The sequence below is a fragment of the Lytechinus variegatus genome, chromosome 3, assembly GCF_018143015.1.
Source record: "Lytechinus variegatus isolate NC3 chromosome 3, Lvar_3.0, whole genome shotgun sequence".
Taxonomy (NCBI): domain Eukaryota; kingdom Metazoa; phylum Echinodermata; class Echinoidea; order Temnopleuroida; family Toxopneustidae; genus Lytechinus; species Lytechinus variegatus.
In genome coordinates this window covers 60832483-60976661 of record NC_054742.1, presented here as the reverse complement: position 1 = coordinate 60976661, position 144179 = coordinate 60832483, and the positions used below count along the sequence as shown (strand labels likewise).

Genomic DNA, 144179 nt, shown 5'->3' with positions numbered 1-144179 from the left:
GTCTAGACGTTTTGCGCTGCTGTACAAGTGTGTACGCAACAATGTACTACAAATAGATCGTGTGGAGCCAGCGAACGCATACCGCATCCATGCACAACACACACGTTGAGATCAGCGCTATAACATTGCGGTGCATTACGTCGTGTACACATGAGCTTGAGTGCGAACGACATATGTTTTGCATGCATGCAAAGTCGCTGCAGCTAAGCTGCGCTGCACATTGCATTGCAATTGCATTTAGTGTGATCAGATGCTCGGTAGGCCCAGCTTTGTCGGAGTTTGGAATAATAAGTGGAAAATAACTTTTGAACTGTAAAGTTTGGAATTTCTGAACAAGAAATAAAGTCTTAAAGATGAGCAAGTGGCAAGCCAAAGTACTCTTCCTTATGCAAAATTGCAGAACTAGTCATAGTTATGTATCATAGCAACGCAGACTGTGAGCGTATATTTTCCATCGTCAATAAAAACAAAACAGAATTTCGATCATCCCTGTCTACGCGTATGGTTGGTAATCTCATGATCAGGAGGATGGAACTTCTGGCTTCGGACACACCCTGTTATGTTGTCAGTCATTCACGAGATCTGTTGCAGAAAGCTAAGTCTGCTACTACCAGAGGCTTGGCTGTAAGACAGCCAGTAGTTCATATTCTGTTAGTAGTTTGAAAATAAAACAGAAAATCCAGTGTTTATTTTGTTGAAACAATTCCTCCCATAACGGAACATTAGTTAAATTTCATTTGCAAATGTACAGTGAATGCAGCCTCAATATTTTGGGTTAATACTGCTTGAAGTATGCACTAGATTGTACATGAATGCACATTTGCAAAATAATGAAAATTGTACGCAAAATAATGCAAAAACTGACAAAATAATGGATTAATGATTTTGAATTTTAATAAAATTAGATAAACTCCTGGCATAGTATTGAAGGTGAATTTACTTTAAACAATGCAAGGAAATGCCCCTTTTCCACGTTTGAAAATGCAAAAAGTCCCTACCGTGGGAGGGGGGACACCCCCCTCCCACACCCTCCCCCCGCTCGGGTGCTTTGCACCCTCGGACGAGGACGCGAAACTTTTTGGCAGGTATGCATATTAACGGTTTACATGGGAGGGGGAAACGTGATCCCATACCAGATGAAATGTACCATGGGGAACAACACCTAAAATCAAACTTGGATAAAGCAGAATATTTTAATAAGTATTTTATTAATTTGCCTAGAAACATAAGCAAAGAAATTCCGCCTGTCTAGACATCATTTGTCACTCCAGGACAATCCATCCTCCTTATTTTTTAGACCAACATCTGCACATGAAATTATTAACATAGTCTCAGCCTTCAAACCATCTAAGTCCTCAGGCTCAGATGATATTTCTCCTAGAATTATAAAAGATTGTATTCATGTTATTGCAGATCCACTTTGTGACATATTTAATAAATCAATGTTTCAAGGGGTGGTTCCTAACAAGTTAAAAATAGCAAAAGTGGTCCCAGTTTTCAAAAAGAATGATCGCAAATGCATTGAGAATTATAGGCCAATTGCATTGTTGCCAATATTCTCAAAGATTCTAGAGAAAATAGTTTACAAAAGGTTGAATGAATTTTTGCTTATTAATAAAACTATTATCCCTCAGCAATTTGGATTCCGTAAAAATTGCTCCACCAGTATGGGTGTTTTAAATTTAATCAATACAATAGTCAGTGCAATTGATGGTGGGAAGTACTGCCTTGGTATATTTTTAGACTTGTCAAAAGTTTTTGACACAATTGACCACAAAATTCTCTTGAAAAAACTTGTACATTATGGCGTGCGAGGTACAGCCTTAAATTGGTTTAAAAGTTACCTGGAAAATAGATTACAATTTGTTACTGTTAATGGTACTAAGTCACAATCAGGTAATGTAAAATATGGTGTACCACAGGGATCTGTTCTTGGCCCATTGTTATTTTTGATCTACATTAATGACATCATAAATTTGTCTCAATTATTTACATATTCTCTTTTTGCTGACGATACTTGTTTATTATATTCTCATAAGAATATTCACACTCTAATGCAAACAGTTAATACTGAAATAAGTAAACTTTTTGCATGGTTTTGCTGTAACAAATTGTTATTAAAAACTGGTAAAACACAATATGTATTATTCAGGGCTAGAGGAAAGGTTATTATTTGTTTGGCGTCACCTGGGCCGGGGAGGCGAAAAGCGAACTGAATCACTGTGACCCGGAGGTTTCTCCTCCCGATATAACTGATTGGGGGAATGCAGGTGGACCACTACACCGGGTTTAATTCCCCCTACTCTTATACGAATAGTGCAATGGGTTCTTAACGTGCAAAGGTGGCGACTCTCCTCTACACGGGACCTCCATTTAACGTCCTATCCGAGGGACGGAGTGTTTTCCATTGTAACATAGCCTGCATCTATGAAACATGGGAGAGACGTTTACACACAACGCACTGGCTTCAGTCATCCGCCCGGGGTGGACTCGAACCCACGATCTTTGGTTCGACGGCAGACGCGTTACTGACTGAGCCAACACCGCTCTCGCTATCCCTGATGGTGCTAATCATTTAGTTGTTGGTGGTCAACAGATAAGCTGCAGTCAACATGTGCAGTTCCTCGGTGTTACGGTTGATGAATTTTTATCATGGAAAAATCACCTTGATAATGTATGTACTAAAGTGTCTCGGAGTGTTGGAGTAATATCCAAACTTCGGTTTTTCCTCCCCCAGCAGACCCTAGTTCTCTATACAATGCTATTGTCATGCCTCATCTGATGTACTGCAATATTGCTTGGGGCACACTTTTAGGACCCATATACATAAACTGCAAGTTCTTCAAAAAAAAGTTGTTAGATATATAACATACTCAGATTACAGGTCACCAAGTGACTAGTACTCCTTTATTTTTGCAACTGCAAATTTTGCCTTTCAATGAGAGGGTTTCTCTTAGTTGTGTAATATTCATGTTTAAATGTCGATCATGCCAGTATACATTTTTGTCTGATGTGTTTGTGGAAAATTCTTCAATCCATCATTATCATACTCGTCAAAGAAACATTATCCATCAGCCATATGCTTGAACCCAAACTGCTTTGAAATCATTTAAAATAGTCTGTGTTAAAGAATGGTATAGTTTACCCAATGATATAATTAAAAGCTCGACTCTATCTTGATTTAAAATGTTATGTAAAAAACGCCTTTTTGACAGATTGCAATCAGGTACTACATGTACATGAGTCAAAAGGAGTTAGCCATGAATGATATGTCCATGCGTGCGTGTGTGTGTGTGTGTGTGGGGGGGGTGTGATGTGTGGGTGTGTCCGTAATCCGTGTAAACTGGGGAGAATGGCGTGAATACACACCTTCCAACTGGGGAGACGCACCCAACTGTGGAGCTCCCCGGATGTTTTTTAACAGAAATTCATGAATTTCGGTGTCTCAGAAGTACGCCCTCAACGCCCTAGTGCAATCGGGGCAGCTCCACAATTTCCCAGTTCTGTGTCAGAAAGTGTGCATCTTTTTACCCCAGGTTTAACGAATTGTGTTAACTAAAGCTAAGACGCAAATGTTTTAGCGCCCCCTTGTGGTATAGAAAAATAGTTGTATGATCGATCACGTCACGTACATCATAGCATCACGCGGCGCGGTCGGTCAGCTTTCTCTTCATCTTCACTAGATGTGAACTGAAGTTCGAGAATTAAGCTTCTGATCAGAAGAGATATCACCAGCATTATGGTAAGTTGAGAAAAAACTTTATGAATAAATTTTATTGTTCATGAGATGATGTGAGTGGACAGGGATATGATCCGTCTGTTTAGAGGAATTTTTGAACATGATCTAGACTCTAGACCCTATCTGACATTTCCACCTCAGGCTCATCCGTTAGGGTGTAAGAGAGAGAGACACACACACAGGGAGAGAGGGGATTAGATGGCTTGTATTCTAAATGGTTAGGGGCTAGTCTGGCTAGAAGTCAGTTAAAGTTGAAAAAGATAGCAGTAGAACTCATTCTCAGCCCCCCCTCATAACTATGCTTTTCTCTACCCCCCCCTCTTGAATCCACCACTCTTCAGACAAATTCTAAAGTTTTCTCTTCTCATTCCCTTCCCCATGAACCAATTTCACAAGTGTAATTGATGCAAGGCCTATCTAATGTGTACTTTATCTTGTGATGGGTGCTTACACGATTTACAGCAGCGCTCGTCGGTATACAAAAACACACGACAACATGCAAGCAACCCAGTGACACGCAGAGCAGCTACACAGCCTAGCCTAGGTACACTAACACAGAGTTACTAATAACTTGTTACGTGTTATACCCCCTATGTAGCCTTGTATATAGCCATAAAGTTCAGTTTTTGGACCTCTTGATGATTGAAACATGTATACTAGTGAAAGCAATCTGCTATACTGAAGAGTTGGGCAGGTATTTCCTCCACTAGGGAATTCCCCATGTAATAGGCTATGTTCAAGGTTATAGGTCTCACAGGCCTAATTCATTCCCCATAGACTCATGTGTTAAATTGGCACTTTAAAAAATTCATAAGAAGATAAGGGTCGAATGTTTACTACCAGTGGATAGGATTTATATCTGGCAATTCATATCTGACCAGAAAAGGGTCCCTCGACCGGCTCATTTTAAAAATAAATTGGTGTGTTTGAAGACATCGTCGGGGGGAGCAGATTCATCACCTCAAACAGCAAAATAGCCCTAATCCTTCCACCAGTCAAAATATAGTCCAAAATTGGTGATATTTCTTCCCAATTTGGGAAAAGGAAGTTAAGTAATTACCAAAAATAGAATCAGTGTTAGATGGACAATCATATGCATACACTTTGTCAATCAGCCATATCAAAATAAAAAAAATAGCAATGGGTTGGCTCGAATGAATATATAGTGCCTGCCACTAGTGATTAGGCCCGTGAGACCTGTAGCCTTTGTTTTTCACCTATAAGTGAAATGTGATCAGTCATGCATGAATGATTATGAATCATTTAGTGAGATAATGGCTTTTTCCAGACCTTTTGTGATCATTGAAGCAAACTCACAAGGGCTTACTGATTATGACTTATTTTTATATTTTCCAAGAAATGAGATGACATATGCTTTCATTTTAAATAAATTCTAATACTTTTCAGTGGTTTTTATCATTTTAACAGGAAATGGAGTACCGGTATGAAAAATGAATCTAATTTACAAAGGTCGATGAGGCAACAGCAGTCAGACAAATTGATTCATCTAAATCGTTTCCAAAATTATTAATACCGATTGAAATACTAAGAATTGTATCAAATGACAGCACATATCTAAGGGAAAAAATAAATAAGTTATGATCATTAAAGCATTATGTATTACGCTTCATTGATTACAAGGTCTGAAAATATGCTTTGTCTGATATAATAATTCAAAATTATTAATGTATGACTGATACATGATCATAATGTGGAACTGGGTGCAAAGCAAAGAGTAGGACTTCTCTTTTCATTACATTTTATGAGAGCCAGGTTAGGAATTTTTTATTTCCCACATAGTTCATCTCCTCTTTTTACAATGTTGTAACGTAAAGTGTCAAAAAAATTCCTTTGGACAGTGACAATGGCTTAATCTTGTGATAATTTGAGAGCAATTAATGAATGAATACAAACTTGTTTTGTGCATATGGAAATGACTTTGATTAGATAAATAGGGCATTTTTTTGTTGTAAATTTACATGTACATGAATGTACGATATATTTTAGATCTGTCAATCAATGAGGAATCAATTCCAACTGCACGCAGTCGACAGTCCGTCTATTTTTTTAATAATTATTATGTTCTCCCTACCCTTATTTCTTGGGTTTCAGAGTTGCCAGTTTCTGGACGAATTGTTCCTGTAAAAAATGGCAGAAAGAAATGGACTGCAAATGAGAAAGCTGCTGTGTATCGTCACTTGTGTAAGTTCATTGCTACGAAGCAACTTCCTGGAAAGGCAGATATTGAGACGTGCATAAATGCAAAACCTTCTCTATCTCGTAGAAATTGGAGAAATATCAAAGATTTTTGTCGTAATACTATGTCAAAGGGAACAAAAACACTTGATTAATGGATGTATTGTCTGTTTGTTACTCTGTTTCCTTTTTTTTGCCTTAATGACAGTGCATAAATTAAGCTTGAACAGACAAATAACAATATGAATGTATATATATGAAATCATGGTCCTCAAATATATGACGGGACAAAGAAAGAAGCAGGAACACACAATCTCAGGTTAAACTTCTTTTTGAACTTGCAACATACAAGATTTCACAGATTCAGTTAAATATTGCTCCTTTTTTTGGGGGGGGGGGGGGTTGAGGTTTTTTGTTTTGTTGCGTGTGTGTGTTTTAACAGACATAGATGTAAAAGATGCATGTGTTTTACCAGACTATTTTATGTGAAATTTATTTTACATTGAAGATGATCTGCTCATATCTCAGATATCCTGAAGGATTTAGTAAATGTAGAAAAATTAGACAAGGTAAAAATTAGAGCAAATTCAGAAGTTACGGCCCTTCAAGTTTTAAGGATTATTTGTGAGTTTTCAAAAATGCAGAGGATTCTCCCTTTTCTTTTTCACCCAAATGTTCGTGTTCCTTTAATAGAATTACGTACATCCTTCCAGTACTTGAAGAAAATTATTCATGGATTCAGATAAATGTATGCCTAACCTAACAATATTACAAGAGAAGAGGCCTTGCGATTGTCGTGGAAATTATTTCATGAAATTTGTATTGCCACTTAAAAGACCTCAATAAAAGATGTTCTTCTGTAATACTGAAAACTTAGAAACCAACAAGTTTGTAAAGATGTCCAACCTAATTCGAACTTCCCTAATGTATTTTCTTAATTGCATTGACGCCCAATGGCGACAATGCATTGTTCTTGTTCCATATTCCTATTCCGTAATCTTCTTCTTCTTCTTCTTCTTCTTCTTCCACCAAAATCCCATTTGTTTAACACATGGTTTTGTTAGCTCTACCCTGACTCCGTCCCTGATCCAAATTCATCCAAATTTGGTAGACATGTTGTCCAGCATCCCTAGTTGTGCCTCTCGTCTTCCATTTTCCAAAATCACTCATGCATGACCATCCAGGCGCCATTTTGTCAATTTCAAGTCCATTTGCATACCATTCTTCATTCTTTCATATCTCAGTTATCCTGCATGCTACAGACTTCTAACAAATTGCTATAGATAGTCCAAGAGTTGCTCCATCATCTGCGACGTATAACTTGACCTTCAAAATGCCATCTTCATGCCTTAAATTCAAATCCGAAATAGCCTTCCTTCAAAAACTTCATATTTATTAAAATATAAAGTCAAAAAATCGTAAAATGGCCATAATTTTCTTGTTTTTATTCATTTCGAGCTCATATATTCAGGAGTTGATTACAGTACCATATTATACATACTACTTAGTTTTCACGCATCACTGATTTTTCGTCATTGAAATAGCGCCCTCTAAAGTTTCAAAAACACAAATCTTTGAATGCTCCTCATTGCGTCATGCACGGCCAAACCCGTACCCTTTCTTGGATTTAGGGTCTTCAAGATATGCCCTTTCATGCCATTTAAAAAAATATATACCTTACAACTGACGAAATATCTGAAAAATGCTCCCGAAAATCAGCAAAATACCCCAAAAGGCACTTTAATGCCAGCACAACTTCAACTTGCTCTTATTTCCTTATTATTGAAGCTTATTCTTTCTAACTTGGCAGATCTGAGTATTGATATATACTTCAGCTGTTCGTTAATGTTTTGTAACAGAAACTAACAAATTGCTGACGTCAGCTTAAAATTATTGTGCAAAACCTTCATTTTAATGTCTTTCTTTATATGGCATTTACTTCCGGTCTATTGCCTGCGCACAAATAAAAGTGGTATCAATGTCACCGCATTGGAATACTCTTTCCAGTGATACCAAATACGACATAGGTTACAACAGAAAATTTCAAGATAAGTCAATCTGAACACATGGTATACTGCTCACTATGCACACATTATCAACAACAGAATTGTACACAGTGTCTATTGCATTGATAAACTCAGTTCATGCATGCACATCGTTCTGATATGTACTTAACACTGGGTTACGTTAATGAATTGTCAGTGAATTTGTATGCTTATTTCTATTACTCTCTCTACGTCTTTATCTCTCTCTCTCTCTCTTTGTTCAGCGGCCACATGGTCTAAAAATGGACGAAATCTGTTTGACTCGAGAATGTAACTTCCTATGGAAGGCAAAATCTGCCAAAATCCAATTTGATTAACATGTAATTTTTGTTAGTCTTCGCCTGCCTCCGTTTCTCATCCAAATTCATTTTGATTTGATAGACATATTGTCCATAATTAGTGACCATAACCTTTAGAAATAGCGCCCTCTCGTGCAAAGTCTTGAAATAGTTAAATTGCCATAACTTCCTTGTTTGAATTTATTTTGGTCTCATGTTTTCAGGGTTTGCCAATTGTATCATTTCACATACTCCAACTGTGTTTTATGCATCAGTGACCATTCTTTAAAAAAATAGCGCCCTCTAATATTTTGAGAATGTATATCATCTAGAGTTTTCTCTCTATCTCCTTCTGTTTCTTGCCCTCTATTAAATCAGAGGCGTCAATGCATGCACATCGTTCTGAAACGATTGCAGTTCTAGTTATTTCTGCATTCATTCAATGCTTGACGGTTATGGATTCGGTGCCATTTTAAATCAAACATGTCAATTTAAACTCAGAACTAATACCACAGCACCATAAAAAATCAGAAGCAAATTTTGAAGTGAGTCTTTGCTGGTTACATTATTATTTAGTACATATAAGCCAATGTGTCTTGAATGAATGATAAGTACTATTAGTTCTAGAAAATTGACAAATATTTCCTTTTTTTTAAAAGTGAAATATGAACTCGAACAATATTGCAAGATTGAAGTCAAGAGAAATTACAGGGCCTTTATTCCTGACAGCTAAAATTGAACCATTATATAGATCTCATGTTCAAAAGTAACGAATGTTGCAGTCTGCATAATATATTCACTCAGTATGGTTGTATTGCATCAATTGAAATAGTGTTCCGAATTATAGGTGAACATTAAGACTTCAGTATATACTTGAATACAGGTCATTATGATGAACTAATGACCTGTAAGAAGCTAAATGAATGTGGTAGGGAAGGCCAGTGTAAAACGTCTTTAATACTGCTAGTTTCTGGATGAGTTCCTGTAAAAAATGGCAGAAAGAAATGGACTGCAAATGAAAAGAGCTGCTGTGTATCGTCACTTGTATAAGTTCATTGCTACGAAGCAAATTCCTGGAAAGGCAGCTATTCAGAAGTGCATTGATGCAGAACCTTCTGGTCTGGTAGAAATAGGAGAAATATTAAGGATTTTTGTTGTAATACTATGTTAAAGGGAACAAAAAAACTTGTTTAATGCGTATATTGTCTGTTTGTTACTCTGTTTATTATTTGCCTTAATGACAGTTCATCAAATAAGCTAGCCTATAATCTAGGCTGGGGCTGCTACTATTGTCTTTTGCCGTCAACCATAAACGTAAGCAATATGTCTGATGTGGCGAGACTACAAACTGTGGGCTGCAGCAGCCCACAACATATACATTCCAGTCGTTGTTTTTTTACTACAAACGGTGGGCTGCAGCAGCCCACAACATATACATTCCAGTCGTTGTTTTTTTACTACAAACGGTGGGCTGCAGCAGCCCACAGCATATACATTCCAGTCGTCGTTTTTTTTTTTTTATTATGGACAACAAATCAGTGGCAAGGTCTCACACAAACAAAGAAAGCCGCTCCAAGGCATAGCATTTTCTTCTTATCGAGAAAAAAGAAGATAGAAATCCGCTCCAAAGCTTCGCATATTTTTCGTTATGCGGCTCCGATCGCATTGAATGAGCTGCAATTTTGGTGAAAAGCGGCCGCAGAGCTCCCCCGGCGGAGGCCGCGCTAGCTGCATCATGCATGCATATCCATGACCGTTCCATAGGGATGCATACGCACTCACACGCTGGCGATCCGTTCTAAGGACCCCCATTTTCACAAACATTTGTCGTTCCGAAGCCCGTTCCGAGGACCCTCCTTTTTACAGTAAGCCTGCTCCAAGACCCCCGTTTTTTGTCTCGCCCGCGGCACACCCCACCACTTTTTTGGTCGAGTGCCCCCCCCCCCCCCCCGGATTGTGGTTCAAGGCATAAGTAATGAGAAGGGCAAAAGAACATTTGACAAGAAATTCCCATGTTTATATTGTGGCTCTTTACAGTCCCAGATTCAAAGGCATTTGCATGAAAAGCATTCAGAAGAACCTGCTATGATTGCTATCATTATGGAAAAGGACAGTAGGAAAAAAAGGAACTGATGAACTCACTGAGAAATAAGGGGACACACAAGCACAATTGCTAAGTGATACGAGAAGGGACAGGTACTTTCATTGATGGCCCACATGATATTGTCCCACATAATGTTTCACGTTCTCCCACTTCACCTCTTTCTCTTTCACATCTTTCCCTTGCACTTTGAACAAAAGAGCTCAATTTGTGTGGTCCATCGATGTCCCATAAGTCACAACGACATTTCTGAAGATATAGCACCCTATGCAACCAAGCTGCAAGCATACATTTTTGTATGTAGTAAGTTTCAGTATTCTTCTTACAGATTAACAAAGTAAATCCATGTTTGTGCAGCTACTATTTCAGATATGTACTTCAGTTATGTGGAAAAAAGTATCAAATGTCCCATAAGTCACAATGGAATTGACCTAAATAAAACCTTAAAATATGGTGGCATGATAAAGCAGAGAAAAGGACGTCGCTATTTAATCATCAACCCAACTTTGCAACCTATTGACCATGTTGACAATAAAGGGACAAGAAACTGAATCGTGGTGATCGGTTTATTCATCAACATTCATCTTATATGGCAGCACCAACCCCGACCCAGAACTACTTTGATGATTTTTTTTAATGCCAATTGTCCTTTCATAGTGTAAGGAAAAACTATACATTTTTTACTGATAAGGATTAAAGAATATTATTATAGCAAGTAATTTTGAAATTAATCTTGTGTATGCTTTGTAATATATAAATTCTTGTGTATGTACGAGATACGTTGCAACTTTAATAAAAATATTTTTTTTTTTCAAATAAACAAATATGAAACTTAAAGATGACGTAAAGTGTATTTTGTCTTTGAGTCATTTGCTGACCAGCGTGACCAGTGGCCACACATATAGAAGCCATCAAGAAAAGAGAAAGAGATATGGAAGCAAACTCACAAGGGCTTACTGATTATGACTTATTTTTATTTTTCCAAGAAATGAGATGATATATGCTTCCCCTTTAAATAAATTCTAATACTTTTCAGTGGTTTTTATCATTTCAACAGGAAATGGAGTACCGGTATGAAAAATGAATCTAATTTACAAAGGTCGATGAGGCAACAGCAGTCAGACAAATTGATTCATCTAAATCGTTTCCAAAATTATCAATACCGATTGAAATACTAAGAATTGTATCAAATGACAGCACATGTCTAAGGGAAAAAATAAAATAAGTTATGATCATTAAAGCATTATGTATTACGCTTCATTGATTACAAGGTCTGAAAATATGCTTTGTCTGATATAATAATTCAACATTATTAATGTATGACTGATACATGATCATAATGTGGAACTGGGTGCAAAACAAAGAGTCGGACTTCTCTTTTCATTAGATTTTATGAGAGCCAGGTTAGGAATTTTTTATTTCCCACATAGTTCATCTCCTCTTTTTACAATGTTTGTAACGTAAAGTGTCAAAATAATTCCTTTGGACAGTGACAATGGCTTAATCTTTTGATAATTTGAGAGCAATTAATGAATGAATACAAACTTGTTTTGTGCATATGGAAATGACTTTGATTAGATAAATAGGGCATTTTTTTGTTGTAAATTTACATGTACATGAATGTACGATATATTTTAGATCTGTCAATCAATGAGGAATCAATTCCAACTGCACGCAGTCGACAGTCCGTCTATTTTTTTAAAAATTATTATGTTCTCCCTACCCTTATTTCTTGGGTTTCAGAGTTGCCAGTTTCTGGACGAATTGTTCCTGTAAAAAATGGCAGAAAGAAATGGACTGCAAATGAGAAAGCTGCTGTGTATCGTCACTTGTGTAAGTTCATTGCTACGAAGCAACTTCCTGGAAAGGCAGATATTGAGACGTGCATAAATGCAAAACCTTCTCTATCTCGTAGAAATTGGAGAAATATCAAAGATTTTTGTCGTAATACTATGTCAAAGGGAACAAAAACACTTGATTAATGGATGTATTGTCTGTTTGTTACTCTGTTTCCTTTTTTTTGCCTTAATGACAGTGCATAAATTAAGCTTGAACAGACAAATAACAATATGAATGTATATATATGAAATCATGGTCCTCAAATATATGACGGGACAAAGAAAGAAGCAGGAACACACAATCTCAGGTTAAACTTCTTTTTGAACTTGCAACATACAAGATTTCACAGATTCAGTTAAATATTGCTCCTTTTTTTTGGTGGGGGGGTGGGGGTTGAGGTTTTTTGTTTTGTTGCGTGTGTGTGTTTTAACAGACATAGATGTAAAAGATGCATGTGTTTTACCAGACTATTTTATGTGAAATTTATTTTACATTGAAGATGATCTGCTCATATCTCAGATATCCTGAAGGATTTAGTAAATGTAGAAAAATTAGACAAGGTAAAAATTAGAGCAAATTCAGAAGTTACGGCCCTTCAAGTTTTAAGGATTATTTGTGAGTTTTCAAAAATGCAGAGGATTCTCCCTTTTCTTTTTCACCCAAATGTTCGTGTTCCTTTAATAGAATTACGTACATCCTTCCAGTACTTGAAGAAAATTATTCATGGATTCAGATAAATGTATGCCTAACCTAACAATATTACAAGAGAAGAGGCCTTGCGATTGTCGTGGAAATTATTTCATGAAATTTGTATTGCCACTTAAAAGACCTCAATAAAAGATGTTCTTCTGTAATACTGAAAACTTAGAAACCAACAAGTTTGTAAAGATGTCCAACCTAATTCGAACTTCCCTAATGTATTTTCTTAATTATTTCTGCATTCATTCAATGCTTGACAGTTATGGATTCGGTGCCATTTTAAATCAAACATGTCAATTTAAACTCAGAACTAATACCACAGCACCATAAAAAATCAGAAGCAAATTTTGAAGTGAGTCTTTGCTGGTTACATTATTATTTAGTACATATAAGCCAATGTGTCTTGAATGAATGATAAGTACTATTAGTTCTAGAAAATTGACAAATATTTCCTTTTTTTTTAAAGTGAAATATGAACTCGAACAATATTGCAAGATTGAAGTCAAGAGAAATTAAAGGGCCTTTATTCCTGACAGCTAAAATTGAACCATTATATAGATCTCATGTTCAAAAGTAACGAATGTTGCAGTCTGCATAATATATTCACTCAGTATGGTTGTATTGCATCAATTGAAATAGAGTTCCGAATTATAGGTGAACATTCAGACTTCAGTATATACTTGAATACAGGTCATTATGATGAACTAATGACCTGTAAGAAGCTAAATGAATGTGGTAGGGAAGGCCAGTGTAAAACGTCTTTAATACTGCTAGTTTCTGGATGAGTTCCTGTAAAAAATGGCAGAAAGAAATGGACTGCAAATGAAAAGAGCTGCTGTGTATCGTCACTTGTATAAGTTCATTGCTACGAAGCAAATTCCTGGAAAGGCAGCTATTCAGAAGTGCATTGATGCAGAACCTTCTGGTCTGGTAGAAATAGGAGAAATATTTCCTTCGTGGACGGTTGATGGCTGTACAACATTAAGAATACGGAATGTCAAAAATCACGAAGGGAGCAATTTACACATGAGCTGTATGAGGGCTGAGGTGTCTGTCACCGACATGATTAAAAAAGGTGGCATCCAGGGCGCCTTGCAACAGATGACTGGGATGAACCGGCGAGTCGTTGTAGGAGCTCTTCGTAGCATGTATTTTATATGCAAGGAAGAGCTTCCACATACGACAAAGTTTCCCGCTCTTCTAAAGTTTGCAGAGTCAATGGGGTGTGAATATCTCCGACATCTGCGCTCGGTAAGCTTGCCAAAAATTCATAATAATCAAACAGACCAAAAAAATATATACATATGTTTGAACACTCCTCAAAACAGACGGATTTAGCTGCCATATATCAAGAACAAATAAATGTTAAGTTTCAGTCTTGACTATAATCGAGAAAAAGTGGCAGATCATGAACGATGTAGTTGATTTTTTAATGTCTAGAAATCTATTGAATTTTTATAAAAAGACCTCCCATTGCTAAAAGGTCATTAATTTCGTAACAACTCGTGCCGTCTAGGCTACATGTAGCTAGTTTGTTTGGTTGATGGTCAATAAATGTATGTGATGACATTTTCATAATCTGATTATTTGTATTTTTCTCCATCATTTATCATTTTGACATATTTGTAACTGTCATTCTTATCATTCTAACTAATGTTTAAATTTTTTGTTCAAAATGTGATATAAAACATAAGAAAAACATAATATAAAAAATATAATATGAAATCATGATGGGAAATTTTTTTGCTAGTAATGTAAATCATTTCAGATAAAAATATAAGCAATACATGAAAATAAATTGTACATTTCTGGCTCACAACTTTAACAGCCCACAGGATATACAAATTATACCTCGGAGCAGGCGATGCAGGAGTTTGTTCATGAGTTGTCGGGGACAGTCAGAAATGAAAAACTAACAGAAATTGGTCAAAATTCGGGTTGTTGGTCGACGAATCAACCGATGTGAGCAACACCAAGCAGTTGATTGATTGTGTACGCCAGGTACCTTAATAACAAGGGAGAGGTAAGTTATCAAGTGTTTGATAACTTCCATTACAAATAATTCTATAACAGAAAAAGCAGAAACAGAAAAAATGGCTAATCATGCTAATATTCTATACAAAAAATACTGCTCAGTTCTGTACAATATAACCATGAACCTGATATAACCCTCCTGGGTAACCCTCCATCTTCCCAGCTGTATCATTTTGCACCCTCATACCATTTAGTGGAAGTAAGCAAAATAAGGACATATTCATGAAAAATAATTTTTTGTCTTTTTTTCAGGCTAAAACTTCATTCCTTGACATGGTAGAGGTGGCAGATGGCCGCACAGAGACCAAAGTGTGGGATTGTACAGTCAGTCGAGGCTCTCGGTCTTGACATGAAGAAAGTTGCTGGTCTCGGCTCAGATGGGGCAAGTGTGATGGTTGGACGAGAGAATGGGGTATGTAGTATGGTCAGTCCACAAACGATAAGCAATAATGTTTACATAGTTATACACTTTACATGTGACCTCAAATTTCAAATGAAATATTGATATTGGCATGAAAATATTATTTAGCAGCTTAATCTTTGTATTTTGTTCATTCCTAAATTCGCAGGTTGCAGCCAAGCTTAAGGCCACTAATCCAGCATTAATATCTGTACATTGTGTGGCACATCGGTTGGCCTTGGGTGTCGCCCAAGCTGCAGGAGCCGTCCCTTATGTAGTTAAGTACAAGCGATTACTCCAGCAACTGTATAGTTTTTATCATCCTGGACCCGTGAGGACGGCTGGTCTTCGTGAAATTCAGGTATAAGATAGTATTGTACAGCATTTATTAATAAATGCCCAAATAGTTCATAAACCTCTAATTTATTTCATTTTTTATTACTTTGTTTTATTACTTGAACATGAATGCCATTTATCTTTTTCACTCATATGACCATAATTGTATCACAGAAAATTCTTGAAGAACCAATCCTGAAACTGATGGAGGCAAAAGATGTGAGATGGTTGAGTCACCATTAACCCTAACCCTAACCCCTAACCCTGACCCTAACCCCACCCTAACCCCACCCAAACCCTAACCCAATGGGTGGCGGGATCCGCCACTATCGCAACGTGCCCCTATACCTAACCCTAACCCTAAACCCTGACCCCGACCCTGACACTAACACTAACCCTATTTTAATTGAAGGAAGTCTTCTGGAACACTATTGGGGGCACAAATTATTCAAAAATAAAACTGTTATAAAAATATATATTACTGTACAAGGCTTATGGTATCGCCAGTACCTCTGTACCCAAACAATAACCCTCACCCTGCCTACAGGGACTTTTTTTCGTATTTCCCCATAAGTATAACACGTATGTGTATAAGTATAACACGTATGTGTATAAGTCTATAAAACTTTAGGACTATGAAATAGTTTCCCCTTTCTCATGTACAAACATTACGGATTTTTCCCCAATTATAGTTTCCCACACGTTTTACACCATTTGATATCTAAAAAAAAATACTTTGACATTTTTTCTATTGGTATAATACGTGTGTGTACAAAGTCTATGGAGAATGGGTGGCGGGATCCGCCACTAGCGCAAAGTGCCCCTATACCTAACCCTAACCCACTAACCCTACCCCTAACTCTAACTAGGGTTAAAGATTCTGCATTGACGGATAAAACCTTATAGGGTTAGCTTTCTAGCAAGGGGTTATGGTTAAACGAAAAACTGTTTGGAGTAGGATTGTCAGGCTACCCCTACACCAAATTTCAGGTCAAAGGTCAAAGGGGAAGGGGGGTCAGATACACCGCTAAAGTCTAAATGGGTCATAACAGTCCTTTTTGTGGTATAAAGGGGTCTATTTTCACTTACCCTGAAATTTTGGTATAAAAACGGTCATAACTTCATTATTTCTTCATATTTTTTTGGAGTTTTTTGGATATGTTGTAGGGTTTACCGGGCTCTTCGTACCAATACCAGTTTTGTCCTATTTCGTTTCTTCAAAAGCTAACCCTATGTTGTTTCGTCTCAAAAAGAGACCCGCAGGTCCGTTTTCTACTGAGCATGGTTCCCGTAAAAAAAGGTCCAACTTTTTTACACTAGATTATTCGCCTTACCGCTAGTAATCGTTTGAGCTCATGCTCAGCGCTAACCCCCGCAAAAAATTTCGTAAAACTTCACTTTCCCAAAAAAATGAAGTTGTTTTTTAATTAATTATAAATACACTGACTAGTTTTTAGGGAGTTTTAACCAACTTGAAATCTACATCAGGGAATTTTTATTTTTTTTTGCCAGAAAGCCAATCAAATTTCAAGCAATATATCAAAATTTGGTTGAAAACCCTCCATTTTTCAAGAAGTTATGGCAATTTTCTGAATAAAAAAAAATAGGTTTTAACCACCAAAGTCGGAAAAACTCTAACCCTGGCCATTTTTGCATGTCTCGATTTACTTTTTCCTAGGTGCTATGAATTTTTTTTTTTTTTTAAATGACGATTAACTATTCATATACACACACCTAAAAGCATAACTTCCTGCACTGATTGGAAAGAGGTTTAATATGGCAAATCCTAATGGTATGCAACCCTAACCAACTTTTCATAATAGGGGAAAATTACCCTTGCTGCAGTAAAACATAGAGGGCAGCTCTGAAGTTTACACATGGTCATTACATAGGGTTATGTACATTAACATATAAAAAAATAAGTTGGATCGGAAGATTGGAGGATGACTTTCAAGAGGTGAAAGGCAGTGGCGATAGAAGGGGGGGGGGTGGGACAACTGCCCCCCTAACCCTATGGAATTAATGTCTTTCTTGTTGTTTCAGTTATAATGGCCCGTATTGTGAATATATGTGCCAAGAGTAAATTGATAATGAAGCATAGTCTTTTCTCCACACCCGGTAACTATAAACTAAAACCCTAGAGTAATTGATTGCAATAATTTCTTTATTTCTTTATAGCACAGAAGTGCAAAGTCTTTTTTCCAGACCCGGTTGTTTCCAAAATTATAATATAAGTCCACAAAGGAAAAAGGAATTTCAAAGGGCAATGTTTTGTGTGTCATTACCCGATCCCGGCCCCTAGAAACATTGTCTTTTGCTTCCCCATTTGCCCACCACCCAGTCAGAAATCCCGGAGCTGCCACTGTTGGCGATTCCCCCGTGCTAAAGATCTATAGTATCGCATCGCTACCGGTAGACCAGAACTCTGGGGTGAATGATGGCCATGTTTCGATCTTCTGCTTATTTTCCTGCTGGACCTATTTTATACGGTAAGGTTTGATGTATTTCAGTGACATTTTATAATGGTATTGCTATCCTGATATTACTCAATTTCGCACCTCATCCACAAATTACGTAAGCGAATCGAGAATGTATTAGCCTAGGCCTAAAACTAAGCCCTAGTGGGGGGCCTAATATTAATATACTAGTTTAGGGCTATCTCTGGCCTTCATCTTCCCCAGGACTCTGGGGATATGAGTGCAGCCTATGTAGGCACACTGCTTATTTTTCTGACTGAACTTATTCTAAGAAAATTAAATGAAGTGAAATTTAACATTGGTATTGCTACCTTGATTTCACTCGATCATTTTGACACCTCAGCCATGAATCATGTTGGCGAATTTCTCAGGTATGAGAGCAAGTGGACAGAAATTTAAAGTTCACGAGACCACTCATTTTCTTCGAGTTACATCTGATTTTTTCTGTGAGAAATTAATGTAGCGTTCATATATTTCCTTGAATATTTAATCAGGCTTTCATGCATTGACGATGCTCATTTTGGCACGCAATACATGCAATGCGGAATCTTGTCGTAATTCTTGTGTTAGACCATGACCGGATATAAATGCTCATGTCCTTCAGTACAGGACAAGCCAGGAAATAATTACTGTACATGTGGATGCATGTTTTATTTTTTTTTATTCATGCTTCATGTAGACTTGTAGAAAGATTCAGAATGATCAGATTTGTAGCTTTAATATCTTGTACTCTACAGGATTTGATGTTTAGTTGAGTAATTAATCAATATTTAGGGCTATCTCTAGCCTTCATCTTCCCCCAGGACTCTGGGGTGAATGCTATAGAGCCCTTGTTGCCAAGTGCTTAATTTAAGAAAATATTTTTATAAATTTTAAAGAAAATTCTGTTTTTTTTTTAATGTATTGAAGTGACATTCCTATTTTTGTATTGCTACCTTGATTTTTTTCATTAACGTTCATATATATCCTTTAATATTTAATCAGGTCTGAATACACTGACGACACTCATTTTGGCATGTCATACGTGCGGAACCCCGTCGCAATGCTTGTGTTTATTGGAAATGGTACCATGTTCTACAGCACAGGACAAGCCAAGTGATAATTACTGTACATGTCGATGCGGCATGAATTCAATTTGAAATTAAATTCAATTCAATTACATTTACATTCTATTGAATTTGATTCAATTCAATTCTGTGTTAAATTTCATTTTAATTTTCATATCTGAACATGTGTACATGTATGCACATGGTGTATGCTTATGGGTCATTCCATCTGGATTCACCCAGTGGTTGCACCCGACCGTTGTAAATTGGTAAACATAAAATTCAACATGGCCCAAGCACATAACAGAAAAATTATTCAAATCGGTCCGTCGGTTCTCGCGCTACAGCCCGCCCTTTTCTCCTTGTTTTGACAAAAATGGGTGTGACCTTCAACTTTCAATGGCCATTGCGTCATAACGTGTTGACCAATTTTCACGAAAGTGGTACTATTTAATAGGAAATTCAGAGAGGAATCCAAAACATGCATCAAATAATGTATTGGAGCGATTTATAAGGTCGTGACCCTTGACCTATTCTTTGACCTTGAATTTGACCCCCGGACAAATAATTTTTTGACTTGATTTTTGTGTATGTTAATTATTTGTATGATATTGACAAAATATGTTAAAACCAATGATGATATTTTATTTCTTCACCTTTAAAAACTCTTCCAAAGATACCATGAAATTTCACTCTAGTCCCACATACTGATATTCATGTTAGTAAAGTGTTCAAAAGTTACATGATTTCTTCTAATCTTAAGTCACAGTATGCAAACACATTAAAAGAAATTAAGCTCGTCAGTTCACAAATAAAACATTAAACATTTATGCTCATGAGTAGGTATCTGTTTAGGCATTTTGATGTTCAGCAATGTATATCTTATATGTATATATTCTTCTTAGTAAAGTGTTTACCCAGTACTTTTATCATCAAATTGTTGAGTATATGCTTATTTAAGGATCCCTAATATACATATATGATATATATTGCTGAACATAAATATGCCTATGTTCGCTCGGAAAGCAGTTGACAGGTCTTCGACAAGAGGCTACATGCACGTATGCCCGTTCCATATAGGGATGATTACGCAATCACATGAGGGCGACCCGTTCCAAGGACCACCGATTCACAAACATTTTGAATTTGTCTTTGTCGAGAATTGATTTGATTGAGTTTGGCAGGTTGTTCCAGTCAACAACAGAACGTGGTATAAAAGAAAACTTATAGCAGTTTTTGTTAGTTGCAATCGGAATAAAGCTATTTGTGGTTGAGGTATTACGCAGGTTCCTTTGGGCCGGGCGCAGGATGGATCACACCGGCACAGCGAGCTGGCCCGACAATGCCTGCTGGAAGATTGACATTCGGTTTGTTTTCCGTCTGTGTTGAAGAGACTCTATTTTGAGTGTCTTCTTCATATCAGTTACACTACACTTTCTTTCATACTTTCCGGTGATAAAACAAACTGCCCTATTCTGGATTTGCTCTAATTTATTGATGAGTGTTTGAGTATGTGGATCCCATACTGATGAACAGTAGTCAAGTATTGGTCTGACCATTGTCTTGTACGACATTTCCTTGACATGTGATGGACACGAATGCAAGTTCCTTCTCAGGAAACCAAGTTCTCTGTTTGCCTTCGAGCAGACTCTGTCTACATGAGAATTCCATGAGAGATCATTACTTATATCTACACCCAGGTACTTGTGGGTTTTGGTTCCTTCTAGTGCAGTGTTATTTAAGGTGTAATTATACTTCAGAGGGGTTCTAGCATGAGAGATTCGCATGACAAAGCATTTTTGAGCATTAAAGTCCATCTGCCACTTGTTCTGCCAAGATGTTAATTTATCAAGGTCACTCTGTAACTTCTCGGAATCTTTTGGGCAGGTTACTGTTTTGTATAATATACAATCGTCTGCAAACAGACGACTGCGAGATTCTAAGCCTTCAGGGAGGTCGTTGATGTATTTACATATATTTAAATATATTTAAAGAAAATTGAATTTTTTTTTTTTAATTGAAGCGACATTTCACATTTGCTATTGCTACCTTGATTTCGTTCATTTTAACACCTCGTCCATGACTCAAGTTTGCGTATTTCTTTGGTACGAGAGAAAATGGACCGAAATTCAGAGTTCACAAGACGACTCGCCTCATTTCCTTTGAGTTACGTCTGAATTCTTTCTCTGAGAAATGTAATGGGCATTATGTTTTACTTGGAATTCACATTTCCATTCTTTCTTCACTGATTCGATTACTGCCATTTATGTTGATAATGAAAGTTATAGATAGTTGGAGTTGTTGATAGTAGGAGGGTTGTGTTGCTACCACTATTGTTTTTATTTTGTTGCTCCTTCTGCTGCTGTAGTTGTTCTGGAAATTGTGTTCCTGTTGAAGGTCTTGGCTATGTTAAAAGTAGAAACTGCAATTATCATATGATTCCTTAAATATCCTGAATGTGTTTTGTTAAGTGCCTGGTAGCAGGGATTTCTGCTTATCTCTGGGCTGTTGTAACAAATTTTGCACGATGGATCCCTTCCAAACAGGTATTCTTCCTTTGTATCTAAGAAATCAACACTCTTAAAACATTTCCTAATAAAATACAGACGACCCCAGACAACCACCTTCTCCTCCACAAAATCAAAATCTCCTTTTCTTTCGCTCTTTCTCGTAAACCCTATTCCAAAAATCATCTTCTCCTATCAAAGGAGTATAATGCTAGCTTCACCTTCTACGGAGAAAAAAAATGTGAGATGCTTGTGAGCGCTCTATAGGTTGCGATTATTCTCCAAACATTTTCAAATTTGATATGAAGGTGTATTTATGGTAAGAGAAAGAAGCCTCTTTGTTTCTGGTGGGGAGGGGGGGGGGTCATCGAAATTTTATAAAGAATTTTTTTGCTAAATTGCTCTCATTTCTTCGTCTCTGCATCAATTGTTCCACACAAGGGATCGCTCTAGGTTTGGCTAATATACTCAGACACACTCTAGTTTTGTTTTGTTTATCTCTCTTTTATCAGAAGCTTCCCACTGCATGAAATGCATCAAGTATAGAATCCCCATCCCTGAGGAGTACTTTGAATCGTCAAGTGAGGGGGAAGAACTCCCGAGAGAGGACGATGAGTCAACGGAGGAGGAAGAACTCCAGAGAGAGGACGATGAGTCAGCGGAGAAGGAAGAGCTCCAGAGAGAGGACGATGAGTCAACGGAGGAGGAACTCCAGAGAGAGGACGATGAGTCAGCAGAGGAGAAGAACTCCAGAGAGAGAAGAACTCCAGAGAGAGAAGAACTCCAGAGAGAGGAGAAGAACTCCAGAGAGAGGACGATGAGTCAGCGGAGGACGTGCACCTAAATCGCAGCCAGTTTATGATCGTATACTTGAGGTGCTGGCCCCAGAGACAGAGAAGGGGATAATAAGAGGCGGGATTCTTAGATTTTTGTATATCTGGAGATGTGGTGGTAGAAATTTGAATTTTTCTACAATCGATTTGAGTGAAGATTTTGTTGACAGTGATGATCTTTTCACGAAGGATTTTGTTCACTTGAATAAAGTTGGGAAGGCAGTTTTCGCAAATTTGTTGGATACACATTTAATACATGCCATTCATTTGAACAATACCCCCAGCAACCTTACAAAGAGGACATTATATGCATATATTCCTCCAGAACTTAAAATTCTACATCCAAAGAGAAGGAAATGTATGAAAAAAACCTGCTCAAAATAAGTCAAATGTAAGAAAAGCTCATCAGATTCCAAAAGGAAATATACATAATAGGAGGAGGAAGGCCAAGAAACCAAGAAATGCTGGAGGGGGGTACAAGTACCCAAGGAAGACTAGAGTGATTCCCCCCCCCTCAACTTCCTCCAAACCAGCACATCCCAGAGAAGATTTTGGGATAGATGCCCTACATTTCCACAGATGATTCATGGTCCTGCACGGGAGGCTTAGACAATCTTCCCGCCCAGAGAAAACCTTATGTCCAAGAAAAGTTGAAGGGGAAACTACGTATAATACGGAAACATCAAGCTGTACGTCAGCGCAAGAGGAAGGAGGTATACTATGCTGTGGAATTTCCTTTCAAACACAACAATACCCTCTCGGGCCTCTCATAACATAACAAGCACAATTTCTGTTTGTCTAGTTTGATATATTATCATTAGAATCCTGATATACATTGGCCTTAATCTTGACCAAGATGGAGGGAACACTTGTTGAACTGTTATAAGTTTGTCATGGTAAACATAAAAAAAAACAGCGATATCATATAAAGGAATGGAAGCTGATTTGAAAGAAAGCAGCTTTGATAGAAGTAGTGATGAAATGGTTTTATCACAAATACTTAATGAAATATATTTATATACATGTGTGTAAAGTTTGTCAGGAAGAATGCTGTTTTTATATGAACATTTTCTCACACTTCTTACGGCTGAATCAGGGGATGAAAGACGGGAAGACCATTTACATAAAAGCAGTATATTTATAAAAGGGAGGATTCACCAGTTTGGCGGTCTTTTAAAATCACACACAACTGCTCGTATTAAAGAAAGGAACTTTCTTTTATAAATCAGATATGTCTCAAGATGAAATTATAAATGCTTGGCATTTATCATATTTAAAACTTAGATCTGTGGCACAAAATGTCAGTAGTGAGGACAGAGATCCTGCGAAACCTGAATTTACACATTCTAGTTCATCAGCAGAGGTCAATCTATGATTTCAAAATGTCATTCATGAATGTAATCATTCATTGCGCCTTCAAGCAAATGGTATTACAAAAGAATTTATACAAGATCCATTATAATTTTCTGATTTTGACATGAGCTCAGCCATATCTTATTTTGGTACACTTGTGTGGAATACCATTTGTATTTTGACAGCAACTCGTAAAGAAATGAATTTCTTCAGACAGTCTTCTCTTTAAGTTGATAAAGAGTTTTTACAGTTTACTTCTGATAAAACACAAGGTGGTGCTTAAAGGAGGCAAAGAAGGATCGCTTGCATATTTCTTTAATATGCAATGAACTTTGAATGATGAAAATGGTTATGATCTGGAAGTTCTATTGAAGTTGCAGTTCAAGATAATGCTAACAGAATTATGGCTTTGGAAACGGAAAGAGTACCCCAGTTGCAGAAAAAGAAAGAGTTGAGCGAGAATGTGAGAATAAGCTACTTGTTGCAGAATTACGAGAGGAAGCTAAATCTCGTAAATCGAAGCCTAATGAAGATGTTGAAGATACTGCGAAGCAGAGGATTGTCCTGTTCATGAATAATTCTGCAAGTGATGATGAAGTAAAGAAAATGTGATTTTTTAATATCCATTGATTGCCTCCATCTTCAGCTCTTTCAGGAGATAAGGTCCCAGATGCAATCATAATGAGATTTGTCAAGTTTGCTGATAGAGAGAAGGTCCTACATGCTTTTTATGCATATAATACAGCCGTAAACAGAAGTAGGTCTGCAACTGGTGATAGAGATGGTGCTTCTGAAGTACCGAATGAGGATGATTCTTTGTTGCGTGTATCCATATGTACGGATTTACTTCGGAAGATGAAGGTAAGTCAGCTTGCATCAAAAGCTTATATATTTCATATAAACTGTATCGGTTCATTAATAGCATTGTTTGGACCTAATTTATCACGCAAAAGATAGAGGGAGGCCAAAAGGCCTTCCCCATCCTTCAGATCAATTTTTCAAAGTTTTAATTATTTGATGGCAATATCATGAGAATGCCTAGATTGTTTATTTTTCAATATTTTGACTAATTCATGCATTTCATTTATAACAGCTTCCATGTCAAGCTCTTGAACCCATTCAGGTACAAGTTCACTCAGGCAGCATTTTGGAAGCCATTGCTTCAATGACTTCCCCCGACACGACAGCCTCCATATCAGCCCCTTCCACGGTTCAAGATGTGCAACAAGCAACACCTCCATTGCAGACTCCCATCATACAGACGCCAGCTTCTCTGGTTCCCTCCCAGCAGACAGATAGGCAGACATACTTACTAGAAAATATTAACAGTACACTAATTCAAATTCTGGATTTAATGAAATACAAGGCCAAAGAGCAATAGTTCAATAATTAAGTCTTGCCATTGAAAATGCATTTCATTTATAACAGCTTCCATGTCAAGCTCTTGAGCCCACTCAAGTACAAGTACATTCAGGCAGTATTTTGGAAGCCATTGCATCAATGACTTCCCCGACACGACAGCCTCCATATCAGCCCCTTCCACGGTTCAAGATGTGCAACAAGCAACACCTCCATTGCAGACTCCCATCATACAGACGCCAGCTTCTCTGGTTCCCTCCCAGCAGACAGATAGGCAGACATACTTACTAGAAAATATTAACAGTACACTAATTCAAATTCTGGATTTAATGAAATACAAGGCCAAAGAGCAATAGTTCAATAATTAAGTCTTGCCATTGAAAATGCATTTCATTTATAACAGCTTCCATGTCAAGCTCTTGAGCCCACTCAAGTACAAGTACATTCAGGCAGTATTTTGGAAGCCATTGCATCAATGACTTCCCCCCGACACAACACCCTCCAGAGTTGAAGATTTGCAGCAATTGACACCTGTGCAGACGCCCATCACAAATACTCCACATGCTCACGTTCCATCCAAGCAGACAACAGAAGCCATTTTGGAAGCCATTGCTTCCATGACTTTCCCCGACATGACAGCCTCCATATCAGCCCCTTCCACGGTTCAAGATGTGCAACAAGCGACACCTCCATTGCAGACTCCCATCATACAGACGCCAGCTTCTCTGATTCCCTCCCAGCAGACAGATAGGCAGACCTACTTGCTAGAAAATACTAACGGTACATTAATCCAAATTCTTGATTTAATGATATCCAAGGCCAAAGAGCAATAGTTTAATAATCAAGGCTTGCCATTGAATATGCATTTCATTTATAACAGCTTCCATGTCAAGCTCTTGAGGTAGAAGTACCGGTACATTCAGGTAACATCATGGAAGCCATCGATTCAAGGACTTGCCCTAATATGACAGCATCCACATCAGCACCTTCCACAGTTGAAGATTTGCAGCAATTGGCACCTGTGCAGACTCCCATCACAAATACTCCACCTGCTCAGGTTCCATCCCAGCAGACAACAGATAGGCAGACCTACTTGCTAGAGAACATAAACAGTACACTGATCCAAATTCTCGATTTAATGAAATCCAAGGCCAAGTAGCAATAGTTCAATAATTAAGTCTTGCCAATGAAAACATATATATTAATATTTATGACACAATTCTCATTTTTAACTGTCTTGCCAATATTATGCAATCTTGTTTTCCATGTGGGTATTATTAGTTAAAGATATCACATACTATATTAAACTTTTGTAGATATGGCAATGAGGAGGTAGTTTTATTAATCATTGTAGCTTGCAATAGTTGCAAGTTGACTGTTTATGAATTTAATAATGAGGAGCAAACATAAAACGTAAAAGCAAAATAGTGAGTGGGTGATGTCATTGGTGTCATCATTTTTGCATACCAATCAGTGCCATATTAGAAAATATATACGCTGTACAAAAATATCCCCCCCAAAAAAAAGCCCCAAACAATTATAAGTAATTGTGAGCAGTGTTATAATGGAATTTCAATTCCATTATATCATAGTATTTTTTCTAAAGAAAATAAACTTACGTGGAACAAAGTTCATGTTCCATAAAAAATATGAATTCTTCTACTTGTTAGAAATGACACTTATTTTTACAAAAAAATGCATCATAAATCCATCAAATGTTTTAGAGTTGTGACAATTAGACAAAGTTGGTACCAGGCCGAGTGTGGTATAGAACATGAAAAAGACAATACATTTTCCTCCTTTGTTGAATGCTGGTTTCTGAACAGCGTAAGCAAGCATGGGAAGAGATCGCAAAACAGCTGTCGGCAACAGGATGCCTGAGGAGTGGGAACAACGTCAGGAAGGCATGGTCAGACCTCAAAAAAGGGCCAAAAAATACAAGACAAGAAGAAGACTGGTAAGCGGACAAAAAGACGATCGGTAAACCCACTTTTCTCATCATGATAAGTCTTTCTCATGAAATTATTGTTTGCTGCAACTACTGCCTTTTACCTCTAAATATCTCACCCTAGTATAATAATGAAGTTTTACATTATTTTGATATTCATTTCTAATTCATCATATCCATATAGTGCTCACAGAACACAAAGGCCTGTTACATATTACATCAGATGGGGCAAGAGGGGGAAGAGGATGGGCCAGAGGAATGTATGGAGAAAGATCAAGAGGAAGATCAAGAGGGAGATAAAAAAAAATGTAGTATCCCAAGGAAATGTATACCAAGAGATGCTTTTGAGGAACCAAGAAGCAATGCTTAAGACCCAGCAAGGCATCCTAACAACCCTAAATGCCATGTTAGGGGTCTTCCAAGAATTCGTTAACAAACATAATTGATTTTTTTTCTCAACTGGATTACAAAAGATTTTTTTAAATTTTACTTCTTGGTATTAAATCCCAATACCAAAGGAGTTAGTGTGCAGCTCAGTAATTGTTCCGGTCATTTATAATTTTGATTTCATGTAGCTTCTCTGTGATCAACCCAATTACTATCTCACCCTAGTGTAATAATGAAGTTTTACATAATTTTAATATTCATTTCTAATTTATCATATCCATACAGTGCTCACAGAACACAGAGGCGTGCAATATTTTGCATCAGATGGGGCAAGAGGTGGAAGAGGATGGGCCAGAGGAAGATATGTAGAAACGAGAGAAGATCCAGAGGAAGTTTGGGATGAAGATCAAGAAAATCCCCCCCAAAAGAAAAAAAATGTAGTATCCCAAGGAAATATATACCAAGAGATGCTTTTAAAGAACCAAGAAGCAATGCTTAAGATCCAGCAAGGCATCCCAACAACCCTAAATGCCATGTTAGGGGTCTTCCAAGAATTTGTTAACATAATTGATATTTTTCTTAACTGGATTACAAAAGATTTTTTTATATATTACTTCTTGGTAAATCCCAAGACCCAAGGGGTGCAGCTAAGTAATTATTCTGGTCATTTAAAATTTTGATATTAATTTCATGTGGCTTCTCTGTGATCAACCCAATTACTTTGAAGGACTCATTTGTGATAAACTGGGAAGTTTGTTTTTCCCCATATCATTTTCATTGATCTTTTTTTTGTCACTCTTTTACCCTACTTTTCAGACTCCTCAATTGATGTGAGGCGCTATAGCCCCTCTGTTCTATTGGTATCACTATATTTTTCTTATCCACAGAAGTTGGAGTATGTGTACCAACCTTCATCAAGCTCCTTACTGTCCCTTTTCACCGATGTAGCTTCCGCTTGTGATGTTGTGAATGGCGGTAATGTAAGCTGAATTTGAGCTTTTTTAATTACATAACTGAAGTTTCTTCAAATATGAATCAAGAAATGGAAATATGTATTTTGTAAATCACGTATCTGATCCAGCAGCTTGACATTCCTTTGAATTCATAGTGCATTTGGAAGATCAGTTTGGGGAAAGATCCTATTTGCAAGAGTACCGTGGTAACCGGTATAACATCCCATTTGAGAACTCTAGTGCAGTTTATTACCACATACCACACGTGCATAGCTTGCTCTAATCATACAAGGATAGCGAACGAAACAAACTAATCAAATCGGTGGTCTGGGATCTTCAAGAAGATGAGATCATAGCTGGAATAAGTGCAATGGGAATTTTGGAACGACAGGTCACAACACCTCTAATAAAAATGTGAGATACTTCCCTGCATGTTGCAGATACATCTTCATACTACACAAGGACACATGAAAAGATAAAGCAATTCATGGTAGATCCAACAGAAATTCTTCATGGTCAGACAGTGTTATTTGAAGATTTCCCCCCAGTTAAGGACAAGCTGTGGGACACTTTATTTATTCAAGCCAGTGTCTGAAGACATTGAGGATATTACCAGGCAAGCACTGGTCATTATAAGCCATAGTTTGTCTTTGTGCATACAGTGACACCTGGTGGACCATCTGCCTGGTGGCAAGTTGCACAATGCTTCAGACAAGATTCGAAGTGAGACAAAGACATGCCCTAAGCATAACCTGGCCCCAGAGTATGTGTTCTCCCATTTGGATCGTAAGAAGCGTGAGATGCCAACCGCAAATACCATTACTATAGAAGGTATATAGTATTGTGGTCTTTAAATAGTACCTTATCGTACTTGGACAGCCTTGGGAATGGCACTTCCGAGAAAGTTAATAAAGAAGGCCATGAGTAACAGAAAGAAGCAATGTTGAAGTATCGTGAAAGACGTCAGGAAATCAAAAAGCAAACAGCACAAAAACTTAGGGACCAAGCATGAGTATATTTTGTGAGGGGTGGGCCAGGGTGTTTTAAATGATAGGGTAGTAAAGTGCATGGACCACAATTTTTTTTTACACTTTCCTAACATTTTTCCATGGAAACGGTTTGGACTGGACCTAATGCCCCTGTTTGGCTGAGAAATTGGTAGAGCCCCTTTTTTTCGCCATTTTAGTTGTGATTAAAAGTGATCTTGCACTGCGAAAAAAAAAAAATTAGTTTGACTTAAGAAATGTTTCTGTGTATGATATCGACTTGTAAGGAGCATTTTTTCTTTCACTTTTACTATTTTTTGTCTAAATGTGTTTTTTTTTTCACATTAACCACAGATCCAATAGGAGGATGTCCACTTGCTGGCCAAACATCACTATGACCAACCATCAGTCACAAATAGAGCTCTTTCTAACACATGTAATTCTCCACAAGTAAGATCCTCTCCTCTTCATGTCACTCGTCCAGTCGCATCTCTAGCTCCAGATCCCCATCCACCACCAGTTCCACCTTCAATGGCACCTCGTGCAATATTGTGTAACAAAAACACAAATGTTTCGTTGGGGTGAAAGAAAAGCCTACCAAACCTAAACAACCCTATGGGAGTTTTTCATGTGGTCCATGTAGCCTTGTCAAAAAACATCTCACAAATACACCCATTTCAATTTAATTACGTCTGAAATGCTAAAAGATTTAATCAAATCAAAGTTTACAGACATTTCAGATTTTTCTTGTATATGTAACAGTTGCATGCAAAAATAGCAGATGAACCGAGAAGTTTTCATGGAACATACGCTATGGCACAGCAGCCTAAGCCTTTTTCTGTTAAAACCAGTTCTAAATTACCTGTTGCTTCAATTGAAGAATCTCTAGCCAAAAAAAAACAACCTTAAGTTCGAAAGAGATTGTCTGTTTATAATGAACTTGAAGTCCAAAATAAATGACCAACCATCAGTCACAAATAGAGCTCTTTCTAACACATGTGATTCTCCGCAAGTAAGATCCTCTTCATGTCACTCGTCCAGTCTCATTTTAGCTCCAGATCCCCATCCACCACCAGTTCCACCTTCAATGGCACCTCGTGCAATATTGTGTAACAAAAACACAAATGTTTCGTTGGGGTGAAAGAAAAGCCTACCAAACCTAAACAACCCTATGGGAATTTTTCATGTGGTCCATGTAGCCTTGTCAAAAAACATCTCACAAATACACCCATTTCAATTTAATTACGTCTGAAATGCTAAAAGATTTAATCAAATCAAAGTTTACAGACATTTCAGATTTTTCTTGTATATGTAACAGTTGCATGCAAAAATAGCAGATGAACCGAGAAGTTTTCATGGAACATACGCTATGGCACAGCAGCCTAAGCCTTTTTCTGTTAAAACCAGTTCTAAATTACCTGTTGCTTCAATTGAAGAATCTCTAGCCAAAAAAAAACAACCTTAAGTTCGAAAGAGATTGTCTGTTTATAATGAACTTGAAGTCCAAAATAAATGACCAACCATCAGTCACAAATAGAGCTCTTTCTAACACATGTGATTCTCCGCAAGTAAGATCCTCTTCATGTCACTCGTCCAGTCGCATCTCTAGCTCCAGATCCCCATCCACCACCAGTTCCACCTTCAATGGCACCTCGTGCAATATTGTGTAACAAAAACACAAATGTTTCGTTGGGGTGAAAGAAAAGCCTACCAAACCTAAACAACCCTATGGGAATTTTTCATGTGGTCCATGTAGCCTTTGTCAAAAAACATCTCACAAATACATGCATTTCAATTTAATTACGTCTGAAATGCTAAAAGATTTAATCAAATCAAAGTTTACAGACATTTCAGATTTTTCTTGTATATGTAACAGTTGCAGGCAAAAATAGCAGATGAACCGAGAAGTTTTCATGGAACATACGCTATGGCACAGCAGCCTAAGCCTTTTTCTGTTAAAACCAGTTCTAAATTACCTGTTGCTTCAAATGAAGAATCTCTAGCCAAAAAAAAAAAACAACCTTAAGTTCGAAAGAGATTGTCTGTTTATAATGAACTTGAAGTCCAAAATAAATGACCAACCATCAGTCACAAATAGAGCTCTTTCAAACACATGTGATTCTCCGCAAGTAAGATCCTCTTCATGTCACTCGTCCAGTCGCATCTCTAGCTCCAGATCCCCATCCACCACCAGTTCCACCTTCAATGGCACCTCGTGCAATATTGTGTAACAAAAACACAAATGTTTCGTTGGGGTGAAAGAAAAGCCTACCAAACCTAAGCAACCCTATGGGAATTTTTCATGTGGTCCATGTAGCCTTTGTCAAAAAACATCTCACAAATACACCCATTTCAATTTAATTACGTCTGAAATGCTAAAAGACTTAATCAAATCAAAGTTTACAGACATTTCAGATTTTTCTTGTATATGTAACAGTTGCAGGCAAAAATAGCAGATGAACCGAGAAGTTTTCATGGAACATACGCTATGGCACAGCAGCCTAAGCCTTTTTCTGTTAAAACCAGTTCTAAATTACCTGTTGCTTCAAATGAAGAATCTCTAGCCCCCCAAAAAAACAACCTTAAGTTCGAAAGAGATTGTCTGTTTATAATGAACTTGAAGTCCAAAATAAATCAAAGTACCAGACACCAATTTTGAAAACCCCCATTCCTAGTAAGTTGAAAGCTGATCATTTTACAATTCCAGAAACAGAAAAGCAAAGTGTGAGTGATTTGGAGTCTCAATTTTTTTTCTTTTTAGATATCTCAGAAAGATCTCATGAAAAGGCAGACTCTCCAGAAACACTAAAAAATGTCTAGGTCTTTTATATGATTCATTCTATGTTAAAGATAATGCTAATCATTTAGTCATAGCTGGGGATGGTGCCACAAATCGAAAGCTGTTCAACGTAAAAAAGGAGGGAGGTGAATCGATTGATTGGTTAATACAATTCTTAGGAGACTGGCAGATCCTCAAAAATTTCCTCCAAGAAGTTTTGATGAAATTGTATTGGGATGCCGGCCGTAAGGACATTTCCCAGATGTCTCAAACATTTAACTTTGCAGAGTTTAGGGACATGATCCAATTTCAAAAGAACACATAGATTTTTCTTACAGGTGTATAAGACCATTCATCTCTATCAAATGCAGTGTTTTTTATTATCAGATTGGCTTAACTCCTTCATGCAGTTCAGATGAGTTTTTTAGTCAAGTCAAAAAAGTTTTGTCTTGCCTCAGTAAAGAAAATGGTATTTTTGTGGGTATTTGCAAATTCAAAGCAGCTGAAAAGATATTACTTTCCAATACATTGAATGAGCAAAAAGAAATTTCTGAAAAATCGTGAATCAATGTCCAAAAAATTTGAAAATTTCAAAATTTTGAATCAGTTTCTCATGGAAGATTGTTTTTCTTATATTGAATTGTGGATTGTTAATACATTGAATGAGCAAAAAGAAATTTCTGAAATTCGTGAATCAATGTCCAAAAAATTTGAAAATTTCAAAATTTGGAATCAGTTTCTCATGGAAGATTGTTTTTCTTATATTGAATTGTGGATTGCAAGTAGATCAGGAAATTGGGAATTAAGATTAGAAGCATTGAAAGAAATGAGTCCTTTATTTCATGCTTGCGACAGACAAAATTATTCACGTTTAATACCTATGCGTTTAAGTATACTGTATACACTGCATGACTACATATTGAAACCCTTTCAAGAAGGTGCATTTGTATCAAATATAAATCGAAATAGTTTTTCCTCTGTAGGCCTCGACGAAGCACATGAGATGTTAATTAATAGAGACTGCAAGATGGCGCTTTCTCGTAGCTTGCCTCAGAATATGCAAAAGATAGCAGATACACTTCAATATCAAGGTCAAATCATTCATAGGCAGTTCTCTTCTCAGAGATCAGCAAATGTCTGTTATTCAAGCAGCATTTCCTAACATGAAACTTTATCTTGATAAAGTATCAAAAACAAAGATGTACAGACCTCAGCAGACAATCAAGTTGCATCATGTTTTTACGTCTGCACCAGTCAGTCCAAATCAAGAGAAATGTTTGGTAAATTTCAGAGAGATGGGAAAAGAATCATATTTGTCATATTGTAATGTTCAAATTCTCCATGATACCTCAGTAGAAAAACAAGTTTATTCGGAAGATCAAACTAAAAACCTTTGACAAGGAAAAGGTCAGGAAAAAAGTAAGTGATCAGGAAAAAGAGAATAAAATGATAACTTCATGTTATAAAAGAGCTATAGCATATTCCCAAGAACATCAACAGCCAATTGCTGATGTTCTTGACGGCAATCTGTTCTACTGACGGTTTGCCGAGGAAAGGGGCAAAGTCTGTTATGTACGATCATTTTAGTAAAAGATACATTTCTGACTTTAAAATTGTTACAAATTCTTTTGAAAAGCCAGAAAGTGAATCATGTGTCATCATTGAGGGAATGAACATCATATATGCATCTCCTTTTAAAGACATAAAACACTATGCTAATTTCTTGATCAATCGTTAATATGGTAAAACCATATTATCGCAAGGGTTTCAAAGAAGTAAGGATATTATTTGATCAGAGTAAAGACACAGGATTTCACCCAAAGGTATAGAGCGCAAACGTACATGTAGGGATGATGGCGAGGATGTTTATGAAAATATAGAGGATAATGTTCCTGCACTGGATGAATTTCCTTAGGGTACCAAAAAATAAAAATAAATTAATCAGATACTTATCTCGTAAATTCATTGCAATCATTCGACAAGAACTTGAGGATTCACATGTACTTATAACATCAGGGGGTTTTCATGTTGGTACCGACTTGTCCAGTGAATGGTCAGGAGCTATTGTAACACCAGAAGGAGTAGATAGACATGATCTTACACACAATCACAAAGAGAGTGACACTCAAATATGGCTACATGTCAATGAAACCTCATGTCCATCAATATTAATATATTCTATAGACAGAGATATTGGTATTATATGACTACCATTATAGTTTGAAGATAAAAATATGTATTCAATACAGTGCCAGAGTTGGTGATGACAAATTTCTGAATTTGAATGAGTTGCAATCTGCCTGTATGACGGACTCTGATCTTGCTCCTCTAATAACAAAAAGGAACGATGTTTGTAAATGTTTACAGGTATTAGGCCTATATATTGGCAGTGGTTGTGTTTTTTTTTTGCTTCCCATAGTAAGAATGTCTTCTTCAAAACTTTTTACCAGTATGCAGAATTTATTTCAGGAGGAAAAAATGAGAAAATTCCTAGTCATTTGTATCAAACATCAATCAATATTGATTCAGATATGGGATTGCTCTCATTTTATAGGCTTATCATGTGTGTTTACTTTAATGCCAACCAATCCTGTTTGAATAAGTATGAATCTCCAATGAAATTTTTTGATTCCATTGATATGTAAAGAATATGAGGACCGAAAGCTATCAAGTAGCAGCGCTCTTGAGTTCCATTGGTATAGGACATGCTAGGTTAGTACAGTATGGGGACAAACTTTAGTTCAGCAAATCGATTATCCAAAGATAACTAATTAATGTTTGTAAGCAGATCCCTCAGGTAATTGTGTTAAAAGCTTTTATACAAAACTACTTCCCTATCTCCTTCGAGGAAAGTGGGTGGAGTAAAGCGGGGAATTATGTGCCTCTTCAGGGGGAGTAAGGTTGTCCTCAGAAGGAACAAGTTAGCTAATCATTCTTTTAGATTTCATTTACCCGTATGTTTCAAAGTAGAATCTTATGAGTTTTGGCAAGGGATGCGTGGCTTGCGCATCAACGCTCTGTTTACACCTTCATGCAAGCTCAGAGTAAAAGGGTTAATGGGTTTGTTTGATTACTTATTCAAACGGTGGAACTGTTCGGTTAGGACTCAATTTCAAATAGAGCTGATCGATGACATGATACAGCCTTCGAAAGAACATGGCTGGTATATACCTCCTCGTTTCGACTTGTCACCACTAAATTCACCTGCAGTTCTCATAAAATTGGCATCCTTTGCTATTTTCGGTAGGCCAATTGCCTTGAGCCAGACAGATTTGGTTCAAGAACAAAATTTCAGTTCTTTCAGTTCCGTAAAAAAAGAGCAGGTACCAGCTCCTCAGGAAATGTCTGCACCCACCAGCGACACAATCAGCGCCAATTGCTGTTCCCTCTGTGGTACATAGTTCTGAGGGAAGTCAGTTTCCAACTGAGCAATCACAATCAGCGCCAATTGCTGTTCCCTCTGTGGTACATAGTTCTGAGAGAAGTCAGATCCCAATTGCGCAATCACAATCAGCGCCAATTACGGTTTCCTCTGAGGTTCATGGACATGGAACCACAATCAAGCAATCAAATCCTGTGCAAATTGCAATGACCATTCCTGCTAGTGCGGGCATGGCGACCTCTATCCCAAAAGCAATGCCGTCAAGGCCTGCGCCAATTGCAACGACTTGTCCTGACGAGCCAGGTTTATCTGTTCTTACAGCTTTTGACGCACATTATCACCCTGACCATTTGAGTGTGCATCTTTGGCATGTTACGCAAAAACGGTTAGTACCACACCATGTTCTGGTCAGAGTTATAGGAGGCATCATGAATTTTTTTTTATGGGAATATTGGATTGATGGAAATACAAGCATTGTTTAGAAGGATCATAATTTTTTTACTTCTTGACCATTTTCTGTGATTAAGGTATCAAAGGAAAGAGCAGATATAGAACTTTTTAGTCATGTGAATTTCTTTTTGAAATTCAGATACCCCCGCCAAATGAGTTTTTGGCATCCTTTCTTCAAATTGTTTTTGCTCACTCATGCGTGAATAAAGAATTATCTAAGTAATACCAGATGAAAGAGGAGATACTAAGTTTTACATTGGTACATCTCGGTTTCGTTTTTTCTGGGACGCACTGTATAATTCTGTATAATTAACAACATTATTGCAGAGGAACTGTTAACTTGTTATATTTCTTTTATTTTGTTGGGTAGGGAGGGGGTGTATTAGGAAAGAAATTAATGAATGTATACCTTTTTTCATAGAAGCGGAGGCTCCTACGAGTTCAAACCGTTGTTAGAGGAGGTTCTCCTTACCATTTCTGACAAAGCCTTACATGGCATAAAAGGACAGAATAGTGAGACTGGGGCAACTCAACCAGTAAGTATTAATTTATGGGTAGTTGCAAAGTTAATTGCAAAGTGGAAGCAAAATGTTCAACCTATGTTAGCTGATCAACATTGATATCTAAAACAAGGTTTAGTTATGAAATGATGTAACTTTAAAAGTAAATCGATCTATTTCATGCAACCTGGACATGAGGGTAATCAAGGCGTTCCACTATTTGGGAGGAAAGATATCCTGTGCACTGTTCTTATCAAGTCTACCTTTAAAAATATTAATGCGTAATTGCTGCGAAATGAGCAAAACAAGCACGGAATTCCATCAAATGTCGGCATATTTAGAAGCAATATCAATACACTGTCCCACATATGCTTTTCTGTGTTAGTGATCATCAGAGTTATCGATTTTGTTGCGTATATCAGACCGGGTTGCAAAATGTCATCATCGTTGTCAATTACTGTTTCTGATATTCCCATTATGTCAGTTTCAAAAGCATGTGATCTTGGAGTAATTATTCAGGATGAACTTGGAATGAAAGCTCATGTTAATAGTTTATGTAAATCAGCAGCCATTAGACTATATGGGATTGGAAAGATAAGGCATTTTCTGGATAAGTCAACCACAGAAAGGCTCATTCATGCATTTATATTCAGTCACTTCGACTGCAATAATGGACTGCTTCTAGTAGTACCAGATATTCAGCTTTCTGAAGTCCAGTGCATACCAAATTCAGCTGCCAGGCTCTAAGTTCGCAAAAAGAAATTTGAACATGTAACACCAATCCTACGTACATTCTGCCTCACAAGTTTATTACATTTGAACCAGTCATTTCAAAATTCCTCACAAGAGAAAATAAGAACAGCCCCAACCATGTATACAATCAACAACCATGGCCTGCCAGTGTATATATGCTATAACGGTGGTTTACTTTGAATTCTATTAAGATAATAATGAAATACGGCGCTTTCAACATTTTGTTGACGCAGATGGCGCTCTTCCATATTGATGAGCGAAAAGCAAAGCAGGGAGACGACGTCAATTTTGATTGTTTGCTGTGCGAATGTGCAAAACAAACTCACATAGCGGAAAGCAAGTTGTGATTTACTTTTCGCGTTTCTGAAAACAGAACCACAGAGTTGAATTCCATTTTTCCTTTTTCATGACTGAAACAGAATAACCACTTATCCATTCGTACCTTGACTTCGTAGGTACCCGTCACTGCGAGCCCACCAGAATCCAGGATGACTTTCATGTTTGCGTTCTTGATGGTTGACAAGCAATGGGCGATGGTGATAACTCTCCTTCCTACCATCAACCCCTCCCTCAAGGGCTTCCTGGACCAAGTATTCACTCTCAGCATCTAAGGCACTTCACAAAGATAAATAGGAAATGGTGGATAAATTGGTAGTTACAAGTAATTAATAACAATCACAGAGCTTAATTTTGTTTTCCCTTTTTTCATGACTGAAACAGAAAAAAACACTTATCCATTCCTACCTTGATTTCGTAGGAACCCATCTCTGCGATCCGATCATAATCCAGGATGGCTTCAGAATCCAGGATGGCTTTCATGTCTGCGTTTTCGATGGTTGACAAGCGATGGGCGATAGTGCCCTTCCACCCATCAATCTCTCAAGGGCTTCCTGGACCAGATACTCACTCTCAGCATCTAAGGCACAGTCAAAGATAGATAGAAATGGTGGATACATTGGTAGTTACAATTAATTACTTTGGGTCGATGATATTTGTCTAACCAATCTATTCCAGCATCAAAGTTCAGCTATTAAGTCAATATGAACCAGCAACCTCGTGTAGCATCACCTCAAGTACTCAGGTTCTCAATCATCAAGCTTTCAATATAATGCAATATTTTCAGCAGAGTAGTCATATACATGTATCGTAGCAGAGTAGTCCACTTGAATGATAACATACTCTATACCGGATACATTCATACCACAATAACTACTTTACTCATAGGAGTGGGTTATACATGGGTCAAATATATTTGTGGTTGAAAAGCGACATACGCTTGCGGAGTTAGGTGTCATAAGAGAGTCTTGCATGTAGACTTAAACATTGACATGAAAATGACCTTTGACAAAACCATGTGACCTCCGACTGCTGCATAACATGCAGGTCTCCCCACGTCAATCTACCATCCAAGTTTGGTTGAAAAGCGACTTACGGTTGTGGAGTTAGGTGTCACAAGAGACAATATAAGGAAGTAAAAGTTCTCAATATAAAAACATTCTTAATTCAAGAGAAAAAATACTCAATATAAGGAAAAAAATGTTCTCAATATAAGGATCCTCAATATAAGAAAGACACGTTCTCAATATACGAAGGTAAAAGTCACATAAAAACTTCCTTAATATTAAAAAATGTCCTCATTATAAGGAAGTAAATGATCTCAATATAAGGAAGTAAACATTCTCAATATAAGGTATAAATGTCCTCATTTTAAGGAAGTAAATGTTCTCTTTATAAGGAAGTAAACGTTCTCAATATGAGGAAAAAACGTCTTCATTATAAGGAAGTAAACGTTCTCAATACAAGGAAGAAATATTCTTAATATAAGGAAGTAAATTATCTCAATATAAGGAAGAAACGTTCTCACTATAAGGAAGAAATGTCCTCATTATAAGGAGGTTAAGGTCTCAATAAATGGAAGTAAATGTAAATGAAAGTCCCCCCCCAAAAAAAAAAAAAGAATGACAAATCATGTGAAAGGTGCAAAAAAAATTGTCTCAATAGAGTAAGGAAAAAAGACTTTGCTCAAAAACAAAGGAAAAAAATGCATCAACCCAAACTTCTAGCCTCCCCCTTGGTATCTAATGGTGCGACCCAAATTTGGAAGCATGCGGCACAAGCTGTTGCCAGGGATCGGGCATGGATTATCTACTTAGGGAGCTGAAGTGCGTCAAGTCCATAGAGATAACGGGCATGAAATGAACCTGCAATACAAGCCTGCTGTGCAGGCGAGACAAAACATGATAAGTCAATACTTATGAAATTTAGAAATTTACAATTACATATTAAAAAAAAGAGTGTGCTGCTTTTGACAATGAAATTTAGCTCTAAATTTGATAACAGATTTAATATCTAAAGGTATCAAAAACCTTTTAGAACAAAGTCTTCACTACATAGTGTTCATTTTTCACACAGGTATACCATTAGAAGGGAAGCCCGTCATTGATGCGTGCACTGTTCTATCCACTACCATTCAGACATGAAGTACAGTACCATAGTATCCCTGACTGAAAAAAAATTGCCAGAATAACTGAAGCCATAAAGAGAAAAATGAAAAGGCGAGAAGTGGCAAGAAGAATGATATTCTACTATTCCGAATGAAATCCAGCCTGGCATTTCTTGCGTTCATATGACTCCATGCTACAAGAAGTTTACCCTTTTATTTCCAAGACAGAGAAAAGAGAAGATAATGAAGGAAATGGAGATGAGCAAAGGCCTCATTGATAGAGTAAAAAGTCTGCAATAAAGCACTGCTTCTTTTGTAAATGTGTCAAAAAGAGAATAAAATAGAAAATGACTTTATTTCACTTGCTCAGGACATGTAAAGCTGAAAGAATGAATTATAAAGAAATGTTGTTTCATGCAAAGAATGATGATTTAATTGCCAAGGAATTTCACATTCATGGCACATGCTATAAAGTGTATCCAAGAGAGGGTAATAATGAAATCTTACGTACAGGTGGAGAAGAAACCAATGGTGATTTTGAAGCTATTTATGGAAGAAATAGTAATTGAACTTTACCATGCAGTATCCAAGGCAAAAGTACATGAAATATACCACGATGGTCATGAGGGTGACACAAGGTATAAAAATAAACTTAAGCAGGGAGTACAAAGGTGGTTTGGGGATGATGTTATAAAATTTGTAGTTATTGATCGTATCATCATCATTCTTGCAGCGAAATATCTTGAGAGAAGACATGCAAATCAATTACCTGAGCTGTCTTGGCAACCGTCTGGAGATGAACTAGATAGACAAGAGCAGGGTATGCCAAGTCAAGTATTAAAGGATATTGCTGGAAAACCTTCAGTGCACACCTGGACATCCCAATCAATGGGTCAATCCACTTGTGCGTTCTCACTCAAAAGATCACATCCATAGAATGGCAAAAGGCAGAGTAATCACACTGAAACACTTTCTTGTTTTAGTGGAAATGCATAACCTGACTGGAAAAGACACCAATTCCTATACTTTCACATCTAGGGGATTCTTTGGACTATAATGTAAGTATTGAAACCACAGAAGCAAAGGCTGTCCAATAACACACTAAGGGGCCTCTCTGCCCATCAAACCAGTCAATATCAATGACCCAGTACTCGACATGTTTTGGTCAGATAATCTACATGTAAACATGCACTGGGATACAATTTCTAAGAAAGCTGTACTCAAGTTTATATACACTGTAACAAACATTGTTGCCTGTAAAGAGCAGGATCCTGTGCACATTGTTCAATCAATCAGGGGATGTAACACAAAGCTTAACAATCATCGTAAAATATTTTTCTACGATTGATTGTATACCGACTACAAAGTTAACTACATATTGACAATACTACATAATACTGACTAGAAAGTACAATTAGTCATGAAAATCAATATTTATTATTGCAATTAAGCCTTTTTTGTTATGGGTTCCAGGACAACAGTCCCAAATCAAAAGATTTCTGCCCAGTGTTCAACCCTGTCAAGCAGATAAACCAAGATTCAACTCCAAGAAAGAACCTTCACTGTTTCAGAACATGACTGGTCAAGGAATCAATAAAAATGAGGTTGGGAAAGTCAACAAGATGTTGTAAGTGTGGGTTATCTTGAGGCTTGTAGCATCCAGACACCAAACACTGCCACTTTTCTCTGGCTGGTTGATGCAAATGTGAAATAGGGTTTCAGACACCCTGCTAAAAAGAACATGTAAAACATATCTCCCACCAATGACAACGCCAATAACCGATTATGGAACAATTTACAAGGTGTCTGTTCCTTCACCAAGTGTACTGAGGTCAACATGTCATATGTGAATGTCCTTGTCACTACAGCTGCAATGAATGCCTACAAGCTCTTTTGGGTTTGCCGACCATTGCAGTGTTGTTGTCAAGATTCAACACTCAGCATGAGGGAGTGCATTGTGAGGTGGGGTTCACTAACTTTTGAGCATAACTGTATGCTGTTCTCTTGGTTAAAAAAATCAAATCAATCACACCAAGTATATACTCCTCTGGTTGCTTGAATAACTTTCTATGTGTTTCTATAACCACTGCTGGGCGATTCACAATTTGTTCCAGGAAGCCCTGGAGAGACTGCTTCTGAAAGAATTCATTGGCCATTTGAATGGTCGTAATTCTGATTCCTTGATGAGTGTAAACTATACAGAGACTTAAAATGATCTACTTCATGACGAGAGGAACCAGCCATTTCTTGATGATTACAAGAACTTTAAGTCCAATGCAAGCGAAGATGCTTACGGAAGAACTCATTTTTGGTTGTTGTACTATCTAGACTTGATGAAATGTCAGCACATGCATCACACTGCAGTTCCAGAGAAAAAACATAGACCTCAGGAAGTATGGTCTCAATATGACTTTGCTTGTCAACATAATTAATAGCTGGACTTACAAAGTGCTTTTTGCCTAAGAATACAAAGCGCTGCTATATCGACCCTTGTTTTAGCTCAAACTACAACATGAATGGTACATGCAGATATCTTGTAAATAGCTCCCAACACAATTAATCACTTTGGTTTTTAACACTTTTTGGAGCCTGGAATATACTATAGTTGTAGATTGTATGGTGTTCACTCAATAAATACTTTCATATGCAAAAAGAGATCAAATGTGAATCATCTTTACTTATTTAACCCACAGTCATTTTTTTTCCACAGAAAAGTGGTCATGTGACCTGAAACCCAGGCAGAATGTTCAGTAATACTTGATTACCCTTATGTCCAAGTTTAATGAACTAGGTCCATATACTTTCTAAGTTATGATGACATTTCAGAAACTTAACCTTGGTTAAAATTCGATGTTGACGCTGCCGCTGTCGGAAAAGCGGCGCTTATATTCTCGCTCTGCTATGCAGACAAAAACTGTATTAACTTTCTGCTTTTCAGATTATGCATTTTATTTCCTTCACTTCTATCACATTTAGAGATATCATGAACATCTTTTTCTACAAGGTTGAATTGATGAAATCTACAGCTTTGGAGTAGTTTTTGCCATAATTTATTTCCCGCTAACAATAGCTTATCAATTCTATCTGCATTCAGATCATGTGTAACGACTTATTCTGACATAGCAAGTTAGGTCAGAGAAGAGCCAAACTATACTGAATAGTTTTAGGTTTATAGCCATTTAAGCACTGAAAAATTGACAGTGCCATTTTCCTCTGCAAATCTAAAAAATACAATTGAATTCAAAATCTTGAAAACAAAATCTTTTCTACATAAAAACCTATGAAATCACATTTTGATGTCACATAGTTCAGGTTGAAAAAGCCTATTGTCAAAACCTGTCAATTTGAGGTTTTTCTTATTATTCCGCTGTCACACAGTGAATAGTCATAAAACTTTCACTGTTGCACTATAAAGCTTATACATTTCCCATAATTTGTCAATTTCAATTTTAGCCCATAGTAAGGGTCTTTAAAATGTTCTCATTCTCTTCTTCTAACATTTTTTCCACTCTGATCACAACAATTTTTGCCAATAACCCCCTTCCTAGCTCCATCACATTAAGTGAATGAATACACTTACATGTACTATGTCACTCATAGTTGACTCCTGTCTGAGGGGTGCCTCTGGGGGAGGATCAACAACAGATTTCATCCAGGTCTTCATATTGGTAGGAGACTCCTGGCTGAGGGGTGCCTATGAGGGAGGATCAACGACAGGTTTCATCCAGGTCTTCATATTGGTAGAAGACTCCTGGCTGTGGGGTGCCTATGAGTGAGGATCAACGACAGGTTTCATCCAGGTCTTCATATTGGTAGGAGATTCCTGGCTGAGGGGTGCCTATGGGGGAGGATCAATGACCAGTTTCATCAATGTCCTCATGTTGGTAGGCGACTCCTGGCTGAGGGGTGTCTGGGGAGGATCAACGACCGGTTTCATCAATGTCCTCATGTTGGTAGGAGACTCCTGGCTGGGGGGTGCCTATGGGGGAGGATCAACGACAGGTTTCATCCAGGTCTTCATATTGGTAGGAGACTCCTGGCTGAGGGGTGCCTATGGGGGAGGATCAATGACAGGTTTCATCCAGGTCCTCATGTTGGTAGGAGACTAATGACTGAGGGGTGTCTGGGGAGGATCAACGACCGGTTTCATCAATGTCCTCATGTTGGTAGGAGACTCCTGGCTGGGGGGTGCCTATGGGGGAGGATCAACGACAGGTTTCATCCAGGTCTTCATATTGGTAGGAGACTCCTGGCTGAGGGGTGCCTATGGGGGAGGATCAACGACAGGTTTCATCCAGGTCCTCATGTTGGTAGGAGACTAATGACTGAGGGGTGTCTGGGCAGGATCAACGACAAGTTTCGTCCAGGTCCTCATGTTGGTAGGCCATGGAGGGTTCTCGACGATCTTTATCAATTTGTCCAACTATGAAACCAAGGATGCAAAGACTATCAATTAATAAATTACGAATGCAAAAACCTCAAAAAGACAAATTAAGGATCATTTAAAACCTTACTTTGAAATGAATGCATAATTACTAACAGTTTGGTAACAAAGTTGTCAAACAAGCTGCTATGTTTCATTTCTATGAAAGTGCAAAAAAGCATGAGACAAGGCAAATGTCAAGTGTTGTCTCGCCTGCATATTGCAGTCATGAAGAGACTGCATGTCAAAACTATAGGTCATGTCATTAATGGAACAAACAGATAAGGTCATGCCATTAGTGGAACAAACAGATGCAAAAAGCATCCGAACATACAGTACCAGTCAGATATCTTTAATACCTGTTTCGAAGCTATAGAAAGTTATTGTGTGTACAACACAGCACAGTGCCAGTCATGGAAAGTTCACTGACCTTTGACCTTAATCAAATTCAACTCACATTTGAACTTGACCTGCACCTTCAAAAGATGGACCTCTTGTATGAATTTGGCACTCCTACCTCGAAGATATAGACAGTTATTGTGTGTACAGCACAACACAGTGCCAGTCATGGAAAGTTCATTGACCTTTGACCTTATTTAATTCGGCTCACATTTGAACTTGACCTGCACCTTCAAGAGATGGACCTCTGTTCATATTCAAACTTGAACTGTGCCTTCAGGAGATGGACCTCTGGTATGAATTTGGCGATCCCACTTCAAAGATATAAAAAGTTATTATGTGTACAACATAGCATAGTGCCAGTTATGGAAAGTTCATTGACCTTTGACCTTATTCAAATTCGACTCATATTCAAACTTGACCTGTGCCTTTAGGAGATGGACCTTTGGTATGAATTTGGTGATTCCACCTTGAAGCTATAAAAAGTTATTGGGTGTACAACACAATTGTGCCAGTCACGGAAAGTTCATTGACCTTTGACCTTATTCAAATTCGACTCATATTCGAATTTGACTTGTGCCTTCAGGAGATGGACCTTTGGTATGAATTAAGTGATCCCACCTCGAAGATATAGAAAGTTATTGGGTGTACAACATAGCACAGTGCCAGTCATGGAAAGTTCATTGACCTTTGACCTTATTCAAATTTGTCTCATATTCAAACTTGACCTGTGCCTTCAGGAGATGGACCTCTGGTATGAATTTGGTGATCCCACCTCAAGCTATAGAAAGTTATTGGGTCGTACAACACAATTGTGCCAGTCATGGAAAGTTCATTGACCTTTGACCTTATTCAAATTCGACTCATATTCGAACTTGACTTGTGCCTTCAGATGGACCTCTGGTATGAATTTGGTGATCCCACCTCAAAGCTATAGAAAGTTATTGGGTGTACAACACAATTGTTGACGACGACGTCGCCGGAAATAGTGATGTATACCTATGTCTCGCTCCGCTACGCAGGCGAGACAAAAAAAACTACATGTACTGCAGGACTTTTTGAAAAAGTGATTTTTTTTTATATTGGTACGCACTCATATTTTAATGGGGTAATCATCGTGGATGAACTTAAAAAGAGAGATTTGTTGTCTTACCAGTGTCAAAGTTCCTGTCTGAAGAATCCTGGATTATTCTAAGGCATGTGATCGTAGAGGTTGATCCCATCCACTGCAAGCTGAACCAGAGAGGCGGAGAGGTTTCCAACAACCTTCAAACATTGTTCATTCTTGGTCTGATCCAGCGGGAGGAGGAGGACGTAGCGGGACTGGAAGTGGGTTAGCTTCATGGTCAGGACACCCTGGATGAGGAAACACAAGGACCATTATGGAATGAATTCCTATCCTTTTCGGTAACATCAAGATCTCACTGAAAAGCTGGTTATTCATAATGCAAGCTTCAACTTCTTTAGAGTCCGTAAATTGCCACCTGGTGTAAAATGACTTTACCTTTATTCTGTTTGGTATGACCTTAAAGTGTCTAATCCTCATTTGGGCTATTTTGAATTGCCAGTTAGCCCATTCCATCGGATATTCACCAAGTCTAACACCACTTTAGTCTTTTATATGTGCATTTCTTAAATCACATTTCATGTGACAAAGTGCAAATGATTAATAGATGAAATGAAAACTAGACCATTGGGTAAAATGACAATTAAGAAAACATTTTTTTTTAGTTTGAAGTCATAAGTATGGTATTGTGATTATCTTGTTTTGTTTATTTCCATTTATGTCTTCAAGTTTGTGTTTGCGTTACAATGTGAACTCACGAACCTGGTCAAATACATGTAAATGGAACTTTTTAAAATCCAAAATGTGAATTGTCCAGTTTGTCAGTATTTAATATTCATAGCAGTTTTCTTGTGAAAGCTCTTAAGATTCATCTGGTGCAAATTTCGATAGAACCCATCAGTAGAATATATTTTAGCTTGATTTTTCGATATTGCATATTCTTTGTGTTCCAGGAAATGTATGTAGATGAATATTGGGAAATTTGGGATTCAGTTTTGGATAGACCTGTGGAAAACAATGTCCCATCCCACTTAAGATTGGAAGAGCTGCTTTAAGGGATTTCTTCTTCAAGGTTCAGTCTTCTGTGAAAGGAAAACAAGAATGGACCAGTAAAATTGATTTATTCATTTTATGTGCTGGAAAAATCAGCTAAAGAAATAAAAGAATGGTGTAACTTGTTACTTTAACAAACAAACAATATATATATAAAGAAATGGATGAAGAGAACAATGGTAGGCATAGCTTAAATCAAGGTTCCCCAGAGCTATCTACCCTTTGGAAAAATTGGTGATGCCGAAAAAATGTCTCTGCCAGGAATTGAACCCGGGCCCCCAGCTTTGAACGCCGGTGCCTTAATCACTAGACCACAGAGACGGGTTAGTGGCTAGGCGACCCTGATCCAATTGACCGTCAGATAGACAGATTTTCGACACCATACCAATATTAATTTCCTTTGACGAGTGAGGTTGGGTTTTGAACAATGACAAGCCGCCAATTGGATCAGGGTCGCCTAGCCACTAACCCATCTCTGTGGTCTAGTGGTTAAGGCACCGGCGTTTCAAAGCTGGGGGCCCGGGGTCGATTCCCGGCAGAGACATTTTTCGGCATCACCAATTTTTCCAAAGGGTAGATAGCTCTGGGGAACCTTGATTTAAGCTACGCCTACCATTATTCTCTTCATCCATTTCTTTACACAATATTTAAAATAAAAAGAGTTGCCAAAGCTGTTGTACATGTATAGCTTTACACACATATATATATATATGCCTACATGTACACGTAACAATAACAGGCTACAGCCTTTGCACGCTGCCTCTACATGTAACTTAAGATCATATCAATCATTTATCATGGCCAACGTCTTAGCTGTTATCTCGAATCTATTTGAATGACTCACAAGAACAAGCTTTCTTCACATTTATAGGCTGTGAAATACACAGTATTAATGTCACATTTTGATAACCATTTACTATTACTAGAATCATTTTTTTAAAATAAAATTTGATTCTCATGCATATGCCCACCTAGAAGAGATAAATAGCCCCCAGTCACTTGCTTATATAGATAGGGGGCATGGCTCCCCAAAATTTTCACGAAAGAGAAACAGAAAAAAGGGGGCATTATGTCAAATGCTATCACAAATGTGTTTTTTTTTAATATGGAAGGTCATAAATGTTTTATATTTCAAGAAAATGTATTGAAAGGTAAGATATCAAATTATTTTGAGTACCGGTATCTTTAAGGGGATATTTTTTTTTTGTAAATCTATGTCTGTAAACCATTCTTAAAATTTATGTTTTAGTTACCTACTGTATCATTTTCTAAAGAAATTATCAGGTCGTATATTATATTTGTACAGGCAATGAGCTAATTGTCTCATTTAATTCAAGGTGCTAACAATTTGTTTACTTACTCTTCCAGGTGTATGAATTATGGTGTGACCATCTTCCTGGAGCTTCTTTCGAATGACGAAACTGGAGGCCTTTCCACTGATCTTGGAATATCTACACTATGTCTTATTGCTGCTTCAATCGCGACTCCAGCTTTTTGAAGAGCTACTTTTTGATGTTCTACTGGCCTTTCTCGTAGGTTGCATGTATATGAGAACGTTTGTTGGAGGCCGGTTTTACCACAAAGTGCAAACACAGTAACCTCAAGTTCACATAAAGTTTTATACAAAAAAAGTGATCGCATGTGTACTTCCTTCTTTTCTTAAGAATTAGTCTTCAGTTGTGATTACCGGTACAGATGCGGCAATTGTGTCTCCGATGTTTAATCCACTGAATTGCTGTAATATGCTGCGAGTCGTAGTTTCTTCTTTCATATGACTGGTGCTGAACTTTTCTGAGACATTTTCGGCATAGAGATAGATGTTTGGGATGGATTTCAACTTGATCATCAAACGTGCCTACATCAAACACTGCAAGAATTTCTTCTTGTATCTTCCAGTTGCACATTCTTTTTATTTCTCTGTAGCATGTACCCTTCCAGCACATACTCTGCACATTGATGTAAGTACCTGCACATGAGTCTCAAAACTATTTCCTGATGTTGTTATCTATTAATGAAAAAAAAATTATCATAAATAAGTTTGTCAGATTTGATGGCAGAATATTCGAATAAAAAACAAAAAAAATGTTAACAACTGTAAGGGTGACCAGGGTTAGTTGGAACACAGGGTAAGTTGAAACATTGTAATTTTCTTTAACATCTTTAAATAAATTTCTGCAATACTGCCCTCAATTTTTTTGTCATTATCAACAGCCATCCACCATATTACAGACAACAACTTCATTGTAAAATTACTGGGATGCAATAACATTTATCATAAGAGTCTTGTATGTAAACTTTAATGTTGACCTCAAAATGAACTTTGACCTTACCATGTGACCTCCGAACACAATAACATGCAGGGGCCAACACCATCATAAGTCTAACTTCTTGACTAAATCAGAGATAGTGAGCTACTTGTCCGCTAACCGTTTCACGAAGCCCTCTTTGCCAAGATCGAGGACAACAACCTGACTAAATACTTTTGACAACTCCGAACCTGTTATAACTTTTTTCTTAATGACGTAGTGGCATCACAAGTGTGTAGACTATGCCATGCAAAAGTGCCTCGAAATTTGACAATTATCTTACGTAATCAATCAGAAAAGTATGTGTGATAGATCATTCAGTAATAATTGTAATGCACAGGAACTATTAAATATGTTGGTAAAACCCAACTAAGCCATTCATCTTAAAATATTTTAATTGAATCGATAAAGATTCTACCACGTCAGGTCATCCATAACCGGACATGTATTCGTTGTTCATAGACCCTTATCAACATTTTAATACATTCTATCTCTAATTTATGCAAAGAATTCATCAGATCATGTGTTTCGGTATCTAAAGATTCTAAAAAATCACAATATACTATATTTTGATGATGTCTGGAACCATAAATAAGCGTATAATTATCATAATTTTACAATGAAAACTATTGTTTTTACTTCCGTAAACTATCAAAATTTATTATCCCGTTGAACCCATCTCAACATCCACACGTGATTTTTTTTAGTCAAGAAATGAATTATTCATCATTTCATTTTCTCATCAATTCGATGCTCCAGTATCCATAGTTTAAGTACATATTTTACCTCTGCTATAATTTTGATTAGATGTATTTCCGAATTTATCACAATAAAATTTGCAGTTTTAGTATATTTTTGCTTTTTAAAAATTATGCTATTTTGTGATTAAGCAGGGCTCCACACTAACCCATTTTTTCTACTGGTCCAACCTATTCATGTCGGACCAGTAGATACCCAGTTTTTAAATTTTTTACTGGTCTGAACCTAAAATCTACTGGTCCCCAAAAATAGAAGAAAACATTAAAAAAAGGTGCAAGTTATTTTTCTAGCCTTTCGTAACCCCCCCCAATAAAAAGAAGGAATGAAGGAAAACAGAAAGCACGACAGAAATGAAGAAAGAAAGAGAAGAAGGAAGAGAGAGAGAAAGAGAGAGAAAGAAAGAAAGATAGAAAGGAAGAAAAAAGAAATGGTAAAGAAAGCATAGATGTGAAGGAAGGAAAAAAGAAAGGAGGAAAAAAGGAAGGAATAAAGAAAGAACTGAAATAAGAAAGAAAGATAAGAAATAAGATATAAAGGAATGATGGAAAGAAATGAAGCAAGCAATAAAGAAAGAAAGTACAAAAGACAGAAGTAGTGACGGAAAGAAAGAAGACACAATAAAAAAGAAAGGGTAAAAGGAGAGATGGAAAAAAGAAAGAGAGGAAAGAAGGAAAAAAGAAAGAAAAAATGGAAGAAAGGAATTAAGGAAGAAATAAAGAAAAATGTAAAATGATAGATAGAAGGAAAGAAATAAATAAAGAAGGAAGCAAGCAAGCAATATAAAAAGAAAAGAAAAAATGTAAAAGAATAGATGAAAGGAAGAAAAAAAGAAAGACAGAAAGATAAAGAAATGAAGGAAGGAATGAAGAAAGGAGAGAAAGGAAGCAAGCAGTCAAAAAAGAAAGAAAGAAAAGGTAAAAGGATAGACCGAACAAAGGGAAAAGATCAAGACAGTTCAGAGAAACTTCTGCAGTTTGGCTAAGCTTCGTTTGTGCAGCCAGTAGAGAATTTACCATGTAGGTTGTGTGGCTGGCTACATACGTACACTGTATGTACTCTAGTAACACTTACGTGCGATTCATTCTGTGTGTATTCTGTGTTTGAATGGCAAAATTTAACGGGGAAAATGGTTTGCAGTGAATTTGACCATTTCTGGAAATGTTATTGGCCCAACAATGGTTTTTATTACTGGTCATGTCGGACCCATAAATCTTGCTATTTTTTGAAAAATTACTGGCCTGACAATATTTTTTATTGGTCATGTCCGACCAGTAAATCTTCTATTTTTCTGAAAATCTACTGGCCCGATAGCGATTTTTACTGGTCGGGGACCGACGGACTGGCGCTAGTGTCAAGCCCTGGACTAGGGCTACGTCTCTTCTGCTCTTTTTTTACAGTATCGATATCAAGGTATTCTAGTTAGGAAGCCTTTTGTGAAACAGGTTTAGTAAGATTGGAACTCACTGCGTGGTTGGTGGATAAAGATATGACTAACTTGTCCAGGTGTTGAGAAACAGGCCCCAAGTGTACAGTAGGCCTACTAGGAGCCTCCTAACACAACAGGAGTCCTGGGCCTGGGGCCCACTGCACGAAAGGGTCTTTGCAAGAACCGTTACCGTCTTTCGAGTCGCCCATTTATTATGATGCGCCTGGTGAAACAAATTTTTAATAAATTACCTGCAAATATTTTTTTATTTTCATTTTTTAATTTTTTTTTTAGACCCCCTCTACTCTAGTCTTAGTTAAATCTTTGTTTATAAAAAAAATGCTGTGCCTGTGAACAATGTGATAAATCATTTAAATTGTATTTGATTCACATGCTAGCTAACATGGCTAACAATGTAACAAATTTTATTTGTTTACATTTCAGAAATATACCGCATACAGACAGTGCATCATAAAAAATAGGCCTTGGAAAGACCCTTTCATGCAATCGGCCCTGCCTGGGCGCCTGGCTACTTCTTCCCGCTTCTGCCGCACCGGCCGCCTATGATCCCATGCAAAACACGTTTCTAAATCCACAATCTAGGCATGGTAGGTGGGGCACGCATTAACGTTAGACTCCACTCGGCATCGGAGTCCATGCAATCGGCAATTAAGATCCACGTCAAATTACACTTTACAGATGTATAAGAGATATAATAAAGAAGATAAAGAATCGACTCACTTGACTTTTCACTTTTTCCGCTGTCATGTTCAAAGGTTCAGCATTTAAATCTGAGTGATGGTCATGAAAGGATGAAAGTACCGCAGCATTTGAGAGCATGCATTTAGAGGCATGGTCGGTGGCATGGCATGGCATGAGGCCGAGGGTGCCGGAGCGCGAGCTGCAGCTAGGATCTAGATAGCTCGGAGGTCGGCGTCGTGGAGATTTGCCCATCCCCGGCCCCCCCCCCTCCCCGAAATTTTTAAAACTGGAAGAAAAAAATACACATGAAAAGCTGTCAAAATATCCTCCTCAAGCTGTATATTGGAGTATTTTCACTCGATCTGCAAAGTTTGAAAACTCACTTACATTTTTACTCGCATCCAGATTCCAGTGGCTGTCAGCTCGAGAAATTATAACATAATATGAGGATTAAAAATCAAGCGTTCGGGTCAATCCATATTCTTCTCGTTATTTGAGTTTTCCCTATTTATTTTAGCGAGATACGCTATATATATACATTTTTAAGGCTGTATATTACAACTTTTTAGCCCGTGCTAATTTGGCTATAAAGCGCTCGCATCAATATCCCAGCACTGGCGAAAGTGCTCGGCATATCATATCAAGAAATCAGCTCCGTCGCGCTAGCATTATCTACTTATTTTGGTGATTTGGAGTCACTGCAAACATTCTTTAGTCCCTTTTCAAGTAGGTAGGGCCTATACAGAAAAAAAGGGCGCTTTTTGCTTGATTTTGTGAACCAAAAATTTCATGTGCCTTTGTCGATCCCCCCCCCCAAAAAAATGTCATTTTGCTTCCTAGTTGAAAAGTGCCCCTACTGTCAATTGCACACCCTGAAAATATAAGAGATTTCGTAATACCCATTGACATCATAAACTAAGATATTGCCATATTTGTGATAATTATAATATAATGGAGTTTTTTTGTAAACAGCGGTATGGCCGTGGCACCAAGATTTTTTAAAGTGGGAGGAAGATCAGGGCCGACAAGAAAGAAAAAAATGTGAACAATTTATTTCAAGTATGAAGAATATGGGCCTACTAGCTGGTGTATTGGCGATAAGGGAGAATCTATTGGACCCCCAGTTTGCGACTATAAAACAGAACAAAGGAAATGTAAGTGAAAAATGATATTATAGTCAGTTCTAAGATATTATGTCAAAACTTAGCTATCCAAAAATTAGTAATAAAAAGTCAACTGCCCGCTCGCTGAGTGCAGCTTCAAATTTTGCCACATACGCTAAATATGTCTGGCCCCTCAAAATTGTTGGCTCATTAGACTTTACTTACGTCACTGAGATGCTGATTATATAGAGCATGCTTTGTTTTGTTGTTGTTAAAAAAATCGTAAGGGGTGGGCAGTCTCCCAACAGTGCCCCCTCCACTCCAGCTGACAAGATACTGAAACCCCTATACCCATTTTGCTAAATTTTAACCAACTGTATAAAAAAATTCAAGGTCAAAATCATTAGATTGAGCTCGTGAAATTTTGCATTTTTTTAGATTGCAAAAATTTGGCAAATTTAAGCACTTTGACTGCATTTACAGATTAATCCACACATCAACAGCCTAGTATTAATCATTTGATAATTAAAAAAAAGGCCGCTTCTTAAAAAGAGTTCGGGGGGCGGCACGGCCTTACTTCGCATGCACGTAATAGAAACATCGAAGTGAATATGGATTTCCCGCGCTGGCAGTATTTTGGAGCCACGTATTCGTATCTCGCTTTGTGATTGGTCGACAATGGATGTACTTCGGTGCCTTTTCATATAGTCTTCAATGAGCAGACACGTTTATATCTATGCGGTGTATTTGGGCTTATCGATTTTTTTTATCGAATGCTGACCTTTTCACGATATAAACAGTTGGAAATCATAATCTCTTGAAATTCAAGGAAAGCAAATTGGCTAAAGACCGGGAGTATAGATGATCACTATTTTAACAATCAAGTTAAAAATTCATCTTAGTTTATATATAGTATTATTTTGTTTGTAGATTCAGACTATGTAGGTGAATCATCTCCACCATCAGTAACAATATTCAGCATAGAAGTTTCGAGATCAGCTCCATAATAATTTTTTTTCGCCGAGACTCGACCAACATGATAAACATTCTAGAATATTCTTCAGCCTATGGAGGTATTATAAAGGCACCGATGATTTAAGAACGACCATTCCATGATTCAGATCCCCTGCATGCTACTGGATGGGAGAGAACAAGGTGACCAAACTGACAATGTACTGCCGGCCTATACGCGTGTTTTGGTAGCACCTTAGAAGAATAAGTGTTTCTCCTTTCCACATGCAATATCTCGAAGAATATTGATTTTGGACAAATTATGGTCCATCAAACGCGCATAGAATATCATACTGTGAATATGGATTTTATGGTGCTCTTTAATCTTGTCACCTTTTTACAGTGATACTTCGAGGGAATTTAATCCTAACTCATGGAATATTGAAGATGCGAGCTGCAGTGTAATCATGGAGATTACGGAGTGACAGTGCTTGAATCTTTCTTCCTGTGCATCACACCTTCGCTTCTCTAGGATTATTTTTCATCGGATCATCACTGGAAGTTCATGATAAAAAGTAAGCAATCAGAACAGACAATCTCATTGAGTCAGTTGCAAAAATTAAGAACGCATGACATTCATAATTCCGAATGCCCGTACCTCGTCTGATCGATTTAAAATCAAATTTTCTTTATAAATTGACTGCCCCTGGTTCAAGTTTTTATGTTTTCTTTTGAAATAATATATGTCAGGCAATTAGGTACAAACAAAACCCAAAGCACTATAAGTCGAACGTCCATTTACTTTCTTCGACTATTACAAACACATTATTATGCCCCCTGGCATGCAATTCTTCTGGCCAGATTTGGAGTGTTTATGGGATGGGGGCCAAAAATGTCATCCGGCCCCTTTCTCTGTTCCCCAGGGTTTCGGCAAATAGCAGGCCAGCGCCAGTGGCGTAGCTACGGGGGGGGGCTGGGGGGGCACGTGCCCCCCCCCCGAAAAAAATCGGCAGTGGAAAAAAAGGAGAAAGAAGAAAAGATAAAAGGAAAAGAAGAAGAAGAAAGACAGACGAAAAGAAGAGAAAAATAAGAGGAAAATAAGAGGAGGAAGACAAGTGAATGAAATAAAAAATGTGAGGGAAAGACTTGCAAAAAAAATCTTTCATGTTACTATATAAAAAAAATCTTGCGCTTCGCGCGAGAATTATCTGTTCGATGAGATTTATATCTTGCTCAATAGGCTGATATGGAGCAAGTTTTGAAGTCAATATACCAAACATGTTAGCTCAGATATCGAGCTTTCATTATTTTTTTCATTTACAATTTTAAGTGCTCTGTAAAATGTACGTTTTATGGTCTACCTATGAGCATTCTAAGCTCACGCTGCGTGGTCACATTGTTTGATTTGCCAAGCTCATATTGTCTCCGTGTATTCCATAATGTTCCATTCAACAAATTCAGAATGCCCAGATTCTATGTCTAAATCTAAAACATGCGCGATAGCCTGCATGTTTTTTTTAATTCAAAATGTATTCAAATTATTTTCACATCAGAATAAATTGTATGCTCACGATTCACGATCGCATTATTAATGATACCCAATCAACTATATCCTATTAATGATTTACAAAATATGAATAGAGTGTCCTGCTTTCAGGTCTAAAATCTCAATTTTCTTCCTCTCGCGCTTCGCGCTCGCATCAATTGTTTAGTTTCATACCTATCCGATTTATTAATAAAAAAGTGCTTAGAATGACCATTTTTAAAGTCGGAATGTCAGAAAAATTTGCTCGTGCTTCGCGCTCGCATTATTGAAATATATACCGTCTTCGTGGGTGTGTGTGTGTGTGTATTTGAGTTTTGTCAGACGTGTATCAATCAGATATGATTATTTACGTCTGGGACCGACCTTTAACGTCACCATCCGAAAGACGTGACCAGGGCTCGAACCTCTGCATCAATTTGTAATTTCCCCACAGCTTGGATTACAGGCGCACGCCACAACACCCAGTGGGTAACTGTAAGCAGTCCTTAACAGGTCCCTTTTAGATAATGCTAGAACAGTTAATACAAATTTCTGCTCGTGCAGAAACCAGTAGTAACCATCTAGTTACATAGGAATCTTGTTCAGGATCACGCATAACATTGCCCAGAATATTAAATTTTCGGACAAAGAACATGAAAGTAAAAAAAAAATCGTTCGCGCTTCGCGCTCGCACTTTTCTTTAATTTTTTTTATAAGGCTTATGACATTAGTTCATGTTTATGTTGTTTTATAAGAATAAACCTAAGAAGTGACTGATCGGGGAAAATATAGGTGAAGATAATTTCGGGCCCCGTCCCCTATTGGCAAGAGTCGGATCCGCCCTTGTGACACACACACACATCGGAAAAAATGGCCCGTGCCCCCCTGAAAAAGCAAGGACCCGGCTCTGCCCCCAGGAAAAACCGTGTCCTATTCAATATGCCTGCCCCCCTTCACAAAATATTTAAAAAAAACAGATTTTCCTAAACACTTTCTACATCCCATCCTGTATTCGATCGCCCCTTCAGTGCTATATTAACAACGATATAAACAAGCTAATGATGTCAGAAATGACGTTCTGGCGGAACCATGAACATGTTCATTCATGAGGAAGTTATTTTCCGTTTTGCTAGTCTAGATATCCACACTCTTTTGTGTCCGAGGTAGACTAATATTTGCCAAAATACGACCTGCTTATGCTTGCATCCGCCTAAAAAAAGTTTATGTATCCACAACTACAGCGGAATAGGGATTTTTTATACAAAAGATGACGTGAAATATTTTGTGTGTTAACACTCTATGACGTCAAATCAAGTTTTGTTCTCGATTCATAGACTTTGTATTCGAGTTCACCTTGGCCTATCGATACTCCCACAAACAGAGGCCTCAAAACTTGGAGGGAGCACAGTATAATCATTAAGTTATTTTTGGTCATTATAGTTGTTGCTTTCCTCATCATTTTCACAATATTCATTATTACAAATATTATTATTATCATTATTATTATTATCATTATTATTATTATCATTATTATTATTATCATTATTATTATTATCATCATCCTCATCATCATCATCACCATTATTATTATCATTAGTTCTATCATCATCAACATCATCATCATCTTCCCCCATTATTATCAGTATCATCACAGATATCCCGCATACCATTATGTACTACATCATGTTCACGAGAACTGACTTGTGTTAAAAAAAGAGATCTTTATAATGAAAATCCAATTTCGTGTTTGACTTTCATCAAATAATATCACATTTCACCCCTGTACCCTTCTCTCTTTTCCTTTATCCCCTTCTCTCTTTTTGTTTGTTATCGGGGGGGGGGGGGGGGGGGGCAAGAACCCAAGCCCCCCCCCCTCAGATCTGTACGCCATTGTAACAGATCATGGTCGATGTGTCCTTAATCAATTAAGAATTTCTTGAAAACGTAATTATTGAAATACTGACAGTATTTATAGATGTATCCTATTTTTTAAAAGACAATCTAATATAACGTACATCATTTCTCAAGTCAATTTGATTTATGATGATTTCAGAACAAATATCACGAAAGTGATGGACCTACTAGGTCCATGAGTAGAGTAGGCCTATATACAAACAATACGTCAATTTCAATTGACAAAATAGAAACCATAAAATGTGAAATAAATTAAAATATATATCCAACGACTTGTCCAACATGTGTATACATGCATGCATTTCTGTCGTCACAACACTCGTATCACTGCACTCCCGCTTCAATGATAACTCATTACCATATGAATAACTTATTTTCAGTCGATTTCGAGTGTTTTGATTGGACGGCAATGAAGTAATGTATGAAAATGAGCCTTATTGGCCCAAGAGTAATACATCACCTGCTATTTTCGGCACGAAGATGTCGCAATATATTGCAATGGAAACCCATGCACTGTACCATTTGACAGAAGATCGTTGTTGCAAGTAAATGGGTCAGGATTCGCGGTGGAAAATCCGCGAAAGGAGAGCGAAAGGCGACTTACCGGCAAGAAAAACCGGTTTCTCTTACGAGAAGTGCTAATAAGGTAGTTAACCATTATATTATGTGTGATGAATTTTGCTTAGTTTTTGTGATTTTTGCAAGAACATAAGACCATGTCATCGGGGATGCCGTACAAGATGTACGTTGCTCACTGTGAAACGCCCATAGACATGCACATGAGAAAGACATATCTCGATTACTGCCGCGCCCGGCTCGCGGCTAATCATGAAAAGTATTTTCAATGGTGCTATATATTTAGCGATATTTGTGATTTCTGATGAGTGATTTTTCCTGTAGCAATGAAGTATGATACCAAAATGATATATGCTTCTGCTTGATCTCTTTTATTTTGAGATTGTTTATTTTGATTTGCAAAATTTGAATCATTCATTCATTGATTTGAATCTGATTCTGAATTTTACTATAAAAAGTGCGCAGAGCTCATATAACTATATATATATTCTGAGCTGATCCGTGAACACTTCATAACCCTCAGATAGAACTTAGAAGAATTGAGATAGATGCCAATAAATAACTATTGATCCAAAAATTATTTTACATTGTTCGTATGTCAAAATATGTCTCATTCAATATTACAAATCTAAGTAATTGTGTTGTGTTTCCATATTTTTCTTTGAATCTACAGGGGTCAACATTAACCCCCCGGAACTTCCAGATTTTGGAACCTTAGATTTTACAGTGGCTACGTACGAAGACGATTCATTCTTTGAATTACCATGGCAATCTACGTATCCAAGCTATCACTCGAGGCACTCATTAATGATGTCGCCAATAAAAGAAGTCGACAGGATTGGGGCGACCTGCCCTTTCCCTGTCGACCTGGTGGAGGGTATAGAAGTGAAGAAGGAGGTATTTTTAGTGGAGCAACAGTGGGAGAATGCTGCACCACAGAGCGTCACCCATCAGAGTGGCCTGTTTAACAGTAAGTATTTCATAGATTCGTATGTTGTATTTGAATGAAGAAAAGTCTATATGCATCTTGCAGGCAGAATTGTATCCCAAGAGTATCTGAGCATATTGTAGCACACTTACATGTTATACCAGTGGTCTGGAGCAAAGCTTATTAGGTATGTCATAATCTGAAAGTGGAAATTAACCAAAAGTACAGATACAACTATTATGCTCAATAAAGCTCATGTAGTGTAATGTAATGGGACCCTTAGCCATGAATGTATAGCTTTAATTAGAGTTCTCTGGAATTTCCTGTTCAAAAAGGGGTATGAAGTGAGGTTCATTTGAAAATCACTGCACATCACTTTATCCTATAACAGCGGAAATGGACATGACTTCAGGACTGACCACAGCGGATAGTGTCATCGACAGTACCAGGATGGACCCGTCGGCAACCAGCACCGTGGACCTCGCAGAGCTCTTCCCAGACCTCCAGGAAATCCTCAACACCAAGCCTGACGTTGAGGGTGTGTCATCGCCCATAGCAACTGAAGGAGACGGAGTGGCGGACCTCAGCGACTTCGCCCCGTCTCCGGAAGAACCGAAGGGTGGACTCGATGGAGGCAGAAGGGGCCAGCTCGCCTCGACCTCATCTTGTAGCGAGATGAGCGATTACGAGGAAGGGCTGAGCCCCGCCGAGGTGGACTCCACGTTGGAGCATTTCTTCAACACGTTCACCGACTTAGAAGAGTTTCTGGTTCCGGTAAGTTAGTGAAATTTAATATTTTCATAGTTTTTCATTTACGTCACAGTCAAACCTTGTCTGTATAACTTTCATGTGTGTAGAAGGATGCTAAAAATGGAACATTAAGTAGCCCTCAGCTTGACCCCAAATCATATGGGGCCAAGGATGGAAAATTTAGTAAAATAAGGTTAAATTTCGACGTTAGAAATGAATCTTTCCAAACCCTCTCCCCCCTCCAAAAAGGAAACCATAATAGTGTCAATGTTAGGGTTTACAAAGCATATGACTAATCTAGTGGTCAAATTCCCAGGGAAGAGGCAGGTTCCCTGTTCTTAAGTTTAATCACCAGAAATAATCATGATGCAATATCCATCTCTTTGTATGCAAGAAAGCTTTAATATAAAGTGAGTCAGTGAGTCAACCTCCATTTTGTCAGGAGCAAAAGTCAGATTTTTGGCTGATGCAATTCTCATACCCTGGGAAAATCCTTGGGATCTTGTATTGTTTATTATGTGTCATTTAAATTTCAGATAAAAGGGCCTCTAAGGGGGGGGGGTAGTCAATAAGTCAGTTGAAAAACATCAAATTCAATAATAATGCCAGGTTTTATGAGACTATGCCAAAGCCAGATAGAAGTAATATTTTACCAAATGTGGTAAACTAATATTTAGATTATGAGTAGATCTTAGATCTGGTCTGTAGGTAATGATCTAATACAAGGAAATTAATCTGAAAGCCTTTAATGTGTATAAATATACTGTCACTTTTCACCTGTCATGTTTTGAGTACATGTTCATCATTAGCCTGAATTTCCAGGCTAGGCTACACCGCCAGCTTTTGACCAGCATTACTATTTTGTCATAGATTTGTGGGCGGGGCCTATGCTACCTCATGAATATTTATGATGCCATAGCATTGCAAAGTGATGGTGCAATACACTCGCGGTGTGCAAATAGACATGTCAGCTCTTGTGTCCCCTGTGCTATTAATATACAGGAGTGAATAGCGATTCTGCACCCTCTACATGTACTTTGTCCTTGCAGTCAGCTTCCTGGCTTTGTTGCCAAGACTATTTCCTGCTATTTTTGCATCGGTCGGGTATTGCACAATGCAGTGAAATGAGAAACACACAGCTATTTGAAGCCAAAACATAGTTGCTTTCTCCCACAAATATATTTGTTGATAGCTGCATTCAAGCTAGCCTCACTACATACAGTTCTCACTATCTCGTATGTTTCAGTTAATAGACTTCATATTATGATATCATTCATTGATTAAAGGATCTGATATTGGATACATAACCATTTCCTGTGGATTATCTGCATTTTGATGCCTGCTTTATGAAATAATTTAACTTTATTTCCAGTTATGAAAGTTCTATCCCAAATTTGTTTGTATTTGTTTATCATGGTGAGACTGATAGGATACCGAAGATTTTTTGGAATGGTAAATATATTGTGCATTACTGCATTGTTCATTCGCTGCTATTCTGTTTAATCGTACCTTGAACTGCTTGATAAAGACAAAGTGATTTTCACAGCCGTTTACTTTTTATCTCATCAAATTATAATCTTGTGTGCTGGTACTCTTTCAGTTAACACCATATGTCAATTTACTCATCGAGTTTAGTTCAGTTGAACCTCGTGCTGATTTTTTTTTCTTTGTTTGTTTTTCTCTTGACTTTTTAGGCTGAAGAGACTGGTCCTACATCTACTGTCGATGCTGCCGCTGTGCGAAGCCTGATTGATAACCCAACGACTACTGACAACCAATCGTCTCTTGATTACCTGTTGACTACGAAAGATGATTCTTTTGCTCTGTCTACAGCCAACGTCACAACACAAGTCAAGTCTGAAGATGTGGAAGAGGAGAATACCTGCCACGTAGCTAAGAAGTCGCGAACCTCGAAAAGCGGAGCCTCCAGAGTGACGGCTTGTTCCGAAGATGACGTATACCGTCGACGCCGAGTCAAGAATAATGTCGCGTGTAAGCGAGCGCGCCAAAACAGGAAGAAGCGGGAAAATGATCTGGCATTAACCGCTGTAACCCTGGAAAAGGAAAATGCAGAGTTGAGGGCGAAGATCGAAGAACTGACGGAGATTGCTGAAATCTCAAGACGTGCTTTGATCACAGTGCTAGCTAAGTAAAGGGAATGTATCTTCCCTTTGGAGCAGAGCTCAAATGCATGTTGCTTATTTAATGGTGAATAGGTATTAAAAAGGCTGTACAAGTGAAGTCTTGCATATAGCTTGCCTGATATGGCACTTATCCTGTTACATCCCTTCTGTCTTACTTCCTCTGTGATCTGCCTCCATGACATAATCTTAGTAAGAGTTAAGATTTGCCCCTCCCTAAAACACAAAAAATATGTAGTATGATACATATGAGTGCAGGTAATGTAATTGCTTGCTTTGTTAATGGCAGGGGGTTGTGGCAGGCTGTGAGGCTGACGAATTGTTGTGCAAGACAAACTTGATACATGGCCTTTGACCTTAAACACCTTAAGCAAAGGACAGTGTCATTAAAACCTGTGATGCACAGTGCATATTTGTGTTCATATAAAAATATGAATTGTTAAGTTGTAAATAAGATTTATGATTTAAATAGTTTTAAACAAAGAAAAAAAAAGTTTAACTCTACTTATGTTTTACTATTTTTAGTTGTGAAATGAGATTACTCGGATTAATTACACACATGTGATATGCCATATTTTGGTATTTTGTAAAAAAGAAACATCGCATAGTTTGTTTATGTTTGTTTTCTTAAGTTGGTAGAAATAACTTGCTTAGTTTTGAGATTCTTGAAAGCAATTTTATATACATCAATCTAATCTGAATTAAACTGATATAATCCAAGCAACACTGATACATTTGCTTCTAAGTGTTGCTTGGAAAAATACCAACTTATTTTTGTTACTTTTATTTATGAGGCCATTGTGGGGTCATTGACCACATGTGGTGGATTTAATTATTTTACAGATGCACTATTGTGTTTTAATAATAATATAATTGTGTGCATTTTTGCACATGAATGGGGAATGCACATAATATTTTTTACATCCCTTTTTTTTTTTGGGGGGGGGCATCTAATGAAAACTACATACAGGAAGATTATATGTTTGTTTTCAGATAAACTCATGATGATCCCAATTACAGATTCATTATTGATGCTTTAGGTTGAAACTTCAGTCTATGTTTTGGACAGGAAATTCACTTTAACATTTTTTGTAATTATAGTGCGAAAATTATGGGATGATTGGGATATTTTTGTACAGATCTGTATTGCATCTCAGTTATGGGGGGGGGGGGGGGGGGGGTAATTAAGTAAGTTTAAATTAAATGGCTTGTTTGACTATGGTTCATCAAATAATGAATATTTGAGGTAACTTTGTGTGCGAGTTGTCAATATGCAAGAAAATAATATCTGGGGCATATTTTGCAGAATTTTGGGGGATAATCTCTGATGCAATATCATTTTTTTATATTCCTGTTGAACAGGTCTTTTTCATGTAGCAAAACTTAATGTTTCACTTGGTATCTCGATGTCACAATTTATTCATCACGGCATGGTTGTGTGTCATTTATTTTCACTATGTGGAAAGAATGTACAAGAACGCTAAATTACTGTCACTTCATTATAAGAACAATTCATTCCTTTCCAAACTAAATATAATATAAAACAAGGTGTACATTAACGTGAGCATATGTGCTTTTGGAATCATGTTAATTTGCCATTTAAACTGATGAAATTCAATATTCAATGAAAGTCTCTTACCTGTGTACTACCGTTAAAAGGGGTATTCTCCCTATTCTCTAATGCGCTGATTTCCATATTCATGTGAAAGCATACATTCTGGTTTTCTTTACTTTGGGTCCGGTGCTCAAAAAAATAGCAAATTTTTTTCTGCCTATTTGATAAATTTATTTACAAGTCCCAAGTCGGAAGTATTTTTTCTCCATGACTTCAATCATGCTTTGGGAATGTTATTCATTTGCTGCGATCATGTATATCATTATGCAACTTTCATCCTTTTAAAACGGCTGCAAAGATCAATTTCCTTTTTTTAAATCATAGAACTAAAAAACTCACCAATGTTTAATTCATGTAAAATTGATTGTATATAATTGCTCAGGGAAATTTAATGTATATATTTGTGATTTCAAAATAAATTGAAGATCAAGGTTTTCAGGTTAGAGCAAGCCATATATAAATGAATTGTGAATATATTGATTTGTATGAATATATCCTATAGCTTTCCATTCCTTGTATATTTGAAGTTTTTAGAAATGAAGATAGACCTTGAATTTTGTGAGTTAATTTCTTTTATGATTTCAACAATATATGTCTCAAACGTCAACTGAATGATTTAGATGACAGTCAAGCAATATATCATGCAATGTCATTTACGTATGTGATATGCACAAATTTTATTTAAACTGAAGTACATTTCTGAAAGTACTTATAAATTTTCATATTTGGTGGGCGGGGGGGGGGGGGTTAAACACACAGCAGTGACTCTCATTTTGTAATTTGAGAATACATCTGGTACCAATAGTATATAGGCTTTCCCACATCAATTATTTTTGTTAATATAATAGAATAAAAAAAGATCTGTGCAAAATATGAAAAGTGTGTATCATTGTGTTTTTCCAATGACCAATACATATATACTATTGTCTTCTCAAATTCTGATTATCTATTCTAATTTGATATTGTGAAAAGATAGAATAAACTATTCATGAAAGAGAATATGTTATATTTGTGTTCATTTTTATATGCGCCTGTTGTCGAAAATATTATTTATGGAATAATTTCAAATATAATCTAACAGTTACGACAACTGAAACAACATAGCGTATTTTGTGACTGTAACGCAAACATGGCAAACCGTCCATATTTGTATCTGTCAACTGGAAAATCGGCATACCACCAGGAAATGTGAAAGGAAGGGAGAGAGTGTGTGGGGATAGAGAAGAGGAGATTTTGAAACAAATAAGAAAAGGGAGAGATGATTTAAAAAGACGAGAAAAGGAAACGAGGAAACAGGAAAAGTAACAGAACGAAATGCAGGGAAAAAATACAAAAATGGAACTGAAACAAGGAAAAGTGAAAGGGAAAGAAGAGGACGGGAAAGAAAATGTAAACAAAAGAAATGAGAGGGAATCTCCGCTTCAAATGAGAAAAAACAGAAAACTGTTAAAAGAACTTTTTGGAAAGAAGAAAGAGAAGAAAAACCGTCAACGGGAAAGAACGATTATGGGATTTAAGCGGAGGAATTAATAGTAAGGAAAAGAGAGGGGGCAGAGGATTTGAAGGAAAAAAAAAATAAAAAGGGAACAGAACAGAAATGATGCGAATATCAAAATGTAAGGGAATGAAGATAATAAAAGGTAAAATATAATAAAAATTTGAAAAGCGAAGGAAAAAAAAGAAAGGGGCAGTTAATTGGGGGGGGGGGGGTCAAAGTAAAAAAGGACAGAAAATGAGGACAAAACGGGAATTAAAAAAAGAAAAGGAACGGGTGAAATAATATTTCATTTTCTGAATAATGTATAAAAAATATTTCAAAATTAGCTTTCCATTATAAAGAAATGGCAAATTTTTCCGCTCGCTCGATATAATTACTTTCTAGAAATTTTGCGCCCAATTACCGTGTTGTGTCCAATGAGAATAATCATGGCGATCTTTAGCACTATTACTCATAGGCGGATCCAGGGGACCGCCCCCCCCCCCTATTGGCGGAGGGAAAAATGAAAAAAGGGGAAAGAAAGAAAAAGAAGGGGAAAGAAAGGAGGAAAAATAAGAGGAGGGAGACGAGTGAATAAAATTAGGTAAAGGGGAAGTCTTGGAAAATGATTTTAAAAGATGTTTCATGTCACTATATTGAATTTTCGCTTGCGCTTCGCGCTCTCATTGCCTTTTCGATGAGATACACATCTTGCTCATAGGCAGATAGGTAGATTAAAATATCAAGTTTTTAGTCAATAGCATATTTCAGCTCGGACATCGAGCTTTCATCATTTTGTTTGATTTACAAATTGATTTTTTTAAGTGCTATGTAAATGTCCGTTTTATGTTGTGAATATCATTTGCAGCTTTTTGCAGCATTACTTGATTTGCCAAGTAGGCCTACATATTGTCTTTACTTTATCCCATAAGATTCTTTATATATCAATTCTATAACAGACATTACCCCTTTAATGACGGTTTATCAAAAATTTCGTCCCTCTATTTGGGCTCGCATATTTTTTTTACAAATATATCAACTCATGAATCCTATTCATGATTACAAAAGTGCTTAAACCATCCAGTTCCCAAGCCTCAATGTTAACAAATTTCACGCACTCATTAGGCTTATTACATCAATTAATATGATAACAAAATTTTCATGAATTCCTGATAACTAAATTGTCCCTTTTTCAGAAAGGAATATGGACAAGTTTCATATCGCGCTTAGGAACAGGAATAAGAAGATAATCAAGATAGTCATCATTTTCATACGATTACAAAATGTCCTTAAGCCTAGAATATCCAGGTCCTAGGTAAAAGTGTTTCATCAACATTTTTGTCTGACAAGTTGTCAGATCTGACATCTTTCTCTGACTCTGATTGGCTATGAGGCACTGTTACTATGGTAACTGTCGGATAAAATGGGACTTGTCGGATAAAACGTCCGACAAGTCCTTTCATGAAACGCTCCCTGGTCCTAGGTAAAAATGATAATAAAAATATTAGCTCGCGCTTCACACTCGCATCACTTATTAAGTGCTATCAACATCCACTTTACAATTCCCCTACACAGTGCTTGAAATAGTGCTTAAATTCACCCTTTTCATCCCGGATCAAATATTTTCTGCTCGTGCTTCGCGCTCGCATGATTGATTTTCATGATAAAAAATGAAATGTATTCAGGATGCCTATTCTGTGTAACTCTAAAACACGCGCACACATGTTTATTGAAATACGCAGCTTGATCTTTATTCAAAACGTGCTAAAATTATCCACTTTCGGATCAGAACATAATTTTTTTTCTCCTCGTGCTTTGCGCTCGCATCATTAATGTAGGAAGATATCAAATTACCCACCCATTTTCGTGATTTACAAAAAATGAATAGGGTGTCCCATTTTTAGGTCTGAAATAACTTTTTTTTCGCTCGCATCAATTGTTTGGATATTTACCTTTTCCGTTAATGATTACAAAAAGTGCTTTTGGGGGGTCGGAATGTCAAAAATTTTCAGTTTGCGCTTCGCGCTCACATTATTTAATATTTAAATATGCATCGCCTTAATGGCTGACTGCAAAACGCCCTTAACACGTCCCTTTTCGATCTAGCCAGAACCCATATCAAAGTTGTGATATGCACAACTTAGTGACATGCAAATGAGACAGCTGATGATGTCCCTCACTATTCTTTTGTTTTTTATTGTTTGAATTATACAATATTTCATTTTTTTTACTGATTTGACAATAATAACCAACTTGACTGAAGCATATAGTATAAACAATACTAATTCCACATGTTCAGAGAGGAATTAATCGTTGATGAGGAGAAAATTACAATAGTTTATATAATAAAAAACACAAAAATATAGCGAGTGGATGACGTCATCAATCTCCTCATTTGCATACCGACCAGGATGTGCATTTGTTTTGTGAAATTAAGTGAAAGCTCAAAATGTCATAACTTTCTTACTTTACATCCGATTTTGATGAAATCTTCAGTTTTATGTTTGTTGGATTTTTCTATCATTATGTAAATCAACTTTTTGTTGGGGTGGACTTTTCCTTTAAAGATGTTGTAGGCTAGTATAGACGCACATTCATCAGGCAGTTCATAATGAAGAGTTCTAAATGCTCGATATCACTCCTAAAATTTTCTCACTGGTCACAACGTACATTCACACCCCCGGGGGGGGCACTTCCATTGACGCGTGGATTAAGAGGGGGGGGGGGGGGTGAGTGCTATGCAACCCCAATTCCCTGCCACATTATACAGTAATGACGTTCAAGGTAATTTGAAAAATATCGCTCTTCAAACTTTTTTCGCTCATATAGACTTGGATAATCACTCCCATATAAGTTAAGTAAATGAAATGACTGAAGAGTAACAACACAAGCCCCTTCTTTACTCTTGTTCTCCTTATTAAATGAAATAACATGCCCTGCATCCGGGGGGGGGGGGCACTCAGTATACAATGCATAGTGGGTATGTGCCGCGGAGGGGACCCCATTTTCACACTCAAATTTCCGTTCCAAGGCATAGCATTTTTGCCTTGTTGAGAGAAAGAACAAAGAAAGCCGCTCCAAGGCATAGCATTTTCTTCTTATCGAGAAAAAAGAAGAAAGAAATCCGCTCCAAAGCTTCGCATATTTTTTCGTTACGCCGCTCCGATCGCTTTGAATGAGCTGCAATTTGGTGAAAAGCGGCCGCAGAGCTCCCGGCGGAGGCTGCGCTATCTGCATCATGCACGCATGATCGTTCCATAGGGATGCATACGCACTCACACGCTGCCGATCCGTTCCAAAGACCCCGTTTTCACAAACATTGTCGTTCCGAAGCCCGTTCCGACGACCCTCCTTTTTACAATAAGCCTGCTCCAAGGCCCGCGGCACACCCCCACCACTTTTTTGGTCGAGTGCCCCCTTACACCCATCAGTGCCTGACTGGTCACTGGTCATATATAATGAAATGGTTATGAAAATCATTCTCATGCATTTTGAATATGTGATTTTTTTTTCGCTCGGTTGCTATATGCTCCCTCGCATAATACTATCAGTTTGGGCCGGGAAAGGGAGGGGAGTCTGTAGCTGCTCGCTCAGATCAGTATAGTCTCCAACGTATAGTACAACACTACCCTGCCCACGATGAGTCATTTTCAAAGTTGAATAAACCAAACCAACGTCCAAAATTGATCAAGCGCGCGCGCCAGGTCGAAGCCCCACCAAAATTGTGATTGGAGAACCGCGCCGGGTGGCGACGCCCCAGATGTGTTGCCACGTATTGAAAGAATGAGCTGATGGTCAGCAATCATCATGATAATCAACAAACAGTTACTATACTGTACATCAGTGGTCCTGCCTGCTCAGTCGTCGAAACACACTTTACCGGCACTCATGGACTTTGGACCTGGAGTTTCAAAGTCAAATACTAGCCAATTGTTATCGTTTTTTTATGATTATGACATCACAATATCAATTTTATTTTACAAGGGCGAAGTCTGAGTTTGCACTGGGTGCACGAAGTTCCTACACTGGCAAGCAAAACGAAATTTGTAACCTTTCTTCTGCTTTCATGAGCTGATTTCCCAAACTTGATTTAGATCCACCTCCCCGTGCTCAAACCAGCCTTTGCCCTCGTTATTCCTGGATATCATGATTGACATTGCAGGCCGGGCTGAAGACCGGGTCAGTCATCATCTGGTCATGTGAGTGAAAGGTGACGGAATGACGGATGTTCATTGGTTTCTACATGTTAAGTCTCTATTTATCTTACTGTTGAATTCGCCATTAATTTCGCGTCTGCATCGCAATTCAGTTTTATATATAATTTAGAAAATGGATCAAGTGCTGTCGTCGGCTGCAAGATCGATTAGAATGAGCGATGTCCTTATCATCATGGCCGGTGCAGGTCTAAGCGTGGACAGTGGCATTCCAGACTTTGTGGACATCCACAAAGCACTGCCAGAGATATCCCATCTTGACCTGAACGTCTTCGAAATATCGAACGACAACATCTTCCTGAAAGATCCAAAATTTGCTTGGGGAGTGTACGGCAAACGCATGGACGACTACCGAAAAGCGTCCCCTCATGAGGGCTACTACATTCTTTTGAGGTGGTGTTTGTCAAAAACAGAATGGTGGGTGTATACAAGTAACATCGATCAACATTTTGTGAGGGCTGGGTTCCCGAAGGACCGTGTAGTAGAGTGCCATCGATCTCTGTATGAGTTCCAGTGTGCCAAGCCATGCTGTGATGATGTGTGGGACGGTAGAGACGTCACATTGGACTATGATGAAGCCACTCTTGCTGTCAACGGGGACATACCGACTTGTCGGCGCTGCGGAGACGCGGCGCGTCCTTGCACCGTCTTGGCTGTCGACACCCGCTGGCTCGGAGCGTACACCCGACAACAGGAGGAGCGGATGGATAAGCAGCTAGCTGACATACCATCTCCTAAATCCATTGTTATTCTTGAAATTGGATGTGGTGTCCAGATGAGGAAGGTTAGGAATAAATCAGAGGAACTTGTTTCCTGCTTTAGAAAGGCCGGTCACAGGACGACGTTCATTCGAATAAACTCTAACCAAGAACATATTAAAATGCCAGCACCACTGCATCACAACGATATATGTTTGTGTCAGAATGCATTAGACGCACTGACAAAGATGAATGAGATTTTTCAATCAATTTGAATGAATGTTAGACACATGTTAATGTAAGGGTAATTCTCAAAGGCTCTTGCAATCGCAGATAGACGTTATACATTAGTAAATAAAATGCAAACTTGATTTTTCTTGTTAATTCTAATTAAATTTGTGAGTACAACATTGTTTTAGTAAAAATGCATGCCATGTAGTGATTTATTTTCCCTTTTTCCCCTCGCAAGCCGATTACAGTTATTATATTTCATGGTTCCAATATGATATGTCCAATAAGAGTAAATCAGTGAATTAGATCGTTGATCGTTCATTTAACTGACATAAGGGGTATTTTGTTTTATGATTATTACATATAGGACTACGGATTTAAAGTTTCTCCACAGATTCCAAGAGTAAATCAACTCTTTTTATTGCACTTGCAAAACACATGCGGTGAAACGATACCTGAAAGAAATCGCCATATTTTTTTTATTAGTTTGAAGGGGTACTTCGGGCTGTAAATATTTATATCTAAATAAATAAAGTAAAATTTTCAAAGCAAAATGCTGAAAATTTCATCAGAGCCTGATAAAAAATAGCGAAGTTATATGAATATTTATTAGGTGGGATGATGATGTCACGTCCCCACTTTCCTATTTCTTATGTTATTACATGAAATCATAATTGTTTCGTTTTTTCATACATGTGTAAATGATGTGTCTCCCTTGTAATAAACAAAGTTGCATCAATGAATATGTAAAGCACTTAACTCAGCTGTCATTCATTTTTTTTTCGTTCTTGAAGGAAAAAAAGAAATCTAATTTCACATAATAAAATTCAAAAGAACAAGTGGGATATGACGTCATCAGCTTGCACATTGAATATTCATGAAGACATGCCTAGAATCGTTTCACAGGAATCAATGCAAATCTTTTAAATGCCATAACTTTGTTATTCCAATTGTCCGATATTAATCATTTTCAGTGTTTTTTTTTTTGGTCTAATTTTTCTTTATCAGTTCAAATCATATTATTTTCAGCCTAAAGTATCAATTTTAAGTAAGAAATATTAGAAAAGGCGTTTGGCTATAAGAAAGCATCTCAGTAAACATTCAACAGAGATAAAGGAAAAACAAGTGGAACGCCTCTGGCAGTCTCGCCTGCATTACAAGAATTGATACAGAAGCTGTGTAGACCTTGAAAACAACTACTGAATAATAATTCACAAAAGAAAACATTCATATGATAATAAAGTACTATGTCATTTAACTAAAATGACATTTGACTTTAATCATGTGACTCAAGACTTTTGCTAAACAATCATTCATACTTAATTACCCTTATGTTTCATGTACTAGATCTAGATCCATAAAATTTCTGAGTTATGATGCCAATTCAACAAATACCCCCAACACTGCTGAAATTCATTGACCTTAACCTTAGACCTTGATCATGTGACCTGAAATGCGCACAGGATGTTAGGGGTACTTGATTGCTCTTAATGTTCAAGTTTCATCGACTAGATCTATACACTTTTAAAGTTATGACAATTTCATGCATAAAAACTCCCAATATGGCCAAAATTTGTTGACCCTAAATGACCTTAGACCTTAGTCATGTGACCTGAAACTCAGGCAGGATCTTTAGTGGTGCACTCTTACCCCTATGTTCAATTTTCATGAACTAAATCTATAAATTTTCATTTAACTGTGATGATTTTAAAAAACTTAACCTTGGTTAAGATGTCGATATTGATTCCCCGAACATAGTATAAGTTCATTGACCCTAAATGACCTTGACCTTGGTCATGTGACCGTCATGTGACCTGAAACTTTAGCAAGATAATCAGTGATAATTGATTACTCTTATGTTCTAGTTTCATAAAATATGTTTATATACTTTTTAAGTTATGATATTTCAGAAACTTAACGTTGGTTATAAGATTTTAATGTTGCGGCCGCCGTCTGAAAAGCATATAGTCTCGCTCTAATATGCAGGCGAGACAATGACACAACGACAACATTGGGCTACCTTGTGTACCGCGAATCCTCTATCCTGATTCATTCTTCGTCATACTTTTAAAGTTACAACAAATTATTCAGTTATCGGAGGACATGGTTGATAAAAGCAGGTCACAAAAATCCAAACTGAAAATTCATATCAATCCTTTTTGTCAGACATTCCAAATGTAAACCATTTCCATGCTCAAAACCTTACGAAGAAATGGTATAAATGAAAAAAAATAAAGAAGCACTTAATTCAATAAAATCCCGATATTTGATTTGACTAGATTCTGCATACATTCATATAATTCTTCTAGAACATTTTCATACAATAACAAGTTACTGTTTTTGGTATGAATCATAGAATTAATTTACTAAAAAAATATCATCCACTACCAACATGATATAACATTTAAAGTTAGCCGGGGTTGTCATCATAAGCAGATAGCTTTAAAAAATTGACAACCCCAGATTAAAACTCATTAGACTAATTAAATACATTCATGGGCGTATAATTAAAAAAAAAATGATTTCACGACCAAGAAAAAAAAGGAAATGGATAAGGGTGTAAAATTAAATCATTTTCCGAATATTATGACAAAATCTATCACAAACTTGGATTTTTGTAACAAAAATGTCGACATTTTTCAACTTCTTGATACTGAATTTCACGCGATACGCAATATTAAGCCCCCTCAACATTTTGGCTCATTACACCACTAAATACAAAGATACGGCAGAAAATGGGTATATTTTTTATACGAAAAACATCAGTTCATATGGAGATGATATGATGGTTACAATGGTCAAGATGAAAGCTATATGGAGATGATTATGGTCATAATGGTGATAATAATATCAAAGAAAGAGTGAGTTCTGAAAAACTGAAACAATGATACAGAAAATGTACTTCAAATACTCTGAGAATAACATGGATTTAACATTTGCCTTAAATGAATAGCCCAAAGAGACGATATAGTCTTATGATAGACTTGGTCCATAAATCAGGACCAAGGTATCTTATTCATATTATACAGTATAGCGCACTTTCCGTTTCGGTAAAAGGTATTACATATCTGTCACGATATCCCCACCTGGTTTATGACAGTCATTAAAAAGAATACACGATTAAGGACGTGAAAATGTATGAATAGTAATGATTTTATTCATACATGAATAAATGAATATTAATTTTTAAAAAGACCCTGGAGTACCCACAAATATAATCATGATCTAATACGACAAGTGACGTACAATGATCACCTCGCCTCAGACATGGAAGATGCATGAGCTTGAACAATATTATTCTTTCGAATAAAAAAAGGAGGTCAAGTGTCACCTTCACCTCTGGATTTCTGGAAGGGACTATAAAAAGAACAATTAAGACATAAGAGAGGGGGGGGGGGAAGATGGAGAGGGGTGGTTAATTGTTCAATCCAATCTACCCTTGAAAATGGCTAATTGCTGACAACCGCTTGGTTTTCATTTTATTTAACTTTGATCACGATGGGTATCTAACTCAACTATTACTAATACCAATGTAAAGCGTTGGAAATATGTTATATAGGCCAGTAGAGTAAGCACAAAATGTTGAGGTCCAGGCATGGTGAATGGAACAAATTCTAAATATCTGCGATTGGAACAATATTCTGACGTTCTTTTTTTTAAACAAAAAACTTTAATATTTCGATAGATTATGATATCATATTTAGAAAGAAGCATAATTTTCCAGAGAAAATAGTATAAACCCCATTTAATAATAATAAAAATAGTAATAAGTATCATAATAATAACAAAAACAATGATAATAATAATATTATATAGCGCTTATTACGGTTTCTCTAAGGGCTTTACATACAGGCCTAATTTACCCCGTTTACCATCCTGGCATGCCCGCACACATTGTATGCACTTTTTCCACTCCCTGGGGTATTTCCAACAAAGACTGTTTGTGGTATTGAGGAATAGGATACGTATATCTCACTAATCAAAATAATGCAAGCGCGTCGCATGAGCCGAAGCAATTCGTGTTATCATGAATCGATGCAGCACTCGGCTGATTAGTTTAATGATCTGAAATTTTCCTCCATTAATTCATTGTTTCATTCATTTTTCTCCATCTTCCTATCTTTGTTCTTCTTTTTATCATTTCCTTCCCCGTTTCCCTTTTTTCTCCTCCCTTTAGGCAGATTAGGAGGCGCGATAGCTCAGTCGGTAGAGCGGGGGTTTCGGATTCCGGTGACCCGGGTTCGATTCCTAAGGTGCGCTAGTGCCCTTTGGTAAGGCATTTATCCTCATTACCAGGTCCCTCGGAGAGGACCTTAAGCCGTCGGTCCCCTGGTTGCTTGCTCACAGGCATTCGTGCTTTCTTATCAGTCAGGTAAAACCTCGGTATGACATATTATTTTGAGCCGCAAATGGGGAAGGGGCTGGCCTCTTTGGGCCTGTGCCGGGGGGGGGGGGGGGCTCCAGAGACTGTAGACATCATCTGCCTGACTAAATGGGTAAAAATTGGAGACGAGCAGGGGCGGATCCAGCCTTCGTCAATGGAGGGGAGGGGGGGGGTGGGCGGGCGGATTTTTTTTCAGCCATATTTTACCCGATCGGCCGCTCGCAGTTGATTTTTGTTTCTTTCTTTGAAGAGGTAATCCTAACTTCTTAACTTCTTAGCTTTATTCTTATAAATCAACATAATACATGTAATCCTTATTTAAATGGTGCGAGCGCGAAGCGCAAGCTAATCTTTTTTTAATTTTATGTATTTGTTCTAAAATTTGAACATTCTGGTCAATATTTGTGATCATGAACAAGAAGTGTATTCAACTAAATAATTCACTGATCGAAAAAAAATCGGGCTCAGTGTGATGAAAAAAAATCTGTACCGCGCCTAAACATTTACTTTTAGAAAGTCAATATATATATTCTTCAAAATAAAACAACATGCTTGTACTAAAGCTTAATTATTGTATTAAAGAAATCTAAATCCAATTGAACTTGTCACTATACTGAAACCTGAAACGAGAAATTATATTTTTTTAAAATGTGAGACTAGCGTACAGTAGGCCTACCTTTGGAAAATATATGCCACTAGACTAGACACATCGGGTGTTCAAAAGTTTGCCTAAAACGCAGATATTGTGAACATGGAGGGCGCTCATGCAAAAACATCTTATTGGAGAGCCAATCGGGGAAGTCAAAAGGAAAGATAACAGTCAGTCGGCAAGCCCTAAAAAAATGTCTTTTCCTTCTTTTATCCAAGTGATATTCACGACTAGAGTATTTTTGCATTGTTTATGAGCTTGGTGCGGACCAAAACACTTCATTTTATTTTGCCATTGCTGCTCTAAATATTGACCAAATATCATGTTTTGGGTATCTTTATACTTAAAAGTAAAATAATTCTTTCAGGTAATGTGTTTGGATAAAAAAAAATGTTGTAATATAGGGGAAACTTTTGATCTAAAACATGAAATAAAATAATTATTTACATGCAACAAAAGTCGTTTTTACACTTAATTTCTCTTTGAGCCCAAATGATTTTTAAATCATGATAAAGCTGAAGATCTATTAATCATTGTTTTGAATGTCGGCCCGACGCTTGACCCGAACCCGGGGAAGGGGGGGGGGGGCACTTCCATTCACGAGTGGATACCATGCGCGACAATGAGATCTCAAAAAGCATCCCGGAAAAGCACCCTAAACACGTATTTTCATATTCTGAAAATGCACCCTTAACAAGTATTATCGTGTAAACAGGGGCGTCGATCCATTTTTCAGATGGGGGGGGGGGGCAAAATCATGAATCAACTTTCCAAAGGCGCTCGATCACACAAAACCAACAATCTCACACACATATGCCTATATCTATATATATATATATACAGGGGCGGACCCAGCTTTCGCCAATAGGGGGGGGGGAGCCGAAAATATTTTCATCAAAATTTTTCTCAATTAGCCGCTATAATCTGATTTTTTTTGGTGGTTTTTCAGGGGGTAGTCCTAACTAAAGACTGAAGTTTTAAATATATGCTAGCCTTATAAACAAGATAAGGTATCTCATGTGGTCTTAATATATAATGCTAGCGCGAAGCGCGAGCTAAAATTCTTTGATATTTTATGTCCTTAGAACTGAAGATTCTGAGCAGTTTTTATAATCGTGAAAAACAGTATCCAACTAAACAATGCGAGCGCGAAGCGCGAGCCGAAATTTGATTATAGTAACGTGAAAAGGGACTCAATTAGGACTGTTTCTAGTGATTAATGAAGAGGATATCAGCAATAAATAATGAGAGTGCGAAGCTCGAGCTCAAAATTTTTGATATTCCGACCTGAAAACTGGACTGTCTAAGCGCGTTTTTATTTAAATAAAGAACAAGCTGTGTGTCTCAAGCAATTAAATGCGAGCGCGAAGCATCTGAGCTTAATTTTTTGATATACTGACATGATAAAAGAGCATTATGACAAATTTTGGAAAGAATTTCCAAAGTTGATAGGTATAACACAAATCAAACAATGCGAGCGCGCAGCGCGAGCTGAGAATTTTGATATAACAATTAATAAAACAAAAAATGAATGAAAGCTTGATGTGCGAATATTGTGTGCAAATTGATTTCAGAAGTGGATATAATAGGAAGAAAATTTTCAGCTCGCATCGCGCTCGCATCTACTGTTCTTTTAGATACCCATCTTAGTCATTGGTACCAAAAATGCTTAGAATATCAAGTTTTCAGGTCAGAATATAAAGAAATTTCAGCTCGTTCTCGGCACTCGCATTATCTGTGTAGTTAGATACATGCATCTATCCTCCTTATGAGTTACTACAAACAGTCCTAAACAGGAACCTCTTTCCTGTTTTCACGTCATTATACTTAAAAAAATTTCAGCTCGCGCTTCACGCTCGCATTAATTTTTGTGTGATCGAGCGCCATTGGAACGTTGATTCAGGATTTTGCCCCCCCCATCTGAAAAATGGATCGACGCCACTGACAACGATATTTCGATGATATGCACGGACGTCGGTTTTTCCTTTACCTACATCATTGGGTTTAGTACAGCCCCACTCGCGCAAATCGTACTCTAAACACGTAGTGTTCACTCCTGGGGCAAAAAGTACATCCTTTATAAAACATTTTAGTCTTGATTTTTTTTATACCCTCGCAAATTTTACCCTAAACACGTAACTTTCCTAGCAAAATAGATACCCTTTTTCATTATTTTAGTGATTTTGACACCCTACGTTACATACGTAACGTTCCCTATCTTGAAAAAGACATCCTTTTTACGTGTTTTTTGGTCGCGCATGGTATCCACTCGCCAATGTAAGTGCCCCCCCGGGTCCGAATCCCGTGCTTATTTGCTTATTTCTCAGCAATTACACAATTTCTTTCAGAATCCTTTGGCACAATTTTTTTATTTATACAAACAGACACTTTGGTGGTCATTTCTGTACGAACTCATTTTGAAATCGTTACCACAACTGGAATTTATCTTTAATATGATATAATTGTTATAACAAGATATTTTTTTAGATGGGGCAGCAGCCAGCTTTGCATAGGCCAAGTGCATGTACATTTAGCAACTAAAAAAAAATACTGCGCTCTAATTGGTCATAGCTAGAGACCACGCACCCACTCAAATTCCAATGTTCCCCCTCACTTTTCCTCAGCAAGGTCACACTCACTATGTGGTAATCTCTCTTCAAATTACCCGCGCCTGTTGTGAAAACCTTATTCAGCCAATCAGAACTCTAGATTTTATGCTACTCAGAAATTTCAGAAATATCATCTTGCATCTTGATGGAAAAAGCTGGCTGCTGACCCATCTAAAAGGTGTCAAATATTAAGAGTCACATTGTATGAAAGTAGAGAGTTTGAGCTTTCAGATAATATTAATATTTGTGCCTAAAACACAAAATTTTGCACAATTCGCAAGAGAAAAAAAAGGAAGAAATCACCATTTGAAGCATCTTTTCAGGCCTGAAGTTCACTTATTGATCATAATAGTTTATTCAAAAGAAATAAGCAATACAAAAGAGTAACGTTTACTTCTTCCCATGGTACAAGAATAATCAATTTTACTCAAAGAGAAAAAGGTATAATTCTTTGAGCAAAAAGTCTCACAATTCACGAGATTTTGAAGGGATATGAATTCAGCCAAGAGAGGACTTGGACTGATAAATTTTGCTCATTAACACATGGGCTTGCAGACTGACTGATAAAAGCGACCGCGTCCGTTTTCGCCGCAAAGGTCACGCTGGCATCTTGAATGGCAAGAGCACTCATCCGCGTATTAGAGAAAAATGGACAATGGCAAGCAGAGGGTTCGCCGTAGAATCAAACGGAAAAGAAGCCAGCTTATGAGATTATGAAACTTAATGGACCTTTTATCACCATTATTTTCCCATGGGAAAGTCTGCTAATTGTTCGCTCCGAGACTTTTCAGAAAACCAAATTCTCGTTACTGCTCAATTAAGTCTTTGCGCGGTCTTAACGCGTTCTTATGCAAGTGCACGCAACGCACCCCTGCAAAATAAGGAAAGTATCACTTTTAGAATACCAAAATGCTAATGAGCTTTCAGAATACCGCCAAAGGGTTTTAAGCGCTTACGCTTAAAAGGTCTTGTAAAGTATAAGATTTTTAAGCTTAAAGTTTTAGTGAAGTGTGGGATTTTAAGCATACGGTGTTTAAGCACTAGGTTTTGGTTAAGTTTAAGTATAAGATTTTAAGTATAAGGTTTCAGTCAGGCATAAGATTTTTAAGCATAAAGTTTTGGCTAAATATAAGGTTTTTGAGCCTAAGAATTTGGTCAAGCATAAGGTTATTAGACAAGCATAAGGTTTTGGTTAGATACATGGTTTTTAACAAATAAGGTTCTAGTGAAGCATAAGGTTTGGGCAAAGTATAGGGTTATTAAGCATAAGGTTTTTGGCTAAGTATAAGGTTTTTAAGCATAAGTTTTTGGCTAAGTATAAGGTTTTTAAAGCATAAGGTTTTGCTAAGTATAAGGTTTTTTAAGCATAAGGTTTTGGTTAAGTATAAGGTTTTTAAGCATAAGTTTTTTTGCTAAGTATAAGGTTTTTAAGCATAAGGTTTTGCTAAGTATAAGGTTTTAAGGTTTTTTAAGCATAAGGTTTTGGTTAAGTATAAGGTTTTTAAGCATAAGTTTTTTGCTAAGTATAAGGTTTTTAAGCATAAGGTTTTGCTAAGTAAAAGGTTTTAAGCATAAGTTTTAGGCTAAGTATAAGGTTTTTAAAGCATTAGGTTTTGTTAAGTATAAGGTTTTTAAGCATAAGGTTTTGGTTAGCCATAGGGATTTTTAGCATAAAGTTTGGGTGAAGTATAAGGTTTTTGAGCGGAAGGTTTTGGCCAAGCATAATGTTATTGCATAATGTCTTGGTCAACGATAGAGGTTTTTGCATAGGGTTTCGGTCAAGCATAATGCTTTTAACATAACGTTTTGGTTAAGCATAAGGCTTTCAAGCATTAACTAAGAACTAATTGAGCTTTCAGAATACCGCCAAAGGTTTAAGGTCTTGTAAAGTGTAAGATTTTTAAGCTTATGGTTTTAGTGAAGTGTAAGATTTTAAGCATACAGAGTTTAAGCATTAGGTTTTTTGTTAAATTAAAGGTTTTAGGCATAAAGTTTTAGTAAAGCATAATGTTATTACACAAAGTCTTGGTCAAGGATAGTGTTTTTTGCCTAGGGTTTGGGTCAAGCATAATGTTTTGAATATAAAGTTTTGGTCAAGCATAAGGTTTTTAAGCATTAAGTTTTAGCATAAGGTTATGGTCAAGTATAAGGTTTTTAGACAATGTTTTTAGCAAAGGATTTGGTCAAGTTTCAGGTTTTTAGCATAATGCTTGGTCAAGTATAAGGTTTTTTAATCCAAGGTTTTCCGTTAACGCATAAAGCTTTGCTTATTACAGTATTCTTTATGATAAGGTTTTTGTTTACGCATATTTGTTTATACATTAAGTTTACTGAAGCACTATGTTTTATGTAGTCATTAGGCTATAATTCAGGTAATTGCAAGGTTTTCAGCAAAGGGCTTTGGTTAAGCATAGCTTTGCATTTATAATAATGGTAGTAAATTTCTTAATAGACGCATAAAACCTTAAGTTAATAAAACTTAAAGTTAAATATCTAAATGAGAATGACATACTTATTCCAAACCAATTTGGTTTCCGTCCAAACTTTCAAACAAGCCTTGCTCTTCTAAATCTGACTGAAAATATTACTAAATAACTTGATATAGGTGAGTAAGTTGCCCTTGTTGCATTAGACTGGGAAAAAGGCATTTGATATGATTAGCCACGAGATATTGCTTAAAAATTAAAATGTTATGGATTTGATAGAAATTGTTTAAGATGGATTCTAAATTATTTTCAGTTTAGAACCAGAAAATTGTCGTAAATGGAAATTAATCCACTGAACAAATTGTACAATGTGGAATTGCTCAAGGGAGTATTCTTGTGCCTTTGTTTTTCATACTATACATGAACGATCTCCCCAAAGTAATAAAATATTGTAACATATCACTTTTTGCAGACGATTCCTGTCTTTATGTATCATCTAGAGATCCTACTCGAATGCAAGATATGGTAAACGAAGACCCTGGCCTCTATTCAAGATTGGTTAATACACATGAGCTTTTGTTGATTGTTAAAAAAGTGTAAGCTGGTCATTATAGGCTCGAAGCGTGAGACCAATCTATATGCCAATGTCAATGTCCGGATTAATGACCAAGTTCTGGAAAGAGTACAGAAAGCTGCAATTGTTTGGGTATCGTTATTGATAAGGAATTAACTTGGCGACCATACATTGACGGTGTCCGATCCAAAGTCCTACGAAGTTTCTTTATGTTGAGGAGAATCCGACAATATATAGACATACCCACTGCTACTCTTTTGTATAAGACAATGATTAACCCCCATTTCGACTATTAACACACTGTGTGGATGAAACCTGATTCAATTTCTCTGAAACGGCTTCAAATCCTCCAAATCAGAGCATTGAGGATAATTCTACAGGTGGATTGTCGCTACAGTAGAACACTTCTTTATCAGACTGTTTCTGTTGACTGCTTAAATGTAAAGTTAAAGAAAGACCTCGTCACTTTGCTATTCAAGCTATTAAATAATCTGCTTCCAAATGTGCTAGACTCAAAACTTACAATTAAAGGGGAAGTTCACCCTGAAGAAAACTTTGTTGTAAAAATAGCAGAAAAAATAGTAAAAAATATTGGTGAAGGTTTGAAGAAAATCCGTTAAGAGTAAGAAGTTATTAGAGTTCAAAATTTTGGATTTGTGACGTCATAAACGAGCAGCTGCCCCATGTGTTATGTAATATAAAATGTATGAATTTCAAATTTGGTATGGTTCCTGATGACTTAATTTTGTTTTCTTTTCATGATCGGGTGTTGAAACGATTTGTCTATTGATATACAAAAGTTACAGTGAAAACCATTTTCAGTTTTCTGAGAAAATGACATTACATTGATTTTTACCATTCGCTATGTAGGGATGCTGCTCGCATATGACGTCACAAATCAAATAATTGAAATTCTAATAACTTTTTAATTATTTGATGGATTTTTCTCAAACCTTCGGCAATATTTTTATTACTTTTTCTGCTATTTTTACCATAAACTTTGTTGTCAGGTGGAACTTCCCCTTTAAGGGCACGAAACATTCACTTAGAAATGTCGAACAGTATATTCATCTTCCAAATTAAACCCCACACCAATTATTTGAAAATAGCTCTTTATATCTTGCCAGCATTTTATTCAAAACCCGCCCCCCCTCAATCTGTAAGAACACAAACAATACTAGGCTTTAAAAAATGCATCCAAAATATATTTCCGCAATTGTTACTGACTCTGAGATTTCTGACCATTGTATTGCTTTCATTTTTTTATCATGTATATTGATTGTACTTTTGTTTGTTTTTAATGTGTATATATTTATATATTTTTTAAATTTTTTTTTAGTTCTTATTCTTTTATCTCAAATCTTTATTTTTGTCATGTACAATGTAACTTATGTCTGTTCAAATGTTTATATTTATTATTTTGTTCATGATTTATAATTATGTTTTTCAACTTTTATGTACGGACTTGCTGAAAACAGCCTTGCGGCTGAAAGCAGTTTTCTTTATCCCGTATTCAAATAAAGAAAACATACAAATAAAAAACAAAACAAAGGTCTCTGTCAGTGTGGAAAAGCGGAAAATATGCTTGCATCGTATAGACAAAGAACTAAGTAAGGATAACATTACATATTCATTAACAATGCAAGTGTCAATGCAATAAAAATACTTTTAATAGTTTTTACACTCATGTATACTTGACAAAAAAAAAAAAAAGAAAGAAAAAAAACAATAAAGCTCTAACCTTCTTCCTTCTTTTCTCCTTTCGCTTTTTTCTTTTTTCCTCCCCTTTTTTCTTTTTGGGGCCGTTTTTTTTTTTATTTTTTTTAGGGGGGGGGGGGCGAACGCCCGGAAAGACCCGCCTCCCCGGCTATTCGCCTTCGGCCGTTCTAAGTGTTCTATAGTTGGTGTATAAATTCAAAGTCAAATAGCCGGCTCTGGAGTCTGTTTATTCAGTTTTATGTAGAAAATAAAAAGAAATTTTAACATAATTCCCCGTTACAAAGGAAGCCAGTGAAGTGAATTAATGAGTGTTGGCACGAATGAAAATCCTGTATCATACACAGTGGCGTAACTACGGGGGGGGGGGGCATGGGGGGGCACGTGCCCCCCCCCAATCGGCTGGCAAAAAAAAAACGGGGGAAAGGAGAAAAAGAGGGAAAAAGGAAGAGAAACGTAGTGGGAAAAGAAGAAATTGTTGTTTATTATAGTGTTATATTATATTATGTTAGGTAACATAAGAAACATTTTTTCACAACTTTATGAAACATTATTTGCTTAATTGTGTCTTCATTGTTCCTGGTGCTCGCATAGACTGTTTAACGAGATATATAAACCTGCTGTTTTCAAAATAATATACAACAAAATAATATATTTCCTCGCAATTAGAGTTTTTATTGTTTTAAGTAGTTATATTCTTCTTTTTCATGACTACTGAAAGTTATTGCCCTATTAAAGTCTTAATATAAAAACATTTCCTGTCCGTTCTAACGTTCGCATTAGTGGATTGGTGAGATTTCTGCTCTTCATGAACTCCTAAATTCAGTCCGTAAAATGTCAATTTTTCTGATCTGAATATCAACAAAATTCAGCTCGCGCTTCGCGCTCGCATCATTTGGTTTGTGAAATACGTGGGGTCTTAGTGAATACCTACAAACAAGCCTTACAATGCCCCTCTTCATGTCTGAATTGCCTAGATTTTCAGCTCGCGATTCGCGCTCGCAGTATTTCATTAGTGAGATGCGTATGATAATCATGCCACAATGACTTCAAAAAGTGATCCATGTGTTTAGATGTAATTCTAACAAAATCAGCAAGCGCTTGGCACTGGCATTAGATGACTATGGTGAGATATGTATACTCCGACTTAATGGATTCCTAAGTGTTACGGCGGCTAATAGTCAGAATAAGTTCCCAAAATTTACCTTTAAGAATATATGAGTAACACCCCTATTAGGCATGTTAGGAGTGTAACCCCTAATTTGCATATCTGTGGTCAAGCCCAAGGAGTGGGCATCATACTTGCACAAAGAGCTCATTGCTTAGAAAAGGAAAGTTGGATGCAGTTGCTATTGAAGAAGCTCACAGCAAGTTGACAAGAAATTCATCATTTTGGGGTATATAACAGTTGGTGAGTTTAATTATTCTCATTTATTATATTGCATAATGTTGTAATTAGATATTAATGTATTAATTGCAAGATTTCACTTAGAAGATACATATTGCAAGTTGGTCAGTAATTCTACCAACTCTCTCATGGAGTATATATGTGTTTCTGTGATGCGAGATAATTATGTGTGCAGCATAATGGGCACACCCAGCAAGATATAATTTACATTTAATGTATGTTCTATTATATGTATGATAGATTCATTTTAGTTTAAGATTCATTTAATCCTTGTATATTATCTGGGATAAGTTGTTTCAGTTATAGATTATGTATTCATTAGTAGCATCATTTTATATATCACATATTGTGTATATAGTCAAGTTAGGAAAGAAGTGAAAGTAAGTTTAGAGCGAGAAGGAGTTTATGACTCATCATCATACTCTGGGCAGTGCTCGCATCTCCTCACAAAGGGAAGCCCTACACTGTGCATTCAATGCATGCAATACACAGATACCAGTGTGTGTGAGGGGATGCAGGCCACTCTCTGGCTGGTGATGAATCAGACTCCAGAGCAGAGTTTCAGAGAAAACCACTGTTTGAGGATCTGTTCCTACACAAACTTAATTCTCACTGATTCAAGCCAGTGTGAATGGGGTTTATAGGAATGTCATTTAGAGACAGAAATGAAAGTTTAGATTTAAGATCTTATTAGTTGTTGTACTACAGAAAAGTTGAAGGAATAATTCATGTGTGAAGTATACATGTATTTAGTTAATGTTTATGGTTGATGTTTAATCTCTTTGTCTAATTTATAGAATAGATCATGAATAACAAGTTATGATCAATGCATCATTAACGCATCTAATCACTATTTAGAGCCCAATTCACATTTGAAAGATAAGTCCACAAATAATTTACTTTGGTTTAATAAGAAATTAATCATATCACAATATTACATTTGGAGTTTATCATGTAGTTAAACAAGTATAATAACATAAAGTATTCATGTGTGTATGTAAGACAATTTAATTTAACTTATACAATTTACTTATTAATTTATGTTTATGTTTATTTGTTTCAGCTACACACACACACACAGTGCCACAATACTCAGCTGTTTTACAAACACCTACACCTACGTCATATAAGCTCAAGCAGTGTTCACACATTACGTTCAAGTCGTGTTCACACGCAAGTTTATGTTAGGAATAAAGTGACACTTCGACATTTGTTATTGCTCGTCGATCTTTATCCATTGAATAAATGCAACAAGGCTTTATTGGTTGGAACTTTAAGACAAGGTCTTCGTGGTGATTATTTAAGCGTCGTGGTGACTTTCAAGTTCGTGTGCGTTAGAACGTTATAGTTTCCCTCCGTGTAGGAAGTTTATTTCGTGAGCTGTAAACGACCCTACGCTAACTATAGTCCTTAAAATATCCATGTTTGGGGTCAATATATACAAAAATTTCAGCTCGCGCTTCGCTCTCGCATCATTGTTAGTCAAATACGTAGCGTCTTAGAGAATTCCTACAAACAACCCTTAGAATGCCCCTCTTCAGGTCTATATTTCCTAAATTTTCAGCTCGCGCTTTTGCGCTTGCAGTATTTGATTAGTAAGATGCGTATGATAATCATGATTACATGACTACAAAAGGTGCTTCATGACTGTGTTTAGATGTAATTCTAACAAAATCAGCAAAGGATGGCACTAGCATTAGATGACTATGGTGAGATATTTATACTCTTAATGGATTCTAAAATATAATCCTTAAAATTTCCTTGTTTAGGGTCAGTATATACAAAAATTTTAGCTCGCGCTTTGCGCTCGCATTGTTTGTTTAGCGAGACAGTTAAGTATCATGATTACAAAACAATTTGCTTATAATGTCAATTTTTAGCCCCCAATATCAAAAATTTTCAGCTCGCGCTTCGCGCTCGCATTATTTAATCAGTGAGATACATATCCATTTAATGACACTGCATGTCCTTAAAATATCTCTATTAGGTCAGTATACCTGACAACTGAGCGCGCTTCGCGCGCTCCCTAAGTGACCCGAAATTTTTGCTGGTGCCCCCCCCCCAATGCCGTGACCCACGGTACGCCACTGATCATAGAGCTGGACGTATCACGTTTGCGTGCCCATATTCCAATAAGCTATTGATCATAATCCAACCCAGAATGGCATACCCATGCATGTACATGGCCATAATGGGTCCCATCCAGTAAGCTTAATCATATTCTACCTAGCTTTGCATGCCCATATATTCCATGTGGGTCCACTCTAATTATATTGAACATATCTTACCCAGAATAGCATACCATATTAATCTCACATAAGCATATATGTATATAGAACAGAAATCATATCCTACAGAAAAATATGGCACAGGCCTACCCATCCTGTATAGGAGTAAACATGAATTTGGGGCCCCAATGTAAAAATGACTTTTCCCTCCCTCTCTTAAAAGTATTGATTTGTCGCCTCTGGTCAAATATCAAATTGGCAGTACCCTAGTTCGAATATCAGTTTGGCACCCCTTATTTGAACATCAATTCAGCGCCCCCTAGTTTGAGCATCAATTTTGCCCCCTAATTAAAACAATAATTTGGCACCCCTATAGTTGGCATTGATTCGGTGCCCCCTAGTTCGAACATTTGGCGCCTAGTAATTCAAACATAAAATCGGCGCCCCGGTCAAAAAGGTGCTTCGATCCACCTTATGATTCCCCCCTGCGCTCTTTCTCTTTTCTCCTCTCCTTTTTCCTTCTTTCTTTCTCTTCCCTCTTCTTCTGTCTTTTTTCTTCTTTTCTCTTTCTTTTTTTCTTTTCTTTCTTTTCTTTCCCCCTTTTCCTCTCTATTTTTCTCTTTCTAATTTCCTCGTCTTTCATTTGTTTTTCTTTTCTTTCCCCCTTTCTTTTTTTCTTCATTTATTTCTTTCCCCTCTTCTGTCTTTTCTTATTCTCTTGTCTGCCCTCCTCCTCCTCTTTCTTTTTTCTCTTGACTTCTCTTCCTTTCCCCCTTTCCCTTCCTCTCTTTTTTTCTTCTCCCCTCTTTCTCTCTCTTTTTTCTTTCCTCTCTTATTTCGATCCCCTCTCTTTTTTTCTCAGATTTCCTATTTTTTTCTTCTCTTTGATCCTTTGCTCGTCTTCCACTTTTTTTTTTATAAAAAAATGCCCCTCTCTTTTTTTTCATTTATTCCATTCCCCCCTTCCTCTCTCTTTTTATTCTCTTCTTTGCCCTCACCCTCTCTCTATTTTCTTTTTTTCCCCAGGCCTCCAGTTACTATATAAAACTTTTGCTTGCACTTCGCGCCAGAATTGCCTGTTCGATGAGATTCATGTCTTGATCAATAGGCTGATATGGATCAAGTTTTGAAGTTAATATACAAACATATTTTAGCTTTTCATTTACAAATTTAAGTGCTCTGTAAAATGTCCGTTTTATGATCTACATTTCATCATTTTAAGCTCATGCTGCGTGGTCACATTGTTTGATTTGCCAAGTTCATATTGTCTACGTGTATTGCATAATGTTCCATTAAAATGTATTCGGAATGCCCGGATTCTAGGTCTAAATTTAAAACATGCGCGATAGCCTGCATGTTCTTTATTCAAAATGTACTTAATTCACATCAGATTATCAATAATTGTCTACTCACGCTTCACGATCGCATTATTAATGATACCCAATTAACTATATCCTATTTATGATTTACAAAATATGAATAGAGTGTCCGGGTCTAAAATCTCAATTTTCTAATTCCTCTCGCGCTTCGCGCTTGCATCAATTGTTTCGTTACATACCTCCCACTTATTAATACAAAAATTCTTAGAATGACCAATTTTAGGTCGGGATGTCAAAAAATTTGCTCGCGCTTTGCGCTCGCATTATTGAAATACATACAATCTTCGTGGGTAATTGTAAGAAGTACCTAACAGTCCCTTTTCGATAATGCTAGAACAGTTAATACAAATTTCTGTTCGTGCATAGCGTTCGCAGTAACCATCTAGTTACATACGAATCTTGTTGAGGATCACACATAACATTGCCAAGAATATTAGGACAAAATGATGAAAGTAAAAAAAAAATAAAAAAAAATCGCTCGCGCTTCGCGCTCGCACTTTGTATCAGGCTTATGAGATTATTTCATGTTTATGTTGTTTTATAAGAATAAAACTAAGAAGTGACAGATCGAGGAAAATATGGGCGAAGATAATTTCGGGCCCCGTCCTCTATTGGCGAAAGTCGGATCCGCCCTTGTGACACGTACACACACACACACCGGAAAAAATGGCCGGTGCCCCCCCCCCTGAAAAAGCAAGGACCCCCACGGAAAAAATCCTAGCTACGCCAATGAGTGGATTAGTCTTCGGACTTTGAAACAGAGGGTCGTGAGTTCGAATCCCAGCCATGGCGTAATTTCCTTCAGCAAGAAATTTATCCACATTGTGCTGCACTCGACCCAGGTGGGGTGAATGGGTACCCGGTAGGAAGAAATTCCTCGAATGCTCGAGCGCCCGATCAAGGTGTAGCCGTGCTAAAGCCGGGGTAATAATAGCAGGGCCCGCTGGGATAACAGTTTTCGGAACTGAAGTGGCTACCCTGGGTATATGCCACTATATTATTTTACTTTCTATCTTTCTTTTTTGCTCCGCCGATGGGGGGGGGGGGCCTTGCCCCTGGATCTACCTATGCCATGCAGGGCTCGGCCATTTTAAGACCAAATTAAGCTTCGGTATCTGTTATGTATATTGGTTGTTCCGCTGAACTTTGTTGGCTCCACTAGCTCACCAAATACGAGGAGAAATTTAAAAATTTAAATGTTAAAAAACTCCTCGAAATAGACGGCTGCCAGCTGTCTAGACCATTTTGGTTCCATGAGCCTTTCAAGTACAAAAATTGGCAAATATGGGACAATTCTTTTCCAAAAGTGGCAAGCGAGAGTAAATTGTGGCCGTATAATTAAATGAAAACAGGAATGAAAATGTATTTGCTTGACTAATATATAATCGCAAAATATCATAATTTGTTACCGTTCTTCATTTTCATTTTCTCCTTATTCCCCCTGGATGTTCCCCTTTTTGTTCTAAGCCTGGGGGAGAACATGGTGCACGCCAGGCCATGGTACATGCATACCCCCCTACTCAATTACGGTTTCTCATGACAGATCCAGGGAAATTTATTTATTTATTTGCGCAGTACACGGTACCGTACCGTGATCCACCATTGCTAATTTTTCGTTTGCCAGTCAAGAAAAACCGGTGAAAAACCCGAGGATATAAGAAACAATTTTACAACAAATATGGTGTTTTCTCGACTAGCTGTTGTGTCCAGAAGGTCCTTCGGGACATCAGTCATCAGACAAGGTGGATATGGAGAAGGACCTGGAACTGTGAGTAAACCTAGTATGGCTATGATTTTTATGTTTCATTTTGTTCGAAATTTGTCGGGAACGACAAACCATTCTGTGCATGCAGCCGGCCAATCGTCTTTCCGAAATTATGTAGGTTTTACACAGATACGTTGTCGTTAGTACTAGTACTAGGAGTGTGTGAATGAGTGTGTGTCTCTGCATGTATCATGGCAGTGTACATGTATCCTACAGGCTACTGCCTAGCCAGGAGGCTTAAGTTAAGTTCTAGAGGGTAAAAATCATTTACTAACGTAAGGTTACTCTCAATACGAAGCCAGGGCTTCTATTCTACATGTGTGCGCGTGCGTGTAGCCTGTAGGCAGCCAAAACCTGGGGTGGTATTCTGAAAACGTTCTTATCTTTGTTATCTCAATGAGATAAGAAGATGCTAAAATCATTGCAAATCGGTATTCTGAAAATCTTCTTAACGCGTTCTTATCTCTGTAAGGACTGTCTCCTTCTTATCTTCAACACTCCCATTTTTAAGATATTACCAATCAAAATGCGCTTTATATTTGCAGTTTAACCAATAGAAGCGTTACTTATTTGTGAAGAAAATATCATGGGCGCTGCGCGTACACTGCTTCTGGCGCATTGCGCGAAATAGGCATTTTATACGCAATGACTGATTATTATTTCGAGACACGTGCACAAAATAAAGAAAGAAAGAAAGTAACGAAAAAAGGTAAAGAAAGCAGTTAAGAATAAGAATAAAACAGGGAGAAAGAAAGAAAGTAACTAGGTAGCAGAAATTTAAAAAATAAAGGAAGCAAGCAAAAAGAACTTAAAAGAAAAAAAAATCAAAAGAAATAAAAAAGGAAAGAATACAAGAAAGAAAAAGGAATAAATAGAATGATAATCAATGATAAAAAGAGGAATAAAAAATTGAAGGAAAAATAAAGAAGGAAAAGGAAAGAAACTTAAAGGAAAAAAACGAAAAAGGACAAATTAAAAAGATTAAAAAGGATAAAATGAAGGAATAAAGAACAAAAAAGTTAGAAAAAACGAATGAAAGAAAGTTTAAAAAAGAAGGAACAAAAATATGTAAAAAGTGAAGGAAGAGAGAAAAGGGGAAAATGAAACAAAGAAATAAAGAAAGAGATAAGAGAGAGAAGATAAAAGGAAAATTAAAGCAAAATTGAAAACAAAATAAAGATAAAAAGAAAGGTAAATTCAAAAAGAACAGAAGGGAAAATAAAAAGGCATGAAGAATGAATGAAAAGAAACGAAGAAAGATTAATGGAAAGAATAAAGAAAAATATTTTTAGAAATTAATAGAAGAAAGAGTAAATAAAGAACGAGCGAAATGAGAATGAGTAAAAAATAAATAAGAATAAAGAAGAAAGTAGTCAGAAAGAAGGCACACATTTAGTGTCATAAAGCAGAAATAAAAAAATGAAAGAAAGAGCAAATGAACGAACGCAAAAAAAAAGAAAAAAAAAGAACCCCAAAAATAAAATGAAAGAAATTATAAGAGAAAGAAAACAGAAAAAAAATAATGAGGGGAAAAAATTGAAAATCAAGGGAAGGAGGAAAGAAAGAAAAAAGGAACAAATAAAATGAATAGATGAAAAAAAAAAAATGTAAAGAGGAAAGAATGAATGAAAGATAGAAAAAGAATGAAGAAATAAAAATATTTTTTAAAATACATAAAGTGAAGGATGAAAGGAAAAGAAAAACAGAAAGAAAGAGAATAAGGGGAAAGAAAATAAAAACTTAGTAAAGAAAAAAGAAAAAATCGTAAAGGGAAAATAATAAAGGAAGGACCCCTCCCAATCATGGGATTGATGCTGCTGTGTAGGCCCATCCTCCCGTTTTTCATTTATCAATTCACATGTTTCATTTTAAACGCATGTACATGTATTGTTATTATTTTGTTTCAACGGAAATATATTCAATAAAGAAGAAAAGAAAAAAAAGAATAGATAAAATAACGCAAAAGAAAAATAAGGAAGAAGTTAAAAGATTCAAAAGAATAAAACAAAATGAAGAATGAAAGAAAGGAAAAAAGACAAACAGAAAGAAAGGAAGAAAAGGCGGAAATAAATAAATGAAATAAATAAAGAAAGAAAGAAAGAAAGAAAAAACAAGGGATAGAAAAAAGAGACAGGCAAAATAAAGGGTGAATGAAAGTAAGGGTGGGAGGAATACTTGTTACTACCAGTGGCCATCGATTTTTAGCAAGAAAGAACGCGGACATCGTGAGATGTGATAACCCTCTAGCTATCTTAAATATTATCATAAATATCGTAAAGAGATAAGAAAGAAAAAAGATAAGAACGTTTTCAGAATACCACTTATCATTATTTTGTTCTTATCTTTTAGCGCGCTTTTGTATCATATGCGCGAATTATAAATTTACGCGCTCAGCATTGGATGGAAAGCAAGATAAGAACAAAGATAAGAACAAAAGATAAGAAAAAGATAAGAACGTTTTCAGAATACCAATTTGAGAACGTGACGTAGATAAGAACAAAATTAAGATAAGAACGTTTTCAGAATACCGCCCCTGAAACTTTCGCCCCCGCCCAAGATTTCTCTCTAAAAGATCTAGATCTAGCCCTAAAATTTCTAAATCATGTAGGCCTACATGGGATAAGCTTCATATCCGACATTTCTAATTCTATGCTATTGCTATGGATTTTATTTTTAGACAAGAATTCATTGACTTGCCCGATGTTTACGCTGCCATCTTGTTTTCTATTGTTCTTCACCCACGATACGGACGCTTGCGTCATTGACTTGCCCGATGTTTACGCTGCCATCTTGTTTTCTATTGTTCTTCACCCACGATACGGACGCTTGCGTCGCGTAACGTGGGTGAAGAATAGAAAGCAAGATGGCGGCGTAAACATCGGGCAAGTCTCTTCCTTCTTTTCATGATATTTTTGTCATTTTTGTCAATGAATTCTTGCCTGAAAATAATAGATCTAGATCTAGACAGCTGCCAGCCATCTGTTTTGAGGAGGTTTTTAAAAAAAAAAAAAAAAAAATTCTGCTCTTACACAGATGGCTCGCGATTGTGTAGCCGCCATTAGGGGGTTAACAATGCAAAATCCCCCTGGCGGGGCTCATCGATTTTTGTCTTTATTTCATAAAAATATATAAAAAACTGGACCAAAATACAGATTATTATTACGTTTTGGCTTAAATGCACCAAACAGGTAAAAAAAAACTAAAAAGGTAAAAAAACAACACTCCGTTTTGTTGACGATCAGCCATGCATTAAAACTTTTGTTCACCATGCGAAAGCTTCTGTGGGAAACCAGTGAAAACATGTTTATCTCATGAAATTATGGAAATACAAGCCTTATTTCAAATGACCAGAACTTTTTTTTTTCTTGACCATTTTCTGTAATTGAGGTACCAAATTAAAGAGCAGATATTGAACTTTTCAGAAATGTGGTTTTCTTTTTGAAACCCAGATACCCCTCGCCAAATTATTTTTTGGTATCCTTTCTTCAAATTGTTTTTGCTCACTCATGCGTGAATAAGAAATAAGCTAAGTAATATCAGATGAAAGAGGAGATTCTAAGCTTTAAATTGGTAGGTCATTTATCTATTCTATTTATGATTAAGTTATGATAAATGATCGCTAAATCTCGGTTTCGTTTATTCTGGGACGCACTGTATAGTGAGTGATTGTATTACTGACCGGCCTTGTATTACCTAGCGCGCGCATCATACGCATCAGAAAACAATTTCATGTGCTTAAATCTTTGCAAATTTGAATCATCCTTCCAAAGCGAACTTGAATAGAAAGATGATGAAAAATGAGTCAAAAACATATTCTCACTACAATAAAATATGGTTAACATTTTACATAGCTCACCAGTGATTTTGTTTCCTCAACTTTTCCCCATAGAAAACATACGTTCGGTAATACGATACCATTTTCAAGTGGCCAAAATATTTTACATGCGAAGAGGGTTCCAATTGGAAGCTGATATGGTAAAAAAGAAAAACGATTTCAGCAAAATTTTTACATATTGCTATGTTGGGGGTATTTGTAAAATTAGTAAATTACCATCCTAACTTTGAAAGTTTATGGATCTAGTTCATAAAACTTGGGATATAAGAGTAATCAAGTATCACTGAACATCCCCTGTGAGTTTCAGGTCACAAAACCAAGGTCAAAGGTCAGTTAAGGTCAATAAACTTAGGTCATGTTGGGGTAATTATTGAATTGCCATTATAACTTTGATTATGGATAGAGTGAATGAAATGTGGACATGGGTGTAGTTGACAAGTCATGAGTCACCGTTCAAATGTCATTTATGGTCAATGAATGTGGTATTACATGTATGTCATTATAACAGGTGTGTTGGCTCAGTTGGTTGAGTGTCTGTCTCACAACCGGGAGGTCGGAGATTCAAACCCCGGCTGCGTCAGACCAAAAGACGTCAAAAGATGGGAGTTGCTGCTACCCTGTTTGGTGTTCAACGATTAAAGGGATAGAGCCTTGTCGATCTGGCGCTGCACAGCGGCTGCCGGACCCACAATCAATTGGGCAAAGCAAATTTTCAGAGTACCGGGTATTTCATTTCATGTCTATTTCGAACAATGAAATATGGATTTGGATTTTTTTCTTTTTATTATATGAATGGTGTTTTTGTGAATGATTATTTTATAGTAGATTTCAAAGTTAGCACTGCTGCTATATTAAATCGCGTAATGCAGGCGAGACTGGCAGAGGCGTGCCACTTACTTGTTTTCAATATTCATTTGATTATTATTTAATATTATTAATGGATTACTCTGAAATCCTGTACATGTCTTTGTTGCACTTTTTTCATCGAGATCTTAACCCCCCCTATGATTTGATAAAAGGGTATACGAGATACGATGAATATGAAATATTGAGGTCTACCTAATTAGGTCTACCTACTACATGTAGTATAACTAAGCTAGGTAAACTTTTCCCCATCTTTTTTATTTATGTTTTTCATTTTAAAAGTGTTATGTGTTTAAGATAGATATGTTGAAAAGACACAAAATAAATAACAAAAAACGGTTCTTTACAAGTACATGTTTTCTGTTTCAAACTTTTTTTCAGAATATGCCCTTCCCCACAAAGAATAAATGGGCACTGTTGGGCATCATGGCAGCATTCTTTGGTTCTGGATTTGCAGCACCATTCATCCTTGTAAGACATCAATTGCTGAAGAAATAGATTTACTAATTGTACAGGTTAGTATCAGGGAAAAGGTTGAAACAAGAAATTAACCTCTCAAGTCGAATATCTTCCCAAGTTGAAGCAATTATTTAGACCAGATAATGCACTTGACGTGCATTATTATATTACTTCCATGTTGAACAGATTTCTGTGGTCCAAGTCAGTGGATTTGACTTCTAAGGCAAAGTCATCTTTACATGTAGCTGGTTTAATTGAATTGAATTAAAAACAAATTCTCAAAGCAAATCTTTTCTGGGAAGCATCACAAAGTATATACATGTAGGAGTCAAGTCAAGGCCAATGAACATCAATCAGTCTTATCACACACCACGTATATTCTACATGTAAATGTATTGTTTGTTTTATGGAATCTTATTATTTGGAGTTTTGTCTTCAACATTAAATTGTACCTCAAAGTCTCAGAATAAAAAAGAAATTGGCAAAGTGCAACATGTGTGTATATCCTATGTCTGGCTGCAGGAATCACTGTTCATGTCCTTGCCTTATGAATTTAAAAAAATTGGCAACTGAATTACTCTATTGATGTTGGTACTATAAATTCTTTATCTTCTAAACTTAAAGAATAAAAAAAAGAAATATAGATTTTTACTGGGTATTGAGTATTGAGTAACTGATAATAATAAGACTGTGAGTTTATTTGGAATATTATTGGTGTTGAATTTTTTTTTCTCATCTTCATAGCATAAGTAATATAGACCGCGCTTAAAATAAAACTTAAAATGAAATATAAAAATAAACAATAAAAATTAGATTATAATGGTTATCAAGTATCAGAACTTGAATGAAATAACAGTATTAATTTCATCTTACTAGACCAAGGAGAGAGGTCATTCGGGTCAATAAACTTGACCAGTTTATGACTTTAAATTTTCACAATCATGAAATTAAAAGTCCCTCTGTCTTTGATATAATGTCATCGGGTCTGAACCATTGTAATTATATTCCCCTTGTAAATGCCTGGCCAAGAGCTCCATACATACTACAAAACATCTTATTCCTTTAAAATAATTTCCCTGAGGGACTTGTGTGTTAACCTTCATTTTGTCATCTTATGTTGTCATTTCTATTTTTATTTCATTTTTCATGTGCAGATTTATAGTCCTCCATCGTGGCCCTTTGGAACATACGTGACATGAGATGCAAAAGAGACAGATGACAGACAATTGCACACACAGGACCAGCTTATTTGATTTAATTTGATTTAAAATAAAATTATCAATTACCATTGTTAATTAATGAAACCTTGTATAAATAATAGAGCATGAAATCTATTCCAGGATTCTTCAGAAGTATGCAATCGGTGAACTACGTGTAAGAAGAAGTATGTCATTTGTACATGAAGTGAAGTGATAGTGTTGATTTGTATATAGTACTATAAACCACTTTGATGTTTCTTACAGTCAGAGTCAGACGCACAAATTTTGAATGTTGGAAGCAGGAGTGGTTACAGGGTAGCTAATAGAAGCATTTATTCTCGCACAAAAAGAAGCTTCTTCTTAGATACCTCTTCAATACACATTTCCATGTTGTTACTTTTTTTCTTATGGTGCTGCCTTTTAAAATGGTGTGATATTTATTTCAGGCAGTGCAGTGGACCATTTTGACTTTAATTATTCATGCACAATAAATGTAATTTAGGTTTTGAATTGAAATGATCAACTACAAGGCAATTATTGATATCCTTAAATGTGGCTCTGATCCACATTGTACTGACCACCAAATTCCACAGGAAAACAAACGATTCATTTGAAAATGATAGATCTGATCATCAGCCGTTTTTATTTTGCATTTTCCGTCACTGATGTACCATTTGAATGTGTTTTACATTGATTTCATGTAAGGATGTTGAATAAATAGAATTAATGTATTGAAAATATTCAGTGTTTTTAACCCAGTCATGGTGCTTTATTAAGTAGTCTTGGTTTAGATTGATGTGAAATGTAATTGTAGATAAGAACAATTGGACCTTCATGTTTTAATCAAGTGTTTGTCCCCAATGTGTTACATGTAGGTAAAAGAAAAAAGGAGAAGAAAAATAAGAAGCTATATGACTTTTTTTCAAATCGATTATCACAAATTGCATTTCACCTGCAGCATTCAAAAGTATTCTAGCTCCTGAAACTTTAGTAAACTGAAAAGGCCACAACCATACTTAAACTAGTGAGCCCACAGTGCATAGCTCCGGGAAGTATGAGGGGCAGTTGTCACAACTCACCAGGTTTCATTAGCTTTGCTCTGGCGACTTAACTTCAACCCGGGGTCTAACACTACCCTACCCTAAACCTAACATAAATCCCTATAGCAACCCTAACACTATATCTTAAGACAAAATTTAGCCAGGAGAAATTATCGAAGGAGCAAATGTCGTGTCGCCTGTCACCAGTGGTAGATCTAGCCAGGTTGCACAAAATACCATTTTGGATGGGTATTTCATAAAGCTGTTTGTAAGTTGCGAGCAACTTTAGGAACGACTGGTGACCCTTAGGAATTATTTCAACGCCAATGAAAATCTAGTGTGTATCATTTCAGGATCACCAGTCGTTCTTGAAGTTGCTTGTAACTCATGAACTGCTTTATGAAACGTTCACCAGGGGCCATATTGTTTTTGCACAAGCCTGCCTCTCAAAACTAGTGTGCGTAATCTGGCTAGATCCGCGCATGGTTGTCTAAAAAATGTGTGTGATGCGTGTGTTGGGGACAGGATCCTTTTTCAATACATATACTAAAAGAGCAAGTATTGGTATGCATTTCCAAATGTGGGGTCAACTCTATGACCTTACTCAGTGTTGATAGTTCTTTCCCCTTCACACACAAAATTAAATTGAAATATGCAAGTGTAAGCATTTTGGGGGAAGATTTTTTTTTCAGAAGTTACCCAAGCTATGTCTAGAGTCCTTCAATTTCAATTCTAAAAATGCATCAGTGCCATAGTGATCAGCTTAGAATTGCCTTCACTCCCATGCTTTCATGTTACTCCGAAAATATATTTGAAATCTGTGACCCCTGGAAAAATTCTACATATGACCCTAGTTGCCACGGAAAATCTGTGATGAGTTCCCTACCTCGATACACTAGAATGTTTTCAGATTAATTAACATGATGCAAGTGATGAGAAAGAGTGGGAGAGATGGGGGAGGAGGAAGAGAGAGAAAAGAGATGGAGAGAGTGAAAAAGAAAAGGAGATGCCTGGATAGTTTAATGAGAAGGTTAAAGACCAATTGGGGAGGGGTGTTCTATCATCTTTTAATTTTTGTAAACGTTAAATTTCCCTATTATACCACATAACTCATTGTCACGATACAATTGTTCACTTTGACCAGTCAAAAATATCATTCATTTGCAAGATGCGTACACTCAAATCAGGACTGTATGCAGTCTCATACCACATAAAGCATTCATTGAAGGGAAAAACTCTGAAGTTGGTTTTGATAAACAAATTTGTGAGAAAAATATTGGAGAGGTTTCCATGAAAATCCATCAAAGAATAGTCATGAATAGTCATTGTCATGTTAAATGAATTCCATAAATTCACATCTTTTAATGATTCATGATGAATGAAAATATTTTCTTGTAGAATATGGTAGGAAAATGAGGTGTCCGAAGAAATAACTAATGTGCAAATGAAACTTTCATTTCATGGGGGAGAAAATCACATCTTATCGAATTCAATACGACTTATTGGGGAGCTGCTCGTTTGTGCCGTCAAAATCAAAACTTCAAAGCTCTAGATGGATTATCAATTGTTCTGGTGATTTAAAACCAATATCACATCAGAGTGAATCACTCTGATTGTTCAAGAACAATCAATATCAATCATCTTCAAAATGAAATCAACCACATCCATGACATGACTTTTGCTCCGGTCTGAATATCTCAGGGGGCATAGGGTTAGAGTTAGGATTGTAATAGAGTTTTTGGTTCAGAATAATGGAAAGGATCAGGGTTTATTTCATTTTGAAGCTCAAGTTTTATGTTTGGGCTTCATTTGCAGATTTTCCATTGATTCCATTGATCAATTGTCGCCGGAGCAAATGTCATGGATCCACTACATCATCTTTCACCTCAATCACATATGTACAACATGCAATAGATCACTGCCATCACTAACGATACACAATCTCCCATATCAATCATAAATAATGCAATCAATCACTCCAGTCAGTAAAAAATGTTACACAATGCAATCAATCAGTCATATTACACAATCTACAGTATCAATCGTACACAATGCAATCAATCAGTCATATTACACAATCTATGATATCAATCATACACAATGCAATCAATCAGTCATAATACATAATGCAATCAATCATTCATAATACACAATCTACAGTATCAGTCGTACACAATGCAATCAATCGGTCATATTACACAATCTATGATATCAATCATACACAATGCAATCAATCAGTCATAATACACAATCTACAATATCAATCATACACAATGCAATCAATCAGTCATAATACACAATCTACAGTATCAATCGTACACAATGCAATCAATCAGTCACATTACACAATCTACAGTATCAATCATACACAATGCAATCAATCAGTCATAATACACAATCTATGATATCAATCATACACAATGCAATCAATCGGTCATAATACATAATGCAATCAATCATTCATAATACACAATCTACAGTATCAGTCGTACACAATGCAATCAATCGGTCATATTACACAATCTATGATATCAATCATACACAATGCAATCAATCAGTCATAATACACAATCTACAATATCAATCATACACAATGCAATCAATCACCTACATGTATCAACTGAAAATTGCTATAACTGCTATAATAATTCATAAAACAACCCTACAATCACTTAAATCTAGTTACTTCATTACCAGTCACCTATTATAATTGTTTATCATTCAAACTTTACATTCCTCCCAGCACAATGAGCAGGCGGTCAACCCTACTTAATAAGTGGAACAAAATGGGACAAAAGTAGTTTTGACTCATCACGTTCACTCACATCGTAACATGCATTGAAATTCACATCACTCACAATCTAGAAACAGTTACTGATAAAAAGGAAATAATTCCAATTAATATATCTTTTAAACTTTTTGGGTTTATTAGATTAAAAATAAGTTTGTCTTTCATATACAGATTTGATCTGAAATATACTAATTTTTTCATCTTTACATTTTCTTTGTGTTTTTTTTTTTTTTACAATTTTCTCTTTTTTTAACACATATTTTGTGCTTTTTCTTCTTGTACATTTCTCTTCACGTCAGAAATTTTCTGAACACTGGAAAGGAAAGTTTACATATTATTAATCATTCACAAAACTTCACAGCTGCTCTTTAACAAAAATAATCCCATCAATCAAATTGCGTATACTGTGGGTTAAATCTAATTTTAGTACTGGCGATTCAGTATCATACGAATACATTCATATTTTTTTCTTTTAGAACAGCTCTGAACCATTGTGTTACAAGAGTTTTGTAATGACATGACAATCATCAATTTATAATATTCCCTTTTTCTAATCATGTATTCAAGGTTTATGGTAAAATTGACAATGTCAAAATGACAACATGTACTTCTTGGTTTTGGGTGGAGGTAGATGTAAGAAGTTTGATTTGTAAATGTCAATAATTGGACTATAAAAATGAAACAAACTTTCCAGATTGTCATGTCATTAGTTTAATGATATTGAATGCATGGCAGAAAATATTTTGAATGTTCATGCACTTTGGTAGAAAATCATTACCCATCCCCATTCAATGTGTTATTTTCCTCAAATGTGAACTGGGAGACATTTTAAATGTAGTGCATCACCATGACCCACATGTATCATGATGGAGTTTGTGATCTATTTTATGCCATGCATTTTGTGCATACAGTTTGAAAGAGAAACCTGCTCCTAAAATCAAGGAAAATTTACAATTAAGTCATTCTTGAAAAAAAAAAGTCCAAAATATTTTGCTAAAATTTATCTTAGCAACACAGTCATAATCCTCCAAAATTTACTTACTCAACCAGAAATAAATGAGTAAAAGTAATATTTGATAAATTTATGCTTGATAAATGTAAACTTTTGGAATCATGATTTTTAGAAGCAAATTTCTTTGTCAAAAGTAGATTTAAACATGATGAAACAGACAAATCTTGGGTGAAATCTTGGATGCAGTTTGAATACACAGCATGAGCTTTTTCCTAGCTGTTGAGGATCCCATCATTTGATGTACAACAAGCCGACAGCCAGTCAATATGGAGTTACCATTCATTGAGGAAATATCAAGTCCAGGCAGCACATCAGCGTGGAAGCGACAATGTATAAAAGTGGAAGAAAGAGAGAGAATTATTTTAGAATGAGAATCAAATTCAAAGAGCCATAATTTCACTGCATCTAGCCCTCTTACATGTATATACATGTACATGTATAATGCTTAAAGACACAACAATATTCAGATGATACATGTAGTTTCTGACTTTCCTGATATTTAGTAACAAAGTGCTCAATAATAATAATAACAATAATAATAAAAAAACAGGGGCCAGCTTAAGTCAAACATCCCATAGGTTGAATATTCACTAAAATCAAACAATTTTTATACGAAATTATGTGAACATGTACCTCTCTTAGTCACACAGAATATTGTGATTCCTAAAGATTCAACTTGGGCTCAGTGACATGTTCATGAATTTCACAATTGATACTTCCTGTTCCTGGCGGATGTTCCACAAAGCCGTACTAAGTTATGAACAGCTTTACGCACAACTGGTAACCCTTGTGACTATATAACACCACTGAAAATTTAGCATACATGTACCAGTAGGGGATATAGTTTTTCCTTTCTTATCTAGATATACTCATTAAATATGGGTAGAATAACAGGTTTCCTTGATATACATGTACAAAAATATGTACATATAGACCAATAAAAAATTGAAATAAAAACAAATGTCTTGAAAAGGTCAAGATGGACACAAAATAAAGTACACGTACGGCAACACATCCCAAATGAGAATGGCTGAATAAGTGCTGATCACCAAACGATATTGATTTCTTACCAATTAAATGAAACTTGTCCGCACCATACTGCTGCTCTCAATCAGCTTTTCTAAAACAATCTGGAAATAACAAAGTAATACAAGAGTGTCAGTTTCTGTTTATATCTAGTAACACTAACTGGAACAGCTACTACATGCACATGAATATTATTATCAACATTTTACCAGAGTGCAGTGCTGTTTCAGCAAGTGTTCCATTATGTATGCATCAGTTTTAAAAGATACTTTCCTTCCAGTTTACAATATACACAGACACAGCCTTAACATTTTTTAAAGGTACTAGAAAGTGCTAGAAGATGCTCCATAGAACTTCTATGAATAACATGAATCTTACTCCAAATCAGATATAGTATTATACTTCATGATGTTTCATGTTTGTTTAAGAAGGGGATGATATGCTCTATAGGACTGAAGAGCTGGTCAAGTAAAAAAACAAAATTGCTAAAAAATTTTTTTTTTGTAAGTAAGCCTCATGATTTCCTGTACATCGCAAAGAGGAAATCTAATCCTGAAAAACTTTTCTAGCATGTCAAGCATTTGATAGTACCTTTAAACTTTGCATTTTACACAATGAAACATCATTTAACTATACACTGTTATTCATGACAAACTGTGTCAAGTATACATGTACCATCTGGGCACTGTGACACATAAACTAGTGCTCAATTGCAAAATTGAAATATTCATTATTCTTTTTTTTAGGGGGGGGGGGTCATTTCATGAAACTGTTCATAGACTATAAAAGTAAAAAACAAATGTCTCTGAGACTCTTTCTTGTGCTTAAGAAGCTTCTCGGTAATTTCAAATTACAAATTTGTATTCCAATAAAAAAAACAATTGTATCATACTACTTGTTAACAACAAGCATTTCAGAGTACATGTAAGGTACTTTCCACATCAAGATTTGTTGAGAACTACAGCCTTTGGGGTTGTGCATGATTTGTAAAATAGCCCCCAAGCCAAGGACAAATCATGTTTTGCAATTGATTCCTAGTTTTGTGTTACAGACCTGAAATCTCTCTCCTCGTCACAATAGCTTCCTATCACTGGAAAAAATTATCAATTTACCTTGAGTGCATGCATTATGAATGATGATGTAGGCAGGTAGACCTTCTGCTCCACTTAACACTGTATGCCAAATGATTCATTCTCAGAAAATTGAAACGTGTTTAGCACATGACAAGGCAGACATGTAGAGTTGTCAGTTCACCGTTTACTCATTTGAGTCATCTTCAGTAGTACATGAAGTAATATCTGATTTACACTGTACAATAGAATGTTGTATGTGGGGCAAGGCATTCCTTGAGAGCATACATCATCAATTCATTTCCATTTTGATGAGCTTTAAACTTCATCATACACTCATGACTTCATCAATCTTGTACTTGTTCTTTTTACAACTTTTAATGCACGATTTTCACCATATGTACAAGTTCACAAAACAATTGATGTTAACTGTCTGTAACCTTCTTTTCAGATATTACAAATGTACACCATCACCCTGGTTCATTATCACATCTTAATTTTAAGACTGAAAAGATTTTTGGGCATTCATGGAACATTTTGAACACCATTCGAGGGATGTATCAGTACCATTAACATGTAAACATACACCACCACTCATGATCTTCTTAACCTCGTCCATTTCTTCTTGATCAGACACACCAACTGATGAGCTCAGCTTCAACTTTGACTGGGGATTTATTTTGTGGAGGATTGTAGCTAGAGCACTTTCATTAAAAAGCACACTCTTATAGTACTCCACTTCTTGTTCTAACACTTTGATTTTCTTTACATAATCTGAATTTTCCTTACGGAGAGATTCATTTTCCTCCTGCAATAAAGTTCCGTTCCTCTTTAGTTCCTCAAACTCCACTTTCTTTTTTAGTCTATTTTCTCTTGCAGCAATTGCATTTTTCTCATTTCGACTAATAGGAATGGAATCCTCACAACCTTTCTTGGCCCTTTTTGCTTCCACCTTGCCCTGGGCAGCTTTTCTTTTGACACCAACTTTAGTAACATTAATTTTAGCTACTGAGAAATTGTTTGTATCCTGCCTGACTGTCGATGAAGTACTTGCAGCAGCTTCCATAACAGCAGCCCTTGGTTGTGATATGGATTTCACAGGGAGTGACGGTGCATTGATAGCGCCTTTCTGGCAGGTAGGACTCTGCTCTTCATCTGCTGGCCTTCGAGATGACTCATCTTTCTTGCTGTTTTGGATAACATCTGCTGGATTCACTGCTGCACCACTAGTGCTGGTCTGCTTTCTCTGCACGGACGTTTGTCTTTCCAGCATTCCTCTGCTTTCACTCTGCTCAAGTTGATGAAGCAGCTCTAAACATATGTTGCTGGTGTTGAATACTGTCTGCCCAGTTTCCAGCTCTTTCTCCATCTGGCAATAAGACTCTGCCTCTGCACCACAGGAGAGAGGGGTCACAGGCAGATCATCAGATGTGGATGAGTTAGCTGATGCTGGGCTCCCGCACGAGTGATAACTTAACTTCAGCCCCATCACTGCTGCTTCATCTTCATCAAAGAAATGAGTGTCAGGAGACTCGAAGAGGGGACTGTCTTCTGGAGAAGGCGGGTATCCCGATATTGCTGGATTATTTTCATGATAAAACACATCCAGATCCATACTGCTGAAATCATAGTATGTAGCATCCATTGTTCTGTTTGCTTTTTACATGCAAGTTTTTGGCCAGTGGCTCAAAAAGCTGAAGTTTGACTGAAAAGGGAAGGTCAGTCTAGAAATAAAGGGTGACTGCCCTGTTCGAGACTGTACATTTGTACCTTCACTATGTAACTTTGTCAAGTTCCATGAAGTGAAATGTTTGCGAATTTGGGATTCCAGATATTTCTGCTGTGCTGCTCGTCTTTCAGATCAACTACTGGAAGCTGGCCGGTAGCCACTTCTGGCTAATTCAAATATCTGCAGGTAGTCCAAGTAATGGAGAAAGCAGTCCAAATTGTTAAAATATCAACGAATGTCAATTTAAGAATAAAATGAATGGGAATAGAAAAGATCAACATCAGAAATATTATGTGTTTAAGATAAAATTGCCCAAGTTAAACCAGCTGATCTGTGACAAAATATATTACAAGATAAATGAAAATTTTGAAATGATTAGACTTGGATACACAATTAGCCTCAAAAAGGGTTAACTAACCCTAATTTGACCCCATGTTAAAAGTTCAATCAAATCATGACAACCTCCCATTACTGAAGACAGCTAACTACATGTAGATCTACCAGTCTGCTTCTCGTCTTGTCAATTTTGCTCTCTTACTCGAGTAAAAGTTGTTGAAATTTGGATTGGAATCTTGTTCTGGAAATCTTGTTACAACCATGGCAATAGTGTGACTCTAAGTGCAGAGGTCATTAATGTAACCAATTTAATTTCCCCGATTCCTGTGTCCAGCACGAAACTACGATTGATCAAGAATTCTCCTTCCCTAAAATTATACTTCTAGGCTTTGGGCGACCAAATCAAATCATGTCACATGAATGAAATGGACCTAACTAACAATTTTACAGCATTCTAAAATTATCAAGGACATTCATTGGAAAATATCAATGGCAATGCTGGCTAAAATCAAACAACCAATGAATGGCTCCAACTTCAACTTCAAGTTCAGTGGCAGGTACCTGTCCTTGTAACCTGCAATGCAAGTACGTTACTGACAATAGTGTAAATAAATTTTGTTAGACATAGCAGATGCCTAACATTGACTAAGTTTGGCTGACATGCATGTGATCCAGTATTGCAATGATTCTGAACTTCCTTCCTCTAGACTGAAGTGATTGAATTATGAAGTCTTGCTTGCGGATTCGGCCAATGCCAATGCCATGGTCCAATCAATCGAGCGACAGTCACAGCACAGAAGTATGGCGTAGCTTGCTAGCTCAGCCTCGATCAACTTGGCCAGGCACAGACACAGTCCAACTCTGTCTCCAGCAAAGGCACAGCCACAGGTTAATCCAATTAAGGCCAATAAGAATAACTAATAGTAAAGATCAATTCCTGAGATCAGTGCATCATAAGCATTTTCTAATACACTCACCGGTATTTGTTATAATTTCAATTATTACAGCACTGAACACAATTCTCCAGAGCGAGGCGTGGCTGATGGTATGGACATACAGAACAGACCACCAGACAGAACAAGCGAAGAGTTAGCAATACCGTACCGGCGCGGCCTGCGCGGCCTCCCCACTCGCGAGCCGCTCCCAGCTCGCTCGCTGTCAAAATGACTTAGTTGTGATTGGTCAACGGAGATCAGATGCTGCTAATACTCACTTCTAATTGGTCATTTATATATAGATCTTTGCATCATCGGTTCTCGTCTCTCATCTTGCTGCTCGAAACCGGTTTTCAGCATCAAACGTTGACATTACGTTGCACTCATTTGTGATGATGTCACCGAAGGGTATTCCCCCACTTTAATCACTGGCTTGCTAGACTCGAGGCCACCGCACACCTCTGCGACAAAATCATGCAATTTTGGAATGTATTAGAATTTGAAGCTAATATTGAGACGTGGAATATCTTACTTTGTAATAATCGAATTCATCGTACGAATACCTATGTTAAAATCTGTGACTATATTTATGCTATCATCCTTCTTGGAATAAAAGCAAATTTGATATCTAGTCGTAAATATAATGATCGTCATAGCAGTCGTAAGATTTCAAACTAATTTGGCCTTTTTAATACTCCAAAATAAAGACTTGCAATCTTTCAAAATGGTTATATTAGTATTATTTAAATTAATTTAAACTCAAATATATGATAAGGTCCATTCACATTTTCAGAAAATGAGCAAAATGCGGATCGCGCGAACAGTCGTATTAAGGTGTACGTGCGGTGGCCTGTAATTCACACCCACTCCGGCGAGATCATTGCAATCATGGACGGAAATCCCAAGGGGGACAGGGGGGACGTGTCCCCCCCCTACTCAAAATAGTAGGGGGGGGGGACACAATATCAAATGTGGCCCCCTACTATTTTTGGTCTTTTATACTGATGGTAAGAAATACATAATTCTAAATCGAAATAAAACATGTATTTTGGGACGAGATGACCTTACTTTGGCGATCGATGAAAACTTTTTTTTTTGCTTGTCAAATTTTCCCGCCCCTTGTCCCCATAGGTGGATTCAGGGGTCCGAGAAGCCCGCCCCCCTCCTCTTGGCGGAGTATAAAAAGAAAAAAAGGAAAGAAAGAAGGAAGGAAAAGGGGAGGGAAAGGAGAGGAGAAAAAGAAAGAGAAGGACGACGAGTGCGTAAAATAAGATCGAGGGGAAGACTTGGAAAATAAAAGGAATCTTTCGTGCCACTATATAAAATTTTCGCTTAACATTGCCTGTTAGGTGATTTACATATCCTGTTAAATATGGAGTTCGAATATCAAGTTTGGAAGTCAATATACAAAACATACTTCGGAAATCGAACTTTCATTATTTTGTGTAATGTACAAATTGGTTTTTAAAAAGTGCTCTGTAAAAATGTAAGTTTTATGGTCTGAATGTTAACACTTGCTGCTTGCGCTGCGCGCTCGCAAATTTTTATTTATCAGGTACCTATTATTTTCGTGTATTCCATAAAGTTTTCAAAATATCCCTTTTCAGGTCTGATTGTCAAGACGTATCAGCTAGCACGCTGTACGCTCGCATTTTGATTGGCGAGTTATATAAATGTTTCAATATTGATTATACAATAAACTACTTAAAATCCCCTTTTTTATGACAGTCTATCAAAAATTTTAGCTCGCAATTTGCGCTCGCAATAATGGTTAAAAATATATTAACTGATGCATCCTAATTCATAATCACAAAAGTGAATTGTCCACTTTTTATGGCATGATATCATCAGATTTCTCGCCCTCATTAGGCATTAGTAAATATGATATTAATCAAATAATTAAATTGTCCTTTTTTGTTTCATCTCGCGCTTAGCAAGAGGAATAGGAAGATAGTCATCATTTTCATATGCTGATGACATGTTCTAAGAATGTACCGGTCCTATGTCAAAACTCAAAGTAATGATAATTTTTAAGTGCGATCCATATCCACCTTACAATTTTTTTTTACAAAGTGCTTGAAATATAAAGCTGAAATTACCTTTTTTTAAAGATCGGAATATCAAATTTTCATGATTTTCATGATAAAGTTGTATTTAAAATGCCTAGATTCTAGGTCTAAATATGAAACATGCATGCTTGCGCATGTTTATTCAGATACTCAACTTGTTCTCTAATTAAAATCATTATTCAGTTTCAGATCACAATATCAAAATTTTTCAGCTCGAGCTTCGCACTCGCATTTTTTATTGTTGAAATATGTAACGTCTTCATGGCTAAGTGCAAGCAGTACTTAACAGGGACCTTTTCAACAGGTATACCAGTTCAAAACGTATATATAAATTTTCTGCTCGCGCTTTGCGCTCGCATTATTAATACTCATCCTTTTCAGGATTTACAATAGAGTGTCTCGTTCAGTAAATATTATAGGACTAAATCTCGAAATTTTCCACTCGCTCTTCGCGCTCGCATTAATTATTGTTTACTTATATACCTATTCTGCTTGAGTTAGAAAAAGTGCTTAGAATTTCCATTCTTTAGGTGAAAATGTACAAAAAAATCAGCTCGCGCTTCGCGCTCGCATTATTTGATTGTTAAATGCTACTTTAACAGGTATCTTTTCCATCAATTCATTTCTGCTCGCGCTTTGCGTTCCTGGTAATTATTAAGTTGGATACACATCTTTTTCAGGATAACAAATATTGCCCAGAATCAGTTCCAATTTTAGGAAAAAATACATAAAATTTAGCTTGCGCTCGCATCATATAAATAAGGATTATATTAATTTATAAGAATAAAGCTAAGAAGTGAATAATGAGGACTACCCCTCTAAAGAAGCAAACAAAACTCATCCTCGAGTTGCCGAGCAGGGAAAATATGGCTGAAACAAATTTCCGCTCCCCCTATTGGCGAAGGCTGGATCCGCCCTTGTGTCCCCCCTACCTTTTGGGAGAGATTTCCGCCCCTGATTGCAATCCCTCGAGCTCGAGCCCCGCCTCTTTGAAGTCTAAAGAATTTTTTCCAGCTTTCTGTTACCGGTAATCGGTGGCCTCTGCATGCATGCTCAAAACGAAAAACTTCCAATATTGATCTTGGTCCCATCCGGGGGTCCCTTTCGCCAGGGTGTAAAACGGAAACGCGCTTCCCGCGGGGGGGGGGGCACTTCCATTGACGAGTGGATACCATGCGCGACCACGGGGTCTCGAAAAGCACCGGCCCTAAACACGTATTTTCCATATTCTGAAAATGCACCCCTTAACAAGTATTGCCGCGTGGGAAAAAGTATAGGCCTACCCTTAATTAAACCATATCCTTAAAGGTCAAGTCCACCTCAGCAAAATGTTGATTTGGATCAATAGAGAAAAATCAGACAAACACAATGCTGAAAATTTCATCGAAATCGGATGTAAAATAAGAAAGTTATGACATTTCAAAATTTCGCTTATTTTTAACAAAATAGTTGTATGAACGAGCCTGTTACATCCAAATAGGAGAGTCGATGATGTCACTCACTCACTATTTCTTTTGTTTTTTAATGTTTGAGTTATACAATATTTCAATTTTTACGAATTTGATGATTAGGACCTCCTTGCCTGAAGCACAAAATGTTAAAATGATGGAATTCCACGTGTTCAGGGAAGAATGAAACTTCATTTCACATGACAATGACGAGAAAATAAAAATATTTCATATTTCATATAATGAAATACAAAAGAAATAGTGAGTGAGTGATGTCATCAGTTCCCTCATTTGCATATTGACCGAGATGTGCATATAACTGTTTTGTGAAATGAAGCAAAACTTTGAAATGTCATAACTTTCTTATTTTACATCCGATTTTGATGAAATTTTCAGTGTTATGCTTGTTGAATTTTCATCTTTTTATTCGAATTAAGTTTATGTTGGGGTGGACTTGTCCTTTAAGTATTGGAAATAATACAATACTCTTGGCAAATATTCCCTGAAAATTAATGATCCCCTAAACAAGTAGGCCTAACACTACAGGAATATATATATCATTATCCTTCGCCGGTGGTCAGTTTTACCTTTACTTTACACACCATTTGGTTTAGTACGACCCCACCTTCCACACCTCGCGGAAATCTGACTCTAAACATGTAGTGTTGGGACAAAAAGGACATCCTTTATAAAACATTTTTGTTTTAATATCCCCGCAAATTTGACCCTAAATTCGTTACTTTCCTAGTAAAATAGATACCCTTTTTTCATTATTTTAGTGTTTTTGACACCCTTTTCACGTTACGTACGTAACGTGCCCTATCTTGAAAAAGACATCCTTTTTACGTGTTTTTTGGTCGCGCATGGTATCCACTCGTCAATATAAGTGGCCCCCGGGGTCCCGTTCCCATTTCATAAAGACTTGTTATGCAAGTCCACCAAAGAAAATGTTGATGAGAAATATCAAACAAGCACAGGCGCTGAAACTTTCATCAAAGTCGAATATAAATGAAATAAGTGCAAAATAAGAAAGTTATAAAAATACATGCACAACTGAGTGATCCGATGAGTGACATGCAAATTGAGGGAATTGATGTCTCCGGATGATACATCCTTCACTCATGCACTGCGGCTTTTTTATTTGAATTATCCAACAAAATCAACTTTTTGTTGGGGTGGACTTGTCCTTTGATAAGTTTAATATGAGCCATTCAAATTACAAGATTTCAGTAACTACTAATCTAAATTCATTATAATAACAAGTTTTATGAGTGGGGCCCAAAAGTTGTGAGGTATATTCACTCGAGTGATAATAAAATTTTGTATCATTTGGGAGTCTGGTCCCTATAGAGTAATAGACGATGTGCAAGCCTTACCTCACAAAACATGAACTTTACAAGGTTTTCCAGTATAAAGAAAAAAATGGGGGGGGGGGGAGGTGGCGGAGATACGATATAGAGATACGAAAATTCATAGACCCCCAGCAACCTGTACCTCTTGAGACGCAATGGACTGCCTCCTGTTCATCCTGACAGCATGGATACAGGTGTATTCATATTGGATAATTGTCCCTATCCTTTAACCCAATAACTTCAGGGTTGCTTATTCAATATAATAAATGAGGGAGTTTCAGAGGGAGGGATGTAATAAAGGGGTGTCAAGAGAGAAGGGGGAGGGCGTGGTTATGGGACTAGGAATTTAGGTGAAATTTCATTTTTGCAGCCTAAGATGTAAACAAAAAAGACAGTCACAAATAAGTTTTCCAATGTCATGGTAAGAATGACTGGTAAATAATTTATTAAGTGCTTTTATGTCATTCTAAATCTATTGTACATTAAAATGTCTAGTTAACATTTGGTAATGTTAAATCTTTTGAAGCCCTTTTTTATCACTTTTTATTTTCAAATTGTCCACATTAACAATTTTTTCTCTTGTCCATACTTTTTTCATTTTTTTCCCTGTGTACTATGCATATGTCGAGATTGATAAATGAATATACAAGTAAGAAACCCCTGATTTTGCATGTAACAACACAATGTCTAGGTTTCCAATATCACTGGGATTGTCATTCAAATTCATTTACAATTGAAAGACACCATTGCATTGAATTATTCCTTGAGATGCCAAGTGCCCTATTGGCAGCTTTGCTACATCCAGTTTGTGGTGGACCACCGGGGGAGCGTTTCATGAAAGGACTTGTCGGACGTTTTATCCAACAAGTCCTGTTTTATCCGACAGTTACCATAGTAACAGTGTCCCCAGCCAATCAGAATCAAGGAAAGATGTCAGATCTGACAACTTGTCGGACGAAAATGTTGATGAAACGCCCCCAAGGAGTGTCACATGTACTATAAGAACCTACTACAGTTATTGTTATTAAAACAGGGGGCCGTTTCATAAAGCAGTTCGTAAGTTAAGAGCGACTTATAGAACTGGTGAACCTGTCATACGAGCTAACCCATCACCAATGAATGAATGAATGAATATACCATCTACCACAAGAAAGGATCACCAGTTGTTCTGAAAGTCGCTCTTAACTTAGGAACTGCTTTATGAAACACTGACTAGGTACAATAATATAACCCTTTGCTATGATTGCCAACCTTACAGACATAGCGGCGATGGCGGATCCAGGTGGGGAGCGCAATGGGTACACACCCCTGCTATATTTTGAGAATTGCCCATTGTAAAAACATTAAGACAACAAACTAATATCGCTAAATCTAGGAATATTTTCGTCTGTGTCCATCTTCTTCAAAATCCTAGATTTGCCACTGTTTATAGGATTGATTATAGTCAATGATCTTGCTTATTTCATAACACAAACTCAATCAGATTGTACTTTCTTGAGTAAAGACTATCATATTGTAAAAACAATTCTTGAATAACAACATAAATGGTTAATGCATACCATTAAAATGCAGTGTAGGACACACCATAAATAATACAAACGCATGTATATATATATGACAGATGAAAAAAAAAAATCAAATAATAAATTGGAATATCCAGGGCAATTATACAATTTGCATCTAGCACATGATTTGAAAGTTGTTACAGCAATGCTCTAATATTCATTCAACTTCTTGTGGGACATCCTGGGAATCTTATCTTTGAGTTCTTTCTCGTTAACAAACAGTGAGATGAATTTCATCAAAAACAAAATCATCCAACAAACATATATTCTTCAGATTAAAATTCATAAGATTTTTAGTTTCTCCCACATTGACCAAGAATAAATATGTCTTACAATCACTTTGAGGCTTGTTGGTTGACCATTTTTTCTAATGGGGTGTTGCAAGAAACTATTTGCAATCAATCTAACAAACAATAAATCAATTTTAACAAAAGGACACCAATTTGAACTCTTTGTTTAAAAATAAAGACTAATAATTGAGTGTTAATTTGCGATGAATTGAAAAGTTATCGTGACTATAATAACTGATTTAGGGACCGAAAATTTACTTGCAATCAATTGAAAGTTTCTTGCAATGCTCCATAAGACATACAAGATAGCACCAGCTGCGAATGAAATTGAAAAAAGGAAAGAAGTATTTAACTGAAAAATGAATCCCAAGCACTGGGAATGGAATGAAGATTAATCAGTAGAACCAATTCAAGGAAAACTGGAGAGTTTAAGTGAGATTTTTAATCACTTTAGAAAAGAAACACTGATAAATGAATGATATTGAGTACGCTGTGGTCGACCAATCTCTCTGGTTTAACATGAATGAGTGAATAAGATTGTCATTTTAATCATATATGTCCACTTAGCCTTATTCTGTTGAAAATTAAATAAAACAAATTGAATTGAATTGAAAAGTGAACTAATCAACAAGGGCACACCTTGCACGCATGTATTATAAAATGCACACATTGTGATTCATTACATGACTTGTCATAGATTTGAAATTGATTCTGGATCAGAATAGAATCTTGGATGTTTCAATACCAATTTTAAATTGCAGTACGTTCCACAGTACACTGTGTCATATCATCCAGGCATATCACATCTAGAGTTCATAAAAGTTGGTTTTAATAAAACAGAACAGTGGGAGAAAATATTAAAAGGTCTGGAAATATTTCAATGGATAAATGGCAAAGTAATTAATTTTCAATATCTTTCAATTTGTGCAGCACATGTGAACAGTCCACTCTTATGAAGTATAAATTCCATAAATGTCCATTTCTGTTAGTTATCAACCAGAAAATAGATTTTCACACACACCCATCATAAATCATATTTTGTTCAATCGCCATGGACCATTATAAATGGATTAATAAATCTCTCAGTTTCATTTCAGGCTAACATGACAACCAGATGTAACTCCACATTCACTTTAAAACTATTCTACAGAAACCATTGCATTCCATGCATCAAACATGTTAAGGAAAAAAATTCAGAGTGGTGCAAGTGCGCTTTATATTGTTGAAAAGTCCAGCAAACTTTTACGAAGTGAATATAATTCACAATTCAAGAATCTTCCTATCTTGAATTTCAGTGGAAATTACGCTAAAATCATGTAAAAAAAATAATAATCTGACTCAAACTTGGCTCGGTGTATTTCCAAGAGTCTCAGTATATTTGAACATATATGTACATGCATAAAATACAAGGTAATAGATAGTAAAAAAAGAAAGAGAAAATATAAACAATACCGAATAATAAATAATGCCTTCACCAACCACCATAGGCGGGCAGAGGCATGAAGAATTAAGAAACTAGATGAATTTGTGACTGCGCATTTTATTTCACACCTGACATTCCCAGAGGCTTTGTGAAATATATTGCACTGTCCATTTCTAACATTAGAAGAAAAAAAAAATCCACCCAGATTGTCTCTGCCTAATCATTAATAAATCAAGTTTGATTCTGATATCCGGATCAAATCATATCAAGGTCACATTCCCATATATGAATTTGAGCTAAGTTTGAAGTTGGTCCATCAAATGTAGCTATGTTTATTGCAAGAATGAGACATCATTAGTTGACCTCTGTGACCCCGGTCTGTAACCTTTAAAGATATGAAATAAAATTGCAGGGTGTTTTTTTCTCCACAAGGGAGAAATATCATTATTTTGACATGATTCAACCATGGAGGTTCCTTTCTACCTCCATGATTCAACATTGGTTAGGGAACTGGCAACATTATTTGCTAGAGCTTCTTTGAGTAGTGAGCTGACCAGTCTTGACCCTGACACTGTTGGTGAATGGGCATCATGCCCCATCAGAATATAGCTATAAATTCCAGTGACTGATTAAAATTATATACCTGCTAATATTTGTACCTTTTGCATCACATAATTAAAGGTTTATGTTTAGAATTTGTAGTTTCGAACTAGTTTATGTATAGACAAGAGAACTGATGCTGGGCTAGCGCCGTGAGCATCCTTTGACAGTGTGTGCACTCTCCAAATCTACAGTATTAACATTATCATTTACTGGCCCTGTTGAGGTATATGTGAACAAGTTTCACAAGACAAGTAAAAGGCAATCATTTTTATGCTAATGTGAATATAAAAGTATCTGTACAAATACATAGCTCCATAAAATAAATATATTCAGTATTCCACTCATACAGTTTTGGCTTTATCTAAGATGACAGGGGCACTTTTCACAAAATCAGACATAACATAGGCTTGAACATTCCGTAATAAAATTTTCTATGGATTGATTGTCTCATCAAAAGACAGTTTGGAAAGACAGGTTCAAAGGGCGTATTTCAAGAAGCACCTTGTCAGATATTTTCAATACTTCACTTGCTTTCAGCCAATCAGATAAAAGATTTCTGCCGCTTGTAACAGTTGTTGGTAAAAGAAACAGAATAAATATTCCATGGAATACTCCCCAGTGGCTGTTACACAAAGCTTAGTGCTTGATCATAGGGGCTAATATTTGTGCTTAGTAACACTAATCTTTATGTGCAATCAAACATACACATCAATTGTACAGTAAATTGCTATCAATTGTGTCATGTGACCTTATGTACTGACATCATCAGCAGCTTAAAGTTCACCCTGAAGAAAACTTTGTTGTAAAAATAGCAGAAAAAATAGTAAAAAATATTGGTGAAGGTTTGAGGAAAATCCGTTAAAGAGTAAGAAAGTTATTAGAGTTCAAAGTTTTGGATTTGTGACGTCATAAACGAGCAGCTGCCTTCATGTGTTATGTAATATAAAATGCATGAATTTCAAATTTTGTATGGTTCCTGATGACTTAGTTTTGTTTCCTATTCATGATCGGGTGTGAAATGATTTGTCTATTGATATACAAAAGGTACAGTGAAAACTATTTTCAATTTTCTGAGAAAATGACATTTCATTGATTTTTTACCATTCGCTATGTAGGAATGCTGCTCGCATATGACGTCACAAATCAAATAACTAAAATTCTAATAACTTTTTAATTATTTGATGAATTTTTCTCAAACCTTTGGCAGTATTTTTAATAATTTTTCTGCTATTTTTACAATAAACTTTTTGTCAGGGTGAACTTCCCCTTTAATAAACAATCACGACACCACATCATAGGACCAACAATAACCTTGGCAACGCACCCTTTACATAAGATCGCTCAAGTGTGAACATGATCAAAATTACACAATTTGTGTATTTATGAACATCCTCTAAGAACCTTGCTTGTCCTCTGAGGGTGCATTTTGGTTGTTCAGGCTGCATGACGTCATATGCATAAGGTCTATTAAGAAAAATCAATGTCACCTATTGACTATGCCTGATGACATTATCGGTGTAAGACTCTGATATTTGATGCATTTATTCATAACCCTAAATTATCTTTCTCATGCTTATACCTTAGCCTATCCCATATCGTCAGTGGGATCTTAAAGTCTTGTACCTCGAAAAAAAAAATATATAATAATAGCTCAGAAAAGGCTGTATTTTAGAATTACAGCTATGGCTGCAACCTCATACTGTCCTCCTTCATGTAGAGAACTATTTCTAGGCAAAAGAAGTTGACACTTTAATCATAACTCTTGAATAGTGTTTTTCTGAGCTCTCCTCAAATTTTTTAATTTAGAGATACAGTCCTTCATTCCCAAAGTAGGTTATACATGATACAGTGCTTAGCAATCTCATGCACACATTCATGAATCCCTGCTTCACGGTCACAATTCATGCATTGCTGTTCTTTGATCTTGCTATCTTTGTGGGAACACACCATACTTTGCAATCAAAGTGAAGCTCGTGAAAATGTCCGTAACAAGATATCGCGACCAGTCACTTCAATTCTTTGGTTTGGCTCTGCTCTTGCCGAAGACACTGTCGAGACCAAGGCCGGTGAATACAAGGGCGACACCTATCCACTGTCTGGAGGACATCGGGTTGGAAAAGAAGATGACGGAACCGAGGATGGTGAAAAACTTTCTCGTTGTTGTGATGATGGAGCAGGTGAGAGGGCCAAAGGTGGCCACCGTCATGAATATAAAATGCTGTCAAAACAAAGAAATGAATGAGGATCAATCAGGTTGTATACTCAAAGGTTGTGTGGATTAGTGGGAGCAAAAGGAAAATTTGCATGAATTTACTCAGTCTCATATTGTCTGAAGTCCATGAAAATAATATAGAGATAATTATTTTAAGAGATAATGCTTTCTGGTAAAGGTAATTTGATAGCTAACTATCCAAAGCACCAACTCTCCCACTACTGAAAGATCAGTAAATCAGGTAAAATCTGATACTATCAAACTATCTTGAAAATGAAATACTATCCTGCTCACAATGGACAGCAATACACCTAGATAAATAATTATGGTAATAATTGCTTTTCATAATTGAGAATGATTGGATCAATCACAATACTTTATAAAATAGGGTCCCTTTTGAAGTAATAAATCCTGGTCCCAGCCCTTTACATTCTGTGACATAATTCCAGCTGTACCAAGATTTTGATGGTTTCCATTTCATTCTAAGGAGGTAACTTTACATGTTCAGACTGAAACAGCTTTCCAGAAGTGTCTTCTAGAATGTGGTCAAACATGAGGACAAAGTATCATATCCAAATTTTTCACATACAAGCGGAGAAATTGCATTTTGGCATTTTCTAGTTTTGATATCATTATCAAGAATACATCTTGGGTATTATAAATAGCCAAACAAACATAATCTGAAGAGTTTCAACAGTAGTGATAATAAAGAAATTTAAGAATATGCAATAAAGATCCAAAGAAATCTAAGGTAAGACACAATTAAAAGACTTTGACTTAGGTTGTTATTTGAATATAGAAGCTATCTTACCTGTCCTATGGCACTAGCTAATCCAAAAAGAACAATATTAGGCAGCACAGAAGGGTGACGCAGCACAAATGGTATAAATTCAAATACTTCTCCAGTTACAAAGATAGCTAAACAAGGAAAATCGATAAAGAAAAGAGCTTAGTGAATGAATAAATTGAGCATATGGGCATACATCAGCTATAGTTAATGTGATAGAAAGACCTTCTCCCTATTAAATGCCTTGAATAATTCAATAATGTGGTCGGAAAGCTTTTCTTGCAAATCATTTGTCAAATTTTACCTAGGGTGACAGAAAAGTTGCTCCAAACTTTAATAAGAAACTCCCAGGGCTTTAGAGGGGGAGGGGGGAGGTACATCAAGCACCAGAATATTATTTAGTTGTTTGCCAATTCAATGTATGCTTTAGTGTATGGGCAGTTTTACGATACACCATCATGGTCCTATTCAGCCCTGGTCCTATTGCATAAAAACGTCATGGTGTAGCGGTTCTGACTCTCGCCTTGTAATCAGAGGGTCGTGTGTTCGAATCCCACCATGGCCTAGCGTCCTTTGGCAAGGCGTTAATCCACACTTTGCCACTCTCCACCCAGGTGTTAAATGGGTACCCGGTAGGAAGTGAAAGCCTATATGTAGTACGCCTAGCAATTGAGTCTTGGAACTCTAGTTGGAATGCTCCCCAGGGAGTAGAGAAGGTGCATACATTGTATGCGGGCATGCAAGGATCCGATGACCGGGGTAATAATATGTCTGTAAAGCGCTTAGAGACGTTGTTCCGATGTACATGTATTAAAGGACAAGTCCACCCCAACAAAAACTTGATTTGAATAAAAAGAAAAATTCAACAAGCATAACACTGAAAATTTCATCAAAATCGGATGTAAAATAAGAAAGTTATGGCATTTTAAAGTTTCGCTTATTTTCAACAAAATAGTTATATGAACGAGCCAGTTATATCCAAATGAGAGAGTTGATGACATCACTCACTATTTCTTTTGTATTTTATTATATGAAATATTCTTATTTTCTCGTCATTGTCATGTGAAATGAAGTTTCATTCCTCCCAGAACATGTGGAATTCCATTATTTTAACATTTTGTGCTTCAGGCAAGGAGGTCCTAATCGTCAAATTCGTTAAAATTGAAATATTGTAGAATTCAAACAATAAAAAACAAAAGAAATAATGAGTGGGTGACATCATCAACTCTCTCATTTGGATGTAACTGGCTCGTTCAAATAACCATTTTGTTGAAAATAAGCGGAACTTTGAAATGTCATAACTTTCTTATTTTACATCCCATTTTGATGAAATTTTCAGCATTGTACTTGTCTGATTTTTCTCTACTGATTCAAATCAACATTTTTCTGAGGTGGACTTGACCTTTAAGCGCTATATAAATGCGGAATATTATTATTATTATTATTACATGTATTATGGTAACTCTAGTTCCATCCAATGGAAACTACCGTGGCAACAATGCTCAACAGCCAACAAGAAGATTCATGATGGATACAATTTGGATGTCACAATTACTATGAGAGTAACTTTTTGTGCAATGGAAATAAGTGACATGTTTCATAAAGAGTTACAAATTGTACATGTTTGCCATTGTGGCAACTAAGATGGTATCAAGTACCCGGCAGCTAATCACAATCAAGGTTCCATAGTTGTAACTCTTTATAAACAGGCCCCAGGTGGGTGTTTTTAAGGTACATTGTACAATAACCTTACGAATGACTAGCGATCCTTTCTTTGCTTTAAGCGATACACATTAGATTTGAATTGGCTTCCTTCCTGAAAAAGGGCAGACCTGTCAACCTCTGGGAATGAAAAAAAAAACTGTATTCTGTGATTAAAAAACTGTATTTTTCCCCCCAAAAGTGTATTTCATAATAAAATGCGTGGCACACTTGCTCATAGCGGAACTCAAGCTGCATGCAAGCTAAAATGTGCACTGCTCTTGCAGATGATAAAAAAAATAATTGAAACATGTGTATATCTCACCCAGGTTTTAACAAAATGATTGAAAATAAAACAAGTTACCTGAAATTACATTGGTCTAATAACCATATTTGTGTAAGTTTTATGAAATAGAGACATAAATAAAAAAAAACATATTTTTAAAAAGAAAAAATGTACCGCCGTAGTTTGGTTGCAAAAACTTACTAGATACGCCAAAACGTACTGGTTGGCAGGTCTGAAATGGTCCTTTGTAAGGTTGCTTGTAAATTAACAGCTTTATGAAAAACCCATCCAGTGTTATCAATTGCCTACTCACCTATGCCAAGGTATAAAATTGACCATGCATTCATGCTAAACATCATGTGATGTGACTGAGTCTTAAACCGGCCTCTCATTTTCTCTTGAATAGCTCCTGTCAGTCCGTCAAATGTTAAAGACACCATCTGCATGTCAATACAAAATGTGAAGGAGAATCATAAAGAATGAATTTATAGCAACAAAAATCCTACACTACATTGCAATTCTTTAGAAATAGCAGACAATCTACATCTTACAGGAAGACATAAATAACATCCATCATTGGATAGTTAATAATAAATTAGGATTAAATGTAGAGAAAACTTAATTCATCCTTATTGGAAGTAAACCCAGAATCAATTATTTTAGAGTTGAAGATGTCTCTTTAACTTATGTGAATTACTGAGCTTTGCTCCAGTATAAAATGTCTCGGAGTAGTTATTGACCGGTAACTTCTGTGGAATGATCATGTTAATTCTGTTTGCAAAAAAGTATTTGCGGGTCTAGCAATGTTAAAAAGAATCTGTCCATTCGTAGACAATGACACTTTAAAATTAATACCATCGCAAATTGACTTCTCGTATTGCAAATTGACTACTAGATATTCAGGGGAAACCGTTAACAAATGCTGACAAAAAAAATCATTAAACTTCAAAAAACAGGCTACCAGACTTAGTCTCAATATTAACATGTACACTCCTCAAGATATGTTTACTGAGTTAAAATGGTTACCATTTAATCAGCATGTTAAATATTTCAGATGTGTCTTCATGTATAAATGTATTCACAATTTTTCAGCTGACTACTTTGGCAAGTTTTTTCTACAACTCAGTGAATTTCGACCAATCAATACCAGACAATCTGCTAGAGGCGACCTAGTTCTCATTCATTATACATTATACTATCAGGCCTGATACTACATGTATGATGGTCCTTCCATACATAACAACCTGCCAACTGAAATAAGATCTCAAATTAGAATTACATCATTTAAACTTCATTACCTACTCATGACCCATAGGTGATCCTCTTTTCAGATTGTACTCTTATAACTAATATTTCGGCCCTCTAGTCTGATATTCTTGTTCGACTCACAACTCAAGCTCATTTCCTTAAATTTCACGGATCTTGGCTAATTGTATTAATACATGTCTTAATAATCTCACATCACTTGCTTTGTTATCATTTTTGTTGTTAATTTTATGTTTTTACTTGCCACTTTAGCTTTAAAGATCCCTTCACTTGTACTTATATTATATATAATGCCTATACATGTATGAAATGAATTGAATAATGCTATGCTATGTACATCTTCACAGGGCCCCATGGGAGACCTACATATTGTTGAATGGGCTTCACTGTTTTTTTAACTTTTTTTAACAAATATATAAATAAAAAAAATGTTTGTATATGCCTGGCCATTTGACATTGCATAACAAATATTAAACAAAATGTATAAAAAAGACAAATCATAAATTTTAAAAACAATATCCCCCATCTGTTAAGCAATTTCATTTTTTAAAAATTAAACTAGGCTATATAGAGTACCAAGTATGACATCAATTATCATGTTGTGCACTTTAATAACATTTTAGAAAGTATGATGAAAACAATTTATGGCAGCTATAACAATATGAATCTGTAGTTTGTCAATTAACATTTCTGTATTGGCCAGGTATATAACTGTTCAGGTTAGAACCATGTCAATTTATACTGATTTCAACAGGGCTATGTAAGTATTCATAGAGCCATATAGGACCAATTCCTACCAAACTAGGGCTATAAATGCATTTCATCACGCTCTGCTGATTTAGTATAAAAATTAACAAGTGGAATGCCTCTGGCCGTCTCACCTGCATCACGCGATTCAATATAGCAGCAGTGCTCACTTTGAATACTACTCTAACTCGCACAAGATGTTCAGTGATACATGGTTACTCTTATTTCCCTTTTTTATGAACTAGACCAATAAACTTACAGAGATATGATGGTTATCAAACAAAAAACCCCAACATGGCCAAAGTTCATTGACCTTACATGACCTTTGACCTTGATCATGTGACCTGAAACTCGAACAGGATGTTCAGTGATACTTGATTACTCTTATGTACAAGTTTCATGAATCAGATCCATAAACTTTCAAAGTTATGATGGTAATTCAACAGATACACCCAATTCGGCCAAAGTTCATTGACCTTTGACGTTGGTCATGTGACCTGAAACGCGCACAGGATGTTCAGTGATACTTGATTACTCTAATGTCCAAGTTTAATGAACTAGACCAATAAACTTTCAAAGTTATGATGGTAATTCAACAGATACCCCCGATTCGGCCAAAGTTCATTGACCCTAAATGACCTTTGACCTTAATCATGAGACCTTAAACCTGCAAAAAATTTTCAGTGATGCTTGAGTACTATTATGTCCAAGTTTCATGAATCAGATCCATAAACTTTCAAAGTTATGATGGGAATTCAACAGATATCCCCAATTCGGCCAAAGTTCATTGACCCTAAATGACCTTTGACCTTGGTCATGTGACGTGAAACTCATGCAGGATGTTAAGTGATACTTGATTAACCTTATGTCCAAGTTTCATGAACTAGGTCCATATATTTTCTAAGTTATGATGACATTTCAACAAGTGGAATGCCTCTGGCCGTCTCACCTGCATCACGCAGTTCAATATAGCAGCAGTGCTGACTTTGAATACTACTCTAACTCGCACAAGATGTTCAGTGATACATGGTTACTCTTATGTCCACTTTTTATGAACTAGACCAATAAACTTACAGAGATATGATGGTTATTCAACAAAAAACCCAACATGGCCAAAGTTCATTGACCTTACATGACCTTTGACCTTGATCATGTGACCTGAAACTCGCACAGGATGTTCAGTGATACTTGATTACTCTTATGTACAAGTTTCATGAATCAGATCCATAAACTTTCAAAGTTATGATGGTAATTCAACAGATACACCCAATTCGGCCAAAGTTCATTGACCTTTGACGTTGGTCATGTGACCTGAAACGCGCACAGGATGTTCAGTGATACTTAATTACTCTAATGTCCAAGTTTAATGAACTAGACCAATAAACTTTCAAAGTTATGATGGTAATTCAACAGATACCCCCGGTTCGGCCAAAGTTCATTGACCCTAAATGACCTTTGACCTTAATCATGAGACCTGAAACTTGCACAAAATGTTCAGCGATGCTTGATTACTATTATGTCCAAGTTTCATGAATCAGATCCATAAACTTTCAAAGTTATGATGGGAATTCAACAGATATCCCCAATTCGGCCAAAGTTCATTGACCCTAAATGACCTTTGACCTTGGTCATGTGACGTGAAACTCATGCAGGATGTTCAGTGATACTTTATTAACCTTATGTCCAAGTTTCATGAACTAGGTCCATATATTTTCTAAGTTATGATGACATTTCAAAAACTTAACCTCAGGTTAAGATTTCGATGTTGATTCCTCCAACATGGTCTAAGTTCATCGACCCTAAATGACCTTTGACCTTGGTCATGTGACATGAAACTCTAATAGGATGTTCAGTAATACTTGATTAACCTTATGGCCAAGTTTTATTAACTAGGTCCATATATTTTCTAAGTTATGATGACATTTCAAAAACTTAACCTCAGGTTAAGATTTCGATGTTGATTCCTCCAACATGGTCTAAGTTCATTGACCCTAAATGACCTTTGACCTTGGTCATGTGACATGAAACTCTAATAGGATGTTCAGTAATACTTGATTAACCTTATGGCCAAGTTTTATTAACTAGGTCCATATACTTTCTAAGTTATGACGTCATTTCAAAAACTTAACCTCAGGTTAAGATTTGATGTTGACGCCGCCGCCGCCGCCGTCGGAAAAGCGGCGCCTATAGTCTCACTTTGCTTCGCAGGTGAGACAAAAACTTAACCTCAGGTTAAGATTTCGATGTTGATTCCTCCAACATGGTCTAAGTTCATTGACCCTAAATGACCTTTGACCTTGGTCATGTGACATGAAACTCTAATAGGATGTTCAGTAATACTTGATTAACCTTATGGCCAAGTTTTATTAACTAGGTCCATATACTTTCTAAGTTATGACGTCATTTCAAAAACTTAACCTCAGGTTAAGATTTGATGTTGACGCCGCCGCCGCCGCCGTCGGAAAAGCGGCGCCTATAGTCTCACTTTGCTTCGCAGGTGAGACAAAAATGCTAAAATAAAAATATAAAAGACATTGAAATCCTCAAATTAGTACCTAATAGGGTTAAGCTCCTATGTCATTCATCAAATAAGATGAAGCCTATTGCAAAATTAAAAAAAGAATGTTGTTTTAGCTATCAATAAAATACCTTTCCATGAGCTTGCATCTGTAATTCCTATTAAATTAGATTTCAACTCCACAATTTTTTGTACCATGGCTCTCCTCAAGACACCTTCTATTGTCTTCACATTTCATGTTTTTGTGCCTTTGCTCTTCAGACACAAGCCTGACAGATTTTCCATTATACTCACCACTAGAATTTCTCCAATACCCAAGATGTGGTCACTGTTTTTGCTGGTGCCCTTATCTTTGTAGACAAATGTGGCAACACCACAGACTATCAGGAGCACACAAAGGTATTTCATCCATGGGTAGGATTTTCTGGCAAGAAGCACACCCAGAATCATGACTGTCAAGGAAAAAAGGGGCAAAATTTGGGTAAAATGGAAAGCTGGGGAGGGTTTCATTAACATTTTTGTCTGACAAGTTGTCAGATCTGACATCTTTCCTTGATTCTTGATTGGCTTAGAAGCACCCTCTCTATGGTAACTGTCGGATAAATGGAACTTGTCAGATAAAACGTCCAACAAGTCAGAATTGCCTTATTGAGAGTTATACAATGTGGAGTATTGTGGTCCAGTGGATTGGTCTTCGAACTTGGAAACAGAAGGTCGTGGGTTCAAATCCCAGACACGGCGCAATTTCCTTCAGAAGGAAAGTGATCCACAATGTGCTGCACTCAATGATTACCTGGCAGGAATTTATTTCTTGAAATGCTAGAGCTCGTTACAAAGTAGCTAAGACAATGCCAGAGTAAATATGCTGCAATTATTGTAGAGTGCTTATAGAGAGTTATTAGGTGCTACCAAGACCTAAGTATGAAGTATAATCATTATTTCCGGACTATCATCTAACATTCCAAGTTTGTAGTGACCATTGAATCATTTGCATCTGATGAGTCTTTGTGAAAATGTATGTACTATTCTGATCCTTCAACTACTTATCAAGATTGCAAATTTAATTTTCAGCTCGTACATGTACGATATTTGAAGTGTTTCTTACTGTTCACATTGTGCCTGCAAAGTTTGCTCCTTTAGTTTCTAAATTTCTACAAAGATAAATGCATGAACTCTGTAGATTATCAGAGGAAAAATGTGATATTACAAATAGCGAAAATCTATTGGAACAAGGAAACATAAGAATCTTCACGTTCCTATCGTTTAAACAATAATTTCTCCTCTTTTTAAAGAAAAAAAAATCAAACCCTCTTTAGTCCCTTAAAAATAAAACCACTAAAATAAAAATCAACATTGCCGGCATCTGTATAATTATATTAATTCCAGTCAAGTGAGCCCACACACCAAAGACGTCATGAGGGCAAAGAAAATTTCAAGGCAAAATTGCCTTAGAACCAGTTAGTATGAGGGTTTTTTTTTAGGGCAGTAAATGCAGTTAAAGATAGACACCAAAAGCAATGGCCTTCACTGCTGTGTGTTAACACGATTCTTGGCTAATTCTATTAATTACCTGGAATTGGTTTACATGACTTTCCTAGGACCTGGAATGGATAGCTGACGTAACGAAGGGCCATATTACTGGCTACCATGGCCCCAAGGTAGGTCACAGAACAGGCTGCATACAGGTTGTGTGATGTGGGATCGGACCCTTCACTTGTGAAGTAAAGAACTGCAAGTACAACAAACAACAAAGCAATGATAATAAACTATTCCCCCAAAAAAGTTGGCAAGAACAAGTGAAAAAACTCACAATTGGTGATTTAACCCCTTCTTTTTATGGAACATAATGGAAAATTTACATTAACAGATAACAATACTCCTGAGGAGGTATCTGTCAGTCATATTTGTGTGTGTACATGTAAGCTCCTTGAATCATTGTAAGTAAATTTTTAAATATAACAAAATTATATATTCTTAAGTGCTTTTTTGTTTCAAGATGTGTGGGTGTTTTGCTTTATTGCCTATAGTAGAACTTATGACTAAGAAATATTTCTGAGTTCGTACATGTACTTCAGCCACTTTTAACCTTTTGTTCCATGATCAAGCTACATATACATAACATTGAAGTCACTATCTTTTTAAATTCTTCTTAAATGTGTATTTTAAACTAATCTGGTGGGCATGTAGCTCCTAAATGGTTGACAAATACCCATTTTCATATTAATCTGAATATATATTTTCAAACAGTAATTTGTAGTTTTCATTATACATTGCCATTCCAGAGATTAATGACAAGCTTAATTGAATTACATGTATTTTATAATTTTTCAGTAGGCCTAAATATTTCTCCCTCAATATTAAACTGAATATACTGCAAAAACAATATTAAGGAGACACTTCAATGTACATACTACCCATAGCACAGAGGTGGATTAATCCACCTAGATATGTACCTCTGTTGGGTTGAACTAAATAATGGGAACCTCTCAAATCTCAAGGACAGGTATCCATTAAAAATCACTGTATACCGGTACCTCAGCCTTATCCCCCCTGTTAGTATTCAATTGTATATGATGCATCTACTCATTAACTCAGACAAGTCCATGATCACAATCTTTAATCTGGAACATCCTGTCATGAATGACAATCATTTGAGACTTGCTAAGCAAGTCACAGCGAGTCAAACAAGGCCAGGTTTATTGAGACGAAAACAGCTGCACAATACTACATGTACTTTGTACTTACAGTAAAGGGAAGAAAAGGGATAAAATGAAGAAAAATGATTTATATAATTAATCTTAACTTGCCATCAACAAGGCTTTGTATCAACCCAATATTTATTAATCCAATTAGTATCATTATTATTATCATACTATTAAAATCATGAAGCGAAAACTACAAACTTTGTATCAAACTTAGATGAAAAGTGAGCATATTATTAAAGTTTTCCATTAATCTGGAAAACAGTTGTATGCTTGTCATCAAAAATATATAAGGAGTGGGCAGGTCACAGGTGTAACATCAGATCTGTCGGGGGCAGCCTTCTTTTAAATTTTAACACACAAAGTATAGAACAAAGTTCAACAAACTTTGAAACAGTGCAAGAAAAAAATATCTCCATCGTTACTTACAACAATGACGATCTTACCCATGGAAGTAGAAGTCAATCCACTTTTTTGTAATAGATATGGGAGCAGAAAATTTGAATTGAAAAAGTGTGGAGATGGCATCAACAGCTCATTCGTTACCGTACTTATTCATTTCAATTATAGAACTAATTCACCTTTACTTTTACTCATTTTCATCCCACTCTTATTTCAGTGTGATTATTTTCAGCCTTAAGTACCATCTAATCTATTCTACAAACCTGCTTTAGCATAGATGGCATTGAAAACACATGGCAAGAAAAGAAGACATAAGAAGTAGTTGAATTTTTCATTTTCGCCATACGAGCCCTTTGTTCTGTAAGAAAACAAACAAATATAAAACAACCGTTTAGCATACGTACACAACATAGCAGGATTTTAATGAAGTAAAGGTTAAAAACCTGGGTTAAAAAAATATGTTGTATACATCAAAGTTAGAACAACTGAAATTCTTTTTGGACACATGAACAGTTAGGATAGCGACATGGATAGAAACACAATTACATGTACAGTATGTCAGACAAAATTGAATAATTTCATTTGCATGCCGACATGAAAAACTTGCAAAGGCTTGCATCATCTTTTAATCAACATATGATCAACAGACTTTAGATTGTGGGCCAACAACATGATAAAGCTAAAAAATTAACCTATAATAACAAATTACAATAACACATGATGACTGGGATTTGAACCCACGTCGCTCTTATTGAAAGACTAGAGAACAATTTATAGCTAAAAATTACAATTTCACAAATACTTAAATTTAATACGTGATTATAAATAAGCAATAAATTATAATAATAAATAAACAATTTATAGCTAAAAAATATTATTTCACAAATACTTAGATTTAATATGTGATTATAAATAATTATTACATGCAACTAATTATTTATAATCACGTATTGAATTTAAGTATGTGTGAAATAATAATTTTTATCTATAAATTGTTCTTCAAAACGGCGTCGCTAACCGGATGTACGTCATAACAAAGCGGTTCAAGAGTTAGGCCTATTGTCTTAATATGCTTTGTTGACAAATGGATCGAGGGATCTACAGGAGATCAGTCTGGTAAGAAGCGTCTCATTTTTACCATTTATAATTATAGTGAAATAATTTCTATCCCTTTATGCATTAGGCGCCTGAACTCTGAAGGTTCATAGATAAATAAAATTTGACCCTACAATTTCACCCTCTATGGATTTCCTAGGCAAATCCATCTTTGTGTACATGTGTCTCTTAGTCTTATACATATATGGTCAGGGGTTCAAGACTCCATGATGAAGAAATATATGTCTAAATATAAAAAAAACATCATCATGGAGTTCACAACGCAACAGGCTCAAGTCAAGACTATGCGCCTCTACTGAAACTTTGAGATCTGAGAGGCATTTTTTTAAGGCAGTGTATACAGCCACACGCGTGTGTCTTTACCATCCAGCCACACGCGTGTGGTTATATCCAGAACACCTATTTGTGGATACCGCCACACGCCGCCAGTAATAACAGTAAAACGCGTATGTAGGTCTGACCGTCTATATCACGATCAAAATAACCTCATTTCTTCATTAAATTCTTACATTCTAAACCACTCTGATTTCTTTAAATCGTTTCAATTTCATTCTCACCGTCTTCTTTCCTTGCTTTTCTTGTCGTTACAAAAGGCCGCCTGTTAAATAGCAAATTTCCACACTTTTTCTACTTGTGTCGATTCTCTACTGACTCTAGGCTATGTGCGTGTACGTGCGTACGTACGAAACTCGGGATTCGTGCATGCTTAACGCTTGGTACGAAAATTATTCGTACCAAACGTAAACATAACCCAAACTGTGTATGTCTACTGCGCTGCGCTAACGCTGTATGGGTCTGCCACCGTACCGCGAAGGAAGCCAGAATCGACACAAGTAGAAAAAGAGAATTTGCTGTTAAACAGACGACCGTTTGTAACAAGACAAGAAAAGCAAGGAGAGAAGACGGTGAGAATGAAATTGAAATGATCTAAGGATATCAAAGGGGTTCAGAATGTAAGAATTTAATGAAGAAATGAGGTTATTTTGATCGTGATATAGACGGTCAGACCTACACACGTGTTTTACTGTTATTACTGGCGGCGTGTGGCGGTATCCACAGATAGGTGTTCTGGATATAACCACACGCGTGTGGCTGGATGGTAAAGACACACGCGTGTGGCTGTATACACTGCCTTTTTTTAAGGCCTAAATTTCTCATGTAAAAATTAAACCAGAAATATGCCCCCCCCCTTTGGAAAATACTGGATCCACCCGTGCATGCAAGAAACTTACATCTTTTCTTGAAGAATTCCAAAGTAGAAGTAGCATACAAATACACCAAGAAAACAAAGCAAAAGCTTGCCCGTTGATTCTCCCGGCTGGGGCATATCGCCGCCTTCTTCCTTGTTTTGTGCTAGAAAAATACGCTCGTTTTGACGACTACCGATTGGCCTCTCTATTTTCTGATTCAAATCCGACTCTTTCGGGTCACTATTTGATAGATCCACCGTCTGAAATCCGTTCTTTGAAGTCATAAGAAAATCGATGAGCCAGTTATGGCTCTTCAAAATAAAATGAGAGATATTAATCAACCAATAAACGAAGTCCACGCCAGGCGTTATGCATGCGATACACAACAATGCTCAGATGATATTTCGAACAGCTGATATACACGTGTACATATGAGCACGGAGAGAAATAGGTTACGTCAAGGAATTATCAAGGATAAAATTGTAAATAAATAAATTGAATTGTTAAGGAACTATTAATTTTCATTGTATAAAAAATTCATTCGAAATAAAATAAATTATAATTAATAATTTTAAAAGTGTCTAATTTTATTTATTAGTTTTTTTTTCTTAAAAGATAACTTTATAAAAATTCGACTTGAAATAAAGCTAGATCAGCACCAACATGGAGAGCACTTGTGTCTTTCGTAAGAAGGACACATAGACTCTTATTTTTAAGTTCTCTCTGCATAACATATTATAAGATAAAGCCCCCGGGGGGGGGGCACTTCCATTTACGAGTGGATACCATGCGCGACCTTGGGGTCTCGAAAAGCACCCTAAACTCGTAATTTCCATATTCTGAAATGGCCCCTTAACAAGTATTGGCGTGTGAAACCCTACCCTTAACAAGTATTGGAAACAAAACGATACTCTTGACAAATATTCCCTGAAATGAACCCCTAAACAAGTACAGGAATGTTTTATTGTTACGGGTTCTTCTGTCGTCGGCTTTACCTTATATGGTTTAAAACGACCCCACTTTATAAAACATTTTAATTTTGTTTTATCATCCCCACAAATTCGACCCTAAACCCCCCTAAACACGTATTTTTCCGAGCGAAATAGATACCATTTTTTCATTATTTTTGTGTTTTTGACACCCTAATCACGTTACGTACGTAACGTGCCCTATCGTGAAAAAGACATCCTTTTTACGTGTTTTTTTGGTCGCGCATGGTATCCACTCGTCAATGTAAGTGCCCCCCCCCCCCGGGATAAAGCGCGCCTGTAAATAAATGTATATAATGTGTACATATGTATGTGATATGTTTTATTTTGTTTTGTTATTTTCTTTTCCTCTCTTTAAATTTACTTGTATTTGGCTACTGCATTTAGAAGTTCCTCTTGAGTCTATGTACACGGGTGTCACCCACCTATGAATCGATAGAATATTCCAGATAACATGTTGAACATGTAACATTTAATAATAACACATGACATTAATTGCACCGAGCACAAGCCCAGAATGTCTGCATTAATTAATTGTACATGTGTCCTTATTTGGTTATGGTATACCATACAACATGTATTTTATATTACACACTTTTATTGTTCTCTTTTCAAACTCCGGAAGGAGAGGTCTGTTGACAGGCATCACACTGTCTTGATTGGGTATGGGTGGGGGGGGGGGGCCTAGGCAGTGCTTGTTTTTAATAGCAACCACGCGCATGCTGAGAAGCCCGTTCAAATTACTGATCCGGGTTGGCCAGAAAATACTATTCAAACAATCAAGGATTTGGGATGAGCCGCCTTTCACGATCTCATTCAAATTTACTGAAGCGCGCTAATCCATTATGCGTCAAAATTTTATAACCACAAAAACGACAAATTGATATAGGCGTAAATATTCATAATTTTTATCTGAATGAAACGCGCCTCAAAACCCAAACCCTCTTTCACCGATCCTCTGTGTCTTTTCGAGGCCGAGGTTCGGGATTCAAATCCAAAGACGACTTCTTTTTGCCATTCTCCCACTGGCGTAAATTCCGGGAAATTGGGGAGATATGGCTTTGGTTTGTGCAAACACCATGCAGCTCTCCCCGCCTACCTTAAGTTTTTTTTTTCTAAAGAGAAATTAATGATCCGTCAGCTAAAGGTTGCGAAATAATTTCTTTTAATGGAAAAGTTTTCAATTGATTACAAACGCGTTTAAAACAAAACCTTTTGATTATTATTTAACAGACTCGCAATTAAGAGCCTATTATGCACCTACAAAGCCGGGCCGGGGGGGGGGGGGGGGATATAGGGATCGAGTTTCAGGACCCTCCCTATTTTCGATAGGCGTTTGGTGTGCCTTTTTTTCTCTCTCCCTTTGTATAGTCGTCCTAATGAAGACCTACCTTTTTGGAGGAGGGGCTGATTTATCATGATATAGAAACCATACTCATCCTCTTTTTTTTTAAAGATTTTAGGTCCACTCTACTTATCTTTGTTTTCATCACTCTTCACATCCACATTCAAATTGATCTGTGAAAGGTCAATTTGTTTGTTTGCCTCGAAATATTGGAATGCATTACCCGATAAGTTATAAACAGTCACTTCTATTATAATGTGTTCAAAAAGATGCTCAATATGTTTTGATATATTGCAGGTATGGTGTTGCATTTCATGTAGTTTTATTTTAAGTTTTTACCCATTTGTACATGTACTTGTTTTTGTCATTTTGTACTATGCTTTGTAACTTTTACGCTTTATATGTATTTTTCGTTGTTGTGTTTTTAGGGGGTAGTCCTATATACTAGCGGGTTAAGCTGATACAAACAAAATGTGTCATAATGCGAGTGCGAAGCGCAAGGTTAAAGTTTTGAAACTGATGTATTTGGACATGAAAATCGAGTCTTTGTAAGCCGCTGATGAACAGAAAGCGCGAGCTGAAATCTTTAAAGGACAAGTCCACACCAACAAAAAAATGATTTGAATAAAAAGAGAAAATCGAACAATCATGACACTGAAAATTTCATCAAATGTAAAATAAGAAAGCTATGACATTTAAAGTTTCGCTTAAACTTTCACAAAACAGCTATAGGCCCTATGCACATCCTGGTATGCAGATGAGGGGTGACATCACTCACTCACTATTTCTTTTGTATTTTAATATATGAAATATTAAATATTCGAATTTTCTCCTCGCATGCCATTGTCATGTGAAACAAAGTTGTATTCCACCCTGAACATGCGGCACCATTGTTATAACATTTTATGGTTCAGTTAAGTTGGTCCTTGATGTCAAATAGGTAAGAGTTATTGAAATATTGTATAATTCAAACAATAAAAAACAAAGAAATAGTGAGTGATGCATCATTGACTCTTTCATTTGCATGCCACTAAGTTGTGCATAACTGTTTTGTGAAAAATAAGCGATCATAACTTTTTTTTATTTTACATCCGATTTTGATCAAATCTTTTTAAGCATTATTATGCTTATTTGATTTTTCCCTATCTATTCAAGTCAACATTTTTCTGGAGTGGACTTGACCTTTATATCACACCAATACAAGAATGAGAGCACGAAACACGCCTGCTGAAATTCTTTGATATATCGACCTGACCGGTTGACTCAAATTCACCAAAAGTGAGCACGAATTAAATCCTTCTATTTTACATAAAGAAATGCAAAAGCACCCAAAATGACAAGCAAAAACAATTTGTGCATTGTCTTGAGAACGGAAATTTGTAAGTATTATCCTCTTAAATAAAGCAGATTCCTCTTAAAGGGGAAGTTCACCCTGACAAAAAGTTTATTGTAAAAATAGCAGAAAAAATAATAAAAAATATTGCCGAAGGTTTGAGAAAAATTCATCAACTAATCAAAAAGTTATTAGAATTTCAATTATTTGATTTGTGACGTCATATGCGAGCTGCATTCATAGCGAATGGTAAAAAATCTATGAAATTTCATTTTCTCAGAAAATTGAAAATGGTTTTCACTGTACCTTTTGTATATCAATAGATCAATCATTTCACACCTGATCATGAATAGAAAACAAAATTAAGTCATCAGGAACCATACAAAATTTTAAATTCATGAATTTTATATTACATAACACATGGGGCAGCTGCTCGTTTATGACGTCACAAATCCAAAACTTTGAACTCTAATAGCTCTCTTATACTCTTTAACGGATTTTCCTCAAACCTTCACCAATATTTTTTACTATTTTTTCTGCTATTTTTACAACAAAGTTTTTTTTCTGGGTGAACTTCCCCTTTAATCGGCAATGCGAGCGCCAAGCACGAGTAAAATTTTTAGTTTCATAATGACCTGATTTTTTTAAATCCTTATTATTCCCCTGGCTTCTTTCAATTCTCTCTCTTTCCTTCTTCTTATTTCTTTCTCCTCAGTCTCCCATCTTCCCCCTACTTTTTATTTTTTTTTGGTATGCCATTAGGGGAGGGGGGGGGGCCCTGGATATAATCAATGACAAATGAATTGTTCATATTATTTTCACTCGTTTGTTTGAATTATGGGCTGGACTAAAAAAAAGAAAGTTAGAAGAATTTGCAGTCAATAGAAGGATATTTAAATTTAAGCCTACTGATTTTATGCAATACACAAAATGGCTGAAATGTCTATTTTTTATATAAAGAAGACATTCATTGTTTGGCGTAACCGCCGGGTTTTATTTTCCCATTGTATTTTTTGAAAAAAGTCCCGACGAATATCTTTCAGAGCAAAAAAGGAGAGGGAGAAGAAGCAAATACGAGAGAGAAAAAAAGTAACTTGGCAAAAGAAAGGAGAAGAAAGAGATAATGAATGGAAAGAGGGAAAGGAAAGAAGAGAAAGGAAAAATAAATGAGAAGTGAAAGAAAATAAAAAGGGAAAGAGGAGAAAGAGGAAAAGAAAAGGGGGGGGGGGGGGGGAGTAAATAGGAAGAAAAGAATTGGAAAAGGGGAAGGATCGAAAAAGAGGTCGAAAAAAAGAAGAAATGGATTGTCAGAAGAAACGAAACATCCAGAAATAATAATGGTCTGAGGGAGAGGGGGAAATCATAAATATTTCAAAGAATTTCATATTTGAGGGATACCCCCCCCAAAAAAAAGAAAAAAAGAAAAGGAAACCGAGACACCACACCCCTGAAGAAGGATGTTGCATTCGCAAAGAAAAAAAAACATCTTGGAGCTTGTTTTATCTGAGTCACTCTGGTAAATATAAAAGCCCTTGGTAAATCAAATCTGAAATAGCGCCAGCTTTTGTCCAATTTGTTTTATCACATGCAGCTTAGAAAATCTATTTTTAGGGTTCAGTGATTGCAAGGCAGTGTTTTTCAGTAGGAATATATTAAGTATTCAAAGCATATGAAATAGAGATATATATAACTGTGTAATCAAACGGATAAACGAATGACCAAATAACTCAGGCTGAATCACGACGGGTTGTGTCTACGTCTGTGTACGTAGACTAACTCTAATGAGGTCACGTCACGGAAGTACTCGCTAGGCCTCTTTCCCATAAAGCGACATACGCATCAACAACATGCCTGTAAGTGGGGCTAAAATTTGTCAATAAACGCATAATTACGAGTACTTATTTACAAATCCAACACTAAGAGATGAATGAAAATATATTATGAGTGACTTGATATGCACTGTAAAGTCATAGCTATTTGGAATAGTGAATATTTTGGTGTTGTTTAAGGGGAGTTGGTCAATCATAGATTGAAGTTTGTGTGTGCGTTTTCGCACTACTGTGCTTATGGACAGTGCATATATTGCACGTGCAATGCGCTGATTCGGAAGTGTCATTTCGGAGCGATGGTGTAATCGCTGCACTGCGTGTGCGTAGCTGTATTAGAATGGTAGTGGATCGTATTACCGAACACTTTTCATGAATTTGATCATATCAAACACATTATTCCAATAAAATTCACCAAACTTTCACCATAAATACACAAATACCTACAAAATATAAATATGCAGAAATTTTGCCGAAATTGTTTTTCATTTTTACGACATCAGCTTCCAATCGGACCCCTCTTCGCAAGTGAAATATTTTGGTCACTTTGAAAAGGTATCGTATTACCGAACGTGTGTTTTCTATGGGAAAAGTTGGGAAAACAACAAAGTCACTGATGAGCTATTTTGACCATATTTTATTGTTTTGAGGATAAAGACTTCGAAATTGTGTTATTGATAATTTTTCATCATTTTTCTATTTAAGTTCCCTTTGGAAGGAAGTTGCAAAGGTTTGAGCGTATTTGATTATTTAATTTCTGACGCATATGATGCGCGCGTTCGGTAATACAAGGCCGGTCGGTAATACAATCACTCACTATACTTAGGGTTGTCTGAAGCCACACTGAAAAGTGTTGGCATAAAACAGGCTGATTTAGGGGAAAATATGGCACATTTTTTTTTCGGGAAGTTTAGGCTATAGTATACTTAGCCTATAGAAAAATGTGATCTGAATTGATTATTAACTTGTGTTTGGCATGATGTATGGAAAGAGAAAATTCAGGGGCTTCTTTTGACTGTAAGGACAAGTTTATATGATCATTTTAAATAAGGATTTATTTTAGAGATAAATTGCAAACCCTTTTTTTTGTGTGTGTTGAAATTGCCATTCCCTCATGCGTTTTCTATGGGAAAATGAAATTTCTGTTTTGCACAATTTTTTTCACTATGTCACAATTTTTCATTGTGATCTGGTTGCCAAATCTTTATAAAAATAATACCATCAGAAAGAGCATAAAAAATCCTATTTGACTCTTTATGGACAAGTTTTTGGCATGAATAATAAATTCATAACAGCTCTCGGAAGCCGGATTTGCGTGTGTCCATTTCTTAACTACACAGTCCATGGCAGGGAAATGCTGAACATTGACTTAATTTCATTCTTTTTTGCAGCCAATAATTGGATTTTTTAAAAAATGTTACATTTCTGTCAGTCTGAAGGTCATTTCTCTTCAAATTCACAAAGAAAATGTGATATTTTCTTGAAATAATAAAAATAATTTTTTTCTCCAGACACCCTACAATAGTCACGATCTCGTATCATTTGTATGAGCAGCGGTGGGCGGCCAATTGTCATTGGATGATTCTAGTTAGTCGAGAGTAAGACTCCCCTTATAGCCATTCATATAATTTAGGGGTCAAAATGATGAAGATAAACAGAAATGCGTACAAATGTTAGCAAGTGAGAAGGGACCAAAAAAAAGAGTAGAAATTAGAATCAATCAAGACTCAAACTTTCAAATTAAAAATTCAAAGCCTACATTTTCATGTAGGCTGTCTCAATTCATTTGAAAATGGCAAGAAATATGTCATTGTCATTGACTGTATAGCCTAGATCTAACAGATCTAAATGAGGCCAGGTTGCAATCTCGCAGCCCTGTATGAGCCGAGTAAGACGAGATCAAGTAAGAGTAATTTAGAAACTTTTCAATGTGTTCATGAGATGATGAGTCCTGGCACAGACAAAATCTGTCCTGGGCCTGGCCTGGAATCCAAATTAGGAAATGAAAAAGAAAGTACATTTAATTATTGAGTTCTTATTGGGACAGCCAGGCAAAGGCAAAGAGAAAAAAGGAAAAAAAGGGTTATTTAGGGTGGCTGTCATAAACTAACTCTTTCGGGAACATTTTTCTCTTAGACTTTGGAGGTTGGAGAGAGTACCAGTATGAGCTGGCTATTCAAGCTCATCCTTGACACTAATAATGATGATGTCTACCATGATGTGAGAGTGTATGCAGAATGGGAGCCATTGTACAGTAGTTTAACATGTTTAATAACAAGTTGAGTTACAGTCATTCATCTGTAAACAAAAAAAATTAGGAATGGTCTTTTAAGGAGTAGCTACTATTCACCTTCCAGCTAACATTTGTTTATCCAACTGGAGCAAAGTCTATTATGTACATGAGAGTAGGCACTAGGCAGGAATACCACCATGAGCTGTGGAATGTTGCAATGATATATTTTTAGACTTGTTGTTTACATGCTATGTTGCAATACCATGATGTGGTAGTATATTACTTTGTTGTGTGTTGTGATATGCCCACATCAGCTATCACTCGGTATCGAGTAGTACACAATTATTAAAGACGAGTTCAATTCCCTTTCTATTGAGAAGAGCATGTTTATTGCCAGCCATGCCAGTAAGTACATGTTAAGTTAATGTTGGTTTTGAAGAGGCATTTCATTGTCAAAAAGACACTATCAGATGACCAAAATTCATGTGTGATCTGTTATTGTGTTTAGTCTCGGGTAGTTAACAAAATGTACTCTATGTTCTATTTATTTGAACGCTAAATTATTGATGTTTCATTTTTGTTTGTATGTGAATAGCAAAGGTTGTTTTTATTTGTAACTGTATATTGATAACCCAATTATGAATTTTATTATTGCAACTGACATAGCTGCTCATTTTTAAAAGTATATAATTGTTTTTCTTATCCATTTGTAAATCCTATTTGCCTTCCTGTAATACAAATATACATGCAATGGTAGATCTAGGAAGGGTGTAAGGGATGAACACCCCCTATCTTTTTATGATTCTCCCATTGAACAAACATTTTCATGTCATCTACACCCCAGGCCCTGTCTACTTATTTTCAAATATGCCTTTTACGCCCTGGTCTGCCCCCTCGTATTCAATCTGTATCTGCAACCAATAACCTTTAAAACAAATGTATTCTTAACATGCCAGGCTGATTATCTGATGATAAATGCATTGAATATATAAATGTCTGCTGTGTAAATCATAATTTTTGACTTCTGAATTATGTCTAACTTTTGTTTTATGAAATTGTTTTACCAAATATAGTAGAAAATATTAGGTTTGGGAATTTTTATTTTGTACATGTAGGCTAATTTTTTACATTGGGGCAATCCCTAAATTTTTGGAGTTAAATCTTTATTTTGAAGGGCTGTTTATTTTGCACTAAAAGTAAAATGCTATAAATGTAAATATTCTCCCACATGTAGAATATTGGTTTTAGCAGATATAGGGCAACTCTTGAAAACACGACCCCCAAACTAAAATAACATTTGATTTGGCAAATTTTATTTGTGATATGGTCTGTCACTCTGTGCGTGTGATGAGGGTGAAATTGCATGTCGCCCTCATGTATTTCCTATGCTTAACAAAATACAGAAGTGAATTATAATTGTTACTTCCTGATTTTTAAATATTTTTTCAGCTTGCACGAGATCTACTAAACCCAAGCCTTGAGAGTGAGAAGAGGAGGCACAAGAAGAAGCGTCTTGTGCAAAGTCCTAACTCTTACTTCATGGACGTGAAGTGCCCAGGTAATTAGCATTTATACCTACAGTTATGCTCATCACAAAATGCACTCTTTCATGCCGAGTGTTGAATGTAGACAACACTTCAATATTCGGCAAGCCCAGAGAAACATTTTATTGAATGTAAAATTTTATCACCGGACTTCACAATTGAATCTCTAAAACGTGGCAGCACTTGAGCATTTTAAATATGTTCATTTTCTGGTGGGGTTCATTTTTAGCACCAATGTACATACCTATATATGCACCCAAATGCACTGATGGTAATGTTGATATCAATGTTTTTCTTCTTGAAAACCTTGATATTGATTGGATGTTTATATTTACCATTGATGGTTAGTTTTATGCCATGGAGCCTGCAGACTTGGTAGTCGTCATGTTTGAAAAGTACTTCATTCAAAATTTGACCTCACATCTGACATATCTTAATTTTCTTACAATAAAAAAAGGTATTTTGAAAATGTAGGCACAAATTATTTGTAATTAAATATTCCAGATTAGTAAAGTATTTAAAAACAAAATGATTTTGAGTTGAATTGTGCATATCTTTTCATAAAACATTAATTGGCAATAGGTGAGGATGTTTAATCCATGACAGTATTTACACTATTTTATAGAAGGGATATATTTATATATTCCACAGAACTGGGACATTAAGGCCCAAATTCACAAAGGTGGTTTTTAAAACCACTGGTTGAACCCATGGTTTATGCAGATTTCCTGTATGATTTACGCTTATTTACCATGTAGTTCAAAAAATGTCAAATGCTGATGCACACTTTTGTCACAGTGCACCTAATTGACGCCTGTTGCCATGGTTAAGTATGCTATTTTTTATTCAGGAGTCCGCTGTTTTGAATGAACGAGTCCACTTTTCAAAGTTCAAACAGTGGACTCAGTAATAAAATAACGTACTAACCATGGCAACAGGCGTCAAGTTTGCGCTCTGTGACAAAAGCGCGCATCAGCTTTGTATTTGTCAATAAGTAATTTATACAGGAAATCTGCATAAACCATGGGTTAAACTGATAGTTTTAAAAACCACCTTTGTGAATTTGGGCCCTTGATTCAATTTTTTTCCCAATACCCTGTAATTTCTTTTTGTTAGATACTTGCATGCCAAAGATGAATATTTTTTTTGTCTTATCTGTTTTAGGCTGCTACAAGATCACAACAGTGTTCAGCCATGCACAGACTGTTGTTTTGTGTGTAGGTTGCTCAACCGTGCTCTGCCAACCCACCGGAGGGAAGGCCCGACTAACGGAGGGTAAGGACACACTTTGGATTACCTCACCCTGAGACGGAAAGGGGGGGGGGGTCACGAAAAGTTGAATTACTCCTAGACATGCAGTTCTGCTTCATTGCCAGTGCACATGTTTTTTCACATATGATCTTACCAAGTGACTTCAATCATTTCAATGAGATCCATTCTTGGTGAAATATCTTGCCAAAAAATTAGAGTTCGTGTTTGGTTTCAATAGTACAAATGTAACTATCAGAAAAGAACCTTTGTGTCATTACCTCTCAAAATACATGTATATTGTATGGGTCATATTTTGAGATGAACCCAATATAGCGAAGGTCTTCAATTGCCATCTGTCATGTGCTTGTTGAAATAGTCATTCTACATGCAGTTGCACCCCTTCAGTTTTATTATTTTTTAGTAAACATGGTTGTGTTTTGTTTCATTTATTTAAAGAAAGGGATAATGTTACTAGTACAGATTGGAATTTACAAGGAAATATTTATCATGTATGCAACATTAAATAAATAAATATATGCCACTTTACGAAGAAAAACAGTAAGACCTCCCACTACAATGTAAATATTTTTCAGTTCATTTAAACTGAAAATAGATTGTGCCAAGGTCAAGCTTAGACCTACAAGTTTTCTGCCTATTCTGAAGTACATTTGTTACTCAGACTTTTGAAAAACTACTTTGCTGCAGTATTGTTGTTTTGTCGTTTAGAAACTTGCACTTCGTAATTTGAATTTTGAAGTGTTAAAAACGAATTTAAACACCTGTAGTTTCATGAATCAAAACTACAGATATTTGGAACCCGTCTTGCAATTCATGTGGGTAGTGTTTAGTCGTACAGCCTAGAGTAGAGATTCCCAGATGTCTAGGCAATGAGTTAGGAGAGCTCACATTGTGGTTTGTGCATAGATGGCATTTACAATAATCTTCCAATTAAGAAGTCATGGTCACAATAATGTTCCTGTAATACTGAATATGAAATAGCTTATTTGGGGGAAAATAATTGATCTCATTTCTCAAATATACCTACCGGTATATTTGTTTTAATCCCGAGTCCCTAGTCTTGACTTATACAAAAAGTGAGTAAGAATTAAGCTGTGTAATCAACTGAAATCTTGAAATGCCATTCTGGCTCTGAAAAAGTGTTATATATTTTTTATAATAAGACTGGCCAATGGGCCATTGTGCCCAAACTTAGCATTTTATAGTCCAGAAATCTCAACACCATATTATTCAGCAAATTACAAAATGCATCTGGTAGCTACTGTAGTATGCTAATGGGGTTCTGTTTCATTGTGAGTCATGTACAGAGTGTACATACATCAATTCAAAGGTCAGTGCATGACACAAGTTCTGACATGAATGTCTTATCACATTTATAACAAGATTGTTTATTTACAAATCTATACCTAAGAAGACTAATGTACATTAATAACCTAATAAGACTAATGACATATGTACATTAATAACATGTTTACTTTTCACATGACTCGGCTCAAGTGTTGAATCCTCAAGAAGGTCGAATGCTGCAAAGAGGGCAACTGTGATCGCGTTTATTCTGAAACAAAAAAAAAGGCGAGTCCGATACTGCCCACGGATCACAAACAGAAGTAGAATAGACATCACAAATATACCGTGTTTGGCCTAAGTCGATGCAATGATTGTTATCTTAACATGAAATATTAATTTTATGTTTCATGTGTGTTGCATGGTCAATCAATTTAATTTTCTTGCATTTCTTTTCATTTTTCTCTTTATTCAACCATCTGCAGGATGCTCCTTCAGGAGAAAAGCTCACTAAATGTGGGAGTGGATTGGGAGTAAAAAGGATAAAACCGTGGGTTGATGGAGCACCGCCACACCTCTGCTGTCTTGTAAGATGATCTTGGAGCGTACGCAGCTAAAGAAGACAAGAGAAAGTTATATGTTAATCACATCAATACATGTATTATAATAAATGGTGTTTGGCCATCGTCTCACATCAATTATCGCCTTCGCTGTCATGATTAAAGTTCACTGATCCTTTGGAGGACTGCATTGATGTAGAAGAAAAGTAAAAGCATTGTTCAGACATGGAGAGACAAAACGTGTTACTTACATTATAAGCCTAAAAGTATGAGTTATACATTTCAACTCTTGAAATACATGTTAATTTTTATCCATATTACACGAACAAACTCATACTACCAGACGTGTCGCCTTACAAGTAAGTAGGTTTCTTTGTGATTTGATCAGTCTACAGTTTGTGGCATGGTGGTCAAATGATACACAGCATCTCATATTTTTATTTTTGCCACACATCGCATCGATCATTTTGGCTTTGCAGGTAAAATGCTGCCATGTCCTGTTTTAGTGCTCGTCCACGCCATGTCTGAACAAGTTTTGAGAGAAATGGAATAGTGAATGTTGAGAGTTATGGAGTTGAGTCATGAGTGTAAACGGGACAATATATGGTGAGTGAGGGTATATTGTGTGTGCATTGCTAATCAGAAACAAGAGGAGATGATCTGTTGTAATGTTTCAGAAAATTTATTCAGCCTTTTTGAGATTTGATGCAAGAGTCAAATCTCGTATGCTGATTTTTTTTACAGTGCCAAGGTGCCCATTTCATAAAACTTGTCATTGTAACAAATTAAAAAAAAAGTTAAAAGCTACTGAAATCATTCTATTTGACTGGCTTATAGAAAACTCAGAAATTGTGAATCTGTTATAACAAGTCTTCATGAAACTACACACATCTGGCTGCAGTTAGTTAACTTTGCTGTTCGTAATAAGTCACGCACAGCAAGTGACCCTTTCTTGAGTTCTGAATCATATTCTCATAATTCTAATTGCTAACATCCATCTTCATTCTTATTGGCTATTGCTTACAAGCATGGAAAAAACAAAATTTTTCGAAAGTATTAGGGTTATAGAAAGTCCACTCAATTTTTTTGGGAAAGAAAGTGTCACCGGTCGTGGGTAACTTGAAATACGAACAGCTTTACTGGTGCAACGACCGCCTAGTAAAAAAAATCTGCCCATGCTCAATGTAAAGGCATTGCCGTATTACTCATTATAATACATCACTTCTCAAATAAAATAGATTCGGTTCAATGTCAAAATTTCAAGAAAAGTTCTGGCTTTATTTATGTTTATGAAACTTTGCAGACATTTGGGTAGTAAAGCTTACTCTCAAAATGAAGGTCAAATGTTATTGAGTTACAGGTTAAGTCCACCTAGAAAAATGTTGATTTCAATAGAGAAAAGAAAGTTAAGGCATTTTAAAGTTTTGCTTATTTTTCACAAAATAGTTACAGTTATACGTACAATTTAGTCACATGCAAATCAGAATCGATGTTTGTCACTATTTCTTTTTTTTTATTGTTTGAATTATACAATATGTCAATTTTTACAGATTTGACAGTAAGGACCAACTTGACAGAACCAGAAAATGTTAATGGTAATTCCACATGTTCAGGGCGAAATAAAACTTTGTTTCAAAGGACAAAGAGGAGAAAATTAGGATATTTCATATTTCACATAATAAAATACAAAAAAAATAGTGATGTCATCAGTTCCTAATTTGCATACCGACCGGGTGTGCATATAACTTTTGTGAAATGAAGCGAAACTTAAAATGTCATAATTTTACATCCGATTTTGATGAAACTTTCAGTGTTGTGCTTGTTGAATTTTTGTCTTTTTATTCAAATCAACTTTTTGTTGGGGTGGACTTGTCCTTTAAATGACATTTGACCATGTGTCAGAGCATAATAAAAATTAAAATAAAAAAAGTGACCAAATCTATTCATTTTCTTATTCCTTGAAGCTCGGAGAAAATATTTAACATGCAAATTCAATTCTTGGCAAACCAAGATTATTTTCCTTTATCTCCTTATTTCCCGTCCCCCAGTGGCGTCACCATGAAGGGGTGTCAATTGGAGGGCTAAACAAAATATATAGTGCGGATTACTATACAAGAGTGCTTTTCTTTTTCTTTCAAAACTTCGGGGGGGGGGGGGTAACGATTCCACTAAGGAGAGGCACACGCCAAGCCCCTCCCCTTTAATGTCATCACTGCCGTCCCCCACCGGTACCATCCTCTGTTCTTCTATGTCCGGCTGGTAGAGGGTTGCCCTTATTCCAGAGTGCTAAATAGAATCGCCCTGCAGACAGGGGCAGCCGTCCATGGTGTATCGAACAGCGGTTATTACCCAGAGGATAACGCAGATGGAGACATAAATCCCGGTTCCTAGCTTTAGCCATCCATGCATCTTTTCTCGATATTTCTCCTCTTTCTCATCAGAATCTGCCTTAGGATCAACAATCTTTGATTCCTAAAGAGAGAGAGAAAGAGAAACCGAAATAACCACAATAATAATGATAATGAAAATTTTAAACTTTAATGTTGTATATCCTACTTTATATTCTTAGTTGTACCATGATGGTTCTTATTGAACAAAAATGTGT

At 36.5% G+C, this 144179-nt stretch overlaps 5 protein-coding genes and 2 long non-coding RNA genes across 10 annotated transcripts; 4 read left to right on the top strand and 3 right to left on the bottom strand.

Annotated features, from left to right (window-relative positions):
• Positions 1–36300: 36300 nt before the first annotated feature.
• Positions 36301–52130, bottom strand: LOC121411557. The gene is made up of 5 exons (XR_005969486.1): positions 51997–52130; positions 48125–48769; positions 45799–46001; positions 43404–44246; positions 36301–37995 (listed from the first exon to the last, which is right to left on the bottom strand). It is a non-coding gene; the product is annotated as an uncharacterized LOC121411557 (long non-coding RNA).
• A 5816-nt stretch (positions 52131–57946) lies between these two features.
• LOC121411556 (thyrotroph embryonic factor-like) lies at positions 57947–64459 on the top strand. Of its 2 annotated transcripts, XM_041604348.1 has the most exons (4): positions 57947–58096; positions 58700–58996; positions 59346–59728; positions 61399–64459. In XM_041604348.1, the coding sequence occupies exons 2-4, from the start codon at positions 58834–58836 to the stop codon at positions 61855–61857; spliced, it is 1005 nt and encodes a 334-aa protein (XP_041460282.1). In that variant the 5' UTR covers positions 57947–58096; positions 58700–58833; the 3' UTR covers positions 61858–64459. The 2 variants fall into 2 exon arrangements, with proteins under 2 accessions (XP_041460282.1, XP_041460283.1); XM_041604349.1 differs by lacking the exon at positions 57947–58096 and having other exon boundaries at positions 59290–59728.
• Positions 64460–69266: 4807 nt separating this feature from the next.
• On the top strand, positions 69267–70124 carry LOC121412099 (NAD-dependent protein deacetylase 2-like). The gene has a single exon (XM_041605008.1). It carries the CDS (start codon positions 69267–69269, stop codon positions 70122–70124), a length of 858 nt encoding a protein of 285 aa, XP_041460942.1.
• Positions 70125–89030: 18906 nt separating this feature from the next.
• LOC121411555 lies at positions 89031–96315 on the top strand. Its single transcript, XR_005969485.1, has 3 exons — positions 89031–89221; positions 94299–94432; positions 95531–96315. It is a non-coding gene; the product is annotated as an uncharacterized LOC121411555 (long non-coding RNA).
• Positions 96316–99528: 3213 nt separating this feature from the next.
• Positions 99529–105719, bottom strand: LOC121411553. Of its 2 annotated transcripts, none has more exons than XM_041604347.1 (3): positions 102557–105719; positions 101489–101548; positions 99529–100634 (listed from the first exon to the last, which is right to left on the bottom strand). In XM_041604347.1, exon 1 carries the CDS (start codon positions 104157–104159, stop codon positions 103014–103016), a length of 1146 nt encoding a protein of 381 aa, XP_041460281.1. In that variant the 5' UTR covers positions 104160–105719; the 3' UTR covers positions 99529–100634; positions 101489–101548; positions 102557–103013. The 2 variants fall into 2 exon arrangements, with proteins under 2 accessions (XP_041460281.1, XP_041460280.1); XM_041604346.1 differs by having other exon boundaries at positions 101489–104423; positions 105557–105719.
• Positions 105720–115778: 10059 nt separating this feature from the next.
• On the bottom strand, positions 115779–129588 carry LOC121411552 (solute carrier family 35 member B1-like). Its single transcript, XM_041604345.1, has 7 exons — positions 129234–129588; positions 127149–127243; positions 125352–125510; positions 124076–124233; positions 119564–119690; positions 117288–117394; positions 115779–116482 (listed from the first exon to the last, which is right to left on the bottom strand). Exons 1-7 carry the CDS (start codon positions 129473–129475, stop codon positions 116276–116278), a joined length of 1095 nt encoding a protein of 364 aa, XP_041460279.1. The 5' UTR covers positions 129476–129588; the 3' UTR covers positions 115779–116275.
• Positions 129589–134629: 5041 nt separating this feature from the next.
• On the top strand, positions 134630–141712 carry LOC121411551 (40S ribosomal protein S27-like). 2 transcript variants are annotated; one of them, XM_041604343.1, is made up of 4 exons: positions 134630–134711; positions 138367–138475; positions 139626–139736; positions 141500–141712. In XM_041604343.1, exons 1-4 carry the CDS (start codon positions 134706–134708, stop codon positions 141526–141528), a joined length of 255 nt encoding a protein of 84 aa, XP_041460277.1. In that variant the 5' UTR covers positions 134630–134705; the 3' UTR covers positions 141529–141712. The 2 variants fall into 2 exon arrangements, with proteins under 2 accessions (XP_041460277.1, XP_041460278.1); XM_041604344.1 differs by lacking the exon at positions 134630–134711 and adding an exon at positions 137229–137322.
• The last annotated feature ends 2467 nt before the right edge of the window (positions 141713–144179 follow it).

Coding starts and splice junctions, on each gene's coding strand:
- LOC121411556 (XM_041604348.1), top strand. CDS start 58,834: ATGATGTCGCCAATAAAAGAAGTCGACAGGATTGGGGCGACCTGCCCT. Junction 58,997..59,345: donor TCAGAGTGGCCTGTTTAACA/GTAAGTATTTCA, acceptor ATCCTATAACAG/CGGAAATGGACATGACTTCA. Junction 59,729..61,398: donor TAGAAGAGTTTCTGGTTCCG/GTAAGTTAGTGA, acceptor TTGACTTTTTAG/GCTGAAGAGACTGGTCCTAC.
- LOC121412099 (XM_041605008.1), top strand. CDS start 69,267: ATGGATCAAGTGCTGTCGTCGGCTGCAAGATCGATTAGAATGAGCGAT.
- LOC121411553 (XM_041604347.1), bottom strand. CDS start 104,159: ATGGATGCTACATACTATGATTTCAGCAGTATGGATCTGGATGTGTTT.
- LOC121411552 (XM_041604345.1), bottom strand. CDS start 129,475: ATGACTTCAAAGAACGGATTTCAGACGGTGGATCTATCAAATAGTGAC. Junction 124,234..125,351: donor GTCATGTAAACCAATTCCAG/GTAATTAATAGA, acceptor TTTCCTTGACAG/TCATGATTCTGGGTGTGCTT. Junction 119,691..124,075: donor GTATTGGAGAAATTCTAGTG/GTGAGTATAATG, acceptor ATTGACATGCAG/ATGGTGTCTTTAACATTTGA.
- LOC121411551 (XM_041604343.1), top strand. Junction 138,476..139,625: donor CATGGACGTGAAGTGCCCAG/GTAATTAGCATT, acceptor TATCTGTTTTAG/GCTGCTACAAGATCACAACA. Junction 139,737..141,499: donor GAAGGCCCGACTAACGGAGG/GTAAGGACACAC, acceptor AACCATCTGCAG/GATGCTCCTTCAGGAGAAAA.